We start from the raw sequence: 121896 nt of genomic DNA, 5'->3' as shown, positions 1-121896 counted from the left end.
AAAGAGCGCGGCAGAGGAAAGTGTATTTTAACAGCAGGAAGTGACATGAAAAAAAAAAGCATAAAAGTGTAGAGGAGAAAGACAGGATGGAGAGCGAAAAGTCAAAATGAACGGCACAGGTGAAAAAGCCGCCTCCAGAAAACTGGAGAATATATGAAGGTGAGAAGAGGACCTCCCAATTACAAACTTGCTTCAATGCCTAAATTTTGCTAGATTTGGACAATGGCAGGATAGTATTTCTTATGCTGCATTATTCTTTAAATTTTTTTTTTTTTAATTTAGCAGCATAGAATTTTCCACTCGGACAACAATTTTAAGACACACAAAACTCAGTGTATCATCGATGCAGTGGCCTCCGCGTGGCCTGGAGCCTTCAGGTACTTTGTACCGTTTGCATCCTGTGGGCTGCGCGGACTTTTATTTATTTTGTCATTTTTTTGGTTTTTGTTATCTGGACACTTGGACGCCAAGTAATTAAGAATGCCACAAAAGTAAAAAATAAGGTTATAGTGCTTTCTTCTAAGTGAAACGAGAGGAAGCCTTACCCTCCCTCTATCCTCCAGTATCTCAGCGCCTAACACTCAATAGCTATGGGTTTTTTTTTTAGTGTCTTGATTTCGAGTCTGCTGCTGATGCATAAGTATTTAAATTTATTACATATACAAGCAGACAATGATAATGTAAATAAAAATATAAATCTTAACCTGGAACATTTCAAAGGTAGACTTCGTAGAGCTGTCTTAGCAGCTGAGGAGCAGGTCCGAAATATAAAGGTGATATTCTCTCCCCCGCATCCCAAATTAACGATGTGGGGGTAGAACTTTCTCATCTGGCAAAGTGATCCCAAAAGTTCATGCAAAAGAAACAAACAAATCCACAACTCTGGAGCGACAGTGAATGTGGATAAATGTTAATTTCCTAGGTGTGAAAACTTTTCAGGCATCTCAACAAACATTTGTTGAGACTTGGCTGTTTTGAAGGCGTTGTGTCAGGAAGATAAGCGGCAGGGAGGAGGGTAAGATGTCAGGAACACCCAGTTAATCGTGGGGCAGACCACAGGGCATCATAAACACTGCGAGAAAAATGCCCACAGGGGTATGAAGTGCCGGAAGGAAGAGGCACCGTCACTACCTGGACAGAGCAGGACACCTGGTGCGGGACATGCCATCTGAGCAGGTCTGGAGGGGCTGGTGGGGTTTTGTCCCTATGACAGAGAACAGGTTCCTCGGAGCGCACGGGGAGGTCCCCAAGGGCATGGCGGTGATAAAGGCTCCCACACCCTTAGATGGGACGCATTCAGCGTCCGTGCAGACCCTGACCAAGCCGGTTCCTGCTGCACGTGGACACTCAGCCAGGCTCCCAGCAAGCAGAGGCTGATACTGAAAAACCAGCTGTGGCCCCGGCCCGCGCCCTTCCCCGACTGCGTGGACCACTCCTGGGGGCACCCCCCGGGCCGGGGCCGGGCCACCTGCGAGCCCACGGGGCCAGCAGGGGCAGCGCCAGTAACTGACCCGTCCACCGACCTCGAGGTGTCCCCGAGCTTCCCCAGCCACCCTCCCAACGTCTCCCTTGGGCGGCCTGCAGCGCCCCTTCCCTCTTTTCCAGGATCAGGGAAACACCTCCCTTCCTGCAGATGGTAAAACGGGGGCTTTCCTGGGGCTGGGGCGGGGATCCCCCGCAGGACCGCGCCCTCCGCAGCCCGCGCGCCCCGTGCAGGCTGCGGGCCCGGGGGCGGGGAGCCCCGAGGATGCTCCGAGCATCCCGGTCCCCAGCCCGGGAGGGTCCGCGCCCGGGAGTCCGCCAGTTAAGCGCCCCCATTGGCCGTCCCCGCGGCACCTCCGTGTCGTCACTGTTATGCAAATGAGGGGGCGGCTCATTGGCTGGGCCTCCAGCGCAGCTCGCGGGGCGCGGGCGGGGGCGCGGGCGGGGACCCAGGCCCGGTGCGCGGGGCACCTGCCGCCCGTGCGGGCCGCGCTCAGCCCCGCGCCGCTCCCGCGCGTCCCCCTCGGCCGCGCCCGCGTGTTTCCCGCGAAGTTACTTTTGCATTCCCGCCTACCCCGAGTCCGGGGACCGGGGCGGCGCCGAGCCGGGGGCGGTCCCTTGGCAGCGGGGATCCCGGTCGCAGCCAGACTTTGGCTCCCGGGCTGGGTTTGCATCACCCCCATCCCTGTCGGGGAGACGAGCCGGCCCCCCCAGCCGGGGCTTCCGGCGGACCCTCCCCGCCCTCCAGGCCCCTGCCCCGCGGCCCACCGCGGCCCCCCTCCCGCTGCCCCGACGCCCCCTCTCCTCCATCCGCCTGCGCCCCACACTCCCGGAGGAAGGATGGTGGATCTGGAGAGCGAGGTGCCCCCTCTCCCTCCCAGGTACCGGTTCCGGGATCTGCTGCTGGGGGACCAGGGATGGCAGAGCGACGACAGGTGAGCGGCGTGGTGCGGGATCCATCCCTGGATGCGGCGGAAAGGGGGGCAGGTGGGGAGCCCAGGGGGCGAGCGGGCGGGGGGCCCCGGAGCCGGGCGCAAGTGGGGGAGAGGGGCTCTGGCCTGTCTCTTCATTTTGAGCCCCTGGAGACGTCGCTACGGACCAGGGAACTCCCGCGACCCCTTTCCCGTGCCTGCAGCGGGTTTTCCGCATGCATCTGGTGCATCTCCCCCGGTGCTTTCTTAGGATCTGTGTGAGGCTGGGATCAGAAGTGCAAAGCAAATGGCCCGGCGCCTCCGGGCCGGCGACTCCCCTTTCCCCCTTAGGTGCCGGCCACCAGGCTCCAAAATGTGTCCAGGCTGCCGGAACAGCGCAGTAGAAACTTACCCCTCGGGCACCCGCGGGGCTCCCCCTCCTCAGCGCTGCCCTGGGCCAGGTGTCCCCCGCCACTGGGTATTTTATGCTCTATCTGCAGTTGCAGGTAGACAGTCGTTTTAAATATGTAACAGGTGGTTGGTGAAAATGACCACCTTTGCCATTGACAGGCAACTGCGCCTATTATTAATAATAGTAATAATGGTGTCTGCAGAGAATGATCCGATCTTTTCAGAATTAATGTTATTTTTAACCTAAGTATTGGTCTATGCCACCAAATTAAAACAAGTCCCGAAACTAGAATATTTATTATTAGCAGAACACCTGCTGCTCCTGGGATTTTCTGTAGCATCCTGCTGCTTCGCTGAACGTTTGAAATCCCTCAAGCCAGCCCGGTCTTGTTATTTCAAAAGCACGTTTTATGTTGCATTGAATTGAGCACTTTTCTGGAGTAGTCGTTTCACGTAGCACATGCCGCATTTCCTTGTTTTGAAATAATACGCTAACTGGGCTCTCAAGTCAATCGAAATGTCTCCTTGAAGTTCACTTTGCTATTGATGTTGTACTTTAATTACGTAAAAGATCCATTATTGGTCTGATTCAAAAAAGCCCCTCTCTTCACCCCTGGGGGTCCCTTCCCTCCTCTCCTCAGCGTCTCAGCTCCCGGTGTCAGCTCCTGCTCCTGCCCCCGGGGGAGTTCATCCTGTGCATCCACCACGGGCTTCTTGTTGGCCTCATATGAGTAATTTAAAGGGACACGGATGTTTTGCAGAGGATGATATTTCAATTCGGTCTTTGCTTTTTAGGCAAAAACACATCTATTGGTTAAGAGTTAAAAGAATGTAAACCAACTTAGCAGTAGGCTGGGAACGTAAGGTGTTCTGGCTGAATGAAGGGCCCAGAGAGAGGCTATTACCCAGGTCTGCAGTGCTGGCTGACACAGATGGGTTGTGTTAGCCTAGGTCCGCGGCTTACATGTTCGGAGGGATTGAATCTCTACTTGTGACTCCAAGACCTCAGGATCACCGCGTAGAACAGAAACCCTCTCCTCTGGGTAGAAAGCACGAGATGGACTCATAGGACACCTTTTGGACTTGGTGGTGGTAGCATTGTTTGCTTTTTAATGTCGTAGCCAAGTTATTAATCGTTCGTGTGGTTGCTCCCAATTTTCTAAGGATGCTGCAGATGTAGGTCGGTAACTAAGAATCTTGGTTGGTTGAATCCTTCCTCAGAGAGTCGCTGCTATTTTGAAAACAGGTTTTGCGCATGTATTTATAACGTCTGTTATAATAAAGTTTATGCCAGTCCGACTTCACCTTAAAAACTGGCCAGTGTTGCAATGAGGTATTGAACATTTGAAAAGTTGTTCGCCTACTGACAGGAGAGTGGACCCTTTCCACCCTGCTCTTCAGTTCAGGTCTGTCTTACTGTCTAGCACGTGAAAATGAGCGAGGCCCATGGTCGCGGTGTGAGGGGTGTGTAAGGAGAGAACGCTGTGGGCCGATCCGGATACAGAGCGTGTGTGCTCCACGCCAAGGTTCTCGGTGACCTAACCTTGGATGGATAGTTCACTTAAATTTATACCTTACCACCTTTGGGTAGGGAAACATACACATACTATGTACGTGTAGATTCACGCGGTGAGCAATAACATTTCCGTCAACCACAAACAGCATATATGACAGTGGTCCCGTGAGATTATAATGGAGCTGAGAAATTCCTATCACCTGGTGACGTTGTGGCCGCCAGAATGTCCTGGCATGACGCACTCCTCCCATGTTCGCGGTGACACTGGTGTAAACAGGCCCACGACCCTGTCTGTGGTATAAAAGTGCAGCAGCTACAATTAGGCACAGTCCATGATAGCTGATCACGGTCATAAATGACCTTGTTGCTGATTTATATACAGGGCATCTCCAAAAGATGTACGTGCACTTTAACAGCTGGAAAGCTCAGCTGTGAAAATGAAATGTGTACTAATAAACACTGCCTTTATCATTTTTCAGAGAGTGTGTATACATTTTTGGGGGACACCCTATGTTTACTAAACTATACTTTTTATTATTATTATTTTAAAATATATATCTTTATTGATTTCAGAGAGAGAAAGGGAGAGGGGGAGAGAGAGAGAAACATCAATGAGAGAGAGTCATTGATCGGCTGCCGTCTCCACGCCCCCCGCTGGGGATCGAGCCCGCAACCCAGGCGCGTGCCGAGTGGGAACTGAACCGTCACCTCCTGGTTCACAGGTTGATGCTCAACCACTGAGCCACGCCGGCCAGGCTCTCTTGTGCTGATTTAATCTTGTGCTTTGTACAGTCGCGTGCTGTGGGCCCTTAGCCCAGGGGCAGTAGGCCTTACCCTACAGCCCAGGCATGCAGTGGGTTAGGCCTTCTAGGTGTGTGTAGGCGCTCGCTGTGATGTTGGCACAAAAACAGGATCGCCTTAAGGACACGTCCCTCGGAATATCCATCCTTCTGTAAGTGGGCATGACTAGATGTATAAGGTACACATAACAGAACTGTGTTCTCTATGAAACAGACGGGGCGTCCCAAAAAATGTATCCACACTTTAACAGCTGATAGCTCAATTCTGAAAGTGAAATGTATTTTAATAAACACTGCCTTCATCATCATTCAAAGTGTGTGTACACATTTTTGGGGGGCACCTTATATAACGCATATGTAATATATGTGTAGTGTATGTAACAGTGCCATCCTTACAGAATTACCAGCTACCTCTCCTTCATCAGCATTCTGATACCTATTTCTGAGCAGGGCGAGGAAACAGAGTGAGACGTGGCTGTGCGGGTCATTTAGCACGTGCGTGACGTTAGTTCTGGGGGCCATGAAATAAATTCGACAGTTGCTAAACGACACCAGCGCTTGTGCCTTCAGGATGTCTGTTGTATACACGACGCTCGTTTATTTCTTCAGCATCCTGAGTCAAACACACAAATCTAATTCAGACGGCTCATATAATATTTCTTTAATGGCTGTTTTTCCCTTCCGCTAATCTCTGAGTGCATGCGACGTCCCAGGGCCTTATTAAGTTAGGTTTGGGGACGGCTGTAAGAAAGACTATGACACGGCGCTTGCCCGGGAGGTGTCTGCACAGAGTTAAGGGTGAGCTTCTCCCCAGGATGTCAACAGTATTGGTTCTGCTGTGATGATGGTTCTTGCAGAATTGCCACTTTAAGACTATCCAGAGACCACGCACTATTTGTAAACAGGGTAGTCGGTGTCTGCTTGAAAAGATACTGGGGCTGGATCCAAGGAGTTGGTGTGTTTTGCATCCGATACTTAGAGTACTTGGTCTCTTCAGAGTCACCCCGTGGTCGAAAGCGACATGACTAGAGGCTGGTTTTATGCGGAGGCCATTCTGTAGTATGAAGGGCTGTTGCTGTGTTAAAACCCAATGCGCCCTGGCTGCTGCGGCTCAGTTGGCCGGGTGTCCTGCCATGTACCAGGAGGCTGCTGGTTCGGTTCCCGGTCACCGACACATGCCTGGGCTTCGGGCTCTATCCCGTCGGTGGCGTGCAGGAGGCAGCTGACTGATATTGCACTCTCACATCGATGTTCCTCTCTCTCTCTCTCAAAATCAATAAGGTATTCTTTTTTTTTTTTTTTTTTTTAAATATATCTTTATTGATTTCAGAGAGAGGAAAGGAGAGGGAGAGAGAGATAGAAACATCAATGATGAGACAGTTATTGATCGGCTGCAGCCCACAACCCGGGCCTGTGCCCTGACTGGGAATCGAACCCCGATCGCCTGGATCCTAGGTCGATGCTCAACCGCTGAGCCAAGCCCGGCTAGGCCAATAAGCTATTCTTTTTTAAAAAATCCAATGAGGCTGAGCTCCCGTTGCCCACAGTGCAAATTTCCCGTTTGAATATTTCTAAGAGTCACAAAACCGTCAAGATTCAGAATATTCTCCTGAAGTTAAAGATCGGTGACTGTCGGGTTTCAAATGCCCTTTCTTGTCCTTCATCAGAGCTTAGTCATTTTAAAGTGTGGAACACAGGACACTTGATGTGGATAAATTATCACCACTGAGGATAAATTACAGTTAATGGACAAATCTCAGCTGCAGTCATGCAGAAGTGGGCCATTTATTTAATTAACACCATTTTAGTTTTCAAATATCTGCTCAGTCGTCTCAACTCCATTAATTTTAAATATATCTTTCATATTTTATAGGTTGCATTTAGAAGTAATGCAAGCAAGTCACCTAATGCATCGTAGTAAGTGGAAAACATAAAAGGATTTGAACGAAAGAGTACAGTTCAATCAATTAATGGTTTAAGAGGTATTTTTTAAATTCGGGACATGTTTAGATAGCTTGTGGTGTATGTGTAATTTTAAATATCATACAATTCAGATATATTACTTTATGTAAAATTAAACTGGGGGCATTAAATTGGGGGATTGGGTTTTGGATTGGTAGGTGACACATTTATATAATTTAGCAATTTTATCACCCTTAATGAGTTACATATTATTTTGAAAAGTAGCTATTTAATGTAAAGTATTTATTCTAATTTTTTAAGTTCAGGTCGGTCAAGAATGAAGTGTCATTTTTACTGCTTGATTACATAGTGGAATCAATCATGAATGTACAATATCTATAAAAAAGATTTAAGCATTTACTCTTAGAGAGAGAATCTGGACAAGTTGTGTTTCTTAGCACTATTACATTAAAGAAAATCTCCACAAATAAGGCAACAAAAACTTACCTACTATTGAAGAAGGTAATGGTGCCAAAAAAATTACAGAATATAAATATAAATTTAAATATAAAACAGAAAAATGCATTGCTTAATAGTTATTGTTTTTTAATAGTTATCAAGAATTCAAATTTTAATATTCTATATAAAAATATGTATGATTCCTTCCTTTTGACTGGTTCTTATAAATAACATTGAAATGTAGCTTTTCGAATCACTTAAGAGTTTGTTTTTCAAGTTTGATTACGTTCATCACTCCCTTACATCCATTTTCTGGAAATGGTGATGTAATCGGAACAGGTCCTCTGCGAATGATACACTTCTAACTTTCCAAAGTATCTCTACATATAATAAGTCTTGGATAAGGGAGGTTGGAGTGTCGTAATTTCATTTTCCACATAAAGTATGTGACATTTTAAGATTTAATTTTCTACTAAACAGCTTTTCCATTGGAGCTTCAAGTAGTCGTGAGGATGGGAGAAAAAATACTCTTACAGATGGATGACCAAGAAAATGATGTCAGCCAGCTTGTTTTATCAAAATTAACATCCCTTTTCCCTTCTCTCTTACTAATGTAACTCTTCAACTTCTGCAAAAATAGACTTGAGAGGTAGTACAAGAAATAATACAGATGAAAGCTAAATACAGCTTGGTCTTCATGGATGGTACAGAAAAATTAGACGAACTATATATTTAGTTGTAATGCATACCTGCAGCTAGGCCATGATTTTATCTTTTTGCTGTTGTTAACAGTGAGTGCGGTATTTTTATTGGCTTTCTCAGGTCATGTTCTTGTTCATTAAAAGGTTTTATATGTTCATAAATCCTTTTGTCATTGACGGTTCATTAGTCTTTATTTGTATTTTTATGTATTATCAATGCTGTCTAAATTACCTTTAGTAAATGAAGCAAAAAGAAATATTTTTTTTACAGTGAAGTTTACCCAGTTACTTTATATATTTATAGTTTGAAATTAAATTGGTTTGGCCTCTTCTGTGCAGTAGTTAATACAAACCTTCAATCAAGATGTTTTTTCAACTAATGCTTTTCCTGAGTTTTAAATTGCCAATTAAAAATTTATCTCTAAAAGCAAGCAAAGCAACAGAGAGTGATCCCAAAAGATAATTCCTGTTTTTCTTTGACAATCTTTGGCTGGACATTGGATTTTTTTTTTTTATGGGCCGTGAAAAAACAACAATTCTTTTCTCAAGGATCTTAATCATAAGACAGTAATTGGGTTGCAGTCTGCTTATCTATTCTACAAAAAAGTGATCATGCACATGCTTGGGGTAGACAAATAAAAATCCAGGCTCCGTGAAGGCGAGAGAACATGGCTAAAATGTCTTTGGGTCTTTCGTATCCAATCGCCTGGGAGCAGGAGAGGGGGTTAGAAATCTCTGGCCTTGATTCCCCAGTAACCAGATACAAACAGAACAAGCTCATCAATAGAACCCAAGATGTAAGTACAATTTCAAGGGAAGGAGGAACCACTCCACATACTTGGAAAAATAACTCATCTGTGCCAACTAATTCAGTGCACCGGTGGTGTGAGATTCATGGTCTCCTTTGGCTGGAAGTGCAGATGGGTTTGGAGATGGGAAATGAAGAGGTTCCAGTTGCAAAGCTCTCACTGCCTGGAAAGATTAAGCCGAAATGCCCCTGGGTTGGCGGAGACCAAGGACAGGAAGGCTTTTCTCCACAGTATTGTTTTAGATCCATCATATTTATCTGAATATATTTTTTTTACAAAGAGAAGCATTGCAGGAAAACACAAAAAAATCCAGCCTGTCGAGCTCAGCCGGTCGTTAGGGGACAGTGGCTGGCGGCAGGTCCTCAAATCTTTGGCCCCTGTCGCGTGCAGCGTCTTAACTGGGCTGGCCTTTGGAACTGGGCTCGAAGGCCCTCATCTCTCAGGTAATCATGCCATGGTCTCAGGAGAAATCACTGCACTCGTGTGTGCATCTCTTGAACTCAGAGGTGAATGGCTTCCAATTTTCACAGTGGGCAGATCTGTGCGGGAAATGGGCGTTGTACACAAAGCCACAGAGCAGCGACTGCGAGAAATCCAGGGCTCCCGGGTCGTGGCTCTGCAGCACTGGACTTTGCACAGGATCATAACGATGAATTGTTAGCACCAGGCCCGCTCAGGCCGTCTTGTAAATCGCTGTGTGAACAGCAATAAAAGCGGATTAACACGCTTCAGCCTCACTGAACTCCCTCGGGCAAAACTTGTCGACTGCCCACATATGGCAAACAACCGGGTATTAACCATGGGACCAGATGTGTGTCTTAATGACCGACGGCCTTCTGTCTCAGGTCTGTCCAAACGGAAATACCCCGGGATCTCGCAGGGTTTAGGGCGCTCAGGAAGCCAGACAGGTCCCAGGAAGGAGTGAGGCAATGACTTTATTTATTTATTTATTTAATTTTTTTGGAATGAGGCAATGACTTTATTTATTTATTTATTTATTTATGTTATTTTTTTTGGAGTGAGGCAATGACTTTAGCAGCAGTCATACTGTGGGATAAGGACATTGGCTGTTTTTAAGTATTTCATGCATTGTTTTACCTATTTTTACTGAACATACAAAGAAAAGGTGAGAGGGGAGGATGATATTGAATATAGTACTTACCACAGAGACAGTGAACATTCACCAAGAGCTTAGTATGTGCCACGTGTTGTTTTAGGCACGTTACATGTATTGTTTCATTTCACCTCCACACTGGCTCTGAGGAATTCTGCCATATCCCCCTTTTTGCAGATGAATGACCCGAGTTACAGAAATGTGGCACTCGCTCCAAGTTACATAATTAGACGAGGTAGACCCAGCATCTAATTATTGTGCCTCCCAATTCTGTTTATAACATGAACACATGGGATTGAATGCTGTTAGATAACAGAAGGAACAAAAGGCAAACTAGTGTGAATGTTTCTGAAGGCAGGAGAGTCGCGGCGCCTGTGTCTCCCTCCAGGCCAGGATGACAAGGCCCAGCTCCAGCTCCAAGGAGAGTTACGGGATTTGTGAAGCTGGTCATTGTTGGGGGGAGAAAAGCCTATTAATTTAACTATTAAAATAAACTCAATTAGAAAAACTTGACAGGGTTTTTTCTTTTGACAATATTTCTAGTGACTACAATGTTTAATAATAAAACTTTCTGAGAATATGTTCACTCATCTGTCCTCTGCTAACCCGTCCGTCTCCTGAGCCTTCTGGGGATTCCTGCACCATCAGAGATAAATTTCCCTAAATCCTCAGTTTTTTCCAAAGAGAGTTTCCTCTGCTTGCTTCTGCTGGCCTTGAGTTAATAATCTAGGGAACTTGAACTCTTCCCATTGTAAAATGAGAACCGCCACATCCACGGGGCGTGCAAGAGGCAACCCATCCATGTTGACCCACCGAAGTTTTGATTAAAGGTATATTGATTAATAATTATCTTTCTTAATTAGGTGTTTTATGAACCGTGCATTTATATTCTTTGTTTATGTGTTTTGGTACCTATTTTTGGTCTATGGATTTTATGTGGACTTTTTATTCATTATTTTTGTACAATAGTGTCTCAAACATTTTAAGTCTATAATCACAACCTGACAATATTTTCGTCTTGCTTTTAAAAATATCTTGTAACAGAACACAGTGCTCAATCTCATAATCTATTTTTCTCTGTCTTATACTTTTCGCACAGCAGGTCCCCATATTAATACCTCTAAGGGGCCTTTTCTGCCACATTTAGCTATGGAAATGATATACAATTTTCTTCTCGAAAGAAGTGTTCTTTAGGTAGCTATTTGTCAGCTGGTACCAAGCGTGATGAAACTGTAACAGTAGTTTATTTGTTCATTCCAAAACGACAGGTGAGCATCCCTGTTATTTCATAATGTCCCCCCCTTTTCCCTTTCCCCCTCCCACCATAACCCACTTTTTTATTTCTGCACATCTGGCCTTGAAATAGCTTCAGAGGACATTGCTTTTCTGCCCCATCCCTTTTGATTTCTTGCACAGTTGCCTGCCTTCATTCATAAAAATCGCTTTGGTCAGGTCGTTCCTCACTGCAGCTACTCTCACTGCCTTCTCTGTGGCCCAAAGGACACAGTCTAAACGCGGCAACTTCACGTGTGAGGACCACCAATTCCGACACCGAATGTCCTCTGAAACCACTCAGGAAACTCTGCCCTGGGCCTGCTGTTACTTTTCCCGGCCACAGGTCTTCTCTCCACTACCTGAGCCTGTTGAAATCTGACTCAGAGCTCGGTCCCCCTGCTCTTGGCACTGAAGGATCTCCAGTGACCTCCTGACCTAAATTCTCCCTGCTTATGTCTGTGTCCTGGGCTCAGTCAATGTTCATTGAGATCTTAATGAGGGGGGGGGGTAAACTTCTAAAAATTATTGGCATAAAGTGATAAAATGTGATGCACATCCCAGGCAGTGCACTAAGAGGTTGCAAAAATAGAGCCAGGCAGACAGGGCCTGTTTCACGACGCGTCCTCAAGATAAACAATGACCAGTCCTCAAGCTGGTCACACAGTTCATCCTGACACTTCCTTGGTAGTTGGGGAACCATGTGTGTAAACTCACTGGCTTTATCTAGAGGAAAAACAAACCTCTCAGGTCTTTATTACTGGAAATGGTTTTGCAACCTGGAGCCCTGGGTTTGGCTGCTGTCCTGTTGCAGAAACAGGGGTGGGGGTGGGGGTGGGGAGTGAGGTCGTTGGGGGGTTGAGGAGGGGTGCAGTCTTGATGTTTACAATGCAAAGAGAAGGCTCCCAGCCCACAAAGGGCTTGCCTACTTCTCCAAAAGGATTTATAGCATTTCAAAGGAAGGAAGTACTTACAAATAAAAACCTTCTAAAGTCACTGCTGAAAGAAAAGGGGGTGGATGGAGAAATCTCTTTCTGTGTTTGAACAGGGAGAATGAAGTGTCTTTCTTCTAATTTTTATTTGTCCTTAGGATACCAACAACATGGGAATGTCTTTCATTCTTGGATAAAGACCAGAAATCTCAGGAGGCTTGTAGGGCTGGCTGGTCCCGGTCCCTCTCTCAAGCTTTGTCTCACTCCCTGCTCTGCTCTAGCACATTTTTAGCTGCATGGTTTTTACTTATTTCTTACACTTTTTCCAAAAATTTTCTGACAGGTGTTCTACCCACTTCTTAGATATAGTCAAGATGTGTTTTCTTTTAGAACTGAAACTTATTTTTACTATATCTAAGAAGTGGATAGAACACCTGTCAGAAAATTTTTGGAAAAACTGTAAGAAATGAATTATGAGCTTGTTCATTAGGTGTTTCGTCTTCTTATAACTCTTAGTTTAGAGTCTGTTTGTTTTTGGTTCTGTTTTCCTGGAAAAAAAAAAATCATTGACTAGGTTCCCAAAGGCATTAGAGATTCTGTTAAGTTACACATTACTTGGCTTGTTGCACTGGTTGTGGAAATATTAACCCCTCCATTTTCCTAAAAAAAAAAGGAAGAAAGGAAAGAAGAAAGGAAACCCCCCACACAAGTAAAGGCAAATTTAAAAATTATTATAAAATTATAAATCCGATAGATGACCCTTACTTTATGATTGTCTTGTTTGTTAGCTTGGGGCAGATTTTAATAGACCTAACTCTGGTTCTCTTGGCCGTGGGTTTCCGCGGCCCATCCTCACGGGGTCTGTGCGAGCTGCACACGTAACCTCCCCAGCAGTGGACAGGCTGTGGGACTCCTGCTTCTGAAGAGATTTCTGTGGTTTCATTATATCATGGTTATCTTTAAAATTAAGTTTACTGGGGTGACATTGGTTAATATGAACATATAGGTTTCCGGTGTGGGTTTCTGTGTTGCCAGATCTGTATATTGTGCTGTGTGCCCACCACATACTGGAGGTGCATCTTTCAACATGGTTTAGAAGATGTCTCTCTAAGGAACAGAAGAAATGAAGTGTTTTCATTTCATCTGATCTGACACTGTGTGTCCTTAGCATACAAACACTGACTAAATAAAGCAGCAAAGTGGCCCAAGGGTCCCCGTCCTTTTTAAACAGCCCTCCCCGCCCTTCAACACCCTCAGAAGCCCCCCCCTTCGACCTGCCACACCCTCCTCTCTCATTCTCTGTAGTTCTGTTCTGTACACAACCCTAAAGGTCAAGTTTATGTTGTGTGCCTCAAACCAAAACAAAACAGCTCTTACTGCCCCGAGCCCCTGTGTGACAGGCTCATGAAAAGGAGTCGACGGCAGTGATGGCGTGAAGATGGGTGGGATGGGCTCAGAGTGTAAGCCTAAGAGTCAATCCCCATCGACCTCCAAGCAGCTGGGCCTGGACGGGGCGAGAGCAGGGAGCCTGAGCTTCCCCCCCCCCAGCCAGGCTGAGTCTGCTCCCCTCCGCCCAGGGCCCCCCGGGGACAGTGCTGTGAAAACCGGCACCCTGACCTAAAGGAACTGGTCTGGTACAACCTCTGCAAACGATCTGACATCATGAATCACAACTGTGAGAGTATGAAGAGTGTCTTGGATTTAGGGGAGAAAAAAAATCCACTAGGAACATAATCTTCCCATGTGAGGTTGATATTTTCCATGCCCCACCCCCCCGAATTTGCTCTCAGAAATGCCTCTCCTTCCAGGCGTGATCTTCCCCCTTTTCCTGTCCCACCCCAGGTGTTGGGTTCAGAAAAGGGAAGCTCCTACCTGAAGGGGACAGGTTCCCATGGTCACTAAGCAGAAAGGGGAGAGACCAAGAAACAGCACGCCGGTGGCTGCTGGCTGCTGGCTCACTTATTTTAGAGCCTCAACAAGGGGCCTCTTGCTTATCTTTAAGCCTGTGTAACCGATAAAATACACGCGTGGTCTACACTGGAAATCCTAAGTGCTGTCCTGCATGTTAACACAAGAGACGACACAGAAAGGCCACACGGCTCCGGCTATGCCCTTGGCTTTGACGATCTTGTATGAAGATGGCCTAACAGACATCACTGATCTGCAATGTAAAAACCCACATTTTTCAGACAGCAATCACAAAATACGCCGCGTTTAAAATAAACAGTCATGATTCTGCGTGTTTTCTTGCATGTGGCACTCGAAGGAAAACACTTCGGGGGAATGGAGACAGCCCAGTGCTTGAGTTTCCCAAGGCTTCTGCCAGGATCTCTGGTTTTTCCCTTCTCTGCCTCCTGCCGAGAAAGCGCACACGTTCGGAAGTGTAGTCTGCTGGGCTGACGGTTTCCCCCTGTGAGCTCATAATAGGCATATGGGAGTGGGCCTGAGCTGGAGACAAGCTGTTGATTGCTACTGAACACTCAAAAAATGTCAGGTATCAAAAAGTTTTAAAAACGATCCAGGGACAGGCTAAAGAAACGTGTGAGGTTTTCAGAAAATTGACTTAACACCATCCCGATGGGGGCTTATGGGGAGAAAAGTGGGCTGGGGTTGGGTTATTTTGCTGAGTCCTGGCAGTCACAAAGTTACAGTTTTCAAGGAACAGATTTAAGACCTAGCTAAGCATCCAGAAACTCACAAAATAACAGCAGCAGTTTGGTTTGTTATATTTGGAACCATATAATTAGGACTAAGCTGTTATTATGAACAGTTGACCCTTGAACAACATGGGATTGAACTGCATGGTTCCACTTCTATGCAGGTTTTTTTTCTCCCAGTAAATACTGTAAATGTATTTTCTGTTTCTTAGGATTTTCTTAATAACATTTTCTTCTCTCCAGCTTACTTTACTGTAAGAATATAGTATATAATACACATGGCATACAGAAACACAGTGCAGAAGTACAGTGCAAAGAGTGGGTTTTTCCTATTTTTATTTACTATTATCTACTAATTCCCCTCATATCATCATTTTTATGGCTGATAAATGTTCTGCTCATGTTATAAGCAACTCCCTGAAATTCCTTAAAACTTATTACTTGATATGTGGCCCTGAGCCCTTATTGGATGCAAAATCTCTGGACCCACTCAGACCTACAAAATAAAAACCTGCATTTTAGAAGGTTTTAGCTGATTTATGTTTGTTTCAAAGTTGGAGAAGCACTAACCTTAAAATACTTTTCTCTTGGGCTCTACCCTGCTGAAGTTTATTTCTAGCCCGTTGCCTTATGAAATGATGACATTTCAATAACAATATTTAAAGGGATAGTTGCATTGCTTTTGTCCAAATTATGCATATCCATTTAAGATGTAAAAATAACCCGGAGAAATACAAATTAGAAAACTCACTCAACCACTCAGAAATAACATCATTACCATACAATAATTCTAGACATCTAAATATTCACCTATAGGTGCAGATATATATAGAAAGGTGGATGGATGGATGGATATGGAAAAATAATTTTCCTGAAATGGAATCAGATAGTTTTTTTGAATTTCGAATGATTCAGAATTGGTAAAAAACAAAGACATTAAGTGAAATGGAAAGTGCTGCTGAACTGGTAAGGGGTATTTCTTTACAAGGAGAGACATCGGATTTTAAAACTCTTCCAAGTGTAACAGCATCGTGAGGTGGATGTGTTTCAAGTTGAGACGTTTGGTGTCCGTCCAGTGAAAGGCGAGGGAATCAGCAGCATCGCCTGCCTCGCACTCCCACCTCCTGATTCGGTGTCTTCAAAACATTTTTTATTTTTTACGACGGCAAATTCTTTGATAACCACCGTCCATTCTATAACCATCCTTTCAATAGTTGTTTGAGCTTATTTCTTCACTTAGGGGTACGACTATCTCATGAGCAGCAGGAAGCAGAGCATCCCCCACTCTGAGTTTTTCTTTTGACTCATCTCTTAAATGCAAAGATTTCCATGAACGGTTTTATCTTCTCCGGCCCAAGAAAATCTCTGGCCTGCGCCCCGAGAAGGTGTGCTGCGTGCCTGGGAGCCCAGGCTGCACCTGCCCAATTCTTCCGTTGCTCGGTCCCGCAGGGATTGCTGCAGACATTAGCTCCTCTAGGAAAGCTCAGGGCTCCTGCTTGACCTACCCCCTTGACCTTGACTGAATATGCATGAAGCTCTGTGGACTCTCGCATCCACCAGATGTGCTCGGGTTTGGGACCGGTTTTGCGGCGCACCGCCTGCTACGGGCTGCTGCGGGCTTGAGTCTCCATTCTTTCAGAACAGTTTTCTTCTTTGATAATGTTTTTTAATTGAATTTATTGGGGTGACGTCGGTTCGCAAAGCCATGCGGGTTTCCAGGGCACAACTCAGCAAAACATCGTCTTCACACTGGGCCGTGCGCCTGTCCCCTGTCCCCCCAGCCAGGTCTCCTTCCGTCCCATTCCCCCTCCCTCTGCCCACCTCCGCCTACCCCACCCCCTTGCCCTCTGCTATCCCCACGCTGTTGTTGTGTCCATGTGTTAGATATATATGTATTTTTTATTTTATTTTATTTTATTTTTTGCCTAGTTCCTTCACCTTCTGCCATCCAGGTCCCCACCCCTTCCCTCTGACTGCCGCCCGTCTGCTCCATGCCTCTGGTTCTATTTTGTTGGTCAGTCCATTCAGTTCATTAGGTTCCACATGTCCCAGCAGCTGCTCCCCAAGGTCACATCTCCTGCTCGGTCACCCTTGTCCCATGTCTCCATGCCTCCTCCTTTCCCTCCGCCCCGACGATTCCGTCCACGGCCGTTGTGAGGGTCACGCCAGGCCCGGGAGGGAGCTCTGGTCTCCCCTGTTCTCGTCAATTCTGCAGCCCCTGCTCGATTCTATCCCGCTCGCCTCCCAAGCCCTTCTCTTGATTTTCAGAAGCCTCCTGTGAAAGTAAAAATCTAAACGTGGACAGGTTTTTTTTAATGTTTGTTTTGGGGGTCAGGGCTGTGGGAAACAGCTCATCATTCACAGGAATTGTAGCTTCTGCCAGGAGCTTTTTGCATGGATGGAAAACATATCACTATAATTGAATCAAATTGTATGTGTTTCCAAACCTGCTGGGCTTTTGAGACGTCCACTGGGCTTTTTTGTTTATTTTTTTTATAATCTTTTGGTAAGAATGATGGTTGATTCCACCCCACCCCCCCCTTCTCTCATCCGGGAAAACTTTAGTTTTAAACTCAATCTTCTTATTTTTGTGAAGCCAATCATCATTCCAAGTTTCCCCCAACTGCTCACATCCTGAGACAAATCACAGGGTTGGTCTCACAGGAGACATTGTTTGTATTAGAAAACAACTTGATCACGTATAATGGGACATGAAAGAGCCGGGCCTGCCAACGCGCCTGGACGCTGCTCAAGGGTCATTCTTTTCCCACTGAACTCTGTCTGAAAACAAATTACGATGAAAAGCCTGCTCAGTGAGAATATGGAATCATATCAAAGAAACTGCCCAACCACCCGAGTGTTCCTGACATCCAGCAACTCACTTCCAGACTAGAGACATACTAGGCAAATTTATTTCCAACTTCTAAGTAGAAAATTCCCCACATTGCCCCTTCTGATTGCAGCCCCACTCACGTGAAAACATCTGTGTTACTTTTGGAAAAAGAGTTCTTAGAAGATGAAATATATATGTATTTTTTAAAAAGTATTGTTTGAATAGGTAATCCACTCACAAGTTTAACATTTTAAAACTTGTGTAAACAGAAATGGAAGGAATAGAATAAAAATATTCTAATATCTCTCCCTCCAGCCAGTTTGAATTTCCAAAGACAATCACTTCAGCTGCTCCTCTGTTTCTGGTATTTGCTTCTGGAAACAGCTTGTAGGTTTGGAAGAAAATACATATATGTGCATAAATATATAAACGGATACATACACACACATTTATTTTTCTCTTTGTAGAAATGACAGCTACTATATAGTCTATTTTGTAGACTTCTCTTTTCACTTTATAAGATGTCTTGGAGAGAGTGCCCCAACAATGCACTCAGTTTTCTCATGTTATTGAAACTTGCAATGTGATCTCTTCGGGGGAGCATACTGTAACCTATTAATACAGTGACCTTTCTTCGACATGTAGGTTGCTTTAGAGAGTCATCCAAGCTGCATGTATGAGTAGTTTGTTCTTTTTCCTGCTGCATTATACTCCACAGTATAGATATACCACAGTCTGTTTCACCATTCACTCACTGAAGGACATCTGTTTCCAGCTCTGAGCTATTACAAATAACTTGCTATGAACATTTGTGTGCACATTATTGTGTGAACATAAATTTTAACTTCTCTGACGTAAATGTCTAAGAGTGCATTGCCGAGATCTATGGTAGGTGTATGTTTCATTTCACTTTATTATTTTTTAAAAACAATGAAACTCTTCCAGAGTGGCTGGACCATTTATATTCCCATCAGCAATGTATGAGCAGTCCAGTTTTCCACATCCTCACAGCATTTGGTGCTGTAACTAACTTTATTGTTTTGGCCATTCTGACAGGTGTGTAATGGGTCTAATTTTTAAATTATAAAAGGTTACAAACTTCATTCAGTAGATCCACTCAGAAAATTACAGAAAGCTGTAGCGGACATCCATTTTCCCAACATCAGATGATTCTTCAAAGACAAAAATAATACGGTAACGGTTATACCGTATACATTTTTATTAATTTTGGTTTTGTCTGGACTCCTTTTATCTCCCAATATCCTCTTTCCCATTATGCTTTCACCTTCAGAAATTTATCTTTGAGAGCAGTGAGGTGGTAGTAAGAGTGATTTTTTTTATTGCTATTCCTTCTGACAAAATTTACAGCTCTGTGGTTATACTGGGAGAGTTCTGACTTATAGTCCCTGGTGAAATGTACACAAGACATTTTACTGAGATCCAACCTCGGCCTTCTGATTTTGGAATCCTCAAAACTGCAGTATGTTAAAATGTTAATTCTCTAAGATATTGCTGAGAGACAGATGGGATAATTATCTACATATCAAATATAATTGTTTGGAAGCTACCAACTAAATCATGAAGCGAGTTCCTTAGGCATAAAGCTCTATTCTAGTGAATTCCCTTGAAGAATTATAAGTCGGTGTCTTTCAAGGCCACCACGACTATATGTAAAATTGATGTTTTGCTTATAAATTAGCTAAATTGTCATATTATTTATTTACAACTTAATATAACATATCTGGGTGTTTATTTCTGCTTTTCACTTTGCCTTGAACATGTTCTGCTCCTTGATGTTCCCACCTGCTTTGTCTACAGGTGACTCTCTGTTCCTTGGTTATTTTCTCAGCAAAGGGATCTGCTGAGCTCCTGCTATCCCTTGAGGGGGGAGGGGTCATGCTAATCTCCGTATCATTCCAGTTTCTGCAGATGTGCTTCCGAAGTAAGTGCTGCTAAACTCTGGACCAGTTAATTCCTTCTCTCGAGTTTCATAAGACTCAGGCCAGCAGTTCCCTCGTCTTCACGGTTCCTCAACAGAACCTCAGGTTCAGCATCTTCAAGAAAAGGACATGTCCCTTTTGTCCATCACTGTTTCTACAGTGCCCAGTGGGCACCTTACCCGTGTAGACGCTCAATAAATCTATGTATTTTTGTTGAATGATTGAGGGAATGAAATAATGGACTTAAAATGATCTCCCTGCTCCATGCACGTTTGTTGTTCTTGCTCCAGTGAGTTACTCCCAACTCCTGTTTCTTTGAGGGCGAACAGGTTGGTGAACTCAGAAGGGAGACTTTGTAAGAAGAAGGGACACTGTAGAATGCTGTCCAGGATTTAGTTGGGCTCAACCAAACCACTTTCAGATATTCCAGACTTACTGTTCCATCTCCTTCATCTAGGATTCTATCTTTTGGGAAATTAGAGTTCTATAAAAACGTCAGTGTTTTACTTCAAATCAATGTTCTCTGAAGTTTTATATCCATAAATCCAATGCTATCAGGTTGCTCCATTTTCTTCTCTTGAGATGACTTGATGTCATTTTGTGGCTCGGTCTAAGGAAGGGTAACATATTTTCTTTTTTTAATTTTCTTTTTAAATTATAGTTTACATTCAGTATTATTTTGTATTAGTTTCATGTGTGCAGCACAGTGGTTAGACAACCATATACTTTACAAAGTGTCCCCCCAATATTTCCAGTGCCCACTGGGCACCATACACAGTTATTACAATATTATTGACTACACTCCCTGTGCTGTACTTTGTGTCCCCCTGACTGTTCTGTGCCTACCAGTCTGTACTTCTTAATCCCTCACTTTTTTCACCCAGTGCCCCAACCCCCTCCCCTCTGGTACCCATCAGCCTGCTCTCTATCTATGAGTCTGTTTCTATTTTGTTTGTTCATTTATTTTGTTCTTTAGATTCTACCTAGAAGTGAAATCACATGGTATTTGTCTTTCTCTGACCGACTTGGGTAATGCATCTTTTCAAATATGTCCCCAACTTGCAGTTATATGTATAATTTAATTTTTAATTTTGCAATTTCAGTCCATTTCCTCTTGAATGTTCAGAACATTTGGTGACACACCAGTATTAGGAGATTGTTTTTCACAGTGGTTGGAGGGAAAATGAGCAGTTGTTATGTGAGGATTATAAAATATGTGGAAGCACATGTTTTTTTCTAAAGTCATTTATTTTTCATTCAACTAGATACATTTCGTGAAAGTCCACACTTCATTTCTGAAGCTCTAATCCTTATAGTACATTAAAAGAAAATCTTTATTGATTTCAGAGAGAGGAAGGGAGAGGGAGAAAGAGACATCAAAGATGAGAGTCACCGATCGGCTGCCTCCTGCAGGCCCCCACCAGGGATTGAGCCCCAAAACCCGGGCATGTGTCCTGACTGGGAATCGAACCGCGATCTCCTGGATCCTAGGCCGATGCTAAACTGCTGAGCCACACCAGCTGGGCTGTATCTCCTTTCTTATCCCAACATTTCCCCTCTTTTGTGGTTAATAAGATTGTTCAAGGTTGAGCTTGGAAACAAACGTTAAGTGTTTCCCGGATGTCAACTTTATAAATGAACTTAGCTGTTGAAAGATTCTGTTGATGTTGGTTCTGGAAACTCATCTGATGTCCAAGCACATTACGTGGAAATTGCACCCATCACTTACTTTCCTCTCTTTCTTGCTTGGCTACCACTGTATTTATGATGCTATTCAGAGTCGGAATGACTTGTTCCTGGCAGGATGTGCTGTTAGTCCAAACTCTGATGTTTTGAAAAGATGTTTTATGGGCTACAGTTTTAAGTCAGAATTGTATTCCTATCGATCCTCATTTGCAGTCACTGGGAAAGAAAGAAATCTGAACGTGGGATTAAAAACAACCCTTTCCTAAGAGGGGGAAGAAAAGACTAATAAAAAGCTTTGTTTACTGCAGTGTTGAGCACAAGCAGCTAAATGACTCATTTGAGTATGTTGATGGCTAATTTGAATCGGAGCCAGAACCTGAACTCACAGGTGAGCCTGCTTAGGTGCCTCGTCACCACGCTGGTAACTTCTCAGTACCGGGGAGCCCGCTTCTGTACTCACTTCTCTCCCATCAGCAGCCATTCGTCCTAATTACATTAACCTGCTGAGGCCGAGACCCCTCTGACTACTTTGTGGGGAGAGGCTATGCTGATCAGGGCTGGAGGGCCTGCTGAGATAAGTACTGGGCCCCTGAGTTATTTTAGTGACTTCAATAAACTCCCCACAAATCCACATTTTCTCGGTGATAACAGTGTAAAGCCCCACTAACAGGTGTATTCTCTTCGGGGGGGAAGTTTTTTACCAAATGTGTGTGATCATGGTGGTTCCCATCAGAAGACCAGGCCAGTAGGAGAAAATATAAAAACAAGGAGAGGCTTCCCTAGGTGAGTTTCTCTATCACATATTTCACACACATTCTCACTGTAGCCTCACTAATACTGGAAGCTGGAATTACTACCCCCCTGATTTTATCACCTCGAGGAAAGTGGGTCTCAGGACAGTTAAATAGCCTTGGTTCATTCAGAGTCCCAGAGCTAGTCAGTCTTACAGCTGGGTTTAAATGCAAGTCAGGGGGCTCCCACCTTTCTCAGCATCATCACCCCCAGATGCCTGCCCGCCCAGAAGCTGGCGGGGGGTCCGCTCTGAGAACTGAGGCTCTTCTCCTCGACGGGGCTGGCAGACAAGGGGGGGTCCAGCTCAGCTGAGTTAAAGAAAATGCCTCCTGAACCCTCAACAGCAAAACACCTTGTACCCGGAGGATGCTACGGACGACAACCCCCATAGGCCATTCAGAGGAATCAAAGCTATGACGACGTTAGATAATATGATTCTTGATCCCTGCGGAGTGATTGAGGTCAGGAACTTCGGTTCTATAAAGTGGCCAGCGACAGTAACTATTTGGCCTTTGGTTTGCTCTCTCGTGTTCTTGCCTGAACCTGACAAATAACACTGGGAAGCTGGCGGGGGTTGAGCGAGTAGGTGTCAGGACAAGGGCCTCTCGTTTCTCACTCTACAATGACGTGATTTCTTCTCACAGGACATATTTTACAATGATCTAAGGTCCCAGAGAGCAGCTGTCTGGATCTTTGTAAGTGACACTGAGAAAGTGACTGGAATGGACAAGCACTCCAGGAAGTGAAGTCATGGCCAAGCCTCACGACAGTGTCCCTACTTGGTGCCACGGGTGTTTATTTTGTTAGGGCTTTATTTTTATTACGTAAGTGCCCCACGGCCACTATGGGAAACAGCAACAGAATTTCAGCCATGCTGATAGTTGGATGTGTACTACTTTGGATTTTTTAATTCTGTTTTTAAATGTATGAGATTTACCCAAAGTGGATCAAACCACAATAGTATTTGGCAACCTATTTTTTGTTTATTTGTTTATTGGTTTTCCACTTAATAGCGCGTCACGAATAGCTTGCTAGCATTACTTGTGATAGCATACTATTCCATATTATTGAGGTAGCCAAAAATATTTACCTGATTTTCTATTATTGGGCAATTGCATGGCTTTGCTCTATCACAATCAAAACAAGATCATCATGAGCAAGGCTACAAAAAATGTTCGTATACTACTGTGTGCCACTGTGATCATATCAGTTGCTCACAGCTTCCTAACAGATTTTTGCCTTTTTATGAGACTTGTAACCTTTTACATAGTCCTGCATTCTTATGAACTCATGCATGTGTATCTTCGGTACATTGTTTTCCTGCTCTGCCCATAAGAAACTTCACATTTAGCGTATCTCTCGTATGTTATCCATAAGAGAACAACCGTGCCCCTTGGAACTGAACGCTGAGCTTGCATCCCTAGGTTACTGAAGCAAACCCTCGCTATTTGAAACACAATCACTGATATTTTTCTGAGCTGCAAGGCGCGCGTGTTTGGCAAACATCATCTCAGCATCATGGGCTTTTCCTAAAATTAACAGCCCATTTGGTTCACCAGGGAAGAAGTCATACATTACATTTTCTGAAACAAGTGCTATGTTGTGTACTTTGAACATCCTGAGGCTAAACAAACAGGAATGAAAGGTTTCTTAGAAAGAGGCGGAGGGTGATTCTGTGACAACTTATTTGCTATTAATGAATGCACAGGGCCTTGTAGAATAATCACGTTAACCAGTGCCCTGGCCTTCCTGCCGCATCCACATTTCCTTAATAGTCTGTCAGGCAAGGCTGGATCAAAGATAGCGCTAAAGAAATTAGAATCGGCTGCCGGAGCCCAGAGGTTTCCATGCCCTGAAGCCTCCCCAAAGTCCAGGTAAAAGCGAAAGACGCCGTCGCTTTGATCGAGCAACTGGATACAAGGGGTTTGTGGCCCTGAACAAGTTTCTTGCTCTCGACCACCCGTCTGAGCAGAAGATCAGAATGTCCCCAAGGCTGGTTCCTTGTGGACCTTCGTTTGCGCCTTTCCCACAACTGCAGCCATCGGGGTCTGACTCGGGAACAAGGTACAGTAGGGAAGCTACGACGTCAAGGGGCTGCACTAATGCCAACAGCCTTTGGGAGCTTTTGTGCACAGGGATAAAGTTGTCATTATTTGTTCTTTACTTATTTATTCATCCAAAACACAGTACCTTTCGTGAGCTGTAGTTTCAGTGAGCGGGTAGTGCATGTCTTCAATATATTGAGTTTAAGGGCCAACAGGAGGTAGGCATTTCAGAGGATTCTCGGAGAGAATTTAGGCATCGGGAATATTCAACTCAGCACTGGAATAACTAAGTATACAGAGTGTACTCCCACTTTAAATCATGATCAAATTGCTCTAATTCGGTATGTTCTTTCTCTAAAATTATCATTTGAATGGAAATTATTTTGAATGCATTATGTTCAACATTTGTCCTGAAAAAAAAAAAAAAAGTCATTCAATCACATTATTTATTTTAGGATACATACTAAAGACTTAAATATTGATGTGTAGCATGATTGTAACCATGATGTGTCAGTGGGTGATCCACTGCTGACTTTTTCTGTTCTTGGCTGACTACAGTAGCTTTCTCTCAAAATGCCTACTCCTCTCCTGGTCCTTTCATTTGTAATATTTTTAGGCCAGGCTGCCAGCATTGCACATGGGCTTGTTACAAATGCATTGATGTCACCAGTCAAGGGAATGATTCCACCTAATGAGCGAGGAAGGTGCGAACCAATTTTTAATACTGACAGGCAGTCATGAGCCAGCAAGAAGGAAACGCCCATAAAAGATAAATCTATACTCCATTAACGATTCTATTTTTAATGATCAACACTTAAAACTAAAATGCTTCTTCCTTAAATAGGCTTGGGTAAAATGAAGCGTTTGGTAATAACCCACAACGAGTAAAGATTTATTGCATTTCTTATTGGCTCTTTAGTCAATGACTCCGTTTCTGGCTTGGGTATCCTCAGAAAATCAGAAGCCAATGTGTTGCTCTCTCTATTTGAATCTTGCTTGACTAGAAAGATGATTACTTGAGAGAAGTGAGAACAGGATCACACATTATTTGTTTCTGCCATGGAAATGGCAGCTAAGAATTTTCTCTTATGCTCAGAGGAAAATAGAGAGTTGTGAAACTGGTGGTATCCAAACACCATTTCTCAGCCTTTGTAAACACGTGGGACTACCCGGGAATAAAGTGTTTGTTCTGAGTAATCCCACTCTCACTTTCCAGAGACTATTATCTCGTGCAAATTCTACAGGACTTGTCTTCCCTGGATTTATAATGCTCACAGCACTGTTGTCCGAAACAAACTGAAAAACCTGTTTGAAAAGGAGACAAAATATTTTGATGTAAAAAGCATAAGCTTTTAATCTTTTATCTGGACGTGGTCATTCTTTTAAAGAACCGATTGGGGAGATCGTTGGACTAGTGATACGATGGTTGTCATTCCATTAGGATCCTTTCCTCCCCCCCTTCAAAATGCTTATTAGAAGCAGTTAATCGAGATTCATTTGAGGCTAAGAAAGTTGGTAAGTTAAACGTCAGGGAGAAATGGCAGGAGAGGTTTGGAACATAGGCAAGAAGCATGATCTAAAATTCAGACTTAGGTTCACGTCTTGTTCTGTCCCTCAGTTCAGATCTCGCATCTACTCTTGGTTTCAGTTTTCTACTGTAAATACAACTTAGCTTTAAGGAATTTCTTGTGTTGATGAAGGTAGGACCCTTTGCATCTAGTGTTTGTACAAGATAAATGCCCAGGAACGGGGAAGTAAGCCTTTAAAATGTATTCCATTTTCATTGTAAAGTTGCACTTTTATTAGATCCCAGCTCCTTGACTTCCTCGCGGCATGAGCTTGGGCAACGTGAGGAAATTTCTGAGGCTCACCACTCTCACCTGTATGACCAGGATAATAACTCTTAGCTTAAAGGATTTTTGTAATAGTAAATTTAAAAAAATACACGTCTAGCATAGAGCAGACATATATAAAATAGCAGGGCTGGTCAACAGAATGCAAGTACAAAAACGGGGCATCTGTAACACTTTCAACCATAAAGAGAAACTTAAAAAACAGAGTAGGAGCACATTTTGGAGATGAGAATTTTCACGGTGATGAAGGCGTTTTGTGCGTTGCTCGTATTAGCCGTGGGAGATGCGTTCTGCGTTTACTGCATTTTTTACCTGTGACTGTGAATTGCCTACTCAGGGCCTTGCCCATAATTAGGACAAAGTAACTGGGCTAAGTGACTGTGGATGGTACACAAGTTAAAAAACTGTTTTTTAAGAACAGTTTCTCGACCGCCAGATTGGACCCTTTCACAGCAACTGTTAAACTAAACAGATTAGGAAACAGCTTTAAGGCCTGCACAGGACAGTGAGAAGTGACTCGGGCCTTCCACTCTGTGTAATGGATTTTTTCGTATGAACCATGCCCTCCCGTGCGCACCAGCACCTTCGCTTGCCATTAAATTATTTAACTAATCAGGACTTTTCAAATTGGAACTTTATATTTAAATGAAAGTTTCTGAGTAATTAGCTTATATCTCATATGCTGGAAATATCTGCAGCTCTCGGAGACCACATGCTGACTCAAACAGAGTAATGGTTTCCTATTAATATTCTTTCCCATGAAAGAGATTCCAGCGGCTTTTAAAGCACTTGAAACTGTAAAGATAATGGGCTCATTTGCAGGGAATTTGTTAGATTATGGTATCATTGGTTCTATGGCAGAGTAAAGCATCGTTATTTACATGTGAGCAGTTCTGAAGACATTTCAGGTCTCTTTGCCCATGTTCATGGGGGTACGCGTGTCACCGAGCACCACGCCAGCCCTGGCTGGGGGTGCAGCTGGCCCTCCAGTGACAGGGGTAAATTCCTGCCGCTCATGAGCAGCTGCCATAAAGGCTACCAGGTCCACCTTTTCCCATCACAGTGAATAAGCGACGAGCTGCCGTTGCAAAGTCCTTTAGTTCCTTCAATAAGAACTTTGAGGGACATTCTATAAAATCAACACACTGAGGGGGATGCAGCGAAGTACCGCTGGCCTAGTTGGTACCATCTGAAGACCAGAAAAGAAGACATTAGATCACCCACGGAAAACTATAGGGTAGGTCCTGGCTGAGGGTCGGACACACTTGTTCTGACTATATGTAATATATATATAATACAGGGTGTTGTCCCCCCAAAATGTATACACACTTCAACAGCTGATAGCTCAACTGACGATTCTTTCTTTTCAGAAAATACCATTGGACTTCATACTGGTATGCAAGGTGTATAGACATTTTGGGGGACACCCTGTATATATACTTATGTAATATACGTGCATATAATTTCTGTACATACATGTGTGAACGTTCGGATTGTTTACGGTTATAATTCGCACACACGCACACCTGCAGTCAGTTCTCCTATTGGCACCAGTTATGTTCTATCAACTCTTGATCCTGGGGAAACAGACAATCAGGTGTCTGCGAGCCTCTGGCCATATTTTCATTGAATTGGCCAATACATAACCTTGTTTTATGCATATTTCTGTTTAGAGAAACATTATTTAATATATATGGCTTCCAAATAATTAAATATATGCAGTGTATCTTTATAATAAAATGTAACTATGAAAGGTTTAATGTTTTCTTAACCCTGGATAATATGACCATAAACTTCTTTGGTTTTCAGCCTTAGGACAATGTTGTTTACTGTATATATTTTAAATTGTTCATCATCTCATGAATCCACAAATGTAGCCAGCTTTCCATCTTTTCCACAGCTTTCTCATGCCCCACGGCTGTTCATTTAACATTTTCCAGAGCAGGCTCACATACAGACGGGCGAAAGTCCTTTCTTTCTCTGGGTGACAATGGAACTCAGAGCCAATGACACTCCAACTTATTCCTGAACAAAGCTCACCAAACAGGCGTCTTTTCTTGCACTTAGGGGCACTAGGCCGCACCTCAGCATCACAGCTGGATGGTTATTTTAACCAGAAAAACCACCAACAGAGGGCACACACACAAAAATGCACGACACTAAATACACCCTCAGAAGAGATCTGAAACGGACACTCATGAGTTTGACAGGTAAGAACGTAAATGAGAGGAAGAGCCGAAAGCAAACTTCTACACGGCAACATTCATTCAACCCGCAGCGGATGCAGGGAGCGCCCAGCATGCGTGCCCGGCGCTGTGCTGGGCTCTGGAACCACAGTCAGAACGAGCAAAGCAGACGCAGCCCCGCCCTCAGCGCTGGAGGGACAGGGCCAGACACATGTCCTCAGATAAACTCCGACGAGGCCGGGGGCTCGATGCTGTCACCGAGGCTCCCATCTGGCACTTGGTAGCTTCCTGCCTATTTCAGTCTCAGGCTCGTTTTTCCTGCAAAGCACAGCGAAGCCTTTTCTCCCTTGCTCGAGGAGGGAAATACTTTCCAAGTGTCAACACACCCCATTTCTAATGATTGAAGTTTGTTTGTTTTTTACTTTTTTATTGAATTTATTGGGCTGCCATTGGTTAATGACATTATGCAGGTTTCAGGTGTACAAGTCTATATATTGTATTGTGTGTTCACCGCCCCAGGTCCAGGGATTTATCTTTTCTCTGTGTTTTTTTTTTTAACATGCCTGTGTTCTGTATCCAATTGATGGCATAGTGCCAGTTATTATTATTTTTAAATATGTTTTTATTGATTTCAGAGAGAGGAAGGGAGAGGGAGAGAGAGAGAGAAACATTGATGAGGGTCACTGATCTGCTGCCTCCTGCACGCCCTGTACTGGGGCTCGAGCCCGCAACCCAGACGTGTGCCCCGACCCGGAATCGAACTGGTGACCTCCAGTTCATGGGTAGGCGCTCAACCACTGAGCCATGTCGGCTGGGCAGAGCCAATTATTTGATCTCTCAGGTCCTTTTGAAGGATTTGAACCCTTAAAAAGACAGTTCGACACACTGCAATCTGTACTATGGTAAAAGGAATCGAGGGCCCTAAGCAAAAATACACGTGTCACTTAGCAAAGACCTTGGTGAGGAAGGTTAGGTGGCATCTAAAATGAGACCCAAAGGAAGTAGGGTGAGGTCCCCGAAGGAAGACGAAAGAATAGCTTAGCGACTTGAAGCGTTGTTCCTGTTTCTTAAGGTGTCGCTGACTGTTTCTGTTGAAAAGTGGGAACCTGTGGCTGTCAAGGCTCGACGTGGGAACCTGTGGCTGTCAAGGCTCGACGGCTGGTACAATAACAAAGTCTGGTGGAGGGAAGAAAGGGGAATTGTGGGGGGCTGGGGTATTCGTACCATCCAGGACAGATCAGGGTTCACTCTGAAATGCACAAACGTGGGGAGCAGGGTTAGTGGGGAGTTTCCCATTTCCCAGCGCAGATGCCAGGGGCCACAGAGTGCGCGGCTCTGCCTGCTGATGGCTGTCACCCTCTGTCACTCGCGGGCTGTTAGACGCCCTGCTGAGAAATGTTTAATCCCAGAGGTGCGAGCGAGCATCCATGATGCTCCAGGCGCCGGGCGGCAATTCTGAGCCCAAACTGGCTAATGTGTCTTCAGTGGAGCCTGAAGTTTACTTGGGCTTTAAGAAGGGACTGTGCAGTGACAGACTCGCTCCTCTCCTAACGCAGCTCGGGATTCTTACAGGGCTCCGGGTGCCGTCACTGGAACTCGTGGCAGGAGGGGGAGGACAGGCGTGGGGAGGTTGGCAGGGGGACCCCCTCTCTCGGGTACAGTAGGGTGATGGAAGGAGACGCTGGGCCGTGACTTCCTTTCCGACGCTTCCCTCTGTGTCGCCACCCGTCCCTCCCAGGGGAGCCCAGCTGGCAGGTTGCAGTGACCTCTGCTTGAAGGTCACGCCTTGGAACAGAAGATGCAAGCACAGGGCCGTGAGCCGTGTGAAACGTTTTACAGCGGTTTTTGTAAGCGGGTATGTGGGTGGAGCTTCCATCTGGGCTCAGTATTTGTACGGATTATGTAAAGTTTCGTTTTCCTTTGGTTTTTCCACATCTTGCCTTGAAAACAGGTTTTAACCTGGAGGCAAGTTCGAGTCTCTGTGGGAGGTTCTCTCGCGCTCCGGTTGACTGAGCGTGTTCTTTGCAAGCGCTTTTCTTCTCATTTTCTTTATCATTCTGCTAAAAGATTTCTACTACTCAGTGACTCCAGAGGGTGACACTAGTAATATGTGCTCAGGGGAGAGAGGGTTCAATACCTGGCACCAGCTTCCCTTACCTTTGCTCCCCCTGCGCAGGGCTGAGTTAAACTGGGGTTGCCTGGGTTGAACCAGTTTAAAGAGAACTGGGGAGGAGAGAGCACAGGTCCCAGGGGGGACTCGAATACGAGTCCTTCTGGGGGGACATGTAACCTGTTTTACCATGGAAACGGGGAGACTGATTTCCTGCAAGCCCTGATCACCGGAGAGTGACAGGAGCGCACGTGTAATTACTGAGGGGCCATCAGCATGATCCACAATGACAGATGACTGATGGGTGGTTACACCCCAGATCCTTTCCTCATTACGTCATTACATATACATTTAAACACACACATATACACGTGTCTGTGTGGATTTGCATTATGAGTGTGTGTGTGTATAAACCTAGGTTTCCTTTCCAAAAATGACATTATTTTAGACTTTTAAAATGCAGAGCGTGTTCTCGAAGGTCATCAGAATTCATTTCTGCCTCCTTGTAAGAGGTTCCCGACTCAGGACAGGAGAAAGTTGGGCTTGAATAATAATGAAAAGAATTAGACAGGCAAAGAGAAGCTGGGAAATGCCTGAGGAGGGACTGCCAAGTCCTGGCAGTGAGGTTTTCTTGTGCACCTAGTAGAAGATGGAAGCCAGGTAGCACCCCTGGGAGCACTTGAGCATGAACTGGTGAAGCTAATTTTTGTAAGATGAAAAATCGATCGTAGGCTTAGTTATTAATTTATATTTTACGAGGCTTCATTTAAATGGTTTCTAGCTACCAGAGGTTGGGAGTGGATGTTTGGACATGGATAGGAGCCCGGCTGAGAGTCAATAACCAAAGGGCAGGACTAAACAAACACTTCTCAGCACCCTGTGCGGGTCTGGCGTTCGCAACACTCTGTCGTAATATTTCACGAATGACCCAGAGCTCCCCTCACGATGAAGAAACGACGCGATGAGGAGGGAAGAGGCAAGAAGGAATGGAAAGACCTGTGTTCCAGTTCCGGCCTGGGACCAGCTGTATGAATTTGGCCAAGTCACTAAAATCGTTTGAACTAATTAGTTTTTTAATAAAAGAAAGTTGAGGGCTGCCTTACCCATGTCATAGTAACATTGTAAAAATTAATTAACAGCCCGGCCGGCGTGGCTCAGCGGTTGAGCATCGACCTATGAACCAGGGGGTCAGGGTTCGATTCCTGGTCAGGGCACAGGCCCGGGTTGCGGGCTCGATCCCCAGCAGGGGGCGTGCAGGAGGCAGCCGATCAATGACTCAGCATCAATGTTTCTCTCTCTCTCTCTCTCCCTTCTGCTCTCTAAAATCAATAAAAATATATAAAAAACCAATTAATAGTGGTGTAAACTTTTCCCTAAATACTCACTAAACCATAGAGGGCCCCAGGCATTCCTTAGGCTGTGGCTGCTAACTCTGATCTCTGCCTCTGTCTCTAATGACCCTTTTCCCTCTGGGTCTGTGCCCCAGTTTCCTCCTTCCTATAAAGAAACCAGTCTAACTGGATTAGGACCCACCCCTCTCCAAAACGGCCTCATCTCAATGTAACTAATTATGTCCCAAATAAGCTCACAGCCTGAGGTCCTGGTGGTTAAGAGCTTTAACATATTTTTGGGGGGGTGAGGGGTGGGGCATAGTTGAATACATAACAGTGACTTTAGAGAAAACAGGGGTACACTCACAGTGAGCACATTTGGAAAGCTGTAGTTCTCACAAGCGCACACCCAGCTTAGAACCAGTTGGTGGTGAGAACAGACTGAGGGAACCTTGGCACATGGAGGGACTTGACTTTTCCTCCTGACTCACTCGAATCAGAGCACCAAGCACAGAATTAGGAAGATGCCTCAATTTAAATTCCCCCAAACGAGGCCAGAGAAGGCCTTAGGAAGGGGTCTTATACTGGGAGCTGTGTCCAGCAATGTGCCACCCACAGGGAGGTTTTCCAAAGGAGAACCACCGTCAAATAAATGGTGAGAGCAGGAATTTCGTGCGTCCACTGGGCCTGCCTGCTGAGACCAGCGGTCCAGCAGGCGTTGCCTTGTTGGAGGTGAGTATAGTTAATGAAAGACTCTTGCGGGGACGCCGTGACCGACGTCCCAGGAGCAGAAGGAACAGGAGGGACCAGTGCCCGTCAGACACAGAGGCAGCATTTTGATAAGGATTGGTGTCTACTACGAGTTCCCAGAGAGAATGTCTGCAGGTGTTCGGCATCTTAAAGAGAGTCCAGGGCATTAGCAATTGAAAAAAGCAAACTACTGTTTCTAGAAGAGCACACTGACCAGCAGGGTCAGGATGAATTCTCTCTCTTGTTAAGATGGGAAGGCCTCCTTTAAAGGTACCGAAGAATGTTAAGAGGGAAGCAAGGAAATTGCACTTTAACAAGATGCCCTGTGATTTCTACATTAAATTCAAGTAACCAGAGCAAGCTGTTACCCAGCGTTTGGCACCTGTATATGTAGTGAAGAGCTCTCTACTTCACACTGATGGCCATTTCCTTTTTAAAAATATGTTTTTACTGATTTTAGAGAGAGGAAGGGAGAGGGAGAGAGAGAAACATTGATGAGAGAGAAACATCAATCCTTTGCCTCCTGCACGACCCTGCTGGGGATGGAGCCCGCAATCCAGGCAGGCGCCCGACTGGGAATCGAACTGGCGACGTCTCGGTGCACAGGGTGGTGCTCGCCCAGCTGGCCGGGAAGGTGATGGCCATTTCTAAGCTGGGTCACCTCACTCGTGATTCCTCCTTCTCTGTGAGTGTTGTATGCAATAGAGCATCACGTTATGTATGAGTCATCTCATTTTAATAGTGACGGACACCTCAATATATAAAGAAACCTGCTATCTCTCCATATGAAACTTTTCCAGTTCCTTCAACTTTGTGGCAGATGGGATGCTCTCCAAATTCCTTTCTGTTTTGTGCAAGGCTGTAGACAATCTCATTTTAGTTTAAAATGCCCCTCTGTTATACACCCAGTACCGAACACTGCCTAGTATGTGAAGAAGAGACTCCCAGTCTTATAAATTTGATAATTCAAGGAAGCAAACCGACATGGCCTCTGCTGAATTACTTGTGTAAGAGCCACATGTCCTCTCAAATTCGCTTCTGTATCCATAGCAGATCTGAACTAATTTAGCTTGATGTCTGCATTACAGTAACTTTATTTTAAACGAGCTGCCTTTTTATTTGATAAACAAGGGAAACGGATCCAGTGAAGGATTTCCAAGGTAGTGGTGGGGTCCTGTGTGCGTGTGTGTGTGTGTATTTTGTAGAACGTGGGAGTGTGTAGGTTTGTGTATGTGTGTGGGGTGTGTGCACGCTGGAAGATGCTGCAATTTTCAGGGTTTCCTTCTGGAGGAATTAACAAGAAAATCTTGATTTCCGCCCATTGTTTCACTTAACATGTAAGGCGAACGAAAGACAAAAGATAGCAAGGCGAATAAAAAGCGATGGAAATATGTTTATGCCTGGAAATGTTTTCTTTAGGGACAGAGGTCAAGTTAGAGAGCTCTGAGGGCACAGCAGGTAAAACTAGGTTTGCAATTGATAACTAAACCCCTTTTGTTTTTATGGCGTAAGAGACAGTTTCAAAAGTACACATGAATCTTCTCGACTACACAGCATAGAAGAGAGGAAATATTTCTCTAATACGTGAGCATCTTCGCATGTTCATTTTCCCTCCAGTTTCATCCTCCGGGGTGCTCCTGCCAAAGCCCAAACTATCGAACGGTCTAGTCTATGTGGGTGACATTATCAGAATTTTATGATGTCAGGAAAACTGAACTGAAATCTTCGTTGTTTGTATAAACATTAAAATGCTTTCTTAGCTGTTTTTGCAATCCTAATTTATAATTCATGTATCAGAGACTAAGAAAATTTCAGATGATAATTATTACCCAAGTCACCATGCACTGACCAGTATTTTTTTTTCACTCAGTATTTTGAAAATATTAATTATGCCAGGACACAAGAGGCAGTCTGAAATAATTTAGGGGAAAGCAAACGCATTCATTAAATAAATGTTATTTTTCTGACAGTTGAAATTTTATAGAGGATTCAACATCTAATATTCAGCATCGCAATTGATCTGTCTGGTTTATATCTGTGTGACTTTAACATTCTATTTGACATTCCTACTCCTTTCCTGATCTGTGTATAATTTAAAATGAGCCTAAATAAGAAGGTAAGTGTCTGATAATGTGGTTTTCAAATACAGTCAAGGTGAAGTGAAGGGTTTGTTAAAAGTAAATTTTCAGGCCCCACCCCTTACAAGTAATTTTAAAAATTTTCTTATATATTAGTCTTCAGATTAATTATGTCTTTATTTTCTGTTTGCAGGGTCCAAGTTGAATTCTATATGAATGAAAACACATTTAAAGAGAGACTAAAGTTATTTTTTATTAAAAATCAGAGATCAAGTAAGTCATTTTATTCCCATCTATGTGTTCGTACATATATTTCCCTCAAACAATTCCAGTCTAACGCTTCTGCAAAATATTTAAACAGAGGAAAACAATTGATAATCTTGTCTGCCAGGCAGTAAAATGACAGAAGACTCTAGATTTTTACATCTGTTGGTGTTAAGGTTTCTTGAATACCCATCATATCAAGTATCACAGGTGGCACAACTGTGGCCCACAGGGTTTCGGAGGGTACATACCTGAAGGTCTTAGTCCCCACAAAAATATTGAGACTACGTTGGTATTTCACCTCAAGTGAAAAGTCACTTTCAGCTGGTCCAACTCCAAAAACGTGTGTGTGTTTCTGTATTTCTCAGAACATTCTATTATGGTTTCTCTACAATTATGTAATTGCTAATTTAAAGTGTAATATATAATTATAGACATGATTATAATTTCTCTGTAATTAAAGTCTGCAAGGTATTCTGACTGTACAAGATTTATAGCTTATTCTGAGATGTGCAAGCAGCTAGATTTTCCAGCCGGCTGAAATTCAGCCCCACATTCGCGGGTGTGTAACACGCTTAGACTTGCAGGCAAACCTGAACCAATCTTGCTGGGCCTTGGTTTCTGCGGCTTCTGGCTGCTCAGACCTAGACTCACGCTCGCTCCGCTAATAACGTTGGCGGGGCAAGCATTCTGCCAGTCGCACCCTTGGTTTCAATATTCAGTAATTAACGGTAATAAACCCTTGAACTTCAGACGGTTTAGACGATGTGGCATCGTGGTTTCTAAATACAACTCAAGTGCTGTACTTAACACTGATATTTCTGACAATTCCGTTTAGTCTCTCTGTGGACTAAGTTCAAGTGAAAATCAAATCTCTGTTGTCTGTTTAAAGGTCTAAGAATACGCCTGTTCAATTTTTCCCTCAAGTTATTAAGCTGCTTACTGTATATCATCCGAGTGCTCCTGGAGAACCCTTCACAAGGAAATGGATGGTAGGTATCTCCGCCTGACCCTCAGCAACAGCCTTTTGATTACTTTGAGTTGTATTATAATTTTAAAGAAAGTTGCATAGAGTTAATTTTTTTCCGAGGATGTTTTAGGTGTTTGTTGCAATTATATTGATCTGCCTTTCAGGCAGGAAGCGGAGATCACCTCTGTAAGTTCTTTAAACATCTCTGCCTGTGTTCTCTATCTGTTCCTCTAACGCCGACACTGGACACCTACCCTAAAGTGTCTACTGCTAATCAAAACCCTGCAAGTCATTGTTTACCATGGGTCTGTCTCTCTGAACACCCAGTACCTTTCTGTTCTTCACTTGCATATATTACTCTCCTGGATGCAAGCTTTGTAAGTATTTCCAGTGACACTCTAGCTGTTACTCTTAAATAGAAACACTCCAAAGATTTTCATTAAAATTTATTTTATTTTAAATGTATCTTTATTGTTGAAAGTATCACAGATGTCCCCCTTTCCCCCACTGACGGCCACCCCCACCACTCTGGCCTGCATCACACCCCGTTGCCTGTGTCCCTGGGTCGTGTATATAAACATATAAGTTCTCTGGTTCATCTCCACCCTCCCGCCTCCCCTCTGAGATCCCTCCGTCTGCTCCCTGCTTCTATGTCTCTGAATCTGTTTTGTTCACCGGTTTATTCTGTTCATTAGATTCCGCAGGTGAGTGAGATGCTGGGGTACTTGTCTTTCTCTTGTGGAGTTCTTTATCTTACTTGAGTTAAATGGCTTATCGATTCAACTTATTTTTTATTCATGGCCGTGTTGCTTTTATTAATTGCATTGCTATGCATGGATGGGCTTTTTTGGCCTCTCCCTTCGTTGGAAGCAGCAGGGAAGGGGCCTAGGTGTGCAATCACATCAATCACTGTGATCTGATCGCCTCCTTGGGTCCCTGTCCAGCCTACTCAATTTAAAAGAATTTTCAAAGCAGAAAGCAAACTCGATGGCTAACTCCTGTACAATTCTTTTTCCCCCTGGGGAGTTGTGCCCTAAGGAAATTTTTAAAAAGATTGAAGTAAAATAGGAAGGGAGAGCTCACTATGCATTGAAATGAATCGGTTACTCTTCGGTTTGATTGGGCAGTGAAAATGATTCTGTATTTATTAAAGGGCTTGGAGATACGTTGAAGATTAACAAGTGCAATTTTACTGTGTGATAATTGGTGTGATAATTCTTTAGGAAACAGTTTATCTAATGAAAGAGCATTATGGGTATTTCGCTGTGTCTTTATTGGATTCTTAGCCTGTATTTATAATACTATAAGTGGAGACACAGCCAGGACAAGGAACATCTTCTACCCTCGGGGAATTTTCAACCTGTGAAGAGATTGTATGCTCGGGAGTTCTTGCTCTTTCTGGCATCGTACTGCTTGTTTTGTGTGTCTTATTTCCTTCAATATACACTTAATCCTGTTTTCCCAATTTTCTCCCATTTGCTCTCCTCCTGGAGGCCCTCAGTACTCATCTTTTTAAAAATTTCATCAAAAGCATATATATATTTTTACATTCAATATTATTTTGTATTAGTTTCAGGTGTACAGCATCAGGAACCCCACCAGACGCTGGGCTGGCTCAGGGCCTTCCCTCCTGCTGTTCCTTCTGGAATTTTCTCCCAGCAGATAGCACAGGCCCCTTCCTCAGCTCACTCACAATCTCTTCTCAGGGAGGCCTTACCCAAGCATCCTGTTCAACCAAGACTCTTGAACAGTTATTTTTCGTTTTTGCATTGCCTTCCCTCTTTGACCTACTGTACCCACTTTACTGGTTTGCCTTCCTCTGTGTGTTCCATGTGGGTTCCAGTGGCTTTTATACGAGGACAGAGGCTGTGGTCTGAATCCCGTTAGGCCCTCAGGAGTTATTTATTAAGTCAGTGAGTGACTCTGTGAGTCAACAGAGGTCCTTTAAATCTGACCTTCGCTGGCCTCTCCTCGCCCACCTCTCCCCCAGCCATGTGACCCCCGTGAGGCCGCTGATCCAGACCCTGCCCTCCAAGGCTTCTGGGCCACGAAACATTCTGCTCTCACTTCTGGGACCTCTGCTTCCCACCTCTGCCCCTAACAAGCTTTAGGACCCCTGAACCTTCAAGATGACGACTTCTTGGGCAACACTTACTCTGAAATTCATACCTGAGGCGATGACCTAGAGCCCAGTTCTACAACATCCCCTGAATACTTCTGTCCCAGGACCTAACACAGGACCTTGATTTTACTACAGGCGACCCTTGGACAACACAGGGAGGTAGGGGAGCCAACCCTCCCCTCCCTTGCACACTCAAAAATTCGTGTATAACTTCTGACTCCCCCCAAACTTAGCTACTAATAGCCAGTTGTTGACCGAAAGCCTCACCGATGATATAAACAGTCGGTGAACACCTATTTTGTATGTTATATGTACTATATACATATAACATGCATATTGTATATTCTTACAATAAAGTAAGCTAGAGAAAAGAAAAGTTGCTAAGAAATATGAGGAAAGAGAAAACGCACTGACATTAGTCATTGAAAAGAGTCCGCCTAGCCCTGGCGGGTGGCTCAGTTGGTTAGGGCGTTGTCCTCACAGGCCAAGGTTTGGGGTTCAAGCCCAGGTCAGGGCACAAACAGGAATCAACCAATGATGCATAAATAAGTGGACTAACAAATCCATGTTTCTCTCTAAAAAGCTCAATAAATTTAAAAAAGAAAAAAAATCCACCTATAAGCGGGCCCATGTGGTTCAAGACCCTGCTGTTCAAGGTCAGCTGTGCCCATTCTCCGCTCTCCCTGTGCGCTCGCTGAGGGCGGGGACCCTGTGGCCTTTGCCTCTGTAGTGCTCATACTTAGCATGGGCTTTGGTGGGTCAGCGAACGTCGCTGAATTAATGGAAATATGCTCAATAGTTTTACTGGTAGGGGTGCACCTTGGAGATGACTGAAGAACACTGCCTCTCAGTGCCTATTACATTTATTACACGCCTCTCCCTATGTGTCACTAAAAACGATTCTCATTACAAATCCTCCCAAAAACATACCAGAATTGTTTTTAAAACTTGGTGACTTGTGACTAGCATGTACATCAGAGAGACCTGAACACCACAAATTGAGTCACGATAGGTCCCTTCTAAGGGTAAAAGGGCACCGGTGGGGGATAGCAGAGTGAAATTATATTATTTGAAAACATTAAGAGGAACAAAGTTTCCTACAATTAACTTCTATGCCAGGTTACTAAGAATATTCAGCCATAATTATAGAGGATATACATTTGAAAAATCAGATTACTGCCATTAACCACCAACCAAAATAACTCATGGCTCCATGTTGAATGCAATGTTCTGTTTGGTTCCCATTGTGGATGCAGCGCCGGTTAATGAAAAACAGAAGTGGCCTTTATGGGCACAGGCTCTATTTTACAATAATGAGGCTAATTCAGCAAGGAGATTTATTTAATTAGACATAATAAAGCGGAGCATATTTTGTGCTGCTTTGCTTTATTTTTAAGTCCCTTCAGGAGAAGAACTGATATGAAAATGTTGTGAGGAAGGACACAATGAAGGCTATGGAAGGAATTTTGTTGTTAATGGATGAGATTGTGCAAAGGACAGGCTCTGGTGATTCAGGGGCGTTACTGAAGGAAACCACACACCCAGCAGGCGGTTCATGAGTTCCAGTGAGGGGCGAGCCATTGGCAACGTTATGGTGTTTTTGGCAGAGTATAAACACTTTTTGACCTCAAAGGTGAAAAGGTGAAATGGTTTATACGAGACATTTACGGACAGTCACTCCCTGTCCTGTGTAATGGGCTTTGCTCTTCTCAGTCACAGGTCTTTGGTGGTATGTTAAATATTTTGCATAAACCCAAATGTGAAATATTAATGTGCTCTATAGTCTGAGTTACTGACTTTATTTGGATTATTAATGCTGTCGAATTTGTACTCCTGAAATATGAACAGCTTTAAAATGAACAAAATCTTAAGTCTAGAGAAGACCCTTGGTGAATTTTCAATAGAGAATTTGACTAGAAAAGGGTTTGAGGTTTTTGTACCCTGCCATAATCACTCGTTAAATAAAGGCCCATTATCTTTTATTATTAACAAGAGACTGAAGTGAAATTTAAAAGGGTATTTCCAGGAATAGAAATGAATACTATTACAAAGAAAACTAAAAGAAAAATAAAGCTTTTCTAATTTTAATTTTGATATTTTGTCTCTTTTTTGTTAGCATTATTTAAATATTTCCAACTTCAATCACAATTTTAAAGTGAATGCATTTCCATATTTTTAAAAAAGTAACATCTTATTCTTTTCACAGGTCTCACATCTTTTGGGTGAACAGAAGTCTACCTTTATGGGGCCTACAGGTTAGTACAATTTTGCTTTGTCCTTAAATTTCTGAATTTCTCCCTGAATTCCAGAGAAATACAATTGGAGAGAAACTGTTGATATTAAAAGTGAGCTTGTTTTATTGCTTAATTAATCGTGATGCACACCTTAGACTAACACTTTGGTTCCTTTCTTCGTGTTTGCTGGAGCTTTGCTTTGTTCTGAGAACTTCCTTGCGATGAAGATTAGCTTCAGATGGCTGCTGAGGGTGGAGAAAACCCGTCAACCAGCGTTTTCAGGCTCCACCAGTCCCCTAACCAACCTCCCTCCTTCCTGTTACACAGCCCTTGACCAAGTAATCAGAAGCCCATCTCATTAAACCTGAACCTTGTGTTCTTTCCTCAAGGGACCGCTGTTTTTGGTGAATGCACTGCAGACCCTGTGGGTGCTGCTGGCGGTGTGTCATTTGGGGTGGGCAGTTGTGTGTGATTGTTTGTTAGGAACACACACCCCAGAGAACCTATTCTTTCCATATCGTGGAAACTCCTGCCAGTCTCACTATTCTAACCCCACATTTCCATTTGCAATAATAAATCAGAAAAGATTTATTAAGGAGTGTTAGAAATGCCAAAAGCTAAGCTGTAGTAGGGGGGACGACCTGCCACCTGCCACCTGTATACGAGAGTTAAAGTGCCTTAAAACACCCCCTATATCATGTATGTGTATATCACATAAATATGTAGTACTAGAATCATGAATCTATTAAATTTATTGTATTTTCTCATTAAGGTACACTTTATATTTTAGGTTTTGGTGGCCTTGATAAGTCTATTTGAAACCATACTGCTTGGTTATCTCAGTTATAAGGTAAGCTCTTCTCATTAGAAGTTTTCTGCTAATAGAGCTCATTACTAACCTTTACCCAGCTTTCCTTTCTTTATAATCCATACTCTGGGGATGAAGCAAGCTCTTCTTAAACCACTTTAATTATTTTGGGCCTCTCTAGTATGTGATTAAAAAACACTGTAGTAATATAGTAATGTTCTCCTTGGTGGCTTAAAAATACTTCACTCATTCCTATGGGCTAATTTATCCATGATCCGAGTCAAGCGAATGGAACGGTCCGGCTCTTTATTGTTTTCCACCTCTTTTCCTGATCTGTACAAAATCATCGAGGGAGCAAAAACATGTCTGTTAGGAATCATCTAATGAGCTCTCTTAATTTTTGGCAAAGCTTTGTTTGGCTAACACAATTTAACCAGTATTTATTGAGCCTCTGAAGAGGAGCTCCAAGCTCTGCACTGTTTGTTTGTTTTTCTGTGAGTTTACAATCTGGAAATGGGGGTAGGTAAGAAAAAATTATACAAATAATAATAGAAGGGAGAATAATAGTTTTTTTTCAGTGAGGGGCAAATAAAGTCCTACGGGGGTTCATAGAGAGAGGTGGGATCGTGGGATGAAGAAGTACTTGGCCGACTATGCAGAGTCCTTCAGTTGCTGCGTTCACTGTGGAAAGGTGAAAAGACAGGACAATAGGGATTTATAGAATTAAAAAAGGCATAAAGGAAGGGATGCACACATAATATTGCAAGAGTAATAAATATTCAAGTGTGGCCAGAGTATGGGGTATTGGGGGAAATAGGGGGGCAAATCGTTTGGGACAAAATTGTGAGCACCATGCGCAGCAACATGTGGTGGGAACCTGGTGGAGCCGTTGACCTTGGGGCCCTGCGGCTGTGATTAAGCTTTAGGGCGACTGGCTCAGAACCTCTGTGCGGCACAGGTGAGACACAGACGTCACACTGAAGGCCACCTGCTCGCGTCAGACACGATGGCAGTGGGCCTCAGTGTTTGGCTGGGTGAGAGGGACAGATGGACGGCCTGGATGCAAGGTAAATTATGAAGGAAGAAACCAGAGAAATCAACCGACTGGTGCAGGACGCGGGTCCACTGAGTATGAGGGGGCGAAGCCTGGGCTCATGTTGACGGGACGCTGACACTGGTGGAGTGACAGGGATGTCAGCGAAGACGGATGGAGACAGGAGGGGGAAGGTCGTCAGGCTGGTCGTGCTGGTCACTGATTTTCAGTTCAGTTTCTGCATGTGCTGTATCGACAAGAGCACTCATGGCTGTGTTTCGGGGCAGACCCTTTATCTAGCAAATGCATACCTTTTTTGCTTTTTAAAACACAGGGTTTTGAAGATCACATTCCTTAGACTATTTTTTAATCCTAAATTTAGGGCAAGTCAAACCCCAAATGAAGCCCGCCTGGGTGTAAACGCCGTTACGGTGACCATAGGTTTTATTCTTTAGGGTCTCTATCTGTTTCCAAGAAAACAGGTGTCATTGCCTTCGAACTGGCTTGTTCTGTCTCAGCAGCTCTTTCCCCCGCTGTCTTCTGATCCGAGATGTTTTAGACATGAGTAAATCCAGGCCCCCCGTGAGCGAGCTCTCTGAGTGGGTGACCTGGGCCCTTCTCACTGAGCTTGAGGTGACGGCAGAGGCAACTTGGCACCGATGCCTCTGTGCAGAGCAGTTTCTTCTCACTGCTTCCATTTCTTCTACCCTGTCCCTCCCCCCTTTTATATAGTCTGGAGACAGGTGACGAGCTAATGACACCAGAACCCATCACTTAATATTGTAGCACAAAGACCAACAGCCAGTCTAGAGCCTTGTTTGGTGATGTGCAGGAATTTTCCATCCCTGTAATGTTTTAAGCCTTTGGGGCTGGAGGGAAAATGAAGAAAGCTTCCCAAGTTTATAGCCAGTGTTTAAAAATAATTGGAAATTACAGGGAGCACAGATCTCTGCAGAGAAGATAAGCTGCTTAGGGGTCCGAGGTCTTTTTCGTGGGACACCATTCGAGAAAGTTTCAGTGACAAGCTGCCAACATCAGGGAGGACTTCCTGTGTGTGTCATCGGTGCAGCTGTGGGGTGGGGAGCGCGCTTGGTGTAATGTGCTGATGTCACCGTCTTGGAATCGTTCACAATTTGTTCACGAGAAGCCCTGCATTTGCTTTTTGCACCCAGCCCTGTGAGTCGAGTAGACAGTCCTGACTAATTTCGTTGTACTATGTGGGTTGGGAGGTTAGAATCTAAATGATTGAAAAAAATCCCTTCCTTTATGTTTTCTTAGAGTAAAAAAAAAAGTTTGTATCGATGAACATTGTTAAAAAGTGTGTTTAGGAATATTTCACATGTTTTATAGTTAGTGGATATATTTATTGTAGTAAACATTATGATTGAGTCACCCTTTCATTGATTCTGTAGGTTTTGTTAGTCTATTTTTAAATTTTATTTATATGTAATCTCTAAAAGTCATTGCTATACCTTTATATAATGATGCAGTATTCCGCTGTTGTAATCATCCTTAACGCTAGAAAAATTCTGAGATGCTATCTTTTCACATCTTAAATGGGATCTGGTATAAGTGACTTTTATCTTTATTACTTCTTTCTTGGAAGGGAAACATCTGGGAACAGGTTTTACGAATACCCTTCATCTTGGAAATAATTAACGCGGTTCCCTTCGTTATCTCAGTAAGTCCTAAAAGTTTCTTTTAAAGAAATAATTTTGTCGTTAGACTTCAGTAAAATTTTTAAATCTAAATACGAAAAAGTCAAAATTCAGCTCAGATAAATGAATTCAGGTTTTGGTTAGAGTCATGGTATTAAAAAATAAATAGTAACATCAGTTGGGTAACTGAATTGTGAAATTCAATAAAAGTAATGAGATTTAGTACAAGAGCAAAATGAAATGCTGCTTAGAAATATATGGTCTAGAGTCGCCATTTAAACAAGGGCCAATACTGTCTAAACAGACTAGAAAGTACTCTATTTCTTGTGTATATTGTGAAATTAAAAATACAGAAACCAAGTAGAACCAGCTATTTGTAAACATTTCTCATACTGAGATTATATTTATCTCTAGGTTAACCCCAGGATCTATTAATTCTCTCTTTAATAAAAAAGGTTGTCAACAGCCAGCCAGCCAGCAATTTGCCCCTTTATCAAAGTCTGTAGAATACCAGTTCCACGAAGATCTGACTCAATCGCATGTCACCGCAGCAAAATCTGGTGTTAACTCTGATAGAGTTGTCATAATGTCTGTTGGAATGATGTTTCCTAACTAGATGTTGAGTTTTATTTGGAAAATTATAAAAATAAGTAGGTACCTAAAGCAGTTGCTCACTTCGGACAATTATTTTAATCTGAGTGATTTATCTAGAGGAGCAACTGAAATTAGATTAAATGACTAAGTAAATATAATTCCAATTAAACATGGTCCCCCAGTGTCCCTTAAATATCCCAGGAGCGAGTGGTAATGTTACAGGAGGCCGGGCTTTCTCTCCTGGTCCCTGCTTTTCCCCTTGAGTTGCAAAGAAGGAAGAGGCCATGTCCACTGCAAACTGTCACAGTAAGAGATTTAACGACAGAATTAGCATAGTTACATCTCACATCCAGTAAGAGCTTCTTTTCTTTCTGCTTCTGCAATAATCTCCCGAAGAATTGAATCAGACAGTGAGCGAAAAGATCATGTCGCCTCCTTGCATTTTTAGTGAGTTCAATGCATTCGTCACCTGTTTTCAATTGTGTTGTCTTTAGTGAAACTCTTTCCATTTGACATTTCTTCTCAGTCTGCTGGGTCTGAGTCCCTGCTTTGAGATGAAAGCTTAGGTTGGCATGTTTTTCAGATATTCTGGCCCTCCCTAAGGAATCTCTTCGTCCCAGTCTTTCTCAACTGCTGGCTCGCCAAACACGCCTTGGAAAACATGATTGTAAGTGTGAACGAGGCACGCGGATTCAGACACATCCTCAGCCTGTCGCTGTTTCCCACTTCGGTGTTCAGATTACACAGGGGAGGTGACACAACATTTTCCCCTCGTTTCTTTTTATTCTGCTTTCCTCATAGAGTATAGAGAGTTAAATATCCACATTTTATTTTTAAACTTCTTCTTAAATAAATTTAGTATCTTAGCAAATAGTTTCATTTAAATGTTTGTAAAAACGAAAGTGTTTCGGTAAAACGCTATTAAAAAGTTCAAACGATGTGTTGTATAAGTATCTAAGCTAATAGCCTTAAGTGATAGTCCCCTTGTACCCTAATCAATGAAAACTGGCAAAAGGCCCATATGGCCAAGTCTCTTCTTTGTCAGGCCCTATGAACTGGTGAACCACAAGGATTCAGATTTTCTAAACAGCACCAAACCGAAGCTAGCTGCTGTCTGGACTGGTCCAAGGACTGAGTCCATCTTCTGAAGACAAATCACCCTCCCAGGTTATCTGTTCACGTATAGTGCGGCCCCTGGTCATAAGGATTCGGGGGGGGGGGGGTCATGGAGTCAAACTGCTCATAACTATGGTCTCCTCTTTCATACAAATCTGTGGGTTTATAAGGCCCTGTATGGGAGTTGGAAGCCCCTCATTTAAAGTCATCTTTTCAGGGTCGGTCGGGCTGTGAAAGGGAGATCAGGAGGGAAGAGGGATTCAGAGTTCAGGCCGTGCCCTGGTTTCCCTTCGCCCGAGGCAGAGCCTGTTTGGAAGGCCTGATTTATAACTATGACCAAAGCGTGTCTACAGCAGGGCTCACTGCTTACCAGTGAGCTTCAGGCCTGTGCTATCCAGTCATTCCCTCTCCACGTGTTAACGTAAGTCCACTGTGCGCTGATCTCTCTGATAGGACAGCCAAGAGAGTGAATTTCTTTCTAATCCCTTCATCTTCAAGAGAACAAAAGTACCTACATAACAAGCTTGTTGTGAAAATTAAGTTACACACACACACGCACAAATATGTATGTGTGTGTCTATTTAATGCATAAACAGAGTCAGGGCTCAACATTAGTTTTGCTATATCAGAATTAAATTTTTCCAGAGGCAAACTTGTTTTTCTTTTAAATGGTTTTGAAACAGAAATTATGACCAACGTTTTGGCATGGAGGGATATTTGGATAACATTTGAGAATCTGTAACCGGATGAATGTTTCTAAACATCCAGGTTTAGTGACCGCTGGCGTCTCATAAAAGTGTGTGGCCCACCCGTTGGCGAGCGTGGTCTGTGAGGTGGTTTGCAAAAACACTGGGCTGTCTTAATTGTTCAAAAAACCCCAAAAAACCTATTTCACTAAAGAGACAACCTAAACTGCTAATGAAAAAATGCACCAGGAAAAAATAACCTCTGATAAATTGTGTTATCAGTTGTTGGGAAAAAATAACCTAACCAAGAGAGCAACAACAGTCAGACCTTGAGAATAAAAGGAGGGCTTTGCAGTACTCACTGAGGACCCGTTTTCCATTGCACTGCTCTATTTAGCTTCTCCTCCCAACACTGGTCGCTAAATTTTTATTTGTTTTCCTGCTCATTAAGCCCTCCGTCAGAGGACGGTAAGGGTTGAGAGGTGAGATTCTACTCAACTTAGTTTTTTGTTTTTATAACAGTTCTGGTTAAAGTGTGGAAGAGAAAACGATGATGGCTCTTTGGGATTTTACGTTGGTGATGTTATCCCTGCTATACTGGTTTTTAGACTATTAACAGTTTATTATAAAAAAATTGAGATGAACTGAGAACTAGAAAGTAAAAAAATTATGAAACCTACAGATCTACCGCACAGACTAGTAATAATTTACATACTTTTTCTATGAACACACATATCATACACGAAATTATATTGTATGCCAATTTTATAATTAGAATTTTTATCATATACTGGTATGGAGGGGGCAAGTTCCTATGTCATTAGATAGCTCTCTTCAATCAATGTTAATGCATGCATCTAAATCTATTATATAGTAAGGTCTATTTCTGACCTAGGCAAAAATGAAAATATGCTGTTGTACCCATTTAAAGTATATTATTGAGTATGCACAGCATAGTTGAAATGTAATACCTAGTAATAAATGTAATGAAACTCACAAATATTAAATAGTCATCAAAATTTAAAATATGCTTTTCTGTCTTATTTTAGAATGATCTACACAGAGCTATTCAGCGTACCCAGTCTGCAATGTTCAATCAAGTTCTGATTTTAATATCTACATTACTATGCCTTATCTTCACCTGGTAAGACTCACATATCAGCGTTTTCATTATGTTTTATTTAATTATAGTTTCTTAAAAAACTTACTGTATACCATTTTAATTAATAGATAGAAATCATCACTCACTCACTCACTCAATGTTCACTATAAAATGTAATGGATCGCCTACAGAAATAGAGATAAAACCCTTCCTTCAGTCCCAGGAAAAGCGAGAAAGCGCATCTCTCATTTGGTGGTGAGATTTACTGCCACTCTGGCGTTTCCCCCAATTCTGTAAACAACCAAATCACAAGAGTTTGTCCCCTGCGCCACGGCTGTCACACAGGCATTTCCCCTTTGACACTGACAGGGAGGTGCCATTTCCCCTTTGACACTGACAGGGAGGTGCCTTTCCTTTCCTACTGTCTTCAAAGCAGAACGACTGGAGCCAGCTGTCACTGCGGGTCACCGCCGCCCGGGCCCCTCTCGGTGACACGCCAGGGTGCAGTCAGGCAGAAAGCGAGGGCAGACCTCGAGGTGCTTTGCTTTGCTACAGGAAAGTTACTCTTCCTTCGGAAGGTCCCACTTTGACAGCTAAAATGCAAACCAGTGCGACACGGGACACTGTCCGTATGGATTGCTGCAGATCTGGAACTAGAGAAAGTGTGGAAATCAAAAACCGAGGTAGAAGAAGGATCTGTTTTGCAGGCGTCTTAGATATCATGTGTAATTGTGCTCTGACCTGGCTTTGACTTCTTGAGAAAGAGAAAAGGCTAATTGGGAAGCGGTGAAATGGGAGGGATGTGCTCGGACACGGGGCCCACTAGAGCTACAGACACTGCAGTTAGGGGGAGTCAGGCGCTGTCGCAACGGGACACGTCTGGGAAACGTGTCGTCGGGTGATGTTGTCACTGTGCGAGTGTCATCGGTTCCCGTAAACGAACCGCTGTAACTGTACGTGCTAGTTTTATACGCTGACAGGGCAGCGTCACAAACGCCAGAGGAATGTGTCGCCCACGATGTTAACATGCTATGACGCCACCAGGCGAGGGGAGGTTTTTGGCTCCACCGTGACCTTCTGGGGCCACCGACGCCTATTTGGTTCGCGGTTGACCAAAAAGTTGACCATGTGGCGCATGACTATCGATTTAGACATATAGGTGTGACAGCCAGCTTGCATCAGTAGGATGCAGTTACCATCCCTACTAAGTGGATTTAAAGTATATTTCACGGCATAATTTTATCTTTCAAGAAGTAAACATTTTAGGATATTTAATGCCTTTAAAACATAAACACCCCTCTGAAATTGTCACAGTGCCATCTTATTAAAAATTTGTTCTCTCTTCACAAATTGTTTTTTTACTGCTCACCTAGTCAATCTCTTCATAAACATGAAATAGTAACAGTAATGACTTCCCTTCAAATGTCACCATTCTTTATTCTACCGGGCCTATAAATGAAGGCCATCTCAGATATATGTGTGTGTATGTATATTTTGTATAATCTCTATATATGCATATGTATCTAATCTCACAGTGTAAAATATATACATACATATATGTAAATATACATACATACATATATATTTTTTCATGGTGGTGATTTTAGCCATAATTAGTTTCTGTTATATCACAGAGCAAGACTATCAATGCTTTTCAAAATCAGGACTTTTAATATGTGCATTTAATTTAAGCCCCAAAAGATTCAGGAACGAATATTCGATGCACTGGGCAGAGTTGCCCACAAATCTCACAATTTTAAAATCACCTGCTCTGGAAAGCTGCATAGAGTTGTAAATCGGGTCTTGCCCGCATCATCATTAACATGACAAAGACCCGTCATTACGCATCTAAATACCGATGGAGCTGCCCCCTCCCTGCAGGGAACGTGCTGGGAATAGTGTCCCGTGATTGTGGGGAACTGGACGCCCCCCTGGGTCAGCCCCACACCCTCCGGAGGCAGCTGGGACTTGGGATTCAGCCTGCGTCTCAGTCACAAAGCAACCAAACTGCTCCAGCCGGGAATTAAGTGCGTGACTTTAGCTTAATTATTAACATATTCTGAGCGATAATAAGCACCCTGATTTATAATGCATTTGGTGTTCTCATCTCAGATTTGCAGACTTATTTTGGACCTACTTTGCCTCAGACTTTAGTTTTTTATTTGAGTATGTGTGTTTGCATATTTTTATATTCTTTCATCGAGTTCTAACGTAGCGAGATCTATTAGGTTAACGGATATTTCATGTTTTAGTCAAACGTGGAACATTTAATTCACATCCTCAGTCTTATGCCAGGAGAAATTAAGGTGATTTATTTTTTGTTTGAAAAATGGAACTCAGTTAAACATTAGTAATATGCTTCGTTAAGACGTTTGGGATTTTTCGTGCACCTTCAATTAACATTTATTTGGAGGGATGCTCGGGTCCTTCTGCTCGCTGAGTCCCCTCGAAGGCCAGCAGCGGCCTGGGAAGTGGACAGTGCGGGCACTTCCAGTACTGCGGTTCGGAGAAAACCTGCCTGCAGGGGGCTAAGAACCAGCCTGATCCCCACATTCTCATCTGAGCTGTACACCGTGCACAGATTTCCAAGGAAAACTGATGGAGAACCTAAATTTGATAGACTTTAAACCATCACTGAATTTAGAGGGTAATGTATAGTTATTTTCAGAAATACAAGAACTTAGAAAGAATGCTGCCTACATATTTTTAGGGATGTATTACAGAAGTAAGAAAAAAGGGGGGGAAAGCGTAGGCTACCCAGGCAGTGGAATACACAACAGGCCACATGGCATGACCTTGGGAGGTCAAGGTCACTGACCTTTTCACATGCATTTTATCAGAGGTGCAGTCAAGGCTTGGCCAGGCAGAGGCGGGGACAGCGATTTTATCGATAGTCTGTGGTGCAGACACCTCCCCGGAGGAGGTTTCCAGTTAGAAGCGAGGGCGAAGGAGTGAGAGAAACCCAAGGTGGTCGTCCCGCACCAACCAAGACCCAAAGACTTTGAGTGGTCTTCACAAGAGAAGCTCTGAGGGGAAGGCTCTGTGCCTTGAGTTTTATACCAGTCAAAATGCTCATACACATGTCCTGCTGATCTAAAAAATGAATGCTTAGGGAGTGTGGCTCATAAGAGGTCTCATTGAAAAAAAATTATGACAAAATCTAGTCAATTAAGAAATATAATTAAAGAAAATAAAAGCAGACTTGGTAGAAGAGCTGAGGTGAGAGATAAATCAGTTTTATTGTAGCATCAGACACGCGGGCTCAGTTCCCAGAGAGACCCTAACATGTCCCAACAACAAAAATGATCGTTAATACTTATTAATGTTTCCCTTCTCTGCCAGGCAATTTTCTATTGTTTTTTGTGTGTATTAAATTGTTTAATTTTGCACAGCATTCGATGGTAGGTATCATCCTCCTCATTTTACAGACAAGAAACTGAGGCACAAGAAGGTTAAACAAAAGACACACCTTAGTTTATATAAAGTTCACAGTGAGTAAAAGAGCAGAACTCAGATTTGGATGTAGGCATATCAGTTCGCTAGCCCACACGGTTAACCATCGTGATGTTATTTATATTATGTCGCAGAAGTCATTAACTGAGGAACATAAAAATAATAGAAAATAATCGAATAGAATTCTAATTTCCTCATCTCTATTATAGTCAAGCTTTAAAATTACTGTTTGAAGTAGAATTCTAGCTTCATGCAAGATATGAAGATGGAGATTCTTAAAAAAAATTTTGTTTTCTATTTCTTTCTTCAAATTTTTTAGTTCCTAAAAATTCACTTTGCTTCAACCATCTGATCTAAATCCTGATTCCCTACTGAAAACTCTGCTCACCATCCATTATTTTGAAATAAGAAAGTGCGTGTCTGTGCGTCAAGGAGTAAGGCGAGCTGTGGTCACGTCTCTCGCCTACTCCGTCGCAGCGTGTTGGCTTCAGGTGGATAGTTTAGGACATGAGTCACCAACCTTCTCTTGCACAGACCCAAAGACAGTGGCCAGGGGGGTGAGAAGGTACTTTCAATAATAGAAAGACAAGATGCATCAGTACTTCAAAAACACAATGTCTCCCTAGAAAAATGTGAAATCCCAACATCTCCAGTGCTTTTAGATTCCATGGGACTGTTAGGCTTGGGGTAGATACTCCACAGCAAATGCAAATGATGACTTGGGACAACTTAATTGGCATTCATTCAGTAAGTACCGAACTGCAACGTGTGGGCTGATCTGAATGCTAATGCCTGAGTTACAAGCACAGAATCGGAGCGTTAGATGTTTTCAGCACAGAATGCCACCGCTAATTAAATTTTCCAGCAACTGTGCCCAACAACAGGAGTCAGGGGGCGCGCATGGATATTTAAGGTTATTTATTCCTGCCATGTGACTTTTTTTCCCCCCCTCCGAAAACATTTTGTTGTACAAACTGACATTTACCAGGTGGTGAAAAAGTTTCCAGTCTCAATATTGCCTTTCATTCAAATTAATGTTTTCCTTGGAAACCTTACCAAAAGCTTGAAAAGCTTGCATAACTAAATATACTTTAAAGAGAGGAAAATTTGGAAAAGCACAGAGTAAGTGATTAGTAACTAAGGTGCTTTGTTGGTATATAGGGGATCTACTTGAGTAAACAAATCGATGATGACTTTTCAGTCTTTTTAACGAGGGTGCCATGAGTGTCTGTATTTGAAATTCTAATTAAATGTTGTTCAGATTTTGTGTGAGGATTACGTAACGCTGAGATTATTTGGTATGGATTTGTGTCAAAGACAACACTTTCAAGAAAGTTTTGCAAAGGAGCAAATCCCACTGCAGACTCTCACAGCCGACATTCCTCATGAAACCTTTCAAAGATAAACTGTGTTTTGCTAAAAGAAAGTTAAGCTAACAGTGCAGCTGTAAAAACACTATTTTTTTAATCTTTACCCAAGGATGTATTTTTATTGATTTGAGAGAGAGAGAGAGAGAGGGAAGAAAGGAGAGAGAAACACTGATGTGAGAGTGAAACATTCATCGGTTGCCTCCTGTAAGCGCCCTGAGTGGGGATCGAACCCACAACCTTTTGGTGAACCAGACAACACTCCAACCAGCTGAGCCACCCGGCCAGGGCAACACTATATTTAGTTCATTTAAATTATTTGAACATTTGCAAAGCATGCTTATCTAGTATAATTTTTCAGTGCTCGTATTACTATTCTGGTTTTTAATACTGGCTCATTTATGAAGCAGCCATATAGTAACAAAAAATATATATGGCATCCTCAACATACCTGCCTGGGAGCTTTGCCTTGGAGGACCCCACATGCCTTCCGAGTGCCCAGGCCCATCCTCAGGTGCGGCTCTTAGCGCCGCTGAGAGCCCAGGCCCGTCACTGCTGCGAATGGGGCACCTGGAGGCCCAGGCTCACCTGGGCGACCTCTCGCCTGTCCCCTCCAGCAGGGACTGAGCGAAAACTCCCGCAGGTCAGGGCAGGCTGTTCACGAAGTTGTGTTACCTGCTGGCTCTTTCTTATGAATGAGGCCTGAGACATCTTCACTAAAATAAGAGAGCTTCACAAGCAATAAAAAAGATTCTCCACTCTGGTTCCGTCGGCTTCAGCGGCCTCATTTATCACGTGCATTTCACTGGGGCTAATCTTGACACGGTTATTATGCTATTTGTCACTTATTATGAACTTCAGTTTCCATCTCGATGATGGATGTCGTCACCCTGGAGTAACCACAGAATTGCTTTCTTTGGGAAACAGTAAGGTGCGCTTGCTCGTTTGTAAGAGGGTAAAAATCGTAAAGTGGAAAACGATCCTGTGTTCATAGTGTACCTTCCCCATTAATTAATTCCAAGGCTACACCTTCATATCATCTACAGTACACGATACACTTTTTAAGAGCGTAGATCTCATGTTGGGTTCTTACGGCTGTAAACATTTTTTTTAAAGAGAAATGACATAGTTATAGTTTTGATGATAAATTGGATACAATGCTGGAGGCTCAAGAAAAATGGAAGAATGACTCTGAAACCTGGAAACTGACTTAATGAAGGTGCCACCCACCAGGAGCAGGGGATCTGGGGAAAGTGTCGAAAGAAAGAAAGAGGGTCCACAATGGTTGAGACACCCTCTAGAAACCCAGGGTGGGCTGTTGAAGAGCCGGCTGTCTACAGGGGCCCGAGTTCAGGAGAAGGGTGGGGCCAGGCAGGTAACGTAGGTGACATCAGCATATGGACGATCGGGACGTCAGCGGGCTGGAAGGGAGCACCCCGTGGGTGACCCGAGTGGACCTTCTGATTCAGCCCCGAGCAGAGGCAAAGCCCTCAAAGGCTGGTAAGACGCATCGCATCGTTCAGGACGATCGGCCCACGGCCCACGTATATGGAAACGAGAATTTCATTCACCTGAGTGTCCAAAAAAGGTGGCAGCTAAATAGGGACAGTGAAAGCCAGGGACAGCGCCCCGAGAAGCGGACAGAAAGGGGGTGGCCGCGGGAGAAGCCAGCAAAGAATCGCGCTGCTGAGATGAAGCCCGGCCCGTGTCTTCCTTCCCGCTTCTCCAACACAGCCCCGTGTCATCGACCCAGATGGCATCTATTTTCAAGCAGAGTCAGCGTCAGGGCGTTTATAGCACTTTTTAAAAAAATTTTTAATTATAATAAAGGCATTTTCTTACCATTGAGCAACCCAATCTGGGTAGAATGCATACAGCTTCTAAAAATACCACAAATCCTCGTTTTCTCTTTAAAACAGTCCTCATGTTTTTTCATCCCATCGGTTCCTTCATACTAACCCCCCGCGCGCCCCGCCCCCCCGGCCCCCAACTCCCTGAGTTAATTCAGGGACACGTCTGCTCGGTAGCTGATTTGCAGAATCCTTATTTATAGTCAAGATTATGCGTCCTTGGTTTTCCCAGTTTCCTCTTGGCAGATTCTTTAAAATTAGGTCATTGTATTACGATGCGCCCTCTCTCTGGCTCATAATCTTTGCTGATGTGTTTTAAAGCATTTGGATTCAGGGCGTTGAGAGGCTCGCTTTAAAATTGTCTAATTTCTCTCCGTTCGCTCCGATGCTGTCTCCCCGCCCCAGGGTTGTATGAACTTTCAGCACCATTTCGCCATGTAACTTATGCAGAGTCTTTCTGACCATCCCCAGCAACCCAGGTTCATCTGGCCCCTTAACCCCCTTTATAGACTTTCTGTTAGCCCACTGAATTATATTTCTTATGGGTCTTTGTTATATCTTTACATATAAGTCCAACATTTATTCTTAGGTTCCTGGTTTGCCAGCACATTGATTTGAGCATGATCTAAATATCGCCTTTGGGTTTCATATGCCCCTGTTCCCTCCAGAGCGCCTACGGTGAGGGTGAAAGGCCACGTTCCGTCCCCTGCTCTATAATTATCTTTTATATTCGCCATTGAAGCACTCAGTCTTCTTTCTTTAAGCCAAACAGCCCCTCAATGCTTTAACTTTTCTCCCCGGGATTTTTGTGCTTTGTGTGCTGGCCTTTCTTGAAATCTTTTCTATTTTATAATTATAAATTCAAACAGAACCCAGCGCTGAACAATCACAAAGATCAAGATAATTTCTATGAAAGCATTGGGTAAATTATAAAGTGCTATTCAAACATGAAGTAGGATTTTTATTGCCGTAATTTAGGGGGCAGATTTCTAGTTTAGCATAAAAAGTGTTCTTCTTGGAAATTTTATTTCCTACAGAAGCACATGTAGACATGCTGGGATCCGAGGGGCTTTTGGTGAAAGCAGAAACGCACTGAATTTGAAGACACCTTGTTTGTGTCCCTCTCCTGCAATACTACCTCCAGTTTGGAGAGGAGACAGATAAGGCTGGGGGTGGGGAGGAGTTAAGCTACTTTCTAAGTAAAGGGGACTCCAGGAATGAGGTCAGCTTTGGCTGCTGGTGACCTGTCTTCTTTTCCATGCAAGGGGCGGTCTAACTGGACGCTGGACAGCAGCGCTGTTGGGGAAAGTGCTGTGGAAAATGAAGGGACTCTGCAGGCCTCGGCGTGTCCTTGGAGATAAAGTAGAACGTGGGTGGAATTAACGGTGTGTAAGGCTAATGGCTTACTGGCTTTGCAACTCACTTTTAAGAGCCGAATCATCTAAGTTCAAAAAAGTTCAAGCGAAAGAAAAAGTGAACCGCAGGGAGACAAGACCTCACAGCTTGGAGGGTGCTTCGGGCCTGGTTCAGCAGCTTTGAACACCCACTATTTCCCTGCTCGGCGCTGTCACTTCACTCGGGTGATGTACGTGGTCAGGGTCTCAAGGTGACCTGTCAGCCTGGAGGGTTAGTGTACACACAGCCGGTGCTTGGGGCAGACGCAACTACTCAGGGTATCCTCAGGCTTTTATTAATGAGCTCATCCTGGCTCCATGTCCTCACATCATTCATTCCCTCGCTTAAAATGTTCCATGCGTGTCTTCAGTGTCCAGGATAATATAAATCCCTTGGTGCTGTCCCTAGAGGAATTTATGGCCTGTCCCTCCTGCTTCCCTGGCCTCGTCTCTAAGGCTAGACCGTAGCCACACTGCACTATAGTGACGTCTTTCACAGCTGAGCTTTTTATGCAAAATTCTACTATATCGACTTTGCAACCAGTAGACGTTACTTTGACTGTTCAAGACTTGAGTGTGTAGCTTTTCCTATTAAATACTGTTTTGCTTTGTTTTTAAAGTAACCTAATGGTTAGAGAAAGTGCAAGTGAAGAGGAAAATAGAATAGATACTGTGCTGTTTGTTTGGAAAGTTAAACCATTAAAAGGGGGGGGAAGGGAATAAGCCCTGAGACATACTGACCTTGTTTTACTGCTCAGTTATGGGGAATAAAGCGGAGATCCACTTAGAAGGGCTCTGGTATCACAGGACTGAGAAAGTCAGCTGGCTCGTGAACCTTGAAGGCTGCTAATCAGGGACCTACCACCAAGGCCGTCGCCAGTTCCAAGCATCAGCTGCCCGTGTCAGAATCCTTACAAGTTAACAGAAGGGAAATGAGAAATATTTTCAAGACGTGTGGTTGGCGAGAAAGTGTCGTTTGGCTATTTCTGCTCTTGTGTAACTGGCTGTGAGAATAGGGTGAGCGAGGCGGCCTGACCCTGCAGGGACGCGGCGCCGTGGGTCCAGAAATCTGAGAATCTGGCGTCTGGTTCCACATCATTAACCGAATCTGCCCTTGGTCCATTTTCTTGTAAAAATTAACCTTCTGTTCAATGTGTTTGTTATGCACAGAGATACAGAGAGCAGGAGCCTTTTCAATCTTACAGAACAGGGATTAATAAGCATTTTATGTGGCAGCATTTGGTCTAAAAGTTGCTCTCATTTGGGGGCAGGGCGGGCTGAAGCCTCGATTTTCTCTTTATGTGACAGGTTACAGATGGACACCAAAAAGAACCTGACAATTGTGACCACACAAATTGTCTTAGGCTGGTTTCTGTGGCTTTAATTACATCCTTTATACCCTCCCACTGCCTCTGTGATGTTTCCTGTTAGATTCCTCAAACTAAGTATGTACAAAAGCGAATTCTTCCTATTTTTCTTAAATTGTCCACGCCTGTGAAATATTAACCACTGTCCCTTCTCTCAGGCAACCCCCTCCAAAGATAAAGTCATTCTTAATACCTGCTCTGTCACCCAACACGCAGTCAACAAATTCCAAGGGTCTCACCTCCTAAATATCTTGCAAATCTGCCCACTCCTGTCCCCCTCTGTCACCACCTCACTAAACTCATAACATCTTTACAGCAACGGTCCCCTGGCTCCATTCCGAGCCATTCACGTCACAGCAACCAAAGTGACCTTTAAACACCACGTGTTACACGCGCTCCCGGTCCAAGACTCCCCACGTCTTGGGATGTGCACCAGGCCCTTCACCATACTCTAACTTTCCTGCACACCCAGGATGCTCCCATCTCTTCATTCTCAGCTCAGACTGTGGATGTTTCCCCTGCCAGGGAGTCCTCTCCTTTTTTTCTGACTTCCTCTGTCCCACTAACCTCCTTGCTCCCTACAATGCTCTACCTTCCTATTCTGCAGTCGGACTTTTTTATGTTAATGAAAACATCACTTTTCCACTGAAGCCTGACCCACCCAAATCCATTGTCGTGGGACATCACAGCATTGGGGTGGGGGCTCCCCTTTGTACGTTTATATATATTTACATTAGTCATCAGCTTCTAGCTCTTTCTCTAGATTCTGAGTCCCATTAAGGAAGCTGTTTTGTCAGTTTTTTCTACCATTGCTCCCCAGGACCTAGCACTGTGCCTGACATAGGTGAACAAATAAATGCAAAACTTTTTCAAATGCCCATGATCTACAACAGAGCAAAGGTAAATGACAAGTCCTTTGTTGAAGCTTCAGGAAAGAAAAACCTTAACAGCTTTCCAAGAAGTAAAAAATGGTAATTAAAAAATATATATATTTTAAATTAACAGGAATATAAGTTGACTAAGTTCCATGTTGTCTTTATTTACTCTTATTCATGTTGTTTTGCTTTAAAAACATGAAAATAATTAAAATACTTTCTGTTGGTGACACAGATCCCCGTTTTTCTCAGTAACGGTTTAATTTCTTAATATTGATGTTCCCAGCACGGTTGGGATTTTACTTGGTTCTTCACTTTACCATGTTACTACCTTTGATCATAATGATTGTTTTTCTCCTTATTTTTACCTGGTTTAATCTACTTTGATCATTTCTTTTCTCTTACCGCCTTGTTTCTGTATTTGTGTACTTTCCCCTCTCCCCCAGTTCACAGTGGAAAATAGATTTTACATTGAGACACAGTGCATATTTCTTGGTAAACGATTATGGGTGAGTATGAATAAATGCTCAGAGCAGCACAGAACCTGAGAAACACGCGGACAGAACAGGGCAGGGCTGTAAGCTGCAGGCTTCCCACCATGAACAGCAGCAACAGAAATCATCTTCCATCTGCATCCTCACAGTCGCAGTGCCCAAGGCCCATGAACATTTACCAGCACCGTGCAGCAGATGTTTTTATTTTGTTTCAATCAATTAATGGTGGAAAGAGATGAAACGTAACAAACTAATTTAACGTCATTTTGTTAAAAGAAATATATGCTAGAGGACTGGCCAGGGACAACGTGGAGTCCCTTAATTGAAGTATTTGATATGGGAAAGAACACATACCCCTCTGTTAATGCTGGTGTGGTCTTGGGTAGTCTGTCGCATACCCTGGTGATCTTTTTTTTTCACTAGGTGAGTGAAAGAATAAAAAAGTGAATTTTTAAATTCTGTAAATTAAGATATTAGCTCTTCTAAACGGAAGACTATTTTGTTAAAATGAGACTGAAGAAATGAACTTACTTTATATTAGTCCTTTTATTTCTCAGGATAATTAGAAATTAAATGCTTGGTATGCTTTATATCATGGCTCTGTGTATTCAGGTGCACAAGAGGACATGATCCCTTTTTAAATTAACGTGGTGATGATTTTTGCCTGTGTTAGCATAGGTTCTCTAACTAAAATTATCGTTAGTGAGATTTAACAGTGTTCCAGTTAACAAAAAAAGTAGAATTAAACATTTTTTAAAACATGAGATATCATTTCTCTCCATATGGCTCACTCAGCGTGGTGATCCGCATTTGAAATAACTGCAGTGCTTGTGAGAAAATGTGCTCTGCCCTCTTCGGCTCTTTGTGAGCAGGGGGAGAGGCTGCTTGCAGGCCTGCCCAGTGCCCAGTATGGCTGCAATGGGCCTGTATTTATAGACTGTATTCTGTTAAATGTGCTCGGGGTTCAGATTTGTAGGAAGTCAGGAAAGACCAAAGATGATGAATGAGGCATAAGGATTCTTGTGAATCTATGGGTAGGACAGTAGGTCATTGAAAAATGCCTATTTGTGGGTTTTTAAGGAGTATTAAATTGAGATTAAGGTAGAGATGGAACTCTTTTTAAATGTAGCCTTTTAAAATTATATCTTTTCATCTCCATTAAAAAATTAAAACTCCAGGGCCTGAGTGTTTCACTATTAAATTTCTTCAGGGAACATTTAATCTAGGGCAGTGCAATCTAGGTCATGGACCAAGTTAAAACGTTATCCATTCCGTTTAATGATTAAACTAAGCTGTGATTCCAACACACTCAGATGAAGCACCAGGTATGAGCTAATGGTCTCATAATTCAGTTTGTAAAACCCTAACCCTCTGAGATACTCCATCCAAACTAAGAAACTGGCAGATACATTGGGTTAATCCTATAAAAATTCCACTCTCAGAGTTGTAATAAACATTAACTCATTGAAAAGATCTGAGAAGGCTTTCTTTGCTAAGTAAAATATGCTTAACCCAGAGTTGCCAAATGTATTCGACTGCAGAACCTCGTGTCTGGTTAACATCTTCAGCCAAATTGGCTTTTCGCGGAACATATATTGAGATATAGAACAACAGACCAGGATCCCTTTAAAAAGATGAATATAAAAATCCTACAGTAGTAATCTGCCAACTAAAATCAAAGGTGCATTTTCATGAAAAGCAAAACAAATATCAAACAAGCAAAATAAGACGAACTTAATAGTAATTACCTAATATTCCTGACATTATGTATTTGTTTCATACAGTTCCAGCGGTACCGTCAGTCTCCTGTCCTTGTTGACCGTATGAGATGATTTGAAATTCCCAAGGACATGCCTCTGTTTCTAGAGTACACTGGAGACACTCAAGTTCTGATTCGCACTGAACATATTTCACTACGTGGTGATTTGTCCTCTGGTCTGCGTAGTTTAAATGCATGTTCATGTTGATGGAGGAAGACTGGCCAACGTACCAGGCTATAAAGCCCCTAAAGGTTTTTCTATTCTGTGACAGTGATCTTTAAAATAAACATGGTCACAGTGGGTATTCAGCAATGGGTAAAAGTGAATTACGTTAAGGCAGAGATGGCTTTGTGACATAGTTTTAAAAGTCCTCTTTAAGCTCCATATTGTGAATGTCAACCACAGTTGTGCAAAAAACATAAGGATGTGCATGGCAGGAATTCTCTGCTCCCCAAAATGCATAGAATGTCTACCAACTACATATATTTAATTATCATGGAATTTTAAAAAATCTGTAAGTTACATCAAATTAAATACCTATCTAAATAATAAGGTGAAGCATGTGTAAAATAATATATAAAGAGAAAATTCATTGGGATTATTTTCCTCCCTAATATTACTATTTTAACAGTTAAATCTTAAAATATTACCATATAATGATATACTTAGTAGTTACCTAGGCCAGTGAGCTACATAAGTCATAAATATTTGCATATGTGATACACGTATATGTAATCTTTTATATAATTACCATGGAAATTCTCTCATCCAAGCAGCCTCAGTGATAAGTAGCTCTATTTAAAACAAGTCGCCAGTCAGACGTTGACATTTTGGCCCAGAAATAGAACTTAACCTTTCCCCCCCCACTGCCTTACCAAGAATTGTCAGTTTCTGTAAATGATGACAGTGAACCCTCCAAAGGTCGCCGCCTAATGTCGGTGTGACAGATCTTTGTAAACAGTTCAAGATTACGGGTTTACATTGCACGTTGCCTAATACTTCTTTTCGGCGCTCCCCCGCTTGCCCGTATTTCCACGCCCATCACCATCCAGGGCTGAGCTGCGGGCTTGAGAAGAGACCGGGCGAGATTATAGCTACTCACTACCCCACGGCTGATTTTCTGCGGCCAGTAACTGTTAGTAAACCCATAGCCAAGGGGAGCAGACACAGTTTCCCCATCTCCACTGTTTGTCCAAAGTCCCTGAGTCTGTGGTCAAGTTGAAAACAAAAGCTTTGTAACAGTTTTTGTGTAGATATTTGATCCTTAGACATGAGTCATTTTTATACTTCTATTTTTTTTTTTAATGCATGGGCTGGGATATAAATAACAAAATCACTACTGCATTCATGGAGTGTTATTATGTATCAGGCATTTTACTGAGCATTAGCGCATAATAACCGAATAGGAAAGTTAATATTACATTTAATTTTCAGTTGAGGAGCAAGAAGGTTAAAAAGCTTAAGTGATTTACTTAATTAGCATTCATCAAGTTATCAGTTAAATGCCTGATTAACTTACAATGTTATTATTAGTATGATAAAGGCAAATCATTTACTTTAGGTGTAGACTAGAGTGTCACCCTCACATACGCATCTCCAACACAGGGCTCAGTGCTTGGCCCTAATAAACCATCAGGAACTGCATTTGTATGAATAAATATGACTTACTTTTATGATATTAGGTTACCCATTTTCCATTATGAAATATTTAAGTAAAATTTTTTAACACCTATTGGTCTTTAATGAAACTTTTTTTTTTTTCTTATTTGAAATGTACAGGTGTTTTTACAATAGAGGAATTATAAGAAAATTATATTTACTTGCTACTTTTCATTTCAAAAGTCAACCATTACAAATGAATCTGAGTAACTTTTATGCCTGTTAACTGAACAAAATGTTAAACAGAACATGGTGTGACGTTGGTTCATTTTTTTCTATCTTAAATTGCAGTAAGCTATTTAATTTCAAGTGTTTAGGCAGGGGATATAAGATAATCAACAAAAATACTGTTACAATTAGAAATCCACTAAAATCAGGTATTTTAAGTGAGCTTTAAGTAAAATATTACTGCCCAGTCACAAAACAATCTTAAATTTCATTGGTATAAAATTTAAAGAGAATGGAGTGTTTACTTATATCCACCAGCTATGATTATTTTTAAATTCTACATTATTAAATTCCTTTGGTACTTGCAATTCAGGTTATAATTTAAAGAGTTTAACTTGGTATTTGAAAAAATGTCTTTCTTTTCAGACAAGACAAAATAGGATATTTTTACTATGAATGTGCCGCATTTGAGCCCATTCTTGGATTTAGTTTATCAGAAAATCTGTGCCCATCATTAAAATCACTTCTGGGTACAGGCACAAAATAATAATTAACTGCAATTCATCAATTATGGTCAGGGAGAAGAGGCAGTTTTCATTTAATAATGACTCCAAGGACATCTGTGGATGTGTAAGATAGCAATTTGTATTAAAATGGATTATAATCGTGGAATAGCTTCAGATCTTTATATGGCAAATTGTAGCATTTGCAGTTCTAGGAAAAATAGCTAATACATAAATGAGTAATGTTTATGCATGAAGCAAGTCAAGGGTATCTCATTGCTAAAACTGCCTTAGCCACAAGAATTATATAAAAGAGTAGCAATAAAGTATGTATCTCCCTGTGTCCTGAAGATATACTTTTTGCTTCAAAATAATACTATATCTGTTGAATGTAGGAAAAAACCCTTAAAATTTATATTTTCCTATGGAAAAAAATGTATGCTATAAGATCCCACCTATTAAATGGCTTTATGAAATGTGCTTTGGCCTCAGAGGAACAGTGGTGAGAAACAACATGCCCGATTAGAAAGTTTTCACGTCAGTGCACGCTTGTGTCTTTAGCATTTGCGGAATCCAGCATCTGGAGCGCATCGGGAAGAAACTGAATCTCTTTGACTCCCTGTATTTCTGCATTGTGACCTTCTCTACGGTGGGCTTTGGGGATGTCACTCCTGAAACATGGTCCTCCAAGCTTTTTGTCGTGGCTATGATCTGCGTTGCCCTTGTGGTTCTACCCATACAGGTAAACACAGCCATGATACGTTTTACAGAAATGCATGACGTCTGATAAAATTAAGTCTTCCATGTTTAACAGAAACTGCATGGTGGTTTATTAATTTAGTAACACATGCTATTATTATACATAGTCGATTCATTAAAATTGTCTTAGAAAACCCTTTTTATGTTATATTAGAAACTCAGGGTTTTTCCCCCCTTCACTCACAATGGACAGCTCACATCTCATTTCAATTTTTCAAGATGTTTCTTTTATAGACCGGGCATTTATCTATATTAATGACAGGATTATAGGATGGTAGAGTTTTTAATCATAGAATGATAGATCAAGGAAACAAATGTGTGAATGGCCGATTTCTCTTGATTCCTGAAATATCTAAAAGCCAAACATCATGATGATTAAAAACTGATTACACGTATTAGTCAACTAAAATAAAACCTGAAGATGATATGTAACTATTCTGCAGCATTTTGGCGAGTGGATAAGATGCTTTCGAAGGGACAGAGAAATACAACGAGATGTCAGATAAATAGATACAATCTCTTATTTTTTTCTGCAGTGAGCTTCGGGTGCCCATGGGTGGGAGGGTAGAAACAAGAAATGGCAAATACACATCAAGCGTGTACATTCAATTACAAGCCTTGGCTACAGTGTCTCCAAATATAGTTTATGTAGGTATAAAAATGATCTTCCCAGTCCTGTCCAATCAAGCATGTCTTCCTTCCCAACGGCCCTCCCTAGTTCACTCCACGTCCCCTTCTTACCAGCTGCTATGGAACTAGAATGTGGCCCTGATGTGCCGTGCGCTATGGGGACCGGCTGCATGAGCTCTGGGGTGCACCCCACAGAAGTATGTGGATAACATGCCAATGAGACGTCGCCCTTTGACTCAGCCCGTGCAGATCATGGCTGCACACTCCGCTGAACACAGAGCAGGGGCTCAAATCTCTAAATGTCCTGTCTTCAGACAATAGGAAAATCATATTAATGTTTCCATAGAGACCTGAAGCCTCTGGGAGACATTAGCAAACTCTGCAGCAAACATATGGAAAGTCTGATGTTGAAGGAGCGCAGATCATTTGGATCTGGATGAGTTCCAACCAAGAAATTGAGGATGCCTAAGTCAACAATGGGTGGACTGCATGGTTTTTATTTTCATGTCTGTGTTTTACCCCCTCCATGAAAAACGCGTTCCAGTTTGAACAGCTGGCCTCCCTGTGGATGGAGAGACAAAAATCGGGTGGAAACTACAGTCGACACAGAGCTCAAACTGAAAAGCATGTCGTCCTCTGTGTCAGCTCGCTGAAGATTGACTTACTTATGGACTTTTTAAACGAATTCTATGCTCATCCAAGGCTACAGGTACATTTAAGTTATACTGGGCATGATGCTAGTTCCTACCTACTAGCATATTGTCAAAGTCAACTAAGGGATGGTGTATCCTGCTTTCCGGAGGACTTTTTTTATGCACTCAAATTTAGAAAGTGTAAATGAGGAACTACAAATATAACCAGGAACACAGAAAAAATGCTGAAGGAATCCACAGTATTTTAGTTTCCTTCTGTAGCCACACTAAAGGGCAGATGGAACTGTGTTAATGCTTCAAAGAAAGGTTTTCTTTGAATTAACATGATTGATGCTTTTCTCCCCTGGATAATGCATAAATGATACTTTTATGGAACAGTGAAATTGAACATAAACTATAATAAAACAATGAACACATCACTTCAATACCATCTGCGAGCTTGAACCTATCAATTTTGTCAAGTATCGCTGATGGAAACATGAAGTCTAGAGGTTCTGTTTTTTTCTTTTGTTTTCTGGAGTGTGACTAGGTCCTATTTAAAGTAGCAATAAACGACTGAAAAATCGGACGATAACTCGTTGAATTAAGAACACAGACTAAGAAAAATCTCTTCATTTGTCTGTGCAGATAAAATGCTCAGATGCTTCTTACACTTGCTGCAGTACTGGGCCAACGTGAAGTTAGGTAATCTTTGCAGCTTAAAGATTAGTTCCATCCAATCAGCAAAGAACTACTTGAATGTCTTGTTTTCCTTCAGTAAATTTGTGTCAAAAGGTTGGACAATTCTGAGATCGAAACAGTACTGAGTATATCTGATTATTTCTCCCTGAAATAGACTTTTTTCATGAATACTTTGGAGAACTTTTTAAATACAAATTTTATATATAAAAGTATTATAAGTGATACCTAAATTATACAATGCATTCTTTTGGTTTTATATAAATTAGATTTTTTTTAGAAACTCCCTATTTATTTGTTGGGTTTTTTATTTTCATATTAAATAATTTCAGGTTTGTTCATTATAACATATAAAGAAAATCCATCTGGGAGCAAGTATGATCCCTGGTAATTTATTGATATTACCCTAGTATCAACATGGAGAATTCTTAAAACTCTAAAAAATTTCACTAGATATATTTTGGAGTGATAAAATGATGGCTGTTTCCCAGAGAATTGTAATCCCTATAGATCAGTTGTTTTGAACCATTTCATCACAAACAATTACCTTCATATTTTCTCTAAAGGGCCATTATTTTGAAATATTTTGATCTCAAACTCTTAAATTACTTTGTTAATATTACCAATATTTTTACAAACCCATATCCATTCAGATATCAGAGAATTTTCAGTATTACCAGTTCATCATATTACAAAATGATAGTCACCATCAGAGTTCTTACCCTAAAAGTAAATATTTGAAGTATGAATTGATACTAAGCATTTTTGCCTGACATGCAATGTATACAGGTTTGTCCCCCCAAAATACATATACACTTTAACAGCCGATAGCTCAATTTTGATAATGACATGTATTTTAATAAACACTACCTTTATAATTATTCAAAGTATATGAATACATTTTGGGGGGACACCGTATCTTTTAGAATCAGCCTGAAACTGAAAACTTCAGAGACTGGAAATATATGCGGAGTATAGCACTGAGCACCTTCTCTTCGTGGTTCCAATAAGATTGGGAAAGATCAGGGTGAATGTATTGATTGATGAGATTTATAGGCCTCAGTTACGCTTCTGTCAGTCTTGTGCTATGTGATCCATGCCCAGGTTTAAACGCCAGCTTTCATTCATGAGCAAGGGCTCACTTCCAGTGTGTCGCCTTCTGGCATGTCCTTAGACACTGTGTGTTGCATGAACCAGCATCACTGCTCCTGTGCCATCTCCCTCTCTGTTCTGAGCAGGATTATTACGTGGTGATTCTGTGTCCTACGGAAATGGACGTGCAAGTTCGGAGGGTGCTACAGATCCCCATGTGGTCACAAAGGGTCATCTACCTTCAAGGGTCCGCCCTTAAAGATCAGGATCTGCTGAGAGCAAAGTAGGTACCCCTCCCCCTTAATTTCCCGTCTTCCCTGCCTGGTATCACTGCCCTCCTGCAGGCTTAGCCACGGTCAGTGTTGCAAGATACCTTTCAGTATCTTTGAATACAGGCTTTTGCCTCAGTCCCAGCACTGGTCAGATGGAAAGGTTGAAAATATAAAGTCAGCGTGTTTGCGCCTGTTCCTTGGGGCAGAGCTGGTCAGCAGAGCTTGTCCACACAACACAACGAGTGTGGCGTGGTGTGATTGTGTCAGGCTGTCAGAGAGGAGCTGGTGGCCAGACGCGTCCTTGGACTAGTCTCCAGATCCCTCAACACTGTTTTTATTCCGCAAGTAAAAATCTTGGGCTCACTATTCTGCGAAATGCTGGTCTGAGTCAGGGCCTAAGTTTTAGAGTTTATATTATGTACTGGGCAGAGCAGCACAGTGAAGACGTTCTGTTTTTCAGACAATACGTAGATATTTCAATGTGTGATTATTGGTGTGATTTTCTGTCTGCACCCAGGATGGACGATGCTGAGGCCTGTTTCATTCTGAGCAGCCGCTGCGAGGTGGACAGGACGTCCTCTGTAAGTTTCTAAAATCTCCGCTGGTAACCTTTACTTTTCATTTTTTAAAAATATGATTATTGTCTAATCTGCCGGCACCAAAGCCCAGTGACATTAAAATTTCCCTAAAATAAACGAAGCGAACATCTGAGAACTATCTTTGCCACAATGCACGTGCAGTTGGATCATTACCAGTGTCAGGAAAGTGCTTTTGAAGGCGTCTGTACTGATCCTGGGGCTTCCCGTCCATCAGAGTGAAACGAATCCTAAATCCACACTTGTGATTACATTTTCCCAGCGGTCGAGTTGGCCGTGCTTTCTTTAGGTTGCTTCCCCCCTCCGAATTTCCAAAGTCAGCTGTATATTATAGGTGTCCGTGGCCACTCAGGATCTCCTTTTGGTAACTGTTAGTTGTGCATTTGCTAACTGCACTTACTATTCCATCACGGGCTGATTTACTGACATATTCAGATGAGGTCTGCAGGTCTCAGTTCATTCAGCTGCAAATATACGTGAGGCCCAGGGATATAATTCTTTGCTGATCACCAGCAACTCCTCATGAAGCAGCCTCTCAGTGTCACCTTCATTCACAGCCAGGGTGACCTGTGCCATCTCCACACAACCTTGCTGAGTTTTGCATCTCTTGCTCCACAATAGTATGAACGATGTCACTAGACGGCGGGAATTTTTCAGCTCTGTCATAACCTTTGGGGACCACCATTGCATATGTGGGCCATCGCTGACCGAAATGTCGTTATGTGGTGTGTGACTGTATTATCCACTGTCCAACTTATCTCATGACATTTTGATTTCGATCGTTTCAGGACCACCAAACGATTTTGAGAGCGTGGGCTGTGAAAGATTTTGCTCCGAACTGCCCTTTGTATGTTCAGATACTGAAGCCTGAAAATAAATTCCACATCAAGTTTGCTGGTAAGTTCTGTCTCCAGCGAGAGCCTTTGGATTTTCTCAAACTCCCACTGAGATGGCGACAATTATGTCTCTGAAGTTCGCAGCAACTTACTACATTTCATGTCTCTACAGGACAGAAGGATTTCGTTTTGTTATTATCTGCTTGTTATAAGAGAATTTATCCATTTTAAAATGTGACAAGACAATGTGTTGGGATGAATCTTTACTTTGCTATATAATTTGGTGATCTCAGTAGTGAAGTTACTGGATACTTATTAAGTCTGAACAGATGAGCAGTGATAGTTTGTGCACATACAGACACAGGCTCCAAACGTTATACCTATTAATTTATACTCACGTTTACACATAGATAGATAATACCTTGCTATAGATTATTTAATACACATATAAATTTACCATTTAATTTGGGGGTAGATTTTGAAACCAATTCTAGAGAAAGAATTGCCAGGGTTTCTTTACACCTTTTTCCTAAACTGAAAATTAAAAATAACAGTACCTTCTTTGTAGAAGACTATGTGAAATTAAAGTATTCCATCTATTATTTCCTGTTATACATGTAATTAGCACTCAGGGAATGCCATTTTTTTTTTTTTTTTTTTTTTAAATCTAAAAGACCTTTGCAACTAAGCTGCCTTATTTTTATTATTATTTGGCTATAGAAAAATTTCATGCCAATAATGACTTACTATGATAAGATTTTTAAGAAGGTAGTAATGACATGGCAGTAGGCCAAGTCCTAAAAATATGAGTTTAAATCTGAGTGCCACCGCTTAAGATTAACTAGGCAAATTGGTGTTCTCAGCCCCCTTTCCCTCTCCTATTAAATGGTCCTAATATGTATGACGTCTCTATTCCATTGGTTGGGATGAGCAGTAAGGATTAAATAAATAATATCTGAAACGTGTTAGGTGTTTAATAAGTGGATACTGAATTCACTGTAATTTTAAAAGTGTTATAAGTAAAGCTCAGAACAGATTTTAGCTTTCCCTCCCTTCTTTAGCAACCCATGGTCTGCTCACAACAGATAGGTCAGAATCACCGAAATACTTTACTTTTCCAAACAGAAAATCACAAAGACTGTTTGCATTGACTTTCTTTCACATGCCTCCTTTTCCATTATTTTGACAAACTCATTGAGAGGAGGGAATATTGAAAAATTCCACCCGGACAGTTTATCCCAGTGTTTCTCACGATGGCGTCTGCCTCCTTTTATGGCTGAGATGACCACATCTCAGAGGAGCTCCTTTTATATCATGAAATGATGAACGCACCCTGGTTTCCTTAAAACGCCATAAAAGCAGTTTAGGGAGAGGTATCGACTCTTTTAATAAAAAGCCTTGAGTGAAGTTAGCAGCAGAACTCTCCTCTCCAGTTAGTCAGCTGAATCTAAAGGAACTTTGCTGTTTGTCTCCTAGTGAGACGAAATTACTCAAAAAAAAAAAAAAAAAAATCAGTGGAGATGAATCTGTTATGGGAGTAAATTAATTGCTAAATTTAGATTAACAGTCTACTCGCCCCCCCAAGTAAAGTGTTTGTCATCCGTGAATAGTCAGTTCTCTTCGCTTGTCAATGGAGTGTCTTCCCACGAGTGGCTCCTGTGAACGGCTCCCGTTTCATTTCCACAGTAAGAAGCCAACGTCACACTTGTCCGCTTGCACCCGGGGGGAGAGGGTGACAGTGAGTTTGCAAACAGGCCGCAGTGCGCTGCGGCCTCACTGCCCGCGCTTGGATTATGTCATCTCCCAAGGAACAGAATCTAGTCTAGTCCCTCGACGGAAGGACAATGGGAAAGTGCTGACTCAGTGAGACACCCCAGATGTCACAACTAAACCAGGCCAGGAAGAGCGAGTCATTAGAATAGGAGGAGCTAGTTTGGGAAATAAAAAAACATCAGTTGCAATAGAGTCAAAAGGAGAGGCAGACGTAAATACTTTTTAACACTAATCACTGACAACACTGTAAAAGCATATTCTTCTGAAAGTGGGTAGCCGTGGTCACCATTATAAAAACAATGTTGTGTAAAATCCACACACACACGCATCCTGGAGAAATGATTTACTGAGAAATGAAGGTCGTCTCAAGCCGTTTGGCCACCGTCTAGTTCTCACTGTAACACCATCCACTCTAATGCCTCACTTTTTCCTGCCCAAGAAAGAGAGTGGAAAAATATCTCCAAGCGACATAAATATTGGAAATGATCTGAGCTGTTTCTAAATACCATATGTGTGTGCAAGGCTTGACTTTCACCAAATGCTGAGGTGTGAGCTTCTCCTGCTGAATACTTTCTTCATTTCCCATCTGACACCCACACTGACATCATTTCAAGCTCCATCCTTACAACCTGCTTAAGAACAAATGCTTGAAATCATATATGTGTATATATTTATTGATTTCAGAGAGAGGGAGGGAGAGAGAGAGAGAAATATCGATGCTGAGTCATTGATCGGCTGCCTCCTGCTCGCCCCCTGCTGGGGATCGAGCCCGCAACCCGGGCCTGTGCCCTGACCGGGAGCCGAACCACAATCTCCTGGTTCATAGGTCAACACTCAACCGCTGAGCCATCCTGGCCGGGCGGAATCCTATATTTTAAAGTAAAAATACCAATACTTTGAAAATTCTCCGATGTTATTTTTTATTAAAATACAGTTGTTCTATGAGGTTCGGGTATACAACATGACTTGACATTTATATACCTTGTGATGTGATGGCCACAGTAAGTCTAGTCACCATCTGTCACTGTACAAAGTTACCACGATGTTATCGACTACATTCCCTGTGCTGTTCATCGCAGCCCCGGGACTTATTTATTTTAGGACTAGAATTTTCTGCCTCTTATTTCCCTTCACCTTTTTCACCATCCTCCCCCCTCCCCCCAAAAACCACCAGTTTTTTCTTTGTATCTATGACTCTGTTTGTGTTTGGTTCATTTATTTCTTTAGATTCTACATATGTGTGAAATGACACGTTATTTGCCTGTCTGACTGATTTCACGCAGCACAATACCCTCTAGGTCTGTCCATGTTGTCGCAATGGCAAGATTCCCTTCCCTTTGATTTCTGAGTAATATTCCGTTCTGTGTACCACAGACCCAACGTCTCCCCTACCCTCCTGTATCTTGGCAACTGTAAACAATGTTGCAATGAACAGAGACACGCGTGTATCTTTTCGAATTAGTGTTTTCACTTTCTTCAGATAAATATTCAAAAGAATGAGTTCCTAACAGCAGGATTAGCGAGCAATCGAAGATGGACAATATCATAACGGGATGTTTTCCTAATGTAACGTTGCCTTAGGTCATACTGTGTAGGAACTTAATAACTTCATATTGTACACACAGAGATGTGTGTGTGTGATTGTGAATTAGGCTTTACCGAAGAACTGGGGTGCTGAGAGGTGATGAGAGACTACTGGAAGTTTTAGGGATGGGTATAAAATATTAACTTTACATAACATAGTAACTTCAGGGAAAATGTGGAGTGGACACGACTGAAAGGACCCCTTAAGAGCGATTATTTAGGGAGCTATTATAGCTGTTCAGAGGAGAGACACTCAGGGGCCGAGCCAGCGTGGTGATCACGGGCTGCAGGGCGAGAACAGGCCGTGACTCATTTCCGATGCTCCTCAGACCGTAATCGATCGACTGCGGGCACCGAAGGACAGCAAGGAAGCATTTTATTTTCTCTTTGCACCTCTCTTCTCCTTTTTGATATCTTCACACTTAATATAAATTCTATTATTAGCAGTTCACTAATTTTTCATTGTTTAGATGTTCGTTTTACTCTAGAATATAATGTTCTTTTTAAAAAAAAGTGTTTATTGATTTTTAGAGAGAGGGAGGGAGAGGGAGAGAGAAACATCAATGGTGAGAGAGTCACTGATCGGCTGCCTCCTGCTCGCCCCCTGCTGGGGCCGTGGCCGGAACCCTGGGCCTGTGCCCCGACCGGGAATCAAACCCTGACCTTTTGGATCCCAGGTTGATGCTCAACCACTGAGCCACACCGGCCGGGCAGAATATAAATTTCTTAAGTGCTTCATATCTCCAGTGATGGGTGCTGAGCTTGACTCAGAGTATCTCCTTGCTCTAGTATCCAGGGTATATTATAAGATTTTGAAACATCAAAGACCCAGTGAGAATGTGAAAAAGCGACACAGTAATTGGGCAAAAGAAAAGTGATGCGAAACTGTGTGACACAGGTTTCAAAAGGAAGTGAAGCTCTCTGTTAATGTATGTCCATAAACATTCAAATATTCGCCTACCTTTTTAATTTAATTTTTTAAAAAACACTTGTACACTTTCTTCACTTTCAACGGACATATTCTGAATTATCCTGGAAACCTGAGTTCCACCAGCACTTCCTTGGGGAGGCTTCTCTGGACGCCCTCAGGCAGGAAAGCTGTCCTCTGAAAGCTTCTGTTTGTTTCCCTCACAGCATTTATTACAGGGTATTTGCTCCTCGTAAATCTACAGATCTTTCCAAATCCCTTCGAATCAGGCACTCAAGTCATTTTCGTTCAGCTCCCTGTTTTTATGGTGTGTGATTGAAAAATAACAAAATTGATTTCAAGGCCAAGCCTGGCTGCCTCCCTCCCAAGCTCCCTCATTAAGGGGCGGGTGTCTGGGGAACGTGGTGGTCACACATTTCCAGTCACCACTTCGATTTGGTGACTGTCTGAGTCGCACGTCCATCTGGGAGCAAGTAGTAACCTTGAAAGAGGCCTCCGGAGAGGGTGAAGCCACTAGAATACGTCACTTATTTTAATGTGCTTGGTTAATCGGCTTTAGAGTTTCGTATGGCTTTTGTGAAGTTCTTTGTAGGCAGCTTGAATTTAAATTAATAATGGATTTGGGGAAGTTACTTCTGGACAGCTGAGGTTTAGCTACACAGACATACATATATTTAGTGAGGTTTAATGATATTTATATACACACATACATATACATATATCTATCATTTAAGATAAAAGGTGAAATATTGTTTGGCATTATTGTTATTTTACTATTAAGGTGACTTAATAACTACTATTATCACTCACAATGTCAATACCTATCTAATAAGGAAAGAATACTTTTGGTTAGAATCTAATAAAACCAGACTTCTGAGGAAAATTGTTTTTCATAAAATATTAAGACTGCTGTTTTTCTGACATATTTAAAGGAGATTAATAAAATTAAAACTGTTCTGCTCTAGAGTTCAGGAAACAATTCCCCTTTTGAGCATTTAATTAGTATGACACTTAAAAACATTTCATCATTAAAATAATAGAAAGATTCAAACACAGACACACATTCACCGATGGGCTGTTTTATTGGTTAAAGCAACAGGCTCAAAGTGAAACCCGATGGTGAGAGATGATCTGTTTTCCTCCGTGCAAAGGAGCCATTTTCGTAGACAGCTGCCCACTCATGCTTATGAACAGAATCTAATCAGCAAACAATACGTGAGATTTTATAACACGATTTGTTCAGTTGGTCTCTATCGACTACCCCCACCCCCATAAAATAGAAACAAAAACATTCCATTTTAAAAAATGGACCCTGCTTTGCATTTCTGCTTAAAAGCTCTTTTTCAGAGGGTTTTTGATTTTTCTGTAAATCAACACCCAGGACAGGGTTGGTCTAGTGCATTTCCACTGCTGCTTACAAGCCTTCCTGAGGGCGGTTTCCTAGCAACTGCACGGAAGAAGCTTCTAGTGCATTAACTCACCCAGGAGCTCAGAAAAGGCTGGGAGGCAGACTTAAAAAAAAAAATCTGACTTTCTAGAATGTAATTAACAATTTTATTTTCCATAGAGCAAAAGGGACTTGAGAATAGATGTGATTCATATCTACCCATAAATCTGCATCCTTAATTATCATTGCTTATCTTAAAAGCTTTGAAATTAAAAATAAGAGAAATGACAACACAGAAGAAACCGAGAATCTCACAGAATCCTATTATTTTGAAAGTCCTGCCTATCATTCCTGCATGAAGCTATGTCCTTGGGCTGAGCAGCATCACCCCCACCGACGGGGCCTCGCCCGCCCCGTGTCACCATCTCTAGCACTTCCTCTGAATTTTATTGTTGAATTTCAGTAGCCACTCGGGCCCTGTCGCCTTTTGAGTTTACAAATTTAGGTCTTGAGATTCAAGTACAATTCAAATTTAAATGGATTTCAGCATTCATTGTCACCGATCGACAGTATAGCTGTTTTGTACAAAATCGATTCCTTAGTGTTATGCAAATATTGCCGGACGCCTCTTTTAATAACTACTTCCCAAGCCTTTACACTGTGTCACAGTGAATTTGATCAATCAATACTGTTTTCAATCGTATGATTTTATCTCATCCTGTTCAGTTATCAGAACTGACGGAGACTCTAAACAGTCTCTGAGGTATTGCCCAGACCAGGCCTCAACCCTGACGTGCGTCTCACCCACCGCACAGACGAGGCACAGGACAAGGAAATCCTGTAACAAGATGGGCTGCCAATTCTGTTAAAGACAGAACAGGGGTTAGGCACCCCTTCCCTGGCAGCCCTAACTCATAGTCTAGGACCCCCTTCTTCTAAATTTTATTTTTCAGTTACAGTTGACATTCAGCACTATTCTGTATTAGTTTCGGGGGTGCAGCACAGCGGTTAGACAATCCCATACTTTACAAAGTGTCCCCCCTGATATCCCAGGCCCCACCTGGCACCACCCACAGTTATCACAAGATTATGGACTATTCTCTGTGCTGTATTTCTCTCTCCTAAGAAACATTTCTTTCCTGGGGAGAAAATTACACAGGTTAAAAAAAAAAAATCTCAAAAACAGGCGTGTTTATATTGACACTTTTGTCATTTGACTCATTGGTGGTTGTTTTTTTTTCCTATTTTAAAGTATTACCACCCCAAGGTAAATTATTCTAATTTACCTGTTTTCTCTCAAACAGATCATGTTGTCTGTGAGGAGGAGTTTAAATACGCCATGTTAGCCTTAAACTGCATATGCCCAGCCACATCTACTCTCATCACACTGCTGGTTCACACCTCTAGAGGCCAGTAAGTATATTTTCTCTTTAAGATAATGCATTTTAAATTATTATTATTTTTTTTAAATAAGTGCAGTTCTGTGATTTGGAAATATAGCACGCCCAGGTAAAGGCTAGATGTGTGCCTAGACTTGTATATCTGTGTTATCTTCGTCTGATGGAGAGACAGATGGATAGACAGACAGACAAATACAGGCCAGTGAAGGGGTCCAAGACACACACAAATTGACAGTGATTGTCTGGCTCTTCCAGCTAATCTTGAGATAACTTGTGCCATCCTGAATTCTAAGTGTCTACGTCATTCATTAGTCCTACGATTGGGGGGTTGTTTTTAATTTCTAGGTTAATCCTTAGGAAATAAAACACCGAAGAACATGGTGATGACAGTCACTAGGGTGAGATCTTAAAGCTGGTGTTTTTTGTTTTGTTTTTTCTATTTGAGGTAAGTTTTTAGTCTTAAAGCTACCTGTACACAACGGAGCTCTAAATAAAACTTTTTTGTTATTATACAGTGACGACAACGTGGTAGGTAAGATTAGCTGAGGTAGCATAGAAGAAATCACCTTTTATGTGCGTTTCCAGGGGATGGGGGAAAAGTTCTCACTTACTTTGTAGAGTTTCCTAAAACACAGAAGCTGTTTTTGACTTGGATGATCAAGGACAGTCCCCACACTGACTTAAGGAGACAAATATCACACTGCATTTTGCAACGTTCCATAGTCTTTACTTGGTATTTCAGACAAAAAGTTGATTTTTCTAATTAAATGTCACTGTGGTCTCTTGTGGTTTGGATTACTGAAATTAACTTAATTGATAGCTATTTAAGTGAAGTGCCAATTCAAATAAACCAAGGAAAAGGGAAGTTCTTTCTTGCGATTTAATCCTAGATGGGATAAATTGTTAACTGAAAAACAGGAAATGCCCTGCGGTATTTTTAAGCAAATTTTACTCTTTCCTTGAATTATGTCTCTGCTCTCTCGAGACCGTAGGCGTTTCCCAGAAACGACTTTATTAAAGTTTGGAACAGAAATATTTTTACCCTGTACGTTTAGAAGCCTTTCATCTGTTGATGGAAAGGATGGAACAGGGTCGTGAATGGAATTGTTTTTACTTGAAGAAACAGAGGTATTGTGACGTCAGCACTGTGACGCAATTAGATGAAATCCTGGAAACCATCTCGGTTGGGTGAGCGCTCACCGGGCTCACGTGGGTTAATCATTTGCTGCACCGCCCGTCTCAGGATCACAGCCTCCCGAGCAGGTCCCCAGAGCAGCTCCACTGCTTTGCAAACGACAGAACAAGAGCCGTCTAGGCCACAACGTTATTACCAGAGGCCGGTTAAGCTGCATTGTCTCACCCTTGCTAAGGATTTAGTGTCACACAGCACTGCCTGACAAACTTCACTTGATGTTAAGTTGAAAAAGAATCCTGACAACCCTTAAAATAGGGCCTTTTCCAATAGAATCCTGATGAATCTGGCCTTATTAAAAGAGTATGGAAGACATTATCGCCTAACGAGGGGTCCCCCATGAATAAGACTGACCTGCACAATCTTAAAATACATCAATAATAAAAAATGCACTTATTTCACAACGAAGTGTCACAGAAATGCTGTAGTTCAACGGAATAACTTTCTTTATAGCTGCTTTATTGAGATATAATTCGAATAATCTACATTTCACCCACTGAAAGTATGCAATCCAATGTGGCTCTTTTCAGGTGCAGTCCTAGAGCCGTGCAGACATCCCCACTCTGACTCCTGAATACTTTCATCGCCCCATAAATCCCTCCACCTTTTAGCCGTCTACGTTTCCTCCCAACTCTCTGAGCCCCAGGCAACCACTAATTTACTGTGTGTCTGTGGCTTTTCCTAATTCAGACTCTGCACCGTGCATATAAGTAGAACCATGTAGAGAATGTGTGCGTGTCGACCAGCTTCTTTCAAGTGGCCTAAAAATGTTCTCAAGGTGCATCAGTATCGTAACAGGCATCTGCCCTTCGTTCCTTTTTATGAGTAAATATATTCCATTATGGGGACAGGTCACATTTTCCCCTGTCTGTCGGGGGATGGCTATCTGGGCCGTTCCTAGCACTGCAGACAAGGCTGCTCTTAACGGTCGCGTGAGGATTTTTATGTGGACACGCGCTTTCGTTACTACCCGGTTCTTTGATCCGAGCCTTCCTAGGGGGTGACAAACGGCGTCTGTCTGTGGCTTTGATTTGCTTTTCACTGATGGCTGATGACACTGAGCATCTTTTCATGTGTTTCCTGGCCACCTGTCTATCTTGTTTGTAGAAACACCTATTCAGATCCTTTGGTCATTTTTTTTTTTTAAATTGGGTTATTTGCCTTTGATTATTGAGTGTAAGAGCCTTTATGTATTTTAGATACAAGTGCCTTATCAGACATATACCATCAGTTGAATATAAACAGTCAACCCAACAGAAAGGCACTTAAGTCAACATGTTTAACGTATTTATTGAGGCTATCGTTTGACTTCACTAATTTACGTCAAGTCTTCTGTACTCTGCTTTAATTGGAGATAGAGTAAAGGTTTATTTATGAAGAGAATATGTTTGAAAGTTTGCCCTTGAGCCTCAGCAGAAATTAGAAAGCTCAGGGACCGATTTGATAAGAGAACAAGCTAGCCCGCTGGAGGAAGTAGCACGCTGGCCACCCCATGAAATGCTTTATGCAACGGCTATCAAACCTCTCATTGAAAACAAAGCTTACAATAATAATATATTTCTCCATGAAAAAGGGGAGAGAATAATATTATTAAAACTTATTCTATAAATAAATGGTGATTTTGAATAAAAATAGTAGAGAGTCACAAGCAATTGTGGAGGCTATTTGTTCATACAAAGTGAAAAAAGAAGCCAAGACTTTAGGATCCGACAAGCATAGAAATAAATATAATACAAAACCTGAAATGGTGTAATTTAAAACTATATTTTTAAATACACTGCTCTGCAGAGTGCAGGTATTTAAAGGAAATAATAGATGTGGGTCCTGAAACAAATGAGACAGACAGGGCAATCAAGAGCCGGGGATCAGAAAGTCAGCTCTTTTCGTGACAGATGTGCCTCGGGTCATAGAAATAACGGGGTCCCTAATTCAGAACTAGAATGAGGCTCGCCCACAATGTCACCATCATTCTCTCCTCACTTCTCTCCTTGTAGCCAGTGGAAGTGGGGACTGGGGTGGAAACCACAAATTAAGGGTTAACTGCCTACCACTTAGCCCGCGGCCTGGCTGGTTAACACGCCTCTGACTTTATGTTTCCTTCTCCTGTGAGGAATAGATTCATTCTCTACTGGCCGGTCTGAAGGTTATAAAGCAACTTGGAGATGATTTCCAGTAACTGCTCCTTTGCGTCACTGGGGGGGTGCCCGGCATTTTAGCACCTGACAGTCTTTCCCTTCACTTGCTTTATTACATGGGCGTGTTCTGTGCTCTTGGCAGTGGTACTTCTTATTGCTAATTAAATTAGCTTTTTGATTTACTGGGCAATCTTGTTAGAAAGATGAACGTAAGTCTATTGTTCGGGCAAAAATCACTGCAGGATGGTGAGCGTGGGCCACGATCATCTGGGCACGGGGATGCCTCCTGATCAGGCCAGTCACCAGGCGCGACACTGACCCATGTCCTTGATACTTTCATACTTATCAGAATTTAAGTTTCTCTTTTTTTTTTTCTTTCAATCTACTTTCATGAGAATATTTTCCCATTAGTCCCACCAGGGAGGGGATGCTCTCGGTCACCACGCTTTAGGCGATCACACCTGCGAGGCGAGCGTCCAGGCTGGCAGCCCCCCGTTTCTGTAGCTTAGGCCCCGCTTGGGCGCTGCTCCGAGCTGTGCTGCGGTTCTCGGAGCTGGAAGCCAGGCGGCCTGACAGGCTCTGCCTGACCCGCTCTCCCTGGTTCTGTGTGTGTGTGTGTGTGTGTGTGTGCCCTTGTGTTTCAGGGAAGGCCAGCAGTCGCCAGAGCAGTGGCAGAAGACGTACGGCCGATGCTCCGGGAACGAGGTCTACCACATCACCTTGGAAGAAAGTGCTTTTTTCGCTGAATACGAAGGGAAGAGCTTTACCTACGCCTCCTTCCACGCACACAAAAAGTAGGTTTCCGCTTCCAGAGTGGGATGAAGATACGACTCCATGAGACTTTACAAACATTTATTACCCTGACTATAGGGTGTGCACTCTGATGTTTTCTATTCTCTTTTAATCTATTATTTTTCATGTATAAACACATGTATGCAATAATCACCTACGCTGATTTCCCAACACAGCTTTCCTGTAAAAAACAAAACAAGAGTCTTAAACTTTTTGGATCCTTCCAAGCTTTAAAAGGCTCTGATTTGGGGTTAAATGTTCCTCTGCCCGATGGGAGCTGACTTATTTTCTTTCATATACAAACTTAAGGAAATCAAACCAAGGCCTCTGCTGACCCTACAACAGCTGAAACTCTTCTATTTTCTTTTTTACGGGAAGGTTCGGTGTCTGCTTGATTGGCGTCAGGAGAGAGGACAATAAAACCATTTTACTGAACCCGGGTCCTCGCTACATTATGAGCGCCACAGACACATGCTTCTATATTAATATTACCAAAGAAGAGAACTCAGCTTTTAAAAACCAAGACCAGCGCAAGAAGAGCAGCGTGTCCCGGTCGTTCTACCACGGGCCGTCGAGGCTCCCTGTGCACAGCATCATCGCCAGCATGGGTAAGTCCGGGTGCACTTGCAAACACCATTTGTTTCTCTCCCAAAAAATAATAAAAAATGCACTTCGATTTCTATTGTAATTTCAAAGTCAAATTTAGAACATACTCGCTTCTGTTAAAACTTGGGGTAACTAAATATGCAGAGCAAAAATTCTCAGCTGTTCAATGATGGATACACCCTGACAGTGGCAAGCGCTCTGATGGACTCTCATGTTTTCTTGTGTTAGGCACCGTGGCTATAGATTTGCAAGACACAAGCTGTCGATCGGCCAGTGGCCCGACCCTGTCTCTTCCTACAGAGGGAATGAAAGAAATCCGAAGACCTAGCATCGCGCCTGTTCTAGAGGTCGCGGACACATCAACCCTTCAAACGTGTGATCTTCTCAGTGACCAGTCAGAAGATGAAACTACACCGGATGAAAAAATGTCCCACAACTTAGAGTACGTTTAGATACTCTAAGGTTTACTGGGACCTGTGCCAGCCACCGGAATTGATGTCCGTACGTCCTGGACATCCTAGAATCAACCCTACGTATTTCTACCAAAACAGCCTTCCTACTAGGCAGTATCTCTCTTGACTAGCAAGTATTTGAAACCCTCAAATTTCCGAATGAAACATACAGGGTGGGGCAAAAGTAGGAAACACGGAGTTTATTCTTGTATTATTATTTATTGATTATTGTATTACTTGTATACCAAACCTTGGCTGTATTCTGAGAAACCTTACAGAGACTGAAATTTGAATTTAATGTAATTTTCATGGGACATGAAATAGTATTCTTATTTTGATTTCCCCCCCCCAAACTATTTAAAAATAAAAAAACACTTTTAATTCATAAAACCAGGTGACGGGCCAGACATGGGCCCTACCTAGTCTGTCTCCCAGGTTCTAATCGATTTTCTTATCAAAACGTAATTGCAACACAAAGTCACCGTATCTCACTTTATCAAAATAGAGGATGGTGGCTGTTTCTTAGTGGCCCAACTCTGCATGTGCTATTCCAGGGGACTCATTATTTCGTATTGCATTACAGGTATGCTAAAGGCTACCCCCCCTACTCTCCATACATAGGAAGCTCGCCCACGTTTTGCCACCTCCTTCATGAAAAAGTGCCCTTTTGTTGCTTAAGACTAGACAAGGTAAGCGCTCATTACTGTCATTTTCTGCCAAATTAAATTTTGCTGTTTCATGATGACATATCTTTAAACCATTTTGTATACAGTCCACAGATTAAATGATTTTGTACAGAGAAAATAGGTTGAAAGAATAGTATCTTTTCCAATGTAAGTGTAATACAGGCAATGGTGAGTTTTACTTTCTTCACTGCACTAAGATTATCCAAATCACCCAATGAGTCAGCGAGTTTTTAAAGAAAACAGAGGTGCCCAAATCTCTATTTGTCTGATTAACACACAAGCTGGAGAACTGGGCATAGAAAAATGTAACTATTTTCAAACGTGTTAAAAAATAAATGATTTACTAGGTTAGATTAATTTTACACAGCCATGTATCCTAAAATTTTTTCACCATATTTTAGCAGGGTATAAAAATGGCTTTCCTTTGTACGATTTTTCTTTTCTAGAGCTGCCAGCATAACTACTATGAAGACGCAAAAGCCTATGGATTCAAAAATAAACTAATTATCGTTGCAGCTGAAACAGCTGGAAATGGACTGTATAATTTTATTGTTCCTCTCAGGGCATATTACAGACCAAAGAAAGAACTCAATCCCATAGTACTGCTGTTGGATAACCCGTAAGTATATCTACAAGTAAACACACAAAGAAGATCAAGGGTTTTTACATAGTATCTCAAAAATAATTTATTTTCATTGGCTTAGACTATTTTAAATCAGACACATTATGGCACATGATTCACCGGGAGATATATTCTGTGTTACAGTGCAAAATAAACACTGAATAGGGTTGTATTTCACAAATATGATTTAAACCTTTACTGGAATGCCCTGAGCTCTTTATTTAAAACTATTTTGCACGTGGTCATCCCTCTATATGAGTGGGACACATGCCACTAAAATAATTACAGTTATTTTCCTTAAATTAATCAACCAGCCTAGAAGAACTCTGCCTAAAATGGACACTTTCGTTGTCTTTCTAAAAAACCATTAATTATGTAGAAAAACTCATTATAATGTAATAAGAGAGAGCTGACAAAGAATGAGATTGAAAGAAAAAAGTCACACACAAAAAATAAAGAACCATTAATTACCAGAGAAGCATATTAATGATCCATTTTTTATGTTGTGTCATGACTTATTATGATGCTTCCACTGTTAAAACATAACATTTTATAACATAATATGAATAAGGAATGCTCTACCATGGTCATTAATTTTGAAAATGTTGGATGGTTATGCTCTTGTGAAATTAGACTACTCGGGCATTGCAAAATTCTTATGCAAATATAAATATAGATCACTGAATGCTATTGCCAAATTTATTGTATCCTAAAATTATGACATTCCTCTCTGTGACTCAAAATTAGTAGCAGATGGCCCTCAGATCAATACCATATTTTAGGATCCTCCAGCTCTCTCCTCTTCAATTCCAAAGTGACGCAAATTTCAGGATACACACTAGAATGCGCCCCAAATCTGTTGCCTTGTCTCTGCCTTTAAAATTTATCAACAGAAATTCCTCAAAACAGAGATACCTCCCCAATATATTATAATTTTTGATGCGATTATAGTTCACTGCTCTTTCAACTATATGATATTACTTAACTTACAGGTTTTTGATATATGCAAGAAGTACACTGTCAGTTCTCTTTAGAAACAAGAATTGCATTTTAACTTTGGATTATTTTGCACTAGAACTCTCCTTGGCTTTCCTGATGGCTTACATTTTGCAATCCGCCTCCTCACGTGATGCTGTCTGTTAGATGATTTTTGTGCGGTTTGATTTTCTTCCGGATGACTGTGCAGGCTGTAAAATTTATTTGCTCCTGAGTACTTCCTGAAAGTGATTTCTAACGTTTTTATTTGTGGTCCTCTGTTCCTTTGGTCAAAAAATGAGGAAACAAAAACTAAAAATCAATAAATCATGTTCCAGGAAGTTTTATGAAATCCTTTTTTTCAACAATGCGATGCCTGTTGCCCTGCAGTAGCTAGTATTGTGCAGTGTATCCTTCAATATTACAAGGAAATAGGATGCTTAATTCTAAAAATGTCCCCATGTTAAAAGAATTTATACCCTAATGATCATACACAATATAGTCACTCTATGTTGATGTATTAAGGGTTATGTTAGAATGCTGCATATCCCTTGGAGAAAGTTGCAGGCTCACTTAGTTCCTCTGAGTCATCTAAGAAAAACTTGTTAGTTTCCATTTTACAAGGCCTCCTGTGCAGGAATATATATATATATATTTAATCCTCACATGAGGATATTTTTTCCATTGCTTTTCAGAGAGAGTGGGAGGGGGAGAGAGAGAGAGAGGAAAAAAACATCAATGTGAGAGAGAAACATCGATTGGTTGCCTCTTGCACATGCCCTGACCAGGGCTGGGGATTGAGCCTGCAACCGAGGTACATGCCCTTGGCCAGAATCGAACCCAGGACCCTTCAGTCAGCAGGCCCATGATCTAACCACACTGAGCCAAAGCAGCCAGGGCAATAATTTTTAATTAAGAGGGTCAATTCAGCACTTTTGTAGAGTAATGCCATAATGTTTCTGATTTAGAAAGCAAAAATCTTGTTTTTATAATTCTGAGCGCATTGTATTACTCGTAACAAGTACAAATGACACTTTCTAATGATTGTTTCGGGGGAAGGAAAAAAGCACCTAAAATTAATCTTGTCCATGGTGTTTGGTTTGGTAAATGCAAACTAAGTCTCCTTCCTTTCCCTGGAAGCCTTGCCCTTGTGACCTTGTGTTTCATTTTGTAACCCATCTGCCACTTAGGCCAGATATACACTTTCTGGATGCAATCTGTTGGTTTCCAATGGTTTACTACATGGTGGGCTCTATTGACAAGTAGGTGACAAAGTCTGTGGCACGCTAACCAGTGTGGTGTCCCGTGGTCCGTCCTGTGCTGTGGCCTGTGTTGCATGACCAGTGGACTTGGCCCTTTAGTGTCCCGCAGATGTCGTATCCTGCATGTGGAGCTTACAGTCTCTTGTGGTGGTCATTTTGTATTCCGGCTTCCTAAGCGATAATCTGTGGTTGAATTAGAGCAAATCTGGCTGCATGTGGATTTTGTCGATTCTGTCCAGTTTCTAAAGCTGATTCAGTTTTGTGTCATCTACAGCGACACCATTATTACTTTCGATGTCTGGTAGGGAGAAATTCAAAGTTTCAGCACTGTGAGGCATTGGCACCATTATCTTAACTTCGGGAAACCTTCCAAGTAATTCTGAAATGCTCACTTAAAATTCGATTTGTGAATTGGAGCGTTTCCTTAAGAGTTTATTCTAGTAACATAGATGAGAGCCTCATGATCTCTAAACATTTGTTAATTAAAATGTCAAATGTGTGCAATGCTTTAGTATTAAAATACTAATTATTGTATGTGTATGAACATGACATTTTTAAAACACAAGGACTAAAAGATCATAAAATGTAATATGCCTATAACGTGTTAATTTTTTATTTAAAAAAAAAAAGTCAGCCAAGGCCTTCCAAATAAAATGTTTAACTTTATCGACTGAGAGCTTTCATGCTTACATTGCACCCTGTCGATGTTGAAAAAACAAAGTTCTGTAACCTTGAAAGTGTTTATTAGCTGTGGGCACATGAAAGACCAAACAGGGTGACATAAACTTAGCCTCCATCCTACATTAATATCATTTACGCCACCAGCTGGCCTAGTAAACCAACTAACTAAAAATCAGATATGTGAAAAGTGTTTACATTCAGGAAGGTGAATGTAACCCACATTTGATCACCAGTAACGTTTCTTTGGAGTGACAGTACTCACTTAGAATTCACTAGAAAACCACGATGTTTAGAAGGTGAGTGACCCTCCGGTCACCTTTGCCTCTGTCACCTCCGCAGTGAATTCTCTGTCAAAGCGCTTCTGGTGAGAAGGGCCCAGAGCCTCTCACCCCTGGAGGTGAAGGGGCTGGTCACTCCTGACGCCGGGTGACAGCATGTGGGGCTCACTCTGTCCGATTTCCTTTCGCTTCTGTTTGAAATTCTCCTTAAAAACACCCCGATGATTAGGAAACGGCCTCCGAGGGAGCTGCGGCCCCTCGCAAACACCCCCACCTCCAGCTTTCTCCCGGCCCCGCCCGCAGGGCCTCTTAGAGGAGCCTGGAGGGACAGTATCTGGAACTTTTTAAAAAAAATCCAGATTGATTTTTTTTCTTCGGTTGCCATCTGGTGGCCAAACTGTACAACGGAACCAGACTGAAGACAACTTGGTGGGCTGCGGGGAGAAAGCGGGGTGGTTAAGAGCCTAATGAAAGGGGAACAGGACTGTAATGCGGTGTCCGGTGGGTATAAAAATGGTAACTTAAAGCTAAAGTGCGAACATCAAAAAGGTTTCTGCAGGGTTCAGAAATGCCATTCCAGTTTTTAAAAATTATTTCTGATAGGCTTAAACTCATACTTAATAACAACTGCTAACTTCGCTTGCCAAGGTTACATGCAATCGACAGCAGCCAGCACTGTGACCCTAAGGCACAGGGCCTAGCAGTCCCGCCCGGTACTCTCGGTGGCATTTCTGTCTCATTTCAATTTCACTGATTTATGGCTGATGAAATATTCATCTTTCCTATCATAACTTCTATCCCTACATCTTTTTCTAGTCAAGCTTACCTCCCACCACCTATCTTTCCCTTCTCCTGTATAATCATAATGGACAGATTTTTAAATTTTTATTGGTGGAGAAAAGATTTTAAGAGCTGAAATATCAGAAAGCGATTTAATTTTATAATACGGCGGGTTGAAGGTGTGTGATTTTTAGGGTCCAAAAGCGATCATATCACATCCATTTTCCACCTACTTCTTTCTTTAGTGCATTGGAAAGATGTAAGAACAATTCTGATGGATTTCCTAGAGGAAAGGAGCACCCAAGTAAAGTTTTCCTAGGGATTTAACTCAGTCATCATATTGATTGGATGTTATGGTCCTGGCCCCTTTTACCATAGGAAATTTATGTGGAATAACATTCTGTCTCCGCAGTTTTAGCCATAAAATCTCTGCCACAGAACCTTGTTCCTGACTCAAGCGCAGTATTTTTTCTGGACTACTCCCGGGGATCTTGGACTCAAAGCTTTGGTAATACTTTCCCACATTATAACAGAGTAAGAAACCCTGCCTCCTGCCTTCCCGGGAGAGGAAAACAGTTCCCTGGAACCCGGCTAATTCAGCCACCATCGCGCACCCAGAAAAGATCTTCAGGCAACAGGTTCCAGTTTCCGCGCCTTAAAGGAACTACTGCTCCTTAAGTTTTACACCTACGATTGCAAACCAGCAGCTGCGCAGAGCAGCCCGCTTCTTGTCTGTCTTCAATCAGCTCTGTACCCAGAGCCCTGCTGCGCTCATTCAAGTTCAGTCTCTTAGCCAAGTCAGTCCTATTTTTCTAGTTTGTATCAAGCAGAGGCAATGAGAATGGTTTCCTTGTTTTAGAGTCAGTGGTAACATTTTTTAAAAAAAATTCAATGCTAGACAAAGTGCTTATCAGCCACAGGGGGAAAGACTGACTCTATCATAACTTGCAGGAGCTTGTACACGAGGTTATCACAATTATTTAATGCAACCAAAGAAACCAGGTTATTCAATCACTTACTCAAAAACATCAGGTTAACTTAATGGGAGGCTTGAATACCACTGGTATTTATATATTTTACACACTCTTGTGTAGAACTGATCTCTAACATAGCTTTACAGAAAGAAATAACAAAAATTTTAAAATAAACATTTCCCAGTTTTATATATCTTCACCAGGCTCGGCCATCTCAGTTAACATCAGCATTCATTTTCACTCTTGCCAAAAGCACTTTAGGGATAAAAAATGGACACGTGTCTTTGAAACAGTGTGCCAACTATAAAAACAAAGTTTAAACATATTCTGTCACCCCATGACCGCAAAATGGGTGTATTCCATGTTTTATTAATATAATGAATAAATATTATTCAATAAAGATTCTTAATGCATATGCTTTGAAACTGTTGAGATCTAATGAAACAGTAAGAGCTCCAAAATTCAAATTATTTCATACGAGTAGAGACTATTGAATGATAATTCCCACTAACAGGGGCCAGGGCGCATCTCTGTGGACGCCACCTGCAGGGTGACCTAGGCCAGCTCCTGGGATGCACTGACAAGGCCTTTTTCTCTGCTGATTTTCATCAAAGCCTAGATGACTTGCTCAGGTGCGGAGTGACCTTCGCTGCCAACATGGTGGTCGTGGACAAGGAGAGCACCATGAGTGCTGAAGAAGACTACATGGCCGACGCCAAGACCATCGTCAACGTGCAGACCCTCTTCAGGTAAGCGCCCGGCGGCCCCGCCCTGCGTCAGAACATAAATTAATTGTAGGCCAGTTTTAAGTAAGACACACCGTATTATTTTTCAATTACATTATTGCTTTATTACAAGCTTAGTACCCAGGGAAAAGAGACTGATTGTGTCAGTTAATATCTAAAATGTTCTATAGGCAAAAAGTACATAGGTCTTATGAAGGCTCAGAAATAGATTTACAGCATTAGCATGTTAAAGATACATAATTAAATCTATTAGACAGCTAAATTTTTAAAATAAAAATATTATAATTGAATAGAAGCAATACGTTATGAATATAACAGGCACTGCAATGAAACATTATTAAGTCTGATTTAGTTGTAGGTGTTCACTAGGTGGCAGGCTCAGATAACGCATTCGGTTTCTCCATTTATCATAACATCAGTGGTAAAGGTTATTCATACAGAACAGAACAGGCATGTCCCATAAATTCTGTCGTCCTATCTAATTTCACCTCCGCAAATCACCTAAATGAAATGACCGAGTCAACCATATTATCACTCACTCTTTCTAAGACCTCAAAAATATCTAGCCAAGAAAGTGTGTACTCATATTTGGTATCACGTGTTAGAAAAGGGTTGTATTATACAAGTAGTCACAAATTTAACCATTTAGACTCATAGAAATGGAAGATAAAAGCTGGCTTTCTCTAAGGAAAATTCCCCAAAGTTGAAATAGATGTTCATTTGTCCGCAGCTCTGCTTTTTGCGTAAATTCCTTCTCTGGCTTCATATCTCAACAGTGTTCTAGGTGTTTCTTACCAGTATCTTCATGCTGCTTACCCTGTGAACATCTCCTCAGCTACATTTGTCACCCCCAGGAAACAAGAACAGCCCTATTAGGTCGTCTGTTAGGTCATGAAGTCTAATTCAGAGGCAGGCATTTCACTCTGGGCTTCTTTTTAGGTCTTGGAGAGCACAGCCTTCTCTTGGCTGGGTGTGTGAGTTAACTGGGCCTGTCCTGACTTGGTCTTGCTGTTAGGGGGAATCGGCGTGATCCGGAGTCACGGACACGAGGGAGCCCACGTGGAGGGGTGACTCTGACTTTGAGCCACTTTAAAGCTCCATCCCAATTAGATTCAAGAGGAACTTGAAACAATGGTGGGGTCTCCAAACACGGAATGAGAAGGGAGCTGGGGAGAAAAGGAAGTGAATTTCAAGCAGAAATGGCAATGTGAGGAAAAGCAAAAATCTACCCCCGGCTGAGAGCCGGTGCCACGGCGTGATGGGGTGTGTGACCCTGAGCTTGGTCTTTCACAAGCAGCATCACTAAGCTTCACGACACCCCCGTCTTTACAGAATCTGAGCCTCAGAGTTTCCTTAACCGACCCCAGGAAACAAAACTATTGCCAGCACCGAAAATGTCCAATAAAGGCCAATCGATTGACCTGAGTTTTGTTGTAGTGAAGAGTCAGTTAGGATCTTCTTTGGAAACAGGGGCTCGTTTCTCTTGCCCTGTACGGAGGGCCGGGTGGCCCATTGCTGTGAAAGCGCCTGTGGTCGCAGCCTAATTAATTGCACCCTCAGTCACAGGTGGCTGTACAAAGCGCCACAGGCCCTGTTGGTGTAACACACGCGTTTTCTTGACACGCAGGCTGTTTTCCAGTCTCAGCATCATCACCGAGCTCACCCACCCGGCCAACATGAGGTTCATGCAGTTCCGAGCCAAAGACTGCTACTCCCTGGCCCTTTCAAAGCTGGAAAAGGTAAGTCGCATTCAACTGTTTTGGCTGAAAGAATAACTCTGGAATTTTCTTTGTGTAGAAAGATCTGCCATGAGATAGTAAAAATGAAGATGCTGTTTTGAATTCTTGTGTGGGGGCTAAAAATCTTAATTTATAGTTCTTTTTAAATGTGAGTTTCAACTATTTCTGTCACATGGGAATATGATGGAGATGTCCTGTTCTGTCGTCATTAATCATTAATCGTTAATCAAAAGCACGGCTTATAAAAGGATTAAGTGTAACAGAAATGTGTATGCTAGCTGATAATAAAAATTATATTGATAATACCACAAGTGCTATGTCAAGAAATCTTTATTTATATAGGGCTTTGCAGTTTTCCACAATCCTTAAGGTCTTAGAAAAGTCATAGGCTTTGGCGAAAGTTAACTTTCTAAATGTCACCAACACAGTCTGAGCCAAGCCAAGTCTGCTGCTCACCTAGGTGAGGGGGACCGTCACCTCAGCTGAGCCTCGGAGAACTGGAAATTCTGTTTAACGAGGGTCTTTCAAAGCGGGGACTTGGTTAGGGTTGGGAAGGGACCGGGATACTGCTAATGGCGACACTGAGTTTACAAAGCCATGTGATGTGGACCGAAAGGCATGGCTTCTGCTGTGTCCTGGCTGAGTGTCGGAGAAAATGGCTTGGATTTGGCATTCAATCAATGCCAGTCTACTGCAAGAATTTGGCATAAGAGAGAGAGAAAAAAAAGATTAAGTCTTACACATGTGGAAATGTGTTAGATCTATGCCATCTTCACTGTCCATGGCAATATAAGAAATAAGACAATGATGCCTTAGCCCCCCCCCCTTTTTTTTTTTGCTTAATTCTTTCTCTCACTGAATTTTATTTTGACCGCCTATGTGCCAGACCTTGCCCTAGTTCCTGGGAGATAGAGTGTTAAGTAAGGTCATTCTGCAACCTGTCGGTGAAGTTCAAAGCTGGTCGCTTGCATCAGGTCAGCAGAGCCAGGCCTCTGCCCCTTCACCACTAGTTAATCGTTAGGCACGGTTCTGAGTAAAGAAGCCGAGTGTCCCACAGGTAAGAAACGCTGCAAGGTCATCGGCGAAGAAAGGAAGCTTGAAGCCATTAACATTCAGGACAGAAGCCTCCCGTAACATGGCACAGGAGGGTTACAGGCTTGGGCACGTGGGCTCTGCGCCCACAGGCGAACGCGGTCATCGGCGTGAACCTAAAAGCCCAAGGCCAGAGGGAGCGGCCGCAGGTGTTTCTCGAGACCCAGAAGAGCAGCTGCTCGGGGAGCCCCGATTGGGGCAGAAACGGGGTAAATGGCAAATGGCGTTGCCGTCAGGGGGTGAGGAAATGGGGGTGCTCTGAGAAAGCGGGGGAACAATGACAGGAGCAGAGGAGGGCACTGCTCTAGTTGCAGAGACGGCAGGTGGCGTTGCTAATTCTAAAGAGCGTCTGTAAGCCCAGCCCTGGAGTCCTGACCCCTCGTTACCTTGTTACTTGTCTCTTGTTACCTTGGCCCACAGCTGTTACACATACAGTGTTGCTTTTCCATGAGCCCAAAGGTTATTTTGCCCAGTTTCAAACATCCTGAAAGTCGGAGGAGTAAGAAAAGCAAGGCAGTTCCCCTGGCATGGCTCCGTTTATATTAGTTCTCAAAATGCAGTCTCTTGACCCCATTTTCTTGAAATTTGTCAAGCCCACCAAAACATTTCCTGGCCATCCCGCTTTGCTCGCACGGCCCTCGTTGTGAGCTGTCCTGCGGTGGTGGCTATTTTTTGTGGCTGGGTTGCCTTGTATGACGTTTCCCTTCATCTCAGGGATATTCCAGTCTCCGCCAGTGTTTTCCCAAAAATCTGCCCCGTGCTCGGTCCCTGCTCGTGGGGCGTCGTGGACGCTTGGTTAGCAAAACTAAGCAGGGAGGGAAAACAGGACGAGTGGTAATGACACGGAGAAGAGGGACAGAATAGGCAGGAAAAAAACCCACAGGAATTCCCACCTCATTTCCCTCTCGACGTATTTCATCTCGCTCGTCTCGGTGCGTTTCATAAAGTCGCCTTTTGCGGGTGCTCGTGGCGCAGCCGGCTCGAGGGCACCTCCCTTTCGATCCCTTGAACTATCCCGCCCCCGGTGCTACGGCTCCACTGCAGCAACCACAGGGCAGCCACGCGCGATGGAAGGGGAACAGCACGCGAGACGGACAGGGCGCTACAATCACGAAGAAGTAGATCAGGTCTTTGTCCCCAGTTCCTGGCACAGGGCTTCAAAAAAAACAACACACCTTTGAATTTGCTGAGCGACGGGAGTGTCCTCTGTTATTCAGACCTTTCCAATCACGACTGATTCGATGCTCACCAGGCAGGTCCTGGGGGGGGGGGGGGTGGCCTGAGAGAGCTGAGCCCCGAGGCTGGCTGCCAGAACCCCCCGTGATTGGGAGATTGAAACGTTCAGCCCCTCGCCCCACGCCCAGCTCTAGAGGGGGAGCGGGGCTGGAGACTGAGCGCAACCCCGTGGCTAATGATTTCATTAATTACGCCTACGTGGCGAGACTTCGATAAAAGCTCAGAAGAGCGAGGATTGGAGATTGTCCTGCTCTGCAAACGTGCTGACATAAGAGGAGAAAGTCGCGCAGAAGCTCCTGTGCCCGGGGCCCTCCCAGCCGAGCCCAGATGCAACTTTGCATCTGCTGGCTACTGCGCTCTTCACAATCCAGTGACCGTTATTAACTGGGGCACTTTCACGAGTTCAGTGAGCCTGGTGGGTGTGTGGGAAGCCCCAGGGGAGAGCAGTTGGCTTGGAGAAGGCAAGAGACACAGGAGCAATCTCCTGGGACTGTCTGAACTCTGGGCACTTAGTGTCAGAATTGAACTGAATTGAATTGAATTGAGTGGAATGGAATGGAATTGAATGGAATTGAGTTGAATTGAATTGAATTGAGGTCACCTGGTTAATGATGGAGAATTGGTGTCAGAAATCAAACAGTAGTGTCTGTAAACCATGTATCACTTCGTAGCGAGCGGTAGAGCAAAATGATGAAAGTGGGAGAAACAGGCAAGACTACAAAAGTTGTTATTTTAAAAAATATATTCACTATGTAAAAGCAACATGGCAAATTTTTATATAACCTGGGTTTAAACTCAAGCCAATAAATATTTACCAGGCACTGACAATGAGCCAATTACTTGGGTCTTTATTCAAAATATAATTATTCATGACGTAAGGACAGGTGCCTAGCTAAGCAAAAATACGTCCTTCGAGTATTGTCAGGAAGACTTAACGAGGCAGAAAAATGTAAACTACAGCCCGCTCACAGACGTTTCTGTCTCACATCTCTGGACAGAAGGAGCGAGAGCGCGGCTCTAACCTGGCCTTCATGTTCCGCCTGCCTTTTGCTGCCGGGAGGGTGTTCAGCATCAGCATGCTGGATACGCTTCTCTACCAGGTATGCGACTGCGCTTCTTTCCTCTCCAGAACGTTCACTTTCTACTTCACTTGGAGTTTATTAAATAAATAATGTACCTAGTGTTTCTCATGGAGCTGTTAACTGGAAATTGGCTCTGTAAGTAATTCAATATATATTTTTAAATATGTTTTTAATGATTTCAGAGAGAGGAAGGGAGAGGGAGAGAGAGAGAAACATCAATGATAAGAGTCATTGATGGGCTGCCTCCCACACGCCCCCTACTGGGGATCATGTGCTCTGACCGGGAATGGAACTGTGACCTCCTGGTTCACAGGTCGATGCTCAACCACTGAACCATGCCGGCTGGGCAGTAATTCAATATTTTATTTCATGTATTTAATGACATAAAGTTTAATGAAATATTTTGTAAGAAAAAGATGATTTTTCAGAATAACCTCTGAAATAATTTTTAGGCATTCTTTAGCACGAGGGTCCTACAATGTTTACCGTGATATTTTAATACATGTTGCATGTTGCTACATATTACTAGACTAAAAATAAAAGCTATTTTATATCAATTCATTTTTGTTATTAAATCCTAAAAATGTTTTTATGTCTAACAGCATGTAAAAAATTTAAGCCTATCAAGATATTCCAGTGGATAATTATCTACATATTTCCTCATGGGCAGCTTAACTGGACATGTGTATGTAGGACACTCACAAGACAGATTTTTATTTCCTGTTTTATGGAGGCTTAATGATGTGTTACAAGAAACACCCTCTTAGTAGTAATATAATGTTCACACTCATGGATATTCTACACTTTTCATAATTTTCTTTGCATTGCAGTCGTTTGTAAAGGATTATATGATTTCTATCACCAGACTTCTGCTGGGATTGGACACTATCCCAGGCTCAGGCTTCCTTTGTTCTGTAAGTTAATCATTTTTGGAATAAAAGATTATTCTGATAAATGGTCTGAAATCCATCTGTAATGTACTTAGGCTTACTCTTCTATTTTAAATTAATAATCATGATAAATAGCCACTCTGTACAGAATTCAGAGCAGGTGTTTTCCCCCAGTTGGCCATTTGAGACAGTTTCTGACACAGGACACCCTACTGTGGACGAACAGGCATCATGCAGTTCAATTGATTTGTAATTGTTTGTAAAAGGGTGTATTATGCCTACATGTGTTTAATGAAGTGACTTGCTAACAACTGAAATTTAGGATTAGCAAAGAGGGACTAGCACGTGTGCCTCCTGTCTGCGGCCCTGTGCTCATCCTGCCAACATCTTTCTCAGCACAGCGTCAGTGGAACTTTGGGTGGACGATTCTTTTCTTGTGCTGGCCTGTCCTTTGCACTTGTAGATTTTTAGCATCAGCAGACCCTGTTCACTAAACTCCGGTAGCAACCTCTAGTTATTACACCATTTGAAACAGTCTCCATGGGTTTTCCAACAACTCCCAGTCAATGACCAGTGACCTCTGTCTCCTGATATTGAACTAACCCAAAGCCATATGGCCACAAATTTGAATATCTGGTTTCTTAGGGACAGGTGAACCCTGGGGATAAGGCTGAGTGGGGTGCATTAAATAAGTTTAACACATAGATAAGCACGTTATGAAATGGCACATTGAGATTTCAAAATATCAACAATTTCTACCTTTAAGAAGCGAAAAAAATAACCACTGGGTTTTTATTTCTTAAGAAGCTGGTAATTCCTGTGTGTTCTAGATAAAAATCACCGAGGATGACTTATGGATCAGAACGTATGCCCGGCTCTATCAGAAGCTGTGCTCGTCCAGTGGAGATGTTCCCATTGGCATCTACAGGACAGAGTCTCAGAAGCTCGCTACGTCTGAGGTTTGGAACTATCAAAATACCCCAGCGTTCAGCCTGGCTTGTGTGGCTCAGCCGTTGAGCACTGACCCATGAACCCGGAGGTCAGGGTTCGATTCCTGGTCAGGGCACATGCCCGGGTTGCAGGCTTGATCCCCAGTCGGGGGCGTGCAGGAGGCAGCCAGTGTTTCCCTTGCATCGACGTTTCTCTATCCCCCCTCTTCTCTCTGAAATTAAAAAATACACCCCAAGAGTTCACATTTATCCTGATGGATGCAGCCACCCCTAATCAGAAGAAAAGCAAATCTCTCCCTTAAAATATTCACTAGCTTATGGTTTCATGACTTGAATTATAAGTGACATTATACGAACATAATATTTGGAGTATTTGATCTGGCCAGATTACTATTTCCACATATTTGTAGGAAATCAAACTACTGCAGAGACTTACAATGAGAAAGACCCCAGCAAGTAAATTTGAGATTGTGGTGAGCAAAGCTCTGCCAGCCAGGCGCCCAGCTAGCTACGAGTGAACATGTTTTCATTTTTGCTGCAAAGTTCAGATAACCTGAAACTAATGAACAAACACTGACATTCTATACCAACGGTAGCTATTACTCAGGGGTTCCTGTACTTGGCTCCCAAAGAGGAGAATTTCCAGGAGAGTATCGAGCAGGTGAGACTAGAGGAAGTTATGACTTGGGCTGGTATCCACTGCTGCAAAACCATGGCAGTAAAACTTCAGTATGTCCAGCTTAAATTCTGATGGCTACAATAAGGCTCCTAAGAACATTTCAATGAAATGTTCTCTTATCATGAAGAGAGGAAGGTTCAGTAACTCATTTTTTATATCACTCAGATACTGTGCTGTTTTCAAATAGAAGGTAGATTAATATATATATTTTTATTGGAATTTGAGTGTTAGATAATTCCCTAGCCTGTCTGCCACGAGGTCTTGCAGGTAAGGCATTGACCGAGCCTCCATCATTTATATTCACTTTTCAAGGATTTTACTGGACCTCCTCCCTGCCCTTACTTATGTTGGTCATTTAAATTCTATTGTTCTGAGAGCCAGCAACACAGGCATGTTGCAGCTGCCGCTAAAACCGCATCGGTGGAAGGGGAGCCAGCGCGCAGGTGGCTGCCACTGCAGGTGTCCTCAGTGTCGCCGGGAAGCTGGTTTGCACGCAGGTGCCCTTGGAAAGCAAGACTTTCCACTTCGATGGGCGTTCCATTCCCAAGACTCCCTGGTGTGAAAAGCGACAATGTTAAAGCAGGAAGATCGTATTGATTAAGGGCTGGTCCTCCCAGCAGAGCGTCCCACTTAAACCTCAGGTTTCGTCCTGAGAGCCCATCAAGTTGACTTTATGAGTTTGTTCACTGCTCTTCCCTCCTTTGGACAAGCGCCCGGGTTAAATTTTATTTGTGATTCTAGACTACATTGGTGAAATGTTAATATTTACAACCTATTTTCACTTGCGATGCTTCGAACACTTCCTGAAACCTGTTTTAGTATTTTAATCAGAAAACATTTGACGCGGTGAATAATTAATGCATGAATTTACAATTTAAAACTGCTTTTCTGTTTTCTTCTGGGTCGAAGGAGGGAATTTTTAAAAAATCACATTTATAAAGTACATTCCAGTTCCATCTTTAGAAAGAGCAAAAACTTAAAAATCTTCAAAATGTTAATTCCAAAAATAAAAGTTTCATCATCTTTAAATTTCATATGAAATATAGGGAGTCGATTTTCATTACATGGACTTTATTTGAATAAAGTTATAAAACACCTAGTAGGGTTTTTGTCTGTGGTTTCCAACAGCTGCATGTTAATAGTCATTTGATAAAATAACTCTGATATGTAAAAATTAAATCCTTTCATAAAAACTTCTATTGGAGAATGCAAAGATATTTTTATTTGGTTGATATATAATTTCAAGAGAACATATTCTCTAGCAGTGTTTTCAGTAACGGGAAATCAACACCAATGATTATGGTTTTGCTCTTTCTGTGAGAACTCATGAGATACATAACTATCCCACGACACTGGCAAAAATATTAACAGAAGCCCAGGATGAAGCTGTACCTAAAATATCTAATTCTCAATCTCCCTTTCCTTTCAAGTCTCAAATATCAATCAGTGTGGAAGAGTGGGAAGGCAGCAAAGACTGCAAGGAGCAGGCTCCCCAGCGGGCCAACCACCGCAACTCGACGGCCAGCGAGCAGCCGGACCCCCCCCTGCTGAGGAGAAAGAGCATGCAGTGGGCCCGCCGGCTGAGCAGGAAAGGTCCCAGACACTCTGGTAAAACAGCTGAGAAAATAACGCAGCAGCGACTGAACCTCTACAGGAGGTCAGAGCGACAAGAGCTTGCTGAACTTGTGAAAAATAGAATGAGACACTTGGGTCTGTCTACAGCGGGATATGGTATGCTCGCTCGGCATGTCGTGTGCTGTGGACGTGTGCTTTCTGGCCTTAGTCGCGGTAGCCGGGCTCTCCTTTGCTAGGTCGGGAATCACAGTTTTGGTTCAGGGGTCGATTGGAAGGGACTAGGGACACGTAGCTAATCTCTTCCAGAAAATGATAATGATGGTCAGACCATAATGCTATATTTTTTAAGTAGCTGCTTAGTTCCCTAGGCACTGGGATGAATACATTATGTGAATTATCTTCACTTTAATTTCCGCAGAAACCCTTCCATTTTAGACATAAGGAAACTAAGTCAGAAATAATGTATTAATTATCTTGTTAACAGCGTGGCTGAGATTTAGGGCCAGTTCTGTCTGGATCCAGCGTCTGTCTTACACATACACATACACCCCACATCTTAGTCTATGGCCTGGAGCAAAATGAATTTGAGGCTTTGGCAAGTAAGGAAAAGTACCAGCCGCATATAGAACAAATGTTCCTACAAGATTTGTTTAGGTTCTTGTTGTCCAGAAACAAAATGCCTTTAAGAGCTGTAATTTAAAAGTCAAACGGGGCCTGACCTCAAACACTGCAGCTTCGTCTCAGGCAGCGTGAGGCCGCGGGTTGGCCTGTGACCGCAGGACCGACCATTCGGCGCGGCTGAAATAATGCCAAGATCTTCTGAAAATGTACCGCGTACTACTGTGCAGATCTCATGTGCCATGGGCTGCTGTGAGTGTCATCCTGTTAGTAAAAGAAGAAATGCCAAGCAAGAAAACAGGGAGGACCCCCTTTCAAGCGAGAGAGAGGTTAGACGCTGGCTTGTTTCCATCCAGCAGAAAGCCTAGTTTTTTCCTGAAGTCAGTTTCCAATTTGCCTGAAATCATGGATGAATTAATTTTGTTTTTTGGTTTTTTTTTTAGCTAACATGGTGACTTTATTCTTATTCATTCTCTTTGTTATGGGAAATAAACACATTTCATAAAAGGTCAATTTGCCACCCACGCCTGCAATGTGGCGGTGGTGGTGGTAACGATAATAGTAATGCTAAACCCTCGATCATTTACGTGTAAGTTTTTAGGAAAAAACTTTTCCCAAATCCTAGTCAATAAGTCAAGTACCTTTTTCTAGCACCAAGTTGTTCACAAATTTATCACAAAAGGAAAAGGCACTGTAGCGGGACACTTCTTCTGAATGTTTTGCAACATTAGTACCTAGGAGGGATAAGGGGAAATATCTGCTATCACTCTAATCACCTTGTCAACTATTTTTTTTAAAAGAAATCAACCCCAAATTTCTACTGAAATAGGTTAACTTTTCCCTGTATAAATGAGTACAGTAATATGGGTATGAAAATCAATATATTCCCAATATAAATTCCCAGGAAATAGATGATTTTATTTTTTTATATTTCCAAAACTAATTTATTCTCACAAGGAGGCAGTTAGAAACAGAAGGAAATAGACACGGGTCTGCTTTACGTTACTCTCATTCTGCATATAGAATGTTAATTTAAAAAACCTCAAAGGCTTTCTTAGACAAAGTAATGAAGCTTTCAAAGGGGGTAATGCTGAGCTGATAATGACTGAGTCTAAATAAAAATATTTGGGCAACAAATTTTCCATACCTCCCTAAATTAAAACTATAAAGTTTTGTTTCATGAAGTTGTGTCGTATCCTTCCCAGAACATTAATTTTTCAATGATATCAATATTTTTACATCATTTACCACCATAATTAACTCAGTTTCACTTAAGTATATCTATATTTCATCTTTATGACTGGAAATTCAAGTGTTGTGTGTTGGCTTATGTGTAAGAAAATGTGGCCAATTTGAATAAAATAAAATATTTTTGTCATTGAGAAAAAAAGTCAATTGGCTGAGTGAAGTCTTTACTTTCAACGTTTTATTATGGGTTGAGTATAGTCAGTGAGCAAAGAACGAGCTTCCTAAATGCATTAAAACACGAAGCAACTTCGATTCTGATGATGGTCTATGCTCTCCATTTAAATAACTGGGAAATTTATAAACCAGTGGTGTGCAGACAATACACAAAAGAAAGCTTATAACTTTGTTCTGCGAGGGCCTCAAATAAGAAAATATGACCTGTACCAATACAAAAATTAGTCAATAGAAACCGATCCAGGAAACAAGGATATTAAAGTAGTGACTATAGTATGGGCCGGACGTTCCAGGTGGTAGAGGGAAACAGGAACATGATAAAGACAGAAATCGAAGAGACAAAAGAGACCACGTTGAACCTCCTAGATTTCAGAATTTATGATGCACAACAATCACGATTATCCTAAGACAACTTCAACGATATGCTTAAATCGAAAGGGAGTTTATGGCTGACTTACAGATAAAGCTGTAACTGAACACACCTGGCTTCTGTTCTGAAGATTGTATCACAGAGCTAGTGCCTCCCGAGAAAACGGCTGGAAAGGTCCACGAGGGAAAACGCCATCGCCCGTGGGTTGTGGCGTTGCCGATTCTTTGCTTTGCTGGACTTTGTAGGAGAAATAAGCGCTGTGCAGCTGCGAGCGTTTCTCTGATAAGGCATCTGTTGTGGTGACGGGAGGAAAATAGGCTCTCACTCTGGCACGGCACCAATTTCTTTCTTTTTTTGCTTGCTTTTCCCATCAGCATTTAACTTTGCTGTGGTCTCTCTCATCTTAAAACAATCTGTGTCTCTGTTTCTGGCTCTCTCTGCCCGCCTCTTTCCTTTCCTCTCTCTCTCACTCTCCCTTTCCCTCCCTCCTTCGGGCCCCCTCCATTGCCATTGCTGCCAGCCACCGTCATCTCTCACCTGGCTTCTCGCCTACTCCTCCTGGGTTCAAGTTTAAGGCCCCAAGTTCATCTCCCACCGAGCAGCCAAGGTGCTATATTCAATAGGAAATCAGGTCAGGCCAAATCTCCTGCCCTTAAACCTTCCCCAGGTTTCTGAGTCCTTAGGGAGTAAGATCAGAGCTTGTGGCCGAGGCCTGCAGAGCCCTACGGCATCGGGGCCTAGCTTGCTTTTCAGCATCGTCTCCAACGAATGGCCTCCTTGCTCCCTGCAGTCCATCCTCAGGGGCCTGGGTTCCACAACTACACTCAAGCACCCCAGCCTCGGCCACCTGTCGAAACATTTTTTTCTTTATCTTTGCCTGCCAATACCTTCACATCACAGCGTGCACACAATTATTATTTACAAATTACAGGTTGATTTTCCTGCTACCGTAAAAACAGGAAACACTGACGTAGCTCTTGATATGAATCGGGTACTAATTCTAAGAACTACATATTAATTTAAAATTATACTGATTATTCATAATTTCATTCTATCGATAACCTATGAGATAGCCCTGCTGTTAGCTCATTTTACAGGTGAGGAAACTGAGCGCAGAGAGATGAAAAGAAATGAAGCCACCTGCCTGTGGTCTCAGCATGTGTAGCTGGGGAAGCCAGGATTTTCACGCAGTCACCTGGTTTCACAGCTTCTTTCCATGACACCTTTGTATTTATTATTTAAAATGTTCCTTTGATTACAAAACACATAATGGACATGTGTTTTTGAAAGTATCATTTGGTGAAATGTACCCAAATATAAGTAAGAATTCATTTTTTCTAATCAAATTTTATTCTTTTGAAAATGCTCTCACAATACCTCTGCAGGAAAAATTTAAAAACCAAAAAACATCCGTCAAACTCATGTGTGTGGAATGGGGCTCAGTGAGCTATTTTGTAAGAACAGTCAGAGCATAATTTCTCTCCTTTCTAATATCATCTATCTCAATGAAGCGCTCGCAGCAGAATGTTTTCTACATGATTTTTTTGACTGAATCATTGCAGGTGCTAGTTAGCAAAGCAAAATCAGTTTCTCGGTAAATTCTAGCAGTGGTTGAATTGGACTCTGGAATTTCTTTTAAAGTTTTCAATACCTTAGTACATTTATTTTAAATTTTCACAAGAAGAATAGTTCCATTAAGTAATTAGATCAATGATGAAATACTTATTTCAGTGAAACCATTTACACTATCCTGTGCCTTTTATTTTACCAAGATCAGAGATTACTTCTCAGGAGCAGGGCACATCCGCAGGAGGGATTTCCTTGGTAGGAAGGAAGAGTCTTGATTCGGGTTCATGGGCCAAATTTTCCAAAGCAAATTGATTTTACCCACTAGTTACGTTATATTTTAGGTAGAAATCCTTATGTAATACACCTGGGTCTTTGCCTCCATCAGGGATAATGACTGTGACAGGGTCTTAAAGATCCAGAAAAACTGCCCTGTGTTTTCCTCCACAATTCAGAAGTGACTACAAACTAATGCAGGAAACACGGGTGGAGACGGCGACACCAGACGTGTGGCTGCAGAAACTAGGTCGTTGGCTGTGGTTCTGATGTGTGACCCCAGCATCCTAATTTTTAAACAAAAAGACACGAAGAGATAAAGTGACTTCCCAACCCAACAGCACGGCACTGCTGGATGGGGGACAGAGAACGGCTCTCAGCTCGGCCCCTTTTTAAAATTTCTAGGAACCTCGCCCTGAGGAGAAGCAGTGGGGGGCTGAGGAAAGAAACCGGGGTGATAGGGCCTCATCATGATACGACCCAGATCTCTGTACAACCTGTGTAGTCACCGACCTGAGCTCCTTAGCTAAACGTTTGGTCCAATTCCCGGAGTCCACAGAAAACTTAAAATCTTCAGAATGATAAATAAAACCTGAGCAGGAAAAAACATTATCGACACACTAGTTCTATCCAGTGCTGTAAAATTCTCAGTTATCTAGGGCAGTGTTTACGTTTTTAAGAGGCAGGCCGAGTCCCCAAGAGATTTTCACTTGCTCCTGGAACCAAAAATGAGCACAAAATCATGTTAATAACCAAGGAGAGAGGCGGGGTGTGGATGCTGACTGAGAAGTTATTTGTTAAAATTGTTTTCCACCTAATGCTGCTATTCGATTTCAATAATGCTCACTGTTTATGTAGGAGAGTTCAATAACGCTGCTGTTTAGATAAGAATTTGAGTTATACGTAGACAAACGACCAAGAGGCCTACTGCGTTTCAGAGATCATGATTCAGTCTCCAGAAGGCGCTATTAATTTATGATCCTTTGTACAGTAGTTATGGAAATTCACACGGGGAGAATTTCTCAGAAATCACACACAAACTGCTTTTCATATAGACAGACGATCCTGGTTATCTCGTCTCAGCACAATATCCTTTGAGCTGCAAAGGTACCTTATTTGGAGTAGGCCCATTTGCTATACTCACTGGAATTCCATCCCCAGCGTGGGCCATCTGCCTCCCCCTTGGTAAGATTGACAGGTTTAGCAAATAAAAATATAGGGTTCCCAGTTAAATACGAATTTCAGATAAACAGCAAATAATTGTTTAGTACAAGTATGTCACGTGCAATATTTGGGACACAGTCATGCTAAAAGGTTGTTAGCTTTTTTATTTTTAAATACGGATTTCACAGGGCCAGCCTCTGTTTCCCCTGGCAGCCTCATTCCTACGGCAGAACGCGATTCTCTGCATCTGCTCCGGAGACACATGCAACTAAATGTATCTCTGCATTTGACCAATAATTTGATGATATTGTGGTTGTAACAGTTTTGTGGACATACTTATGGTGGGGTTACTCTCCAGTTACCTGCCCTATAAGATAAGAATTTTCATTGATAGATTTTAAAAACAGGGCACACCGGTGTATCCATCTGAAATATAACTGAAAGTATTGCCTTTCCTATTCAAGTGACAGGTTTTTAGTTCGATGAATGCAGTACGAGCCGTTATTTTATAAAAATAACATACATTTTCCAGTTCAGAAAGTTACCAGGGCTTATTAATTTGCTTTAATTGCATGCAGATATGTATCGATCTGTGTTTATGGGTATGAAATCCTTTCTTAGATTCAGTGCCTCTTTCAGGAGCCAAGCTTGCCTACAACTGAAGTGTCTAGGAGGGCGCTGTGGCTCTAGAGCAGGAATTTAGAAAGACCCTCATGGCCTAAAAACTTTACCCTTGGGGGATTAATGCCACTGAAGGGTGTGTCCACGGGGCTTTCTGTTTACATTGTGTCATAACCTTGGCAGCTAAAAACTTCAGATCCCAGGGCTGTTTCCTTTCCCAGTGTCCTGTATCATCAAAGTCAGCTCTCTGAGCTTGGATCCCGGCGATGTCTTCAGACTGAACTGACCAAATTAAAGTGACACAGCCTTTGATTTTAAAACATATACAAGGCGTCCCCCCCAAAATGTACCACTCTTAACAGCTCAGTTGATGTTTCTTTCTTTTCAGATTTAACCCATTGGAGTTAATAATTATTTGAAGTATGTATACAATTTTGTGGGGACACCCTGTATATTGTTTTTGAGGGAAAACAAATGACTTGATCAGTTCAATTCTGCCCCATGGGGTCCTTTGGGTTTGGCAAAACCAACAGGATCAATAGGATACCTTTTGAGACATAGCATGTGACAAAGTCAAACATATTTAGGGCCTTCAAGCTTTCTAGATACATTTCTGTTGTGTTTTCTAAACACAATGTCACTAGACGATTTTTCACAGAATTTCCCATATGAGTCTCCCTTTAGGGGATGGCCATCTACACCCACAATGATTTTTTTTATAACTGATAAAGCATAATCAATCAAGTCGACATCCTGTCGAGCTATTTCTCTAATAGAAATACTTCTTCAGTGTCAAAGCTTCGAGGAGAGAGTATCACTGTGGTTGTTCTGGACAGAATTAGATACTTAACTTTTATCGCCCATTGGAACAGAGAGGGAGACCCGTCAGACACTCCCAGGGAGGTCATCTGAAAACAGTCAGTTCCGTGCACAGTCCTACTGTGGGCAAAGCTGTGCGAGTTCTCGCCGACGGCTCTGTGGTTTGAGGGTGAGATGCTTTATCATGACCCGTGGTTTTCTGTAAGTGGCGTAACAAACTCGCGTGGCCTATTTTCCAGATGAGATGAACGACCATCAGAGCACTCTGTCCTACATCCTGATTAACCCGTCTCCGGACACCAGGCTGGAGCTCAATGATGTCGTGTAAGTTGACCTTACATCTTTCTCACAAGGCCTTTATTTTTGGAAACCACCAATGTATTTTTTTAGACTGTTATCCCCACCTTTATAGTCCCTATGATTCTTGTGATATAAATGCCCCTGTCTAATTTTTGTGCTCAATAAACAAATGCATTTTCTGTATTTCAGTGTGTAATACTATTAAAAACTACATTGCAGGATTGTACAGGAATCAAAGAAGGAAATAGCATGAATTCTGTGTTCTGTGAGTTAGTATTTATTTGGGGAAATAAGAGGAAATATGGGGAATAGTAAGAGAACAGGCCAAAGGAAAACCTGAAATGTCTCACACTATCTAGTCCTAAAGACTTGAGATTTCCTACCAAAGTAAAAAAGTTTAAAACACTTAAGAAAAGCTCTAAGGTTGTAATCTGATTAATCAAAAACTGTGTATTATGCGCCTACAAGGATCTGTATTTGTGGCATCGAGATAATTAAATTTTAGTGTAACTAGAGCAATGATAAATATCATGAAAAAATGCCTACCATGGCAAGTAGTATGTAGAAACGCATTGTAGAAATTTATTAGACTCATAGGTTTCGTAGTGATACTATTGGGGGAAGGAACTTTTACAGCTACATCAGTAAATTTAGGGGCTAATGCATTATACTCATGCCTTTTACGTTTTTCTAAAAAAATCACTCTCAAAAGTTCATTTTGAATGAAGGGGCAACATTAGTTTGATTCAAAGAACAATAAATCGTAGGTGATGTGGCGTTAAAAGGCATATCAGCTTTCTTCATCGATCTACAATGCTATCGATATTTAAAGTGCTTTTAAACAGGGACGGAAGGAGACTAGACTTTGGGGGGTGAGCACACAATGCGATATACAAGGTGTTACATGATAGAATTGAACACTTTAAACTTGTATAATGTTATTAACCAATGTTACCCCAATACATCAAATGAAATAAAATAATGAGATTAAATAAAAAATAAAATAAAATAATAAAGTAAAGTAAAATAAAATAAAATAAAATAAAATAAAATAAAATAAAATAAATAAAATTACTACCAACCCTGTAAAATTTTACAGGCCAACCGAACAGTGAGTCCTTCTGCCGATGTTATAAATAGAGACGTGTTTAGATAACCTAAAGCTGAACAAATCCACTGGAAGTAGTCATTTCAGGTGTCCCCCTGGACGAGTTTCGTGTGCTGACTGTCGCCGTCCCTTGCTGTCTTCTCTCCTCAGCTACCTAATCCGGCCCGACCCCCTGTCCTACCTCCCCAGCGGCCAGCCCAGTCGCCACATGAGCCTGTGCAGCGCGGCGGGCGGGGACCCTCGGGAGGAAACCCAGCTCTGAGCCCCGCGGGCTCCCCCTACCGGGGGCTTTCTGGAAGGAACTCTGCGGCTTCGGGGGAAAAGGCGTTGCTGGCATGACACGAACTAGGTCGGGATACGTTCGAATAGCTCGTATTTTTAAAAAGTCTGTTCTCTTAGAAGTAGAGTTTATTTTGAAATTTAACATACTGCTTATTGGTATTCCTCCTGTCAATGGAATGATTTTGAAAACCTAAATGAAAACACACAATTTTGAATCTGGTCATTTAATTGTTTGACCAAACTGGATGAAGTCGATTTTTTAAAATGTTAAGGTTTTATGAAAGTAAATAAAAAATCCCAGCTCTGTGTGGGGAATCACAATGGACACCGAAGGTTGTTGCTCCTCCTAAAAATTAAATGTCACCTCGTATTCTTTAAAACTGCTCTTTTATAAAATTAAGCTCATCAGACTTGCCTCATGGTCTCGACACAGAGATTACAAACAACCCTCTGGCTGACATTTTTGTAGGAGTCATAGTTTGCTTGAGGATATAAATTTTTAAGTCATCTTAACCTGTTTTGGTTGCCTTTTCATAGGGCACTATATTTATTTTAGAATCTGAGATGCTCACAGCACGATTTATTACACCGGAGATACCAAAATAAAAAGAAATATCAAGAACCTGAGCTTTCGGCTAACTACACGTCTGACCTTCATGGTAGGTCAAGAAGATGCACTAAAAAGCAAAAATACTGATCGTTCCCCTAAAAGGATGGCTAACAGAGAGGAAAGACTTAAAAAATGTATTTGTTGACTTAAATGTAATCCAAGAATTGAAACATTGGCTTTGAAATACGCAGTGATTTTCACTGGACTATTGAGCTTCAACATTTTTTTCATTTTTTTATATATTTACATAGAATATTTCATTAGAAAGGTTATATAAAATTCAAAGAAGCAAAATTATACTCTTTATGGAATACAAAGACATTTGAAACACTAAAAGTCCTCTTTTATGCCTTTAGTACTGAAATAATCATATGCAAAAATTGATGTTAAAAATTTGGATTTAATTTTTAAAAATTATCTGCGCATCAACAGTCAGTACGATGTTTCTTCGAGCTGCCACTTCCCTCCTTCATTATGGTTACTTTTAGGAATAAATATAAGATTTTATGAGCCTCCCTTTTCCTCCGAAGACCTCAAGTTCAGTCTTTTTGCATTAGGACGGCTGTCAGGACTAGGATTTTAAGTTAGGGCGTGACTATATTTCCTATAAAACGAAAAATGCTGTTTCATAAATTTTACAATAATTATTTTTGATTATGAACGCTGGTCCAAATTTCCTATTTGACACAATTCCTACAGCTTGCTATAACAATGGTAGTTTATTAGCCTTTCTGTTATTTAAAGGAAAAAAATGCTAATAAAAGCCTTTTAACAAACGGTTGCCTTTTTAAAATACTTACACTTGCACATGAAAATAAAACACAAAGCCAATGATAGTCCTTTAACCCTAAGGGAACCGGTCCTGTTTATTGTCTATGTAACATTTTGCTACCGGTTACATCGAACTGCTTTAAAATAAACAATAAAATTATTTCTGATGATGAAAAGTCTTGGTGTACTTTTGGCCAAAATGCTCATTGCTTAGACAAATTATGTCTCGAAACTGCAAAACTCACCTGTCCCTTTGATATTTCAAAATCAAAATAAAGGCGAAGGTGACGTCATTGGGAAAGACTGTCGCACAGGAGCGTCACTGAGTCCCCTCTCGGGTGACAGGTTCCGAGTAGCTGGGGCAGGAAGGGGGGGGAGAGAGGAAAGGGCAGAGGGAGGGGAGGGAAATGAAGCCCAAAGGTAGGAGGGAGAGGGGAAGGGCAGGGAAAAAATGAGCGTATGTTCTGGAAGAGAAATCTACATTTTTTTACAAAACAAAGAATAATGTCCTTTGATTTAAAGACCAGCAAAGCACTGGTCAGAAGAGAGAAAAATAAAATTTCAAGTCAAAGGGGAGCTTCTGGCTCCTGGACAATGGAGTAGACTCATCTCTCCCTCCCCGTCCCTCAGATGCGACAACCCGGTGGGCATCAGAGGCCCTGGACAAACGGAACCGGGCCACGGGTGGCACCTGACCGACGGTGTGGCGGTGACTGCGCCGGGTTTTCCTTCTGCCTCCTACCGCCTTGGTCTGGATGTTGGCAGATGCCAGTCCGCGGGGTCCGAAAAGGCCCAGAAAAGCCTGTCCCCTCCCCGAGCACTGACCCCTGCATCATGCCCGGCTCCCCCAAGGCCACACTCCTCATGCAGTGGCCTCCCAGCGACTGGACCCTGGTCGCGTGGCCAGCACACCTGGTGGCCAGCAGCCCCTCCCATGGCTCTGTAGCCCGGCACCTCCGGGGAGGCCTTCCCCGGGTTTCCAGCAAGTTCCACCCAAGTCCTGGGCTCGCTCTCTCGGCCGAGACAATGGGGCTCCTATGTCTCCTCCAGCTAGGTCACTGTCAGGGTCTCTTGACTCATTACTAACCCACTTGTCATTGTTTCAAAGCTCTACAGTTACTAATTCTCTATCTCAAACTCTATGTAATAATTCTCTCTCTAAAGTCTATGCCCTATCTTATTATGGAATAGAATTATACTTTATAACGTCTATCTAAAAATGTTCCAGTAAAAATCAAACAAAGATCTGTCTTCCCAAGGATGAGTAAGGAAGAGCGATTTTAGATGTTTGGGGCCAACCATGCGAGAAATAATTTGACATTGAAAATGGAGTATCTTCTGATCGCTTTTTAATGAAAGCTAACTGATTTTTAATGTTTTTTTAGCAAAAAGCATGCTGTGAAATGACTGACATTATTACCGAAAAACATGTTGCTAAAAATGATTAAGAGGCTGTGCTTGATTTATTAGCTCCAATGAAAGGAGCAGAATTCTTTATTTTGAGGTACTCAGTGTCCCCCAAGGTAGTGAGGGCAAACCTCTCTCCTCACTTTAGGGGAATTAAGATTTATCCTCACACTTGGAACCAAGATGCGACCCAACTGGAAGCAAAGGAAAAATCGTCAGTTACCTCTGAACACAAATGTCACGAACACAACAGCCTCCATAGCTGGAAAGAAGACCTTTTATGATCACTCGGAATGTAAATATTTTAGGGCAAACATTTTTTAAAACAAGAAAATCTGCGTGTTGAAAAATCCCAACCTATGATAGATTTTCAAAGAAAGGTAGTATCGATCAAGAGAGAAAATTACAAAGCACATGAATGACGTTTCTCAGGTGGAGAGGAGTCTTCTGTTTAAAAAGGTCCATCTAGTGCTCACAAAAATGACAGCGCACGGAAAACACACCAAACCAGTGAGACAGCAAGGCTACGTCGTGCTAAAAAAACCAATTCTCCCATTCCGCTGACTTGAAACAATAAAGGTTAAGTCCCATTAAGAATTTATCTGCTGAGTTCTAAAGGCGCCCTGCTCTGGATTGTCCTTAATTTGGAAAGCAAATTAGCTGAATAGTCACCAGCTGGGCCTTGGGGCAGAAGAATAGAATATTCTAGAAATCTCCCTTCGGCAACTAAATGCTGAGCGCCAACGTGGCACATACCAGGCTCACTCGCCCTTCCTGTGCATAGCTGGTCATGTGGTCCAACCTACCGGGCTCAGAAGACAGAGGCGGGAATATTTGGTGAGCCCAAATAGTGGCTCCACAGGCCCCTGACGTGCTGTGAGGCTGAGGGCCGCTGCTCGTCAAAACCACCGCCTAAGATCTTCCAGAGACACCGACAAAAACAAACAGGCCTGCAGATGAAACAGGTCATCTAAAAATAAACAAATTCCAGACGGTCAGCAGATGTTTCTTCAACAGACACTGTCTGGAAGACCATGGACTGTGCCTTCAAAGTTCTAAGGGAAACTGTTTTCCATTTTGATTCTATCACAGATAAAACTATCTGTGTCTTCTGAGAATAGAAAAAGAGTCATTTTTGAGATACGGAAAGAGTCAGATAGGATATTTCCCCCAAATGCAAACCGGCAACAGATCTTGAAATAAGTCAGGGGAGCAGCCCACCTGATAAGAATTATTACTTTTAAAGGTTTGGCTTGGGAAGAAATACAAGCAAAGTACAGATAATTTGGAATATAATTTAGTTTATCTTTGTGATTTGCTTTGTGATTGCACCATCTTGTGGCCAAATGTAAAAGATTTTCCATTGCAAACCAATCAAGGCTGGGTTCCACACTGGGCTTACACTACACTGTCTTTCACTGTCATTTTAAAAACAGCTTTTGTGCTATTTAAATTTCCAAAAAGTTATCATTATATAAATTATCGAGAAAGGTCTTACTGCACACTTCAAGGATACTTTTAAAAACGAAAGTTATATTTGAACAAAGAGAAAGCTATTTATCACGCATTATAAATAAGAACTCATTTAAAATCAGAAATATTTTTACCTATGAACTTTGAAAATATTCTAGAAAATGTTTATGGAAGTATCTCATTAAACTTTTAACGTATTTTAGAACCTAAGGACTTGACAAGGTAAACATAATCTTTATTTTACAGGAAATTTATCATAAGCATAAAAAGTGTAACAGAGCTTATGGTTTATTTAATATAACAACCTCCTCAGTGAGAGGATTTAAAATATTCATTGAAAATAGAAAAGCTTCATGAAACATGCTAATTATTTTTAGGGGAAAAACCCCAGAGGCATATAGCTTTGGGGGACAGGTGATGCCGATAGATCCTACCCCTGCCAGGTGACAGGTTTGGTTTCTGGGCAGCGACGAGCTGCGTGCGTGTGGACACCCTGGAGCCTGGCTGAGCACGTCCCGCGGGCACAGAGCGGCGGAGGCTGCGGCGCAAGCACGTCCCGACTCCCTGCCAACTGCTGCCGAGGGAGCTTGCCCTGGGGTTGGCGTAAGGGCAGGAGGGGGCTGGCAGCTTGGGCGCCTTGGCTCCTGGGCCACACCGGTTCCGGGAAGGAACTGGCACTATCTGCCCGGGCGACCACCCTGGACACCCTCCCTCTTCCATGAATTTTTTTTCCAGCCGATCCAATCTCCTCACTGCAGGGAACAATCCGAATTGTTGTGTCTCCGAAGGGAAAGTGTTAATATCCATTCTGATGACAAAGCTCAGGACAGTGAGAAACTTGGCATGGACAAGAGACGAGAGCAGAGAGGGTCTCCCAGGCCGTGCGCCCTTCCCATCCAGCAACGGGGGCTCCCCTGCACCACTCATTATGAAACACAGAAATTATTAGGGATCATGGGAAAACGAAGATTCGGTGTGAATATAGGACAGGTTAAAAAATGATAGGATGGACAGAAGTCTTCTGTTTTGAAGTCACAAGTGCATGGAAGTCAAGGGTCAAAGGTGAGGAAAACAGGTTGTTTAATGCGCATCGTGGTCAGTCTCACACGCTGACCGCGATTACGGCTCCCGGGAGAGCATCCTCTGCAGTGGATCAAGGAACAGGCGTAAGGCACACTCGTGGATTAAACCGGCTTCGTTTGAGGAACTGGCACAAAGGACACACTCATGGGGTCAGCCGGGGGCATGATGCTCCAAGACCTGAGCGCTGCGTAGACGTTTCAGTGACTGGATTCATCCCAAGGACGTGGAGAGTCGGCTCTTTGGCTTATTGTTGATGCAATTTATATGCATTCTATCCCAGCCAACCTACACATGCACATAAATAGTTTCTGAAGATTTTTTAAATACATGAAATATAAGATTTCCAGTGTGTGGCCCATCTCCTTCCATTTTTCTTGCTGCCGGGTTCGCTCTGCGCTGCATACAATGGTGACACTTCGGATTATTGGGTGCGTGTGGCCTTTTCCGAATCACTCCGAGGGCTCTTTCCTCTGATGGGCAATCCCGATGATTACTTATGAAGGCCATCGGGCTGTGGGTGCATTTAGCTGCGTCAAAAATAAAACACCCGTTGCCTTACAATTCCCGATGTGTCCGGAAAGCTTAACGGGTTTTGTGCGTGTAATACATTTTGTCACCGTAAGTCAGTCTCACGACGGGCTGTGCAAGAAGTTATCAGCTGGCTGCCGATATTTCCTCAAATTGGATCCCACCTGCATGTCGTCTGCCAAACTGTTTCTGGGGCTGAATCACAGAAGGAATTGGCTGGGATTCGTGGGGACAGAAGCGCACCCCGTGGTCCCCGGAGCCTAAATGAAACGTGTCTGTGAAGCTGGGGACCTTGTTAATGTCTCATCACTGTGGCAGGAAGATGCGTCCAGACGGTTACAGGACAGAGCTCTTCAATTACACCTGGGGGTCATGTATGACACACGTCACATATAAAACACGCACACACACATGCACACATGACGACACTTGGTTCCATGTGAGAAGCTGTCTGGCCCAGGCGTTTAGGCTCCTTCTACTCGCTGCAAGTGATGCGCATGGTGCTGGTCACCCCATCCACTGTAATACTGGGACTGGAACTTTTCATACTGGGACTGGGACTCTGTAAACCCCACCGCTGCTCTGCCATTAGTTTCCTTAGAAAGAGGACGTTCTGATGCAGGAAGCAGTTCGAATCAGAGTCACATGTAATTGTCACTCTCCGTGGCTCTGGGACGGGTCCTTAGTCTTTCTTTCGCTTTCCTGACTTGCCTCCTGTGAGGGTCACAGGCCACTGTGTAAAAAGGCCCCTTATCTGCACTGTCTGGTGTCTCTTCATGGTTCGACCAAGGCCATGTGATCTGGGCGGGACTATCACAGAAGTGACCCAGTGCTCTTGTCCCCACGTTCTATGAGGAATCACCTGACATCAGACAGAGCTCACAGTCTGTTACTAACATTACAGGTCAATCCACTTCCCCCCCAACAAAAATGGAACAATAAGTTATAGTATGAATCAGGAAGTCCAATACTGGCACAATCTTACTTTTGATTCCACACTGACTTTCTTTCATTTGACTTCTGAAAGGTCATATTTGGAAATCATTAGCATTTGTTGTACATAAACACTGTTTTAATTCACTGCCTATAAATACTACATATGGCACCGTATAGCCATAGACTATATGAATATATAGAAAAATATATGTATATGTGCACATATGTGAATATACATGTACACACTTGTGTATACAGTTATTTTTTAGAATGTGTATTTCATAGGGGTTAAGAATTTTATGACCTGTAAGTATGTTGGGCATAGACATGGAATAGAATATTATTTAGCTAAATGTGATCTTGGTTTTTTTTATTATTGACCAAAAAAATGTATTTAAATTCAAGAGAAATAGTATCAATTCTAAATGATGGGAGTCTTGGGTTCTAATACCTGTTCTGACCTGACATCACTGTGAGATTCTGGATAAGTTAATTCATTCCTCTGGGTTCCACTCTTTCACCATTATTTAATTCCATTTAATAATAAAATGCAATATCATGATTTCCCTCCTCTCAGGAGAGCTGTAAGGATGAAATTAAGCTAATATATAATATTGACTTTAATTAAAATTATTTCAGAAACACAGCATGACTCATGAATCGACAGTTCACAGGGGAAGAGATCAGGCTGATAAATCTAAGAGAAATGTCACCGTGTTCATCTCGTTTCTCAGTAAGCAGAGGCAGGCATCACACTGAAAAAATGACCATCTGCCTACCATAAAAATACTGGATCCTTCTTTGAGAGAAACAGACTAGTAAAATTTTGGAATTGTCATAGGTTCCCTTTTCAAGCCTTCGGTTATGAAGGGCCCGTCTGGATGAGATGCGGATGTACTGCTGAAGGCCTTACGAGGCTCACTCCCGAGTTCTCAGGGCTCGTTGCGGGTCATAAAACAGCCCGCCCGGTCGGCCGTGAACTCCACCTGCCTCGTGAATTTTTTTGGTAGCCACGTTTCCAGGGCTTCCAGGGGATTTTTATTCTCGTTTATAGTCAAGGCGATGGCTCATGCCTTCCCTGAGATGCCTTATGTCTCTCGTTTGATATGTTGGCTGCTTGTTGCTATATTTATAGTTGATTTTTTTTTTTTTATAAAGAATTATTAGTTTCTCAAAGACCAAATATATCTGCAAGTGTCTTTTCTGACTAAATCTGGACTAATCCCTACTCTGGTTTAACCACTGACCCACACTCTCCATAAGTCTCGCCTACACATGGACAATCGGATGTCATGTCTAGTGTTGAGCCCATAAGTCCCTTTAAATCTCTGTTTTCCCTGCCTGGCCAGAATTTCAGGTCTCCCATCTCTTATAATGTCCTTCTGACTGTTCTCCCTGCATTTTCACACGGTTGGGAAAATTATATAAGCTTATTTGATTAGTCCAAATTTATATAGCATATCTTATTGATTTCTATTGTCTTTATTTTAAGATTACATGTAGATGTCACTGATTATGTGACTTCAGACACCGCAAGAAAATTAAGTGTGAGAGATTTTAATGTGGAAAATATGGTTGATAACACAGGTGCAGTCTATATTCTTAGGCAACTTAGAAATAGAGCCTCAATTTGCGTTTGAATTCTTTAAGGAAATTTTTAAAAATTCTCCTAATTACTATTATGTATCACCACTTATCACCTATCACCGTATAAACACATTTCATATGTGATGGTTACATTCATTATCTTGATTATGATGACGGTTTCACAGAAATATATGTAATATCTTATCAAATTGAACATTTTAAATGTCAAGTACACCTCAATAAAGCTGGTTTTAAAGGGAAAAAAAAACTTAAAAAAATCAACATCCAAAATCTAAAGAAACCACTCTTTTTTCTAGAACATTCAGGTTCCCATCAAGCCTTCCCTTGCCATTTGCCTCCATAACAGACTCAGGTCACTTTCCACAAACAATGTACTTTACGGTGCCTTCATCTCTGGGGACGATGCTCATCCTAATGGAGAGCTCACAGTTCATGTGATGAAGCCACAGTTCTGATCACTTCTGTACCTGCATGTGAGAGGTGTACCTTTTGATAAATCATGAAATCATTAAGGCCAGGCTGGCTCTGTTTCTGTTATTCTGAGAACATTGTCTCTCAACAAGGCACTAAGGAATTCTCAGGAAATACTTATAGAATCCTCGGATATTGTAATTCTTGTCTTGGATAAAGAACATAAGAAGGTTCGGGATTTATTGTCATAACATAGCAGTACTTATCTTTCTATTCAATTACATGTTAAAATGACTCCACAGAGACCATTAAAATATTATTAGAAAGGGTCATATATAACATCCAGTGGAAATCGGCATTGCATTTTAACTGCAGCTTTAAAAATGAAGCTGGAAATTTTGGGGAAAGAAATCAAACACACAAGAGCACACGTGAGTAATACAAAACAGATAGCGAAGATAATTTGCTTGGAATTCTACTGCAGTGTAAACATGTATTACTTGATTTCTCATGGATTAGCTCTGACAGGTGTGAAATTTATTTCAAACGCCTGAGATAGTTCAATTTTTCCAGTCTTTTGTTTCTCCCTTGCTCATCGATAAAATATTATTTTTAAGAAGTCATACAAGCCAAGCCTAAGAGTAATGGATATTGTTACCATTTATCTGAAAGGACACTTTTCTAATAATGACCTGAGATGCATCTTGCTGTCAAGGGCCCGGGGCCCATCGATTACGACGCCCAGGCAGGCGGCCCTGCTTTCCTTTTGGTCCGGGACAGAGGGAGCGGGGACCCTGTCGCCGAGGGACTCTCCTTCCCCAGGTGTCCTGTCTGTGAGTGTGAGTGTGAGTGTGCGCATCTGCCTTCGCTCAGCCGGCCTGAACGCTAACAAGGCCCGTGCCCGCGGCGCGCACAGTGGGGCGTTTCAGCACACAGCATGGCAGCAGAGAGAGGGCCACTGTTTCCTTTCTGCTTAAATCCCTTCCCTTCCGAATTTCTTTTTTCCTTTTCTTTGCAAATAATTTTTTTACACAAAATTGAGATTTCTGGCATAGTTCAAGCCACGGTATAATCCCCAGGGAAAGGAAGACCAAGTCTGCATTTTTCCTTTTAAAGGCTAGGTTTTAACTAGAGCAGCGTTGCCGGGAAGTTTCAGTGTTTAAAATTCTGACGACAGAATTTCATGATGCGTGTGATGCGTACACGATGCATGTCACAGCGTCAAGGTGGGCAAAGGCTTATTCTATTATTATTTAAACATACCCTATATCATGTGGGTATGTGAGAAATTTAAAAATCAGGGGCATTAGATGGATTTAAAAGGCAACAATTTACAACAATGCGGTTATTCTCATTTGTTTCATCAGATCCCTCCCCCCCACACACACTTGTTCATAGAGATGTGAAATATTATTTAAAAAGTAATATAATTCCAAATACTATTCTCAGAAGACCTGACTCTTTGGTGCCATAATTCTACTCTGCTCGTGTCTTCTGCTTTGAAAAGTAAAACCCATTTATTTTCGTTCTGCATGTCCCTAAAATTAGATCAAAATAAAGAACTGAAGCGAAATTGCCATCACCTTGGTGATGGGATGAAAATGATTTTGTGTGCGGCGCAGAGCAGTGGGGCCTGGTGGGGAAAACCTCAGGGCTCAGGGGCACGGCTCTCTCATCGGAAGCCCCTGCACGGCGGCCTCCCCGCAAATTCTCCCCGCGGGGGTGCGATTAAAGGAGGCCGGAGCCCCGCTTTGCTGGGGTGCGTGGGGAAACGGGAATTGGAGAAAGAGATGTCCCCCGGTGCTTATAGTGCTGTGGAGCCTCCGGGCGACCTACTTCTTTTTGGCTCTTTCCTTGGCCTCGTGGCCACCTGCAGAAAGCCCTGGGGGGCTTGGCTCAGTTTTGGGGCTTTCTCTCACATACGGTGGTATCTCATTTGCTGCTCGTAGAACCACAGGGAATGTTTTATTCTGGTTTTCTCCCCCTTTTTATTGATTTTAGAGAGAGAGAAGCATCAGTTTCTCCTCCATTATTCACGCATCGCTGGTCGAGTCCTGAACGTGCCCTGACTGCGGATGGAACCCACGACCTTGGCCTATCCGGATGGTGCTCTAACCAACCCGGCTCCCCGGCCAGGGCTGCTCTATTTTATATATAAGAAAAGGACCCTCAGAAGTGAGGTGTCATAACCAACAATCGAACAGCTCATTGCACTGGCCAGGACTTAAACCCAAGTCATGTCATCTGAAGTCTCATTTTCTTTCTACCGTCTTACATCTAAGGTGGCAAATGTAGGAAGCCCATCAGGGGTGGCAGGTAATTGGAAAACATTATCTTGATCCTCAAAACAATCCTGAAGTTTAATTTTAGGGTGTTTTTCAGATGCAAACTATAGGGGAGAGAAATGAGATGACCTCATGCAATTAGTGGCGGTCAGAAAATATGCACGTGTCTTGGGTTGCAGAGTCTATACTGGCTGTTTTTCTGTTGCAAGTGTTCACTGGAGAACTAGAATTTTGTAAAGTGGGAAGCTGCAGAACTCTGCAAGTAAGTCTGGGATTCTTTCATTAAACCTGCACTGTGAGCAGAGGCAAATGCACGCTTAGAGGGTGACAAAAGTTTATAGGAACATGTAAAATATTAATGTAATAATTACTAATTCGACATTAACAAGCTGAAACTTTGTTTATTACTTCATGTGCACCATAAAAATTTGTTCATGAAAACATTCAGTAATGAATATTTAATAAGTAATCAAATGTATTACTCTTAGTATAACTCAAGAAAAATTTTTCAGTAAAATGGATATTTTCAGTAAAATGGATAAAATTGATATAAAGTACAGCATAGGGAATACAGTCAATAATATTTTAATCACTGTGTATGGTGCCAGGTGGGAACTAGACCTACCTGAGTGATCATTTTGCAAGTTATATACACGCCTAATCATTACATTGTACACCTGCAACTAATACATGATACATCAAATGTAATTAAATATTAAAAAGGGGGAGAAGAGAAATAGCAGAAAAGAAAAATGCAGCCATGAATGCATTTTTATGCTATTAAGCTAATTACATTAACTTCAACTTCACCACTCACTGATTAATAGGTTATTTCTATAAAGTCAAAAGAAGACCAAAATATTTTCTGGTCACTGGTCAGGGCCCTTGTTCTGTATGGAGACTGGGGGGCTGAGTTTATGGGGGTTTCTGTCCCTCCACACATGTGTATACGCATGTATGATTGTCTGTTTGTGAACCAGACGGCTGCAAGTGAGTGTGAGTGTGTGTGTGTGTGTGTGTGTGAAAGCACCCTCCATGCGCCAACTGAGAAGATAGGAAAATAGCTCATTCTACTATTACTCTGGCTTTTGCAATTTTTTACTGTCGAATCCATCATGATTTCCTTTACCAGGCAATCATTTCCTATTCCCTCAAACCTTCACTGGGTGAATTCCTAACTGAATATTTATCCTGGAATAAACCATTTCAAAACCCACAGACAAGGGGGAGAGATGGGAAGGAAGGAATTCAAGGATCCGGTGGAAAAGCAGCGGGGCCATGGGAGGTTTCAAGAAGAGCCACACGTTCAGATTTGGGTTTTCGAATGACACCGTGGAAGGAACGCTGATTGAGGACACTGGTGGGCAGGCCGGCGACAAGCCTGCATGGCCAGTCCGTGCAAAAGGCGAGCAGGGCACTGGTAACAGGGTGTCAGCTGAAAGATGGAGAATTGTACAAACGTTCCTCAGGGTCCTGGGACTTCCTAAATTGTATCCAAGGAAAAGCACCCTCTGTAATCTCTGATGTCACCACACCATACCTCCCCCAGAATGTTTCCATGTGCATTCAATCCAAACCAGCGACAAGCTAATTTATTTATGTTGCCATAGGGTCCAACTTTAATGCTGATTCAGAATTCCCAAATTTATTTCACGTGAGAATAACAATGGTGTTCAAGCCAAAAATTAAAAAGAAACAAGAAAAACCCGCACACAGGCACACTGCAAAATCACCGCCCCTCTTTAAATCTGCAATAATAGGATTCTGGTTTGTGCAGGGTGGACGGAGAAAGGAGCCCCCTTCCCCCTCGGTTTTCCTGATATAGTGAATTCTTTTGAAAGCCAACAAGCTGTGTTAAGATTGTCGGAAGCCGAAGTGTCTGGGGAGTTTGTGTATTGCAGCAAGGAGACTGTGCTTGTCAGATGTCTCAAAGACAATGAAAGGTGACACTGGCGTGACAAAAAACGATACGTGTCTATGTCTAGAATGCCTCTGGGACTTCGACGTCGAATCCAGACTCGCCACACAATTCCCTCCCCGAGCGATGTGTCTCCAACATGAACAACTTCAGGAAACTAGGCAGTTTTTTAGTGTGATTTTTCTTAACGTTCTAATTAACCACATAATTAATGAGAAGTACTGAGAAAATGTTCCAGGACTTTGAACCTAAAGCAATTACGATGACAAGTGTGATTACAGAATGTGTTTTATTTTCATTTAATAGGAGCAAACAATTTATATGTTGTCATATTAAAGTTGTGAAATTTCCCAAATGCAATTTGTAAACATTGTATATTTATTTTCCCACTGTACATGCAGTAATTTTTTTTTCTTCAAATAAGTCTTTTAGAGTAGGGAATGCTTCGCCTAAACATAGGAGAGGGGAGAATCATGCTAATTCCCACAGGCCAAACCCAAGACCATGAGGGGGTCACTGCCATCCTGTGATCGCCTGGGACTGAGAGATCTGTTTTAAGGGAAGAGTCTGATGCCAATAAAACTAAAATAATGAAAATAATGTATCTTTCCGGTACCGGCCTCTACACAGAGATATACTCAGGCCAACAGATGCACATACTGTTTTATAACGAGCAGTTAGGTCCCTAACTGTATAACTTTGAAATGAAACTGTAAAATGAGATACATTTCCCTCAGTACTTTCTCCAGATCCCCTTCGAATTTGTGCAGGGCCAACAGACACTCCCTGGTAAAACACTACTTTTCAAAAAGTGGGAACAGCTCGTAATTACCTCTGCATGATATTTCTTGGGTAATTACAGATAAATTGATAAAAATATCTTGACTCCTGGGCAAGCAGGGTATTGATTGCAATTAACCAGGCATAAGAAAAAGTGATTTTTTCTCTCTCAAGTTTTAATATAAGCACTCACTTGTTTTATTTTATGAACTACAGACCTTTTCCTACCAGCAACTCGAAGTCTTCTTGGGAGAACTGCATGATGCCTACTGGCTCAAGACAGTGTATTTTGGAATATTATAGTTCAACCATGTATCCTGAGATAGGTGCCTTAATAAAGGGACACTGTACCAACTGCTTGCATAGAAATTTGGAAATGGAGCGCACTGGGCTCATTGTTCCAGCATCTAGAATGTAGATTTGACTCAGGTAATAAATTATATGATTTTCTGTATCAGGCAGAGGTTTCCATAACATGAATCAAGAAAATGAGATTGACCAAGCCACTAGTTTATTCAATTAGCCCCAATATAATCCTAGTCGCTGAGAGAAAAAAACTGTTTGCAATAGAAAACAGTTTGCAAAATATATTCTATTGAAAATGTATATGCAAAAAGCAGCCTTACACATCAGATGTGAAAATTTCCAAGTAGTTAATAACTATCAAAAGTTTTATGTACACCTGTGAATATAAAGTTGAGTGGCTAAAACGTAGCCGAGGCATTCTGGGAGACATAGGACAGTAAGTGTATGTGCACAAATAAAGTGGCATAGGCCCCCTCCATGCTTTCCCTGGAATTTAATTAAATTATGGACTCCCACGTAAATAGCTAGAGCATCATCAATCACTATAGATAATATTTTTCCTAAGTCACCAAAACTAATTACAGTCGGTAATCTCTGCTCGCCGAGACTAATCACTCCACCACATTAAAAATCAATCTATCCTGAGGTGTCACGCAGGTCTGCGTGAAGTGAGTTTTTTATGAACCTCAAAACTGTATGTTAATTACCTGCAAAATCCCCGCATGGATGTATCAAATGGTTGCCCAACGTCTCCCTCGTAAGCAGTGGGAACACTGGGGGCGTGTACTTCAATCTTCGTGTTAAGCAAACAATTCCGCATTGAAAAAAAGTGTCACTGAAATTGCCATTGTTCAGATAATTTTGGGATGTGAATACTGACAAAGCAGAGCTGCCTGAAATACGACAGGAGGATGCTGGGTAAAGGCAGGAGTGGGGCCCAAGGGACCCATTTCTCTTCCGAGGGCCTCCCCCTCGCTTCTCCCTAAGATGTGTCCCTTCGATGCTCAGATGGTGTCCAGGCCGCACTAGGGAGCGATTTAAGTTTCCCTGAGTGGGCTCCTCCCCGAGTCCTTGTATGAATCGATTCAGATCTGATAGCTCAGCTCCCAGAACTTTACAGATGAAGACTCCTGACATTATCTAATCGGCTCTGGGTAGGGAGACCGGAGAGGAGGTCAAATATCAAGGTCACCGTTAGTGTGTAGTTAGTACCCGTTTCCTAACTATGTTACAGAAATCATTTTACCGAATCACAAGGAAACACTAAATGTTTACAATGATATTTATACCTAAAACAAAGTTTCTCCACTTAAAAGAAGAGTATATCTTTTTAGCAAATGATGTTGGACCAACTGGATATCCTCATGAAAAGTAAATAAATTTAGACACAGAACATACACCTTTTTAGCAAAAAGGAGCTTTAAAGCAAAAAGACAAGCGATTGCTCGCTTCCAATCACCATTATCCCACAGAAATCTTACCCCACAATGTTCATCTTCTTCTGAACAGCATTTTCTGAAGTCTATTTTCTCGGTAATTTTTAAAACAGGCCTCAACTAACTGCAAGGAACAATTTAACCGGCTGGGCCTAGCAGCAGCGAAAGCAGACTTAGAAATGCAGAGTCCCCTGGCCGGGCGCCCCGGGCGCTCGCTCAACCAGTGCAGGATGCTCCTAGGCCAGCTGTCGGCTAGGAAACCTGAAGTCGCTGCAGACGAAGTATGTGTGTGTCACATGCTACTGTTTATTGCAACAGTCATGGTGACCGGAGCAAAAAATACGAAGGCAACGTCTAGAACGTTAACTACGGTAACATCCAACAAATGTTCATAATCTAATCCTATGTTTCTACGTAGCAGACTAGAGATTTTTATTTTTGTTTCAAAAGCTGTGATCAACCTGGCAGGGTGTTTCAGTAGGTTGGTGTCACACCGACACGCCAAGGTTGCGGGTTCGATCCGTGGTCAGGACACATACAAGAATCAACCCAACCGATGAAAGTGCGGGAATAAGGGGTCAACAAGGCGATCTCTCTCTCTCTCTCCTTTCCTCTCTGTAAAATCAATAATCAATAAAAACTGTAACCATGCTTACATAATTGTAGCGAAATTGTTTACAGTTCAGGGTCTAGAGTCCTCGAGCATAAAGCTGAAGCTCGTCCATTTTATACCGAGGACCAAGGTATAATGAGGTTCTCACCATCACACCTCCTGAAGTGGGGGGCCTGGGGCGCAAACCTATGGGCTGTTCGGTTCCAACGCTCATGGTGTTTGCGCTCTTTCATTTTCTGCTAAAGAATGCCATTTTAAAGCAGACGGAAGCTACCGTGGTAGGCAAACATTGATTTTCTACAAATACTCCTCTAGCTGAAACCAAGTTATATAAAAAAACCTGTAATTTTACATACACGTAAAACTGCTCTTTGAAAAACCATATTTCAAGTACTGTAATGATGTATAATAGTGATTAATACTATTGTACATTTCATACTCTCTAAATAGATCCATAGATAAATAATTATTAAGAACGATTTATCATATCATGCATTATGAAATGGCAGCCATTCATATTTTTTAATAAAAGAAAATTTAAAATGTAGAAATAAAAGATAGACAAGATAATATAAATCTACTATTAGTATCATAGAGCCAAAGAGAGTGGTATTTATCGAAACCTAAGACTTCCTAAGCTCCAAACCTATTTTCCAGATCATTTGTCCATTTCCAGCATCGATGTTGTGTGTCAGATTTGACTATCGGAGGAGATTAATGTAATAGGATTCATAAGGTCTGTGTTTGGGTTCGGAAAAACCCTGAATACATTTTCTAGCTGCACGACTCCAGGCACGTAATCCATTTCATGCTTATTTTACTCAATACAAAGTAGAAAATAATTTTTGCCCACATGGAAAGTTTGTTGTAAGGATCAAACTTATTGATTGAATGTCAGTGGGGTGATTGATTAATTAAGAAAGAAATGATCTGATGTCTACCATGGGCTAGACATTGTGCTGGTCACAGGGCTACAGAGAGATGTAAGATGGTCCCGCTTAACTGGGACAGAAATGCGCACAGACGCGCACAGCTTCTTAGGAGGGCCTGCAGAGTAGCTAGAGTAACTCTTGAACTAAATGTTTTTTAAAATTTATCTTTATTGTTGAAAGCATTACAGATGTCC

General features: G+C 42.3%; 1 protein-coding gene across 1 annotated transcript; it reads left to right on the top strand.

The window, feature by feature from the left end:
• The first annotated feature begins 2271 nt into the window (after positions 1–2271).
• KCNT2 (potassium sodium-activated channel subfamily T member 2) lies at positions 2272–105437 on the top strand. Its single transcript, XM_087829047.1, has 27 exons — positions 2272–2417; positions 34764–34843; positions 35727–35826; positions 40133–40181; positions 40951–41010; positions 43608–43682; positions 44837–44920; positions 47105–47199; positions 62609–62789; positions 63981–64145; positions 66006–66142; positions 66649–66712; positions 67516–67624; positions 74540–74648; positions 78607–78756; positions 79133–79362; positions 79589–79802; positions 80396–80501; positions 80945–81117; positions 86685–86819; positions 88444–88555; positions 91882–91983; positions 92796–92879; positions 93686–93814; positions 95915–96215; positions 103155–103239; positions 104474–105437. Exons 1-27 carry the CDS (start codon positions 2323–2325, stop codon positions 104583–104585), a joined length of 3336 nt encoding a protein of 1111 aa, XP_087685173.1. The 5' UTR covers positions 2272–2322; the 3' UTR covers positions 104586–105437.
• The last annotated feature ends 16459 nt before the right edge of the window (positions 105438–121896 follow it).

This window comes from Miniopterus natalensis, chromosome 21, assembly GCF_054644295.1.
Source record: "Miniopterus natalensis isolate mMinNat1 chromosome 21, mMinNat1.hap1, whole genome shotgun sequence".
NCBI lineage: Eukaryota > Metazoa > Chordata > Mammalia > Chiroptera > Miniopteridae > Miniopterus > Miniopterus natalensis.
Note: the sequence above shows the minus strand (reverse complement) of the source record. Positions and strands in the feature narration are given on the sequence as shown.

What these genes read in the sequence shown, in the direction of transcription:
- KCNT2 (XM_087829047.1), top strand. Translation starts at nt 2,323, where the DNA reads ATGGTGGATCTGGAGAGCGAGGTGCCCCCTCTCCCTCCCAGGTACCGG. An exon ending in TTGTGGTTCTACCCATACAG is followed by an intron (nt 62,790 to 63,980) that starts GTAAACACAGCC and finishes AACGCGTTCCAG; the next exon opens with TTTGAACAGCTGGCCTCCCT. An exon ending in CAGCATCATCGCCAGCATGG is followed by an intron (nt 79,363 to 79,588) that starts GTAAGTCCGGGT and finishes TTCTTGTGTTAG; the next exon opens with GCACCGTGGCTATAGATTTG.